The sequence below is a fragment of the Diadema antillarum genome, unplaced genomic scaffold (assembly GCF_040938485.1).
Source record: "Diadema antillarum isolate AM-2024a unplaced genomic scaffold, OU_Dant_1.0 scf00000063, whole genome shotgun sequence".
Classification (NCBI taxonomy): Eukaryota; Metazoa; Echinodermata; class Echinoidea; order Diadematoida; family Diadematidae; genus Diadema; species Diadema antillarum.
The window spans coordinates 3208053-3314470 of NW_027270952.1; the positions used below are offsets into that span (position 1 = coordinate 3208053).

Sequence of the window (106418 nt, forward strand, 5' to 3'; positions counted from 1 at the left end):
CACACACACACACACACACACACTTCCGACTGGTGCGATATTCATCATTCTCGGCCATTTTGCATCTTTAATATTCATAGTTTCGTCGTGACCTCGGAAGAAATCACTTCCGCCAGGGAAGTTTTCTCCAAACAGGCCAACCGCACGCCACCAAACATAGCAACGCCCCAACTACTCATGTTGCTCAGGTTGACCTGTGCCTCGGGGTAAGAATGCCTGCGACATGATCACAATGTTCAACGCAAATCAAAGCAGTAGGCCCTATGTCAACTCCGAACGTGCAATTACGAGATGCGTTCCTGTACTGCGACTAGGGATACATAGTTTACGTTTACACCATACCTGCGAATGAGAACAGGTCGTCGGATTGTTTTTCGGTTTCCTGAATTGGAATGTCCAACAACTGGGGTTCGTTTCATATTAGTATTCATGCTGAAGTTTACGCAGAATTTGATACTTTGATCATCGAATATTTATAGATCGGGTTGCTGATTGTTTGATGAACACTGTCCGCTTCCATTCGTAGCGGACCATTCATTCATGTAAGAAATTACGACGACTTTGGAGGATACGGCACGCTTCGAACTCATCACCGAAGGCATTGTTCAAGAGATAAAGTATTATAGACAATATGGATTGTTGCATATAATTCCGAGATTGCGTGCAATCCATACGTGCAATGAGAGCGTTCCCTTTGCAACAAAGAAATCACAGCGCTGAAAGGTCCACATCGAGGTTTAATGAAATCTCACTGCTTCGACTACGACAATCTATCGTTCAATAGTAAGTATTCTAGAGTTGAATATCACTTGTGTATGTGCTTTGCATTTCCGTGAAAGGGTAGATTATATGCTAATAAGAACTAGAGTGTGAACAGGACAAGTTCATACTTAGTCCGAAAAAGTTCGCATGTTTTTTTCGGGTGATGTTTCGCTGACGCGGACACATCCCTGAATGACAAGTAGTTCGTGAAGCGGTGAAGGGGGTTCGAATACCTAGCAAATCTCACTCCTCATGTGTCTTGCGCTCATACGTCGGTGTAGCTTTTTCTCACGGCTCACCCCCCCCCCCCCACCCCCCACCCCCTTCACTAATGCGACTTCGGTTCCTAAGTACTTCCTGGTTATAGCAGCCATTTCTACAGCAGTTATTGTTTGTTGTAACATTCACAAACATAACTTACATTGGAGGAAAAATAACTCTCATGAGTCCTAGTCATAGTGGATATGATTATTGCAGAAGTCGTGCCGAAATCACCATCAGCAGACTTTCATCATTATTCCATCGTGATGTTGCCATAGCAACTGTCAGGCATCAACGTAAACTGAAAAACATAAATCTACATGTCGTGAAGTGGGTCGACTTCACGGGGTATATGGACGGTTGAGGTCCACGGGGTTCACACCAATGAGGATGTCGGGAGACTTCAGTTAAAGGAACTTGGGCCTTTAATGTTTCTCAATGACTCAAGAACCCAAAATAAAAAATCCAAAAGAAAACCCCCTGCAAAGCAGAGAAAAACAACAAAACGATAATCAATACATATACTGAACCACGCAATATACTACTAGCACTGTTATATTAATACGACAACAACAACGAGCATAGGTTGATATAAATCAAACTAACACATTTCTTCGCTAAAGAAACTTAAAATTACCTGACCAAAATTTAACTGTGGAATAGCTTTCGCTCTAAATAAACTCCTCTCGTTTCCTGTATTGTCCGAAATACGTAAACCAAACAAAATCTGCAATTTATACCTTTGGCATGTGTCTGTTCATCACAATGCAACAAACTGTTTTTATATTCTAAATTGTCTATCGATATAATCTTGCAATTAATTTCTTTTGTCTCAACATGCGTCAAAAAGCCAATAAATTGATACAATAATTCTTTATTAACTGATACGTCAAAATCCGATACCATCTGTCAATGTTGCATAAAATATTTAAAGCACTTGACTATGCAAATGAATCTACTATAGCTTACTATGACACAGACAATTTACATGTATCTCATATACCGATAATCTTCTAACTCAATGTACGCCCCTCAACTGGCGATCCAAAAAATCCTATACAAGTATGATGTGCAAGCGGAATAATAATCATACTACGCACGCACAAGCATTATAATAATATTTACAAGTGATGATCATACGATCAAATCAGCCATCAACGGCGACGCTACCGTTAACCATTGCCAAATCCCCCCCCCTTGGGTTCTTGTCACCTTAGTAACCATGACAATTTACTTACATCAATATTCTCTTTAATCTGAACAATCATGCACAATCAATCTATCTTCCCGTCATGCGAACTGCCCAATCTTTAGTTGATGGTACATTGTACTATTTAAACCAATCCAAACTCGTGCATGACTAATCAAAGTAATGTTTCCAAGGAGGAATCACATCTCCCTTCAATTGCGTAAACAGCTTATTTAATTTGATCTAATTTAATCCTTTTCATAACACAAATCATCTATACATTACTCATACCTGAATCCAACACAGGAATCTCTGTTGTGTTACGAGTTCCCGTTTGTCAGAACACGTCGTACAAACCCGCTGCAATATACAACGATAACACAAATCAGTCATCTTACAATACAATACGGTGCATCAAAATTATAACTACTACGTCGAAATTAAATGTGAACAAGCCGCCAAAGCAGCGAAACAAACGTGCCCCTCACTGTACGTAGAGTCAGTGTCTTTTGTTTCTCTTTGTTCCTCTAAAACTCCTCAACTACGGCTCGCTGTAACATTTTTATCGGCAAAATGAACGAGCTACGATTTGTTGACTAAATACCGACCGAAATCTGTACTTTTGCCTGTCTAAGGTCACTCGCTTGAGCGAAGCAAATCCCTTGTGGATAACTGGACATAAAACATGAATCAACTCTTGTGACCGTTGCCACGCGACCTAACTTTTTCTCTTCTTAATTCGACATACCACCTCCGATAAGGCTGGTGTAAACTTCTCTTTCCCTTTCTCTCTCCATCTCTCGTCTCCTCTCGCTCGCTCCCTCCTTCTCTTCTTTCTCCCTCTCCCATTGACGGAAAGCGACTCGATAAAGTACACAGAGCATGAGTCGTAACCAAGATGGTAGTCGCTCACTCCTAGCACCCATCATCGTTAACGGAAACTTTCTAACACCATTACTACTTCGTAATGCGAAATTACAAACACAATATCAACAATTACGGTCAACAACTTAAAACAACTTCATCGTAATTAATCTCTGTCTTCCATACAGTATGTGGAATTCACACAAAGAAGGAAAGTGGTATCATACGAGACTAATGTCCAGCGAAAACGCAACTATTTCACGGAGGACCACTATCACCTAACAACGTCATAATTCTCCCTAAAGAAAATTCTCTAAAACAACGTGCGGAGACACAATTCATTATTGGACGTTTCTCTATCCATTTATAAATTGTAATGTTGAATTTACTTACGATTTTCTCCAAAATCGGGATGATTGTCCAAAACTTCGACTTTTCCTCCGACGCAAAACGTGTCCTCTTCCTCTGGCCGTTCTTAGAGCGAATGAAACTCACGCGGTCTCTCCGAGCTGACCAGAGGAAGATTTCAGACCCAATCACTCTTTTCTTCCAAATTATTATTCTTACTCTAAAATAATCTTGGTTTTCCACAAAGCGAAATAAACATGAATATACCTTTCGAGAATCACAATACCAGAAACTACTTATATCTGAAATTATCATAGCCGATGTTTTTATTCTATAATTTTCTCCAGGAGAGTTACTTGCTTGCTCGCGGATGACCACATGATGTCATCGCAAGTCAAGCGGTTTTCTACGAAATACACCCCGATTAAAGCTATTATCCGGCTTTTTTGAGGCAAAAACAGCAATACGAATGAATTAAACTGTATTCAAATCCCTTTTCAATCCCGTTTATGCGCTGTAGGGAAGTGTTCTATTTCAAGCATCTTAATCAGCCATAATGATTACCATATCATTGAATTTATTTTCACAAACTAAAAGTTTAATCTCGTCAATTTTCCATTTTCCGACATCTTCCCCGCTTATGGTTGTTTACGCCCTCGTAAACAGCTCATAATAACCGACTTTTGAATGTTACTGCCCACGTGTTAATTAACTTGGGAGGCCCGTTATCACGGATCGTGGCAACCTAGCTGGGTTTGGATGCACCCCTTTGTTGCTTCTTGTGGACCTCCGTGGTTCTTCGTCAGCGGCAACTGGTGTGTCATCTATCTCTGGCACACGGTGGACAATGCGAAGTTCGTCGAGCTCTGAGTCGCTGGATTCACCTCCTGACTCCACCTGGTATCCGAACTGTGTGTGGTCCTGGACTTCCTCGTTTTCTTCGTCGTGTCCCAATCCTACTTCGACGCTTTCACGGGGATCTACCGTCAGAAGTCGCCGGTTCACCCATTTAGTTTCTCCCCCGCGTGCAGGCCGTATCTCGTACACGTCCTCTTCCTTGTTCTTGCCTACAACTACGTACGGAGAGTGGAAGAATTTATCAGCGAGCTTATGTCGTCCCTTGAAATCGAATCGACGCAGCAAAACTCTCTGGCCGATAGGTATCGTCGGGGTCGACGTCCTAGACTGATGACGCCTCTCCTCTTCTTCAGCTACTTTCCGAAGACGGTTCGACACGACGGCGTGTGCCCTCTTCAGTAACTCGGCTTGGGTCTGGGAGTAATCTTCGCTCCAGTCTCTGTCCGTGTTTAAGATCAATTGATCCAGGGGGAGGACTGCCTCCCTTCCAAACATCAAGAGGTAGGGAGTGACTCCCGTACTCGATGGGGCGTGGTATTATACATGAAGACAACATGGGTTACCATTTCAGGCCATCGCCTCCTATCCCTTGGGTCTAGAGACCTTAACAGGGAGCAAAGCGTCTGGTTGAAGCGCTCAACCTGTCCATTCCCGGACGGATGGTACGGTGTTGTCCTTGATTTCTTCACCCCGTACAGCTGGCAGATCTCTTTAACCAGCGCACTCTCAAAATTCCTCCCTTGATCCGAGTGGATCCTAAGGGGAACTCCGTAGCGGGCAAACCAGTGTTCTCGAAGGGCAGCGGCCACCACCTTCTCGGTCTGGTTCCTGCAAGGCACCGCAATCGAGAACTTGCTGTATACATCAGTAAGACCTAGGAGATCCTCGTAGCCTCCCTTCCCAGGATCGATCTTCAGGAAGTCGATGGCGAGGACCTCCAAGGGCTGGAATGCGAGGAGATGTCTCAAAGGGGGTCTCACCGTTGGCGAGGGCGTTTTCGAGGTCACACAACGAAAACACCCCTTCACATGCTCCTTCGCCTGGTGGTGCATGCCTGGCCAAAAACATCGCTTTTGAAGGAGGCTGGTCGTTCTTCCAACTCCCTGATGACCCCACTTGTCATGGGCCTCCTCAAGCATCATCTTCTGCAGCTGTGATGGTACCAGCAGCTGCCGCTCTTTTCCTGAGATGGTGTCTGTGACTTCTCGGTACAGGACCCCCTTGTGTAGAGTTATCCGCGGCCACTTCCTCAGCCAACTCTTCAGTCCTGGGATTTCCTGCCTGTAGTCACCTCCTGGTTGCCAGGCATTCTGGAACATCTTCTTCACCTCCCTCAATGCAGAATCTGCCTGATTGGCATCCGTCAACTCTGCATGAGTGAAGGACGGCAGTACGCTTGGCCAGATTCCTTGGCATGTGGGAGCTGACGTGACCCCATCCCTCACACCCACCTCTCTCCCCACAGCAAGGCACCCACCTACTTCTCGTATGGCCACTTTGACGTCTTCCGTTGTCATGTCCTTGGTCACTAGTTCCTGTTCAACTTTGGCTGTGCTGTCCTCAGGCCGCCTACTCAGAGCATCTGCACACTTGTTGTTCCTACCAGGACGGTATTTGATCTCTAGATTATATGGAGCAAGTTGGGAGACCCACCTCATCTCCGTTGCCCCAAGTTTCGCCGTCTTCAAGTGAGCTAGGGGGTTATGGTCGGTGTAAACTGTACACTTGGATCCAAGTATGTACGGACCAAACTTCTCTGTCACCGCCCACTTGAGCCCTAGCAACTCAACCTTGAAACTAGACAGATCTGGGTAATTCTTCTCTGCCCCACGCAGGGTACGGCTTGCATACGCAATGGGGTGCATCTTCCCATCCTCATCAGCCTGGAGAAGGCATGCCCCTAGACCGCCATAGGACGCATCCACTTCTATGACAAAGGGGCGATCGAATTGTGGATATGCCAAGACTGGCGTCTGAGTGAGGGCGTTCTTCAGTGTGTCAAATGCTTCTTGTTGCTGTGCACCCCACTGGAATTTCTTCCCCGCTGCACCCGTCTTGCCTCCTGCAACCTTATGAAGTGGTGCAGCCATATGAGAAAACCGCGGAACAAAGCGCCGATAGCAGGATGCAAGGCCAAGGAAGGAGGACACCTCCCCTGAAGTCTGTGGAGTTGGCCATGTCTTAATTCTTTCCACCTTCTCCTCGTCCACTGATACACCCTCCGCAGAAACAACGTGCCCTAGGTAGTTAACCCTGTCCTTGAAAAACTGGCACTTCTTGCCCTTCACCTTCAATCCATGATCTCCCAGGCGTTGGAGGACACTGTTCAGCCTTTCAAGGTGCTCCTCGAAAGTGGAAGAAAAAACCAGGATGTCGTCCAGGTAGAGGATAATCTGAGAGAGGTTGAGATCCTCCAGAATAAACTCCATGGTCCTCTGGAAGGTGCTTGGACTGTTAGTCAAACCCTGTGGCATTCTGGTAAACTCGAACAGTCCCCACGGCACCCTGAAGGCCGTCTTCTCCACGGAGCCAGCATCCATCTTCACCTGAAAATATCCGTGTGACAGGTCTAGTGAAGAGAAAAACCGTGCACCCCCCATTGCCTCCAGAGTCTCCTCAATCCTGGGAAGTGGGAAGGAGTCCTTGGTGGTCCGGTCATTGAGTTGCCGGTAGTCAACACATAGCCTCAATGAGCCATCCTTCTTTTTCACGAGAACGATGGGGCTGGCGAAGGAACTCTTAGAGTGCTGGATTATGCCTTGATCCAGCATTTCTTGCAGCATTCGCTTAACCTCCGGCATCAGATGGGGTGGAATCCTTCGATATGGAAGGCGGATGGGAGGCCCTTCCGTGAGGTCGATCATGTGCGGAATGACGTCGCATTCTCCTACATCAAAACTCCCGGTAGAAAACACCGACTTGTGCTTCTGAAGCAGTGCTTCTGCAGCCTCCCTCTCTGCCACACCCAGTCCCTCTAGCATCACCCCAGTTGGAAGTAAATTTTCATCTTTACTTCCTTCCTGAGGGAGATCCTCTGAGGATACCTGGGTCTTCTCCTTTTGGTACACTAGAGAGTCTACCGTGTCTGTAATGACCTCCTCCACAGACACTACAATCCTTTGGCTTCCCCTCAAGGACAGCATCACTTCTTCTCTGGGATGGACTGCAATTGCCTTTGCTACAGGTGTTTCAGGGCGGATAACCTGTAACAGCTCTGTTCTGTTCGCCACATACAGGTTGAGCTTCCCTCCCGCTGTATTGTGACAGCCATCATAGGCTGCCACTGCCTGGTCTCCCTCTGTGCAGATGGGGACTGCCGTCACCAGTAAGGTCTCATCCATAGGTGTCGTGCGGCAGGCGATGCGACGAACCGTAAATGGCGGGATCACTTCCTCCTGCTCCGGCATGACTGGGATTGGCCGCCTAGTTTCCTCGTTCCCCTCCCAATCCCCTCCCTGTAGAGTACTGAAGACCAGGTCCAGCTCTCCTCCTGCTTGATCACCCAGCGGGAGAAGTCGCTCGCGAAGTGGGCGCAGGATGTTACATCCCAGAAGTATCGGGAACTCTTCCTGCCTGGTACTCTTCACTGCCTGCTGGTCATCCACCACCAAGAAAGCTGCTTGAATAGTGGCTGACCCTAAGCTCAGTGGGGCTTCTATGCAACCCTTAATAGGAAGCTCGAATCCGCTCGCCCCAACCACACTGAGAAAGGTACCCACCTCTCCCACTTCCCCAAGGTTATTGCGGAGCTTCCCTTCATATACAGAGGCCGGGATGAGGGAGGTTTCTGCACCAGTGTCCAAGACGCAACCCATCTCCAGTCCTGCCAACTTGATGATCGCCGTCGGACTTTTCGAGAGCAACCTGCTCCTCCAGCTTCCAACGGCATCCCCGTGCACTGCACCGCTGGCGCTCCGTACCGTGCACCAGGTACTCCTTGCAGCCCTGCTGGTGCCCCGGTGCTCTCTGGTTGAGGACTGGGTTGTGAGGAGGGTGCCGGTCGTCCAAGGTTTTGAGGACAGTCCCTTTTGAGATGACCCTCTTCTTTGCACTTGAAGCAACGGCGTTCCTTATGACACGAAGGGGCCAGGTGACCCCTTTCCCCACAGTTGAAGCAGGTCATTTCCTTAGGGCCCCGCCTTCCGTCTTTAGTCGACTGCTGACCCGTGAGTCCCTGTAAACAGCTGCGAAGTGCCGCAAACTCTTTTCGAAGCTCGCTCACCTCCGACCGCAGCCCCTGAACTTCTTTTTCTCCAGCCTGTAGAGCATGGACGGAGCCCTGTGCCTCGCTCAGCTCATTTACCCCTGTTCTGCTGCGGCGTGGAGCATGTTCCTGGTCCTGAAAGAACTGGAGGACTTCTTCCCTCATGTCCAAAAAGCTCTTGGACTTGTGAGCCATCTCAATCCTCCTAAGTTCCCTTTGAACCCATTTCTCTCTTGCGCCACGCACAAAGCGGTCTTTCAGGGTCTGGTCTCGCAGTCGCCTCAAAGCCTCCTTGTCTTCCGGGTTACTAGCTGCATCTTCCATGGATGTATACAGTCGAAGAAGAGCTCGACTATAATCTGCCAGCGTCTCCCCTTCTGCTTGCATCCGGCTATGCAGGTTGGCACTCAACAGTGGTACTGACGGGGTAGTTCCAAACAGCGAACGGAGCACCTCGATTATTTGATCACAGTCCTCCCTGACCGACTCATCCCTGCAAAGGAGCTCATCCCTTGCTGGCCCAGCTAGGTGCTCCATGAGTGCCGTTGCTTACGCACTCCCTGTTAACTTATAACGACGGGCATAACAATTAAAATCTTCCACCCACTCACCTACACTTGGATCTCCCGGCCCACGAGGTGTCCTCTTAAATTTGCTCAATTTAACAGCAGGCGGTGCATGCTGTACACTTAGGCCTTGTAGTGTGGTGGTCAGCGCCCTCAGCATGTCAGCCATCGCTGCCGTCCCCTGATCGTCTGCTGCCATATTTAATACCTCCTACACAAGATAAAATATAACAATACAACAAAACAAACACACACTTTATGTAACAACACGCTTTAGAATATGTAAAACTTCCTTTTACACTTCCAAGGCTAACTCGTTGGATATACTCCGTCCAACATTAAACCACCTTTGTTCTACTCTTGAACAATGTTCTCTATTAGCTCCCTCCGGAACTCTCCTTGCTACGATGCTCCTGTAGCCTCTTGTGATTCACTCTCAGACAGGAACTTGCACTCCTCGCAGTCCAGTCTCGGCCCTGGCGAAGTCCTTCAAGCCCCGGCCCTGGCGAAGTCCTTCAAGCCCTCGTTGACCTTGGAGTTCAGGGGTTTCAAGATGCCCGATGGTGTCCGTCCGACTGAAGAATCATCCCACCGCTGCCACCAGAAATTCTGTCGTGAAGTGGGTCTACTTCACGGGGTATATGGACGGTTGAGGTCCACGGGGTTCACACCAATGAGGATGTCGGGAGACTTCAGTTAAAGGAACTTGGGCCTTTAATGTTTCTCAATGACTCAAGAACCCAAAATAAAAAATCCAAAAGAAAAACCCCTGCAAAGCAGAGAAAAACAACAAAACGATAATCAATACATATACTGAACCACGCAATATACTACTAGCACTGTTATATTAATACGACAACAACAACGAGCATAGGTTGATATAAATCAAACTAACACATTTCTTCGCTAAAGAAACTTAAAATTACCTGACCAAAATTTAACTGTGGAATAGCTTTCGCTCTAAATAAACTCCTCTCGTTTCCTATATTGTCCGAAATACGTAAACCAAACAAAATCTGCAATTTATACCTTTGGCATGTGTCTGTTCATCACAATGCAACAAACTGTTTTTATATTCTAAATTGTCTATCGATATAATCTTGCAATTAATTTCTTTTGTCTCAACATGCGTCAAAAAGCCAATAAATTGATACAATAATTCTTTATTAACTGATACGTCGAAATCCGATACCATCTGTCAATGTTGCATAAAATATTTAAAGCACTTGACTATGCAAATGAATCTACTATAGCTTACTATGACACAGACAATTTACATGTATCTCATATACCGATAATCTTCTAACTCAATGTACGCCCCTCAACTGGCGATCCAAAAAATCCTATACAAGTATGATGTGCAAGCGGAATAATAATCATACTACGCACGCACAAGCATTATAATAATATTTACAAGTGATGATCATACGATCAAATCAGCCATCAACGGCGACGCTACCGTTAACCATTGCCAAATCCCCCCCCCCCTTGGGTTCTTGTCACCTTAGTAACCATGACAATTTACTTACATCAATATTCTCTTTAATCTGAACAATCATGCACAATCAATCTATCTTCCCGTCATGCGAACTGCCCAATCTTTAGTTGATGGTACATTGTACTATTTAAACCAATCCAAACTCGTGCATGACTAATCAAAGTAATGTTTCCAAGGAGGAATCACATCTCCCTTCAATTGCGTAAACAGCTTATTTAATTTGATCTAATTTAATCCTTTTCATAACACAAATCATCTATACATTACTCATACCTGAATCCAACACAGGAATCTCTGTTGTGTTACGAGTTCCCGTTTGTCAGAACACGTCGTACAAACCCGCTGCAATATACAACGATAACACAAATCAGTCATCTTACAATACAATACGGTGCATCAAAATTATAACTACTACGTCGAAATTAAATGTGAACAAGCCGCCAAAGCAGCGAAACAAACGTGCCCCTCACTGTACGTAGAGTCAGTGTCTTTTGTTTCTCTTTGTTCCTCTAAAACTCCTCAACTACGGCTCGCTGTAACATTTTTATCGGCAAAATGAACGAGCTACGATTTGTTGACTAAATACCGACCGAAATCTGTACTTTTGCCTGTCTAAGGTCACTCGCTTGAGCGAGGCAAATCCCTTGTGGATAACTGGACATAAAACATGAATCAACTCTTGTGACCGTTGCCACGCGACCTAACTTTTTCTCTTCTTAATTCGACATACCACCTCCGATAAGGCTGGTGTAAACTTCTCTTTCCCTTTCTCTCTCCATCTCTCGTCTCCTCTCGCTCGCTCCCTCCTTCTCTTCTTTCTCCCTCTCCCATTGACGGAAAGCGACTCGATAAAGTACACAGAGCATGAGTCGTAACCAAGATGGTAGTCGCTCACTCCTAGCACCTATCATCGTTAACGGAAACTTTCTAACACCATTACTACTTCGTAATGCGAAATTACAAACACAATATCAACAATTACGGTCAACAACTTAAAACAACTTCATCGTAATTAATCTCTGTCTTCCATACAGTATGTGGAATTCACACAAAGAAGGAAAGTGGTATCATACGAGACTAATGTCCAGCGAAAACGCAACTATTTCACGGAGGACCACTATCACCTAACAACGTCATAATTCTCCCTAAAGAAAATTCTCTAAAACAACGTGCGGAGACACAATTCATTATTGGACGTTTCTCTATCCATTTATAAATTGTAATGTTGAATTTACTTACGATTTTCTCCAAAATCGGGATGATTGTCCAAAACTTCGACTTTTCCTCCGACGCAAAACGTGTCCTCTTCCTCTGGCCGTTCTTAGAGCGAATGAAACTCACGCGGTCTCTCCGAGCTGACCAGAGGAAGATTTCTGACCCAATCACTCTTTTCTTCCAAATTATTATTCTTACTCTAAAATAATCTTGGTTTTCCACAAAGCGAAATAAACATGAATATACCTTTCGAGAATCACAATACCAGAAACTACTTATATCTGAAATTATCATAGCCGATGTTTTTATTCTATAATTTTCTCCAGGAGAGTTACTTGCTTGCTCGCGGATGACCACATGATGTCATCGCAAGTCAAGCGGTTTTCTACGAAATACACCCCGATTAAAGCTATTCTCCGGCTTTTTTGAGGCAAAAACAGCAATACGAATGAATTAAACTGTATTCAAATCCCTTTTCAATCCCGTTTATGCGCTGTAGGGAAGTGTTCTATTTCAAGCATCTTAATCAGCCATAATGATTACCATATCATTGAATTTATTTGCACAAACTAAAAGTTTAATCTCGTCAATTTTCCATTTTCCGACATACATTTAACAGTAATTTTGGAACTTTGTTGTCTAAGTAATTTGTGTCATGTTTTGACACAGATATAATATTTATGTACTCTATTTGTTGCCTTTAAATTGATCGAATAGTTTTGGTTGAGACCTAATTTCAGGTTTCTCACATTTTTTGGTGGGATAATAAAAAATCTCTTATGAAATATGAAAGAACATGATATTCCATGAGGAATTTATTTGATGAAAATTGGTTTTGAAATGGCTGAGATATCCAAAACAGAGCGATTCTAATAAAGTGTGGGACCCACCTTTTATTACGATCGCTTTGTTTTACTTTGTTTTTGGATGTTTCAGTCATTCCAAACCAGATTTCCATCAAATAAACTTTGAATTCCTCTTAAAATGGTATGCTCTGTACTATTTCATAAGTGTTTTCTTGGTATCTCGCAAAAAGTTAAAAGCCCAATTCTCACTCCGCCAATTCTGTACATCCCTTTAACAACAATTTCTACAAAGTCATTGCCATAGCAACCACCATGTCATAGAGAAAATATGACTTTGGGTGACCAAGATTGTGAGGGCAAACAAAGTTGTTGTTTTTTCACTTGAAATAAACATACTCAGGCACAAATGGTATATGTTTTTGCATTGTTTCATCGTAAATGACATGTCAGTTTCTGGAAGCTCAAATGTTACCATGACAACGGCCATTTCAAGCATTCCCATGACCCAGGATGACTAGAATTTAGATTGCAATTGAACAGGTAACTAAAGTTTTCATTACATTTTGATATTGCATCAGGTTCGGTGTAATAATGTCAGAGGTAAAAATGTCAGAGGTAAAAATGTCAGAGATAAAAATGTCAGAGATAAAAATATCAGAAGTAAAAATGTCAGAGGTAAAAATGTCAGAGATAAAAATGTCAGAGATAAAAATATCAGAAGTAAAAATGTCAGAGGTAAAAATGTCAGAGGTAAAAATATCAGAAGTAAAAATGTCAGAAGTAAAGATGTCAGAGATAAAAATGTCAGAGGTAAAATTGTCAAAGGTAAAAATGTCAGAGGTAAAAATGTTGGAGTTGATTATGTCAGAGGTAAAAATGTGAATAATAATAAAAATAATAACTTAGTCAGAGCAAACTGTATTTATCGAATTATCAATTCCGAATTTGAAGAATATTTAGGGAATTATGTTAAAAAAAAATTAGAGCACTCTCAATATTCTGAGTTTGTTTCCAGTGCAGAGGAATATATAACCAGCTAAGAGCATTAGGCCTATAGGAAATTATTATTATTATCATCATTATTTTTATTATCATTATTATTATTGTTATTATTATTGTTGTTGTTATTATTATTATTATAATAAGGGGGTTCCAACAATGCCACAAACCCCTTAAACAGTTTACGTTGTTATGCCCAATGAAGTTATCACACACACACACACACACACACACACACACACATGAATCCACTTTTGGTATTAACGTATGCTTCTACACAGATACCGCTCTTACATACACACTCTAAGCTGGTATCTCACTGAGCGGCGAACGTTTGCGAACGTAGCGAATTTGAGAATGTTTGATGCCTTTCAAACTAAGCTGTCGTTCCAAAGTCAGATTCCATTATGTTTAGCGTAGTAAGTTTATCATACTGGTGTGTTGCTAAAGACTGCTAGAATCAGCCGCCGAAAATGACGTTGTTCCGTCGTTATACAACAACAGTAAGAAAATTTCACTAAAAAGTAATAAGAATCTCTCAGTCGAAATTACAAAAGGGGAGTGAAATATTATACAGGCTCATAATTATTATTATTATCATCATTATTTTTATTATCATTATTATTATTATTGTTATTATTATTGTTGTTGTTATTATTATTATTATAATAAGGGGGTTCCAACAATGCCACAAACCCCTTAAACAGTTTACGTTGTTATGCCCAATGAAGTTATCACACACACACACACACACACACACACACACACATGAATCCACTTTTGGTATTAACGTATGCTTCTACACAGATACCGCTCTTACATACACACTCTAAGCTGGTATCTCACTGAGCGGCGAACGTTTGCGAACGTAGCGAATTTGAGATTCGCCAACTTTTCTGACGAATGTTTGCGTAAAATCAAAGTTCGCTTCTGCCATTAGCGACAGTTAGCGACTTTTAGCGATGTTTAGCGACAATTAGCAACACTTTAGCGAATTATTATAATAAGGGGGTTCCAACAATGCCACAAACCCCTTAAACAGTTTACGTTGTTATGCCCAATGAAGTTATGACACACACACACACACACACACACACACACACACACACACACACACACATGAATCCACTTTTGGTATTAACGTATGCTTCTACACAGATACCGCTCTTACATACACACTCTAAGCTGGTATCTCACTGAGCGGCGAACGTTTGCGAACGTAGCGAATTTGAGATTCGCCAACTTTTCTGACGAATGTTTGCGTAAAATCAAAGTTCGCTTCTGCCATTAGCGACAGTTAGCGACTTTTAGCGATGTTTAGCGACAATTAGCAACACTTTAGCGAATTATAACAAGTGTTTGCGAACTCAGGTGGCGACTATTAGCGAATGTTAGCAAATGTTAGCGACAATTTTGCAAAATTTGTAGCGACAATTTTGCAAATGTTAGCGACAGTTTTGCAAATATTAGCAACTGTTTGCAAATCCTTTGCGACAATTTTGCGAATGTTCTTGGACCTAGAAAAGTACCAGGCGATTTTGTATATAATTAGTAAGACCCATAAAACGACATAAAATCTTCCACTGAATTCAGATCTCTTGTGACAACCGTTCAAGATGGATTTCCAGAATATGGAAATAAATTTCTGCCAAGAAGAGGCTCAAGGTGTTGCTATCCTTGAAGAGCTGCTTTGTCAGGCTGCTACTACAGCTATTCTCTCTAAAAAAGAAAGAGTGAAAATGTTCACTCTTGAAGAAGTGAATAACAGAAAAGAGTGAGTTTCAAGTGAAATTAGAGTGATTTTGGAGCGAAAATGTTCATTTTCACTCATTTTGGAGTGACCTCAGGGATCACTCCAAGATTTTCGAGTGATCCCTGAGGTCACTCCAAAATGAGTGAAAATAGACATTTTCACCCAAAATTCACTCCAATTTCACTCAAAACTCACTCTTTTCTGTAATTCACTCCTTCAAGAGTGAACATTTTCACTCTTTCTTTTTTAGAGAGTTGTGCAGCATAAGAGAAATAAAATATAGAAAAACAAGAAAGGAAGAAGAAAAGAAAGAGAGTCAGAGAGTGCTTGTTGCAGAGGACAGACTTTAGTCAATATGACAAGCTTTTGAAGCAATTACAATCATGATGGAGATGTCAAGAGCTTCAAGAACTTTCTTAGAGTGAACCCTTGTCTGTTTCAGAAGCTTTTATATAGGAACCATGTGGTTACTTGTTCGCTAGCAGTGGCGAATCATATAAAAATGTTAGCGACACCGTATTACGACCGTTTGCGAATTCTTACGAGTGTTTTGCGAATGTTTTGCGAATGTTTGCAACTGTTAGCGAAAATACAAATTCGCAAAGGTTCGCAAAGAAATTTTGAACATGTTCAAAATTTCTTTGCGACAAGAAAAACTGTTTGCGACAATAAAAACCGTTTGCGAACTTTCTTGCGAATGTTAACGAACCTTTTGCAACCGTTTACGAACCCTGGCGAATTCCCAAATTCGCTACGTTCGCAAACGTTCGCCGCTCAGTGAGATACCAGCTTTACGCAAGCGAATTCTGCTTTACGTCCAGGCTAGATATAGTCTTTATTGTTCATTTTTTAACTGTTTAGTGAGAAGAAGTTAATGAGGCATAGTCTAAGCAAACCGCTAAATTTCCACCTGTTCTATATTAATTTCTCAAATTCAGGTTTGGTATTTATCTCGCAAGGCCCGATCACGACATAAATGTACAATTAAAAAATACAAAATGCAAATAAACTAACTACAGTAGATGTATACCGGCAGACATAAGTAAGCTCTTGCAAAATATTTTCTTACAAGGTTCAAGTATCACGTGGCGAAAAACAAATATCTCAGTTTACAAACTTATGCCTATTAAAACTGGAGACGAACTTTAGCAATAGACTGTTCTAGTGAGAGTAAAAACCGATAGTTTGCCATGGGATTTCTCTTGTGTTGTAACGCAATTATTGTTGAATGGATCGGCAAGCAAGAGAAAACTGTGAATGTTTGATGCCTTTCAAACTAAGCTGTCGTTCCAAAGTCAGATTCCATTATGTTTAGCGTAGTAAGTTTATCATACTGGTGTGTTGCTAAAGACTGCTAGAATCAGCCGCCGAAAATGACGTTGTTCCGTCGTTATACAACAACAGTAAGAAAATTTCACTAAAAAGTAATAAGAATCTCTCAGTCGAAATTACAAAAGGGGAGTGAAATATTATACAGGCTCAAAATTCGTTAATATTTTTTTAAAGCAAAAATATGGATATGCCCAGGTGTTAAACCAAGATTTTACATCATTAACAACATTTCATTAGATTCACAAACATATATATATATATATATATATATATATATATATATTTTTTTTTTTTTTTTTTTTTTTTTTGGGGGGGGGGGAGGTAGTAAACTAATATATAGCACAGGAGTGTACAAAACATTTGGGGCTTGTGATTGTCTTCCAGATTTTGATTTATAATGCACGCATTCTAAATTTTTACCAATGACATTCTTATCTCTGGCATTTTGACCACTGACAACTTTACCTGTGAGATTTTTACCACTGACATTTCGAACTCTGACATTTCTACCTCTGTCATTTTTACTCTGACATTTTTACCTCTGACATTTTTACCTCTGACAATTTTACCTCTAACACTTTTACTTGTGACATTTTTACCTCCGTCATTTTTACTCTGACATTTTTACCTCTCACATTTTTACCTCTGTCATTTTTACTCTGACATTTTTACCTCTGACATTTTTACCTCTGACATTTTTACTTCTGACATTTTTACCTCTGACATTTTTACATCTGACATTTTTACTTCTGACATTTTTACCTCTGACATTTTTACATCTGACATTCATTACCTCTGACATTTTTACCTCTGACATTTATACTTCTGACATTTTTACCTCTGACATTTTTACTTCTGACATTTTTACTTCTGACATTTTTACCTCTGATATTTTTACCTGGCACCGTGGAGGTTTTGGGGCGTGTTTACAAACCACCTATATACAGCTAGGTGTATGTCTAAATTTGGAATATGGTACGCCTACTCTAGTCACTCGATATGATAACTCCCTTTTTACGGTCTACCAAATAACATTGTAACTGTTCAAGGCAATTTTGCTTGTACAAACATGATGCAAAGAGTAGGAGGCAATTGCTATAACATAGGCTACTATCATCATTGAAAAAAAAACACCAAGTAATATACAGGTATAGTCATACATAATTCTATTCTGCTCTATGGCAGATTGATCAACGAAGGTGTGTTACAAGAGTAGGCGTCTTAAAGGACAAGTTCACCTTTATAAACATAAGGATTGAGAGAATGTAGCAATATTAGTAGAACACATCATTGAAAGTTTGAGGAAAATCAGACAATCCGTTCAAAAGTTATGAATTTTTAAAATTTATGTGCAGCAACCGCTGGATGAGAAGACTACTGCAGTGTATGAATAACTTGCGTACAACAATATAAGGAAAATATAAAGAGAATTTCACAAAATTCCATCTTTTGAAAAAAGTACACATTCCCCTGACTCGTTACCGACAAATGTTATGGGCAATATTATTCCCCCTGCCTTTAGAAAGAGGCAAGTCAAGAGCTCTTTTATTATGCGAAAAAAGTGAAAATATGTTGAATTTTCTTTTACATTTTCTTTATACTGTTGTACGCATATGACTCACAAGCTGTAGTAGTCTCCTCATCCAGCGGTTCCAACACAAAAATTTTAAAAATTCATAACTTTTGCATCGATTGTCCAATTTTCCTCAAACTTTCACTGATGTGTTCTACTAATATTGTTGCATTCTCTCAATCCTTATGTTTATGAAGGTGAACTTGTCCTTTAATGTCCGATCCTCGACATACGCCTCACATTGTGGAATATAGCGGCCCTACGCTGATGATCACTCTAAATATTGTTCTTTCTTTGTCCGCCTATTATGTTGGTTAGAAAGTGTTTGTTTTTCTTCATATCATGTCCATATGGTTATGCCGTAACAATATAAAGTTCAGATTTGATATAACATCGAAGTTTCTACCAGTAGGCTATTATTAGTGGCATTGCTCGGAAGTGCTTAATCACAAACTCATTGTTCTCTCTCTCTCTCCTCTCTCTCTCTCTCTCTCTCTCTCTCTCTCTCTCTCACTTTCTCCATCCCCCAACTTCTCTGATTTCTTAAAAACTGGATCAGATCCCGTCGTAACTACGACTTTTACCCAGCAACCTGGAAAATTCCATACCAATCATCATTTTATTGTATTGAAATTGTGATTTCCTGAATTTACATACATCCATTGCATTGTCTAGAAGGAATCTAGCAGCAACTTTGGTTAACATTTCCCACACTGTCTCGGTGTTTGGCTCCTGTCAGTGCCACGTAGTAATGTGTAACATCGTTTGTCTTTGAACAACCACTCTTAAAATACGTTGGTGAGGACACTTTGGACCTTCAAACAGATGTCGAGGGTTCGAGTCCTGCAGAGTGATTTGGTCCGTAGATAGAGATGGTTTTAACAATCCTGATCCTCTCGACGCCAGGTGGACAAAAAGATAGGTATAGACTACTTTGCAAAAACTAACAACGACTGGGCTATGCTGAAATAAGAAAACATTGTTATTTTTATCGGTATTGCATTCAATATCATTACTGTCATAAATCTTGAGTATTTAACACAGAAAATAAAACCGACATTGACCGAAGTCAGCACACTGTAATATCTGCCAGTCTACCACTGACAATATATTTAGACAATGGATGTTAGCATTGATTGGATCATTAACTTTTTGGGTAAAGGCCTTGCGCAGCACGACAGCATTGTGAAAGTTGACTATGTGGTGGTTGCGGTTGGGGGAAAACCCGCGCTCGACTAACATGTGACCAACGTTTCGATGTTTGTTGAGCGCTATGATTAGCGATACGGGTCCGTCGACCTTCTTACCGCTAATATCATTCAACCCTGTGAAAGTTCCTGTTATCTGCTTATTGTGTCTGTACAAGAAGTATTGTGTCTATGTGATGTAGCTGTGAGCCATGTGTGTCATTCTTTTCATATGTAGTCATCCTTCTCACAGCCACCCTTCCACAGTCAAGCTCGTTATCAGTTCTCTGGTTTCTTTCTCTGGTCATGATCAACTAATCTTCCGATGTGCTGACAAGCCACAATCTATTCCCAATTTCTTTCTGCTCCCCCTGCCATTTTGTCTTCACCACATCTCATAATGTAAAAATGTGTACAAGTGTTAACTACCACTGGAAAGTAACTGGAAAGTGTTTTGTAAACACTTGATGTGCCGTGTACATGATTGTAGTATAGTGGAGAACAACGAATAAAGAGGGACTTGCATTCTGACTTCAAGAAGAAGCAATCATGCCTCCATCATTAAATTCTCCCACTGAGTCTAAGAGTCCAGCTTAGATCCTCCCATAAAACTGCCCGTGACATCATTTCACTTCGTGTTCATCCTTATATGGAATGTGTTCGTAGTCCAAACGTGGGTATACATGAACATTTTCCCCACTGGAAGTAGAACAGTAATGGAAATCATTTGAATAAAATATTTATTCATTGACGCTGGTCCGTCGAGCATTACATATCGGTAAAACCCCATGGAAGTCCCTGTATTTGCCAATGACAACATTTGATGTCGTATTCATCCCCTCATAGAGAGTACAATGTATTTGTAATCCAAACGTAAACATACATTTTTTTTTTCACGTACGTTGTAAATCAAAACAGTAATGGATAATCTGATCCTTCATGGGATTTTGTGTAGGGGCGGTTGTTGTCCAACATGGGCTACAAAACATTAGAGGGGGCATCCTCTTATCTCATCTCTTCCTCAACGCACACATTGGCAAACCGAAAGAAAAATAGCTCTGCAGAATACATCTAGAATGGAACATAATTACGAAAACCGCTACAATCCAGGTTTTTGCAATGGTGCCTCACGTAGACTTGCCTTATCCCACAGCCAGGAGTTGTCCATAACATGGGCCCCACCCACGAGTAGTAGGAAGAGCACATAGACCCTACCTCTTGTACCGGTCAGCACCACACTCCTATAAAAAAACAAACAAACAAACAAACAAAACAAAACAAAAAACAAACAAACAAACAAAACAGTCAGAAACAATACCCCGACCCCTATCTAATGCGTTTTGTGCTGTCTCTTTTAATCTAGGATTTGATATGGTGTTTTTCTTTAGCATCAATGCTTTCAAGAAAAAGATCAATTACTGAAAAAAAATATAGGCATCTTAATAGCACAAAATATACCCTCTTTCCCGTTTGAGGTGATAGGAAGGGATTTCTTGTTCAGTCATATAGGCCACCGAAAGAGGAAAACGTGATGTTTACAAACAAGAAATGTGTCACGTCGTGTGTCCCTCATACTTAGGAAATTGACATAACTTGGTTTCCGCTTGGGTCTTTTAACCAGGCTTCGAATCTGAGCATAAATAGACGACTTGAACAACAACAACAACAACAACAACAACAACAACAACAACAACAAAAACCCTCACAAAAACAAAAAAATAAAAAAAAATCAGCTGATGCCAACAGTATCGGCCACTGAACTCCGCTTATATAGCCTTATTCTTTCTCTTTATTCTTCTTCTTATTATTACTATCATTATTACTATTATTGTTATTATCATTATTATCATAATTATGATGATGATGATGATTATTATCATTATTATTATTATTATCATTATTATTATTATTATTATCATTATTATTATTATTATTATTATTATTATTATTTCGAAACTGTCGGCGCCCTTCCGCTTATGATAGTCCTTGTGGTGTAGTCGTTTTTTGAGATAATATGCTCAGCTCCGAGGTCTAGCCAAAATGCTATTTTGCTGATCAATGAAGAGGAATTCGAGAAGTAGAGCCACAATTAATTCTGCTGCTGCTGCTGCTTCAACTCCTTCTGATACCACTACTGCTTCACCACTGTTAATACTGCTGCCAGGCACACCGCGACCACCTCTTTCATTTTCTGGTCTGGGTTAGCAAATTTCTCATACAACTGATCCTTTCACTTTGCGGCATATTTTAGAGAATTTGGGGGTTTGTGTGGGGATTAGATCTATAGCGGAGAATAGTCACAATTTCCTACTTTTTACAACCATGCACTTTTCAGTTTCAGTTTCAGTAAGTTTGATAGTTTGATTGTACACCTCACGGCATCATTCAAATAAACCTGTTAATACTACAGCGGCTGGGCTTCCCCTTCCGTTTCTAATTCTCGTCCTCCTCATCCTCAATTCAATTCAGTTCGAATTTTATTTCCTTCCTTCGACAAAACATAGCAAAACATCCTCCTCATCCTGAAAATAACTTCATCCACCTATATTAAATGGCTTAGTCAAATAGCGGTTAGTGATTGGCTAAACACAGTCACGTGATGGAGGCACATTGGTTATGTTCGCCCATGGGCAGAACATATTTGTAATGTTCTCCCATGGGAAAACATTTTCACGTAACAAATGACAAACGATACCAAACGACTGAAGGATGATATTTTTCACGCAATCAATAGGATAAATTTGCCTATTCTATACAATGTGAAAACGCAGATGACCGATTATTGTAATGCGTACGAAAGTGTGATAATTTGACTAACCGATATAATATAACAGATGATGACTTTTGTTGTCGGGAACATGTACTTCGTCTCGGGACTTATAACCTCCCTCAATAGCATTTCAAACCCTTCGGGTGGAACAGTCGGTATGTTCTCTCCCCCGCCAGTCGTCATCTATATATTTTCTACCAGTACCAATTACCGCTACCAGTGCCACAACGTCTACCTGCACCACCACCATTCAAACTATTGCTTATTTTGCTAGTTCTGTCATAGAGACCATTGATTGGGCCACCCAACCGTCACATCATGACGCATTCGACCCTGGCACTCGGGCTGGCAGTCGGAGCCGTCATCCTCGCGACAGTTTTCTCTGTGACGACCGCGCAGACCACTCCAGTTCCAGAGAACTGCACCCAAGGTGCACTGTGAGTAATCGAAAGCACTTTCATTTTCAGAATGTACCCGTCTAGCAATACATGCAAATGCTATATCAATGTCTTTCAAAGAAAACTCTTGCCCTGATAAAACTCCCTTCAATTGGAGCTGGAGCATCCCAAAATGTGTCCCGAGTGTCGAAATACATTTCGTACTTGCAGGTGAACTGGAAGCCCAGTTACTATATATTGCTAGTCAAGGAAAAATATTCATAAATCCAAATGCATCAGTGAATCAATGTATTTTTGAAAAACTGTCAGCTTGCAGATGGAATGGTAGTAAGGAGTGATTATACTTTTCCAAAGATTCTATCAGACGTAGGCAGATGAATGACCTTTGAAGTTTCTCTTCTTTCCATTACTACTTGATATGTTAACAAATTGCCTGGACAATGTTCTTTGCACGTATGTATTCAACACAACTGTAAATTCATATATTTCATTCAATTTCTGGCAGTCCGGATTCACTTGAAAGTTTGCTCATAGTTTGCAACAGAGAATTGAAAAGAGTATAATTCACAACAAATTATTTGTAATACAACAAAACTTGAAAAAAAAATACATTGTAAACATAAATCACACCTGTTTCTCACTGTGAAGCGAAGCTAAGAACGAACCGTGAAAATGTGGTCAATGCTTGTAATGTGTGGGCCCTCCTTTTGGAAGAAAATCTTTCGTGCTACTGCGGTAGAAAATGAAGAATTGTGCATGGAATTCAACCGGTGTCGCTACCAAGAAGAGAGAGAGAGAGAGAGAGAGAGAGAGAGAGAGAGAAGAAAATACGAAAAAAAAAAGTAGAGTCACAGAAACGCTTCTTTTTTAGGCAGTGGTAGACTTGATGGTCATTTCAAGATTTGCAAAGTCGCAATTATGGGCTATGATAATCTGTTCATCTTTACAAAATGAATTAATTCCCGTTAATTTCTGCAGCAAAAAAAAAAAAAAAAAAAGAAAGGAAAATAAATACTGCTGCTCTCGCCCTTTAAAAAAAAAAAATTCAAATTCAAAGACAACATTAATCTGTAATTCAAGGAATTCGTTTAACTCAAAAATACTTGCTAATTTCAACAATCACTCTAACTTTTCACTCATTTCTTTCATTCATTCATTTCTTTATTTGTCCAAATTATGTATAAAAACATTGCAGGGGAAATTGGTTTTGTCACACATTCATAAACACATATTGACAACAGATAAACAACAAATTACATTACATACGCAGTATAACATCAAATGAATACTAAAAAAAAAAATTACAGGGAACTAAACGTACATCAAAACACAAACTATCATCATGTGTTGAACGTGCAAAGAGAAAAATATATATATATATGTACATACACAGAAAACAATGGAAGAATTAACTGCTGCCAAAGATATAATTAGCCACAAATTCTAAAACACATTTTATTCAAGATTCATCTCCTTTTCATCTTGCAGGTATTATAGCGCGAACAGAACACGCAGGACAAGCGCTAGGCAGATATACAGAAGCTCGTGTCCCGCTGGATTGTTCAGAGTAGTATGTAATAAAACAAGGTATGATGGAAGTTCAATGAACAGAGTTTGTCAATATAAGCACTGAGGTCAATTTGATGTGTAGTTTCTAGAAGATTTGATTTGATTTGATTTGATTTGATTGAATGGTTTCTATATTATCACTATGTACATAAATTGATGAATTGAAATGATTTGCAGGAACAGAATTAGCTGTTAACCCAACTCACTGCCACAGCATGAACAGATGATAAAAGCTAAAAATTTAAATTTACTTCTCTTTCAGCGCCTATTTTACTCAGTAGTCGCAGAAATTGAATGCAGAATGTTTATCAAGAAAACGTTCAACCCTTATACAATCACCAATGTCTGTGGGATAAAACACTTATTCAGTATTTTTCCGTTTCCAAGTAAAAGCATGTACGAGAATCGTAATACAGATATGTTTTGAAATTACTACGGAAAATGTGCTTTCATGTGCAAACTTGTAAAATAGAAGAACCGATGTCTAGTTAAGCTGTGTAACTGTGCATGAATTCAACACCACCCAGTCCTAACCAGGGCAATTTTAGTGCACGCTTGCATTCACACTGTTGTCTTGCTCAATTAGTGTCAATAGAGAAATGTGTTTGACTTTTGGACGTAGATAATCATTTCCAATAACCAATTTTGAAAAGTTTGGGAATTTGGATTCGAACATCTTTATTATAACATACGTACCACCTAAATATATATATGCACGTGTAAAGGAGATGAAAAAGCTCATTATGTCCAACCTGTCTTTCGACCAGCAAGCCTTCACCATGAAAATGAATAAATGAAACGAAATAAATGAAATGAAGTAATTAAAAAAGTACAAGTAATCTGAATGACTGAAAAACGAGAAAGATAATCATTTAAATCGAGTATTGCATTTCTTGCTGACTCTTTTTAAAAGAAAATGCAGAACTTATTACAACTTCACAATTGGCTTGAAAAGGTAAGACGGTCGCAAAGGAAACACAAAACCTGCTAGTCATTGCTCTAAAATGCGATATGTTAATCATTATTTCCCTTTTTAATTACTTAGGACCATATATCGACAGACATATGCCGTCATGCGTGTATGCTGTCCTGGTTTTGACGGCTCTCCGTGTGAAGGTATGACGAGTTGACACATCATGAAACGTTTACCTACGCAAAAGCACAAAGCACAAAATACATAAATGCAGAGATCTTAGCGTATATCATTGCACAAGCACTGTCCACGAACTCGTACTTCATCCAGTGCTGCTTCCTTCAATCTTTTATTTTTGTTGGGATCATTTAACTTCACAGATTGCTGTCCACTCGTTTGTTTTCTAATGTTTGTGGAGTGTATGTTACAGCTAACTCCAACGAAGTGAGTGGAATGTACATACACTTACGTAAAAATACGTGCATATATATATATATATATATATATATGATTATACATGTATATGCACGTATGTAAAGTATACATATATATATATATATATACATATATATATATATATATACATATATATATATATATATATATATATATATATATATCTTGGAACTTTCCATGTGTTGGACTTCGAATGTTGTAATTATTAGAAGAAAGAGTCTTAAGTACGCCATGGATCCAACGAGAAGTTTTTTTATAGGTTTTCACGGTCAATTTTATACTTTTGTCAGTCAAATTCATTAATGTGCATTCAAATTCACGCAGCGCACGCACGCGAAAATATTCGGGCATTCAAATTCAGAATCCGAGCGATCAATTTCATTTATGGGCGTTCTATTTCGTTTTCGTGAAATCAAATTCACGATTGGGCCGTCAATTTCAAAATGCGAGCACCGACTCTTCTACTCGTGCATTCAAATCCATGCGATAGTCAGGTGATAGTCCCAATGAGCTTGTTTGGAGCGTTCAAATTCATTTTTAGGCGATCAAGTTCCTACTTCGTGCAATCAATTTAACCAGGAAAATGGAGTAGACTTTTAAGAAAGGGAAAAGGGCCAACACAACCAATAAAGGCTTGCATATAGTGTAATTATGGTTGTTTACAGGTTCTACATTGATCTCTGTTCATGTATTCTTTGTTTTTCATCTCAATAAATTTCAAATTGCAATGTCCAATCAGCAGTGCATCCAAACAACACAACGACTAGTAATCATATTTCTTGGTGATACTGCATGATGACAGCGCCCCATCACCAACCACATAATCATGATGATAACAATTCATCAATTCAAAGACAAACTGACACACAATGATCTCACAAAGTCCCGCAAAAGTAAATCAATAAGACAGCAATACACAACAAACAACACGTATAAAATATATATTAAAGTATCAGTTTCAATATGGTCGAAATTGTCGTTTTTTTCCTCGAAAGTGTCAACCAACCATCCGTAATATGCTCGTCTGTCCATAGTCCTATACAGTGCCTAATTTTTGTTTGTTTGTTTCATTTTCCATCAAACAAGATTGCTGGATAACCCATATTCAGCTGCAATAGCTGGTCTTCCATATGGGGTCCAGTTGGATGTCCTGCTCTTTGCGATGAATAAATGAAGTGGGATCTTTTACGTGCATGAGTTGTGACTCTCTTACACATGGGACCTCCATTTTATGTCCAATCCGAGGGACATGTGCCTGTATATTCCTATTTGCTAAGCGCGAGTTCAAAATTGTCAATGAACAGGTGGACCTCTACTGCAAAATAAATAATCATCATAAATCCCAATATGTTCAAAGCCAAATGAGAAACACATGCATACACGACCCCAAACTAACTAAATTCAGGACTTCTTTTAAATTGAATGCAGTTATTTGGAACATGGTTGCCTATTCACGAATTTGAATGACCGACGAGATTCCGTCGCCAGCTTGACATGAATTTGACTGCTCATTGATGAAATGCGTGCTCCGATAGTGAATTTGAATGTTACGATAGTGATTTCGAATGCTCTTCTAATAATTATATATATATAATATATATATATATATATATATATATATATATATATACTTTACATCAATTCATAAAGATCTTATATCTATCTATCTATCTATCTATCTATCTACCTACCTACCTACCTATAGTATCTATCTCTATACATTTTTTTCTTTGTTACGAACAGAAATTGATGAATGTGCTTCGAGCCCATGTCTACACGATGGGACCTGTATTGACCAGATTAACGGATTCTCGTGCATCTGCACTGCGGGCTGGACAGGGATGAACTGTGGAATAGGTATCATTAGCTGATGTATATATCTATATCTATATATATATATATATATATATATATATATATATATATATATTCTTTTGCTTAAACAAAACTTTGGAGGAGTATCTCGCAAGTTTTACGTAATGTTACCTATACTTTATCCTCATGAAGTTGTCATAGTTGTTCCTTCTTTTATAGTCCTATTTACCTTGCGTCTTTAATTTTTTAATGCATTGTTTAGACCGTGGTCGTCTTCGATTGGCTCAGGGGAAACGCGGTTAGTTTCTTCGAAATCACGTGCAAATCGGCTGGTCCCCAAGCTTTCATTTTCGGTGAAAGAATGTTAGATTCCATCAGTAATCTTCTTAGGTATATCTTATCTTCTCTAACTTCGTCATAGATAGATCACGCGTATGTCTGTGTTCCTCAACATTTAACGATGCAAGAGTAATAATACAGGCTTAGTTTAGTTGAAGGTAACATCATCTGGTAACTGCATAGAGACAGATTCACACAATCTATCTACGGAAACACGGACACATCGTGCCTCTAAAGTTTCCCCACATCAAATCGGAATGTACTTTGATCAATTTCCCCTTCATGACATAAAAATTAATTTCCCCTTCATGACATAAAATTTAATGCTTCATGATTCGGTTTCACGCGCGACTAGTTTTCACCAAGATTATGTCGACATATTTCGACGTGGGAGCTTGTGAAGCTGTTCATCGTTTACCCGTTGGCACGTGCCATTTGCAGAGCGTTCGTTCAGTCATCTTGGGAGAGTAATATCGTACTGGACGGACTCATTCACTACTTGCTCGTGGCTATGTAGCAGGAGAGGGTAGTGAGATGAGTTGACCTCACGACGCATCGCAAGCAGCTTCATTTTGCAGAGTGATCTTCATCGCAAAGTCTTCAACATGCTGCAATTAACCAAGTCTACGTATCAAATATGTGGCCCTGTGGCCCAACGCTTAGACCACAGTGCAAACTTTTCATAACAAAGTCTTCAGCGAAAATGAAATTTGTATTGGGGGAAATATGGGTGAACGCATTTCCATTTATGTAGCGGGGGTTGGGGGAATTCCCCTGCACTCCATCAAACTGGAAAGTAATAATGTCAGTGTCCATAACTGGCACGAAACATTGTAAGACCTATTTTGTTATTGTTCTGAATGGCGAAAACCCGGAGTGAGTTGGAAATGTGGAGCTACTTTATAAATGTCGCTATGGTAAGGGACCTGTGCCACTCTGTTACACTAGTTTCACTTTGCAAATACATTTTACGCACTTATTTCATTGCAATATATTACCGATCGATGTCAGGGATACTGTTCGGTTTCTCCGGCGCTATGCGTGTGCTCTATAGAGTGGGGAAGGTGGTAGTGCAAAAACATGGAAAATGCCCAACGCCGCACGTACGGAGATAGCACGCAAGCAATCAAAAGTGATTCAAAGTTGCTTAAAATATAATGTACTCATGTAAGCGTTATATTACTTTGTATTACTTTATATGGAAATAAAATCATTTCGAATTGAATTTGAATTGAATTGAATGAACGAAAGTGTGTGTGTGTGTGTGTGTGCTTTTTTTAAAAGGAACTAGCACGCATTGACATGAAATGACCATAGATCTGCATGTATCAAGGTCAAAATCTATCACTTTAGCTGCCAAGATAAAAACAGAAAACAACAACAGCAACAAGCGGCAGCATGCAGCAGCAGTGGCGGCGGCAACAACAACAACAACCCCAAACTTGGTCTGACCAGTGTAAAGTACGTTTAACTCTGCAAACGCCTGATTAACGATAATTCTCAATTCTCATGTGATGATTGAACGTAACTGGTGTGGTATTAGCAGCCATAACATCCATAACACATACAGCCAGAGTGTGAACATTTCTTCTCAGATATAGATGAATGTACGAGTTCAGTCAACAAATGCTCGCAAGTTTGCAGCAACTCGCCTGGGAGCTACAATTGCTCTTGCCAAGATGGCTTCTCGCTTGGTCCGGACGGAGAGACCTGTGAAGGTATTCATAATACCTTATTATTAATAATTTGTCTTAAAAATATTATAATGCAATTTCCATGAACTTTTTTTTTCGGAAAGGAGTTTCTTATGCTCAACGTTCTATGTTCTGATACCATGATATCCGTTAGTTGCGTAAGATATCAAGTATGTGTCCATGTGCTTATATTGGCGTGTCGTGTCAGAGAAAATGTGACGAACGTCATTTACGTCACATGATTTGCGCAATTGTGGAGGGAATCCTGAATAATTACAACAGTAGGCCTTTAGTAACATAACTCCGTTTTTTTTTTCTGGAAGTGGTCATAATTCCATGTATATGTTATACCATTTACTCTATCACCTGGTGGATCGAGAGGGGGAAAAAAGTAAACAGTTCATACAGAAATCAAATGAAAGTTTGAAGTCAAGACGATTCAATTCGGTTCGTGAATTGCGAATGAATCAAAATGTAGAAATTTTGAAAGAATCAGAAACTTTAAAGACAAAAACATTTTGATCACATAACATCCAAGTAGATGCTAAATTTGGGAAATTGGGCTTTTCAGCACTGCAGAATATCTATCAAGAACTCGACGGTTCTCACAGCGACTAGTATCTTATTCTGCCCTTATCAGAATAATTTATGTTATATTTTGAATGTTAGTACCACATTGATTTACACAATACAAAAACATGAAAACTCATTGTCGAAACGAAAAATAAATGAAGCTCCGAGAATGAAAGCGGTTAGTGGTGCAAGGCTAATGTCAGAGTTCTGGGAAAGGTGTTACACACTGGCTTTACTGCCAATAGGTCCTGCTATGTCTTATTTTACTTCGGTATGTATGCTTTTCAAATCCATGTGAGCATGGCGGGAGCTGCAACGACCACCTGAACGCCATCTCGTGTGACTGCCTACCGAGATGGCGTGGAAAAAAAAACTGCGGAACATATTGATATGAATAAAGTCATACTTTCCGCGGATTGGACTCTGGGCTCGTAGAATAAAAATCCTGGGCGAGAAGACAATTCGATATCAACATGTTAACCTAGTTCTTCCCCCGTACAATGCAGAGAAGATATGATTTTCACAAAGTGACTCTTTTCATGATACAAAATGTATTCGTTATCGACACAAGAGCAATGTTACATGAAGTAATGCTTTCTTTCTCGTTTCTCTGCAGAAATTAATGAATGTGCCTCGAATCCGTGTCTGAACGGCGCAACGTGTAATGACCAACTGAATGGATTCTCCTGCAGCTGCTCGGCAGGCTGGACAGGGCAGAATTGTGGAGAAGGTAATACAAACACCATCATCATCATCACAGTTTCGAAGGATAGTGATCAAAAGAAAAGAAAAGTTGCAGTCATAGCAAGTTTTTCTTTTGTGCCTATGTAAAGTCAATGGAGCACCGACTTAAGAAATATTTTTATTTTAATTTACAGGTTTATGCCAAATTCATTGCTGTAAAAACTATGGATACACTTTTAGGTTGGAATTGAATTTTCTTTCGTATAATGTTACCAAGGGCCAATTTAGGTTGGAATTGAATTTTCTTTCGTATAATGTTACCAAGGGCCATTGTGGAAACCGACAGACAGACGTTTAACTAGATTTTCAATTGCTTGATTTATTTTGAATAGTAAACTTTGAATTTTGCATATAGAATTAATTGGGTGCGTTTGTATGCGTCATACACTAGTGGCGCAATCACTAAAATATTCCTTTCATTCTTTTTTTTTGACATACAACACAATAGGCCCAGTGTCTGTCTCATTAATGCATACATTCGACCGAGTTATGCAATTTTCTGTTGCTCTTCCTATTTGTATTAAAAAAAGTGGACGAATGTTAGTCAAACCCATGCTTGAAACAATGCTGTCCGTATTGGTCTCCTAAACGGGTATCTCAGTCACTGATGGATGGAGCTAACTGAGTACAGAAATAATGCCTTGCTATTAATTCGTGTTGAGGCGTCTCGTATCGTGTGTGTGTCGTGCCGTAGAAATCGATAACCGATAATCATAAATATTTCAAACATTCATGATCTATTGTGATTATAAGGCCAATCCACCTAAATGTTTCGAGATTGAAACTAAGAAAGTGCTGATATAATATAAAAACATTATTTGCATGAAAACATCTGTAAATACATAAAGCAAAATCTGGAACGGTTCTGGAAATATTATAATTCAAAGAAGACTGGAAAAAAAACACCCGAAGACAAGTTCATCTTTGGAAGTTAATACATCTCATGCAACTGAAGACAAATCGAGTGCACACATATTGAATGCGCCGTTTTAGTCTCGTATTCTTGATGATGATTGTTATCCCGAAGGTTAGTTAATCCAAAAATGTGACAAGGTTTGATATTCCGAAGGTTTGATAGTCAGAAAATCAAATCAATTTCGTCAGTAAAGGACGGTGAGTTAGCTCAGTCGGTACATAGCGCGTTTGCCTCACAATCCAAAGGACCCGGGTTCCCAAGCAATGTTGTGTGTAATCATACCGTCCCCACAAGCAAGAGGCAAAACACTCTGTTCCTCGGAAAGAACATGAAATGGAGGTCCCGTGTGTGAGAGAGTCACAACTCTTGCATGTAAAAATCCCTCTTTATTTATTAATCGCAAAGAGCAGGGGTGTTTAAAGTGGTTGAAGTGGTCCCGCCTAACATCCAACTGCAGTGGCGGATCCAGAGGGGGCCGCAACCCGCGCACGCCCCCCTTTAGTTTTTGTTAAAAACAAAAGAAATAAAAAGAAAAACAATGAAATGAAACCCGGAAGTGGCACCAGAAATATTAGTCACGCCCCCCCCCCCTTTACCACATTCCTGGATCCGCCCCTGAACTGGACATATAATCGATAAAAAGTTAAGTTTCCTTACATTCCATTTGGAAAAATTTCAAGCATTAATATGATACTAGCCATGACGACTGTTATTCTGATATTGCAGAAAGATAATCGATCAAATTCAATAAGATCTATTTCTTACTTTTCGTAAGAACGATGTTCAAGCGTTAAGATGATACCAGACATAACGACTATTATTGTATAGAGATCATAATCGAGTTTCCAAACTTATTATGATGAGCATGGCAGTAAGGCACATAGATACATATGGTACGTAGTACTAACAATTCCTTCCTGTCTATGAAGTATTTCATAATATTTCTTCCTATGTCTGTTGAACAACAAACATACGTGTTTACCGCGATGTTGATTGGTGCATCGCTGCGATGAGCCACTGTTGAGACAATTTACCTACTTATAGGTCCATTGTGATAACTATACCATATACCAAGAAAAGTAATTTCCAGATGATACGTATATCAGGAAAAGAAAATGACATGGATGTCATTATATCCAGCAGGGGTCGCATGAAAATCATTCAAGACGGGCACACTGACACATGACATACGTATCACTTCTGATATCTTTACCTTTGACATTTTTACTTCTGACATTTTTACACCGAATCGTTCAGAGGGGCTGTTTTGGATATCAGAATATCCCATCTGCTTCCCGAAGGGGGGGGGGGGGGGGAATATCCGATGACAGCTTGAGACCTGTGAATTATCCGACCAATGAGAAATTGGGCCGTCAAACTAAAGGATATGAAATGCTTCAATTTTTTTTTTAACAGCCTGAGGTATTGCCAACAAGTAAGGAAATTAGCCCTCTCACATGTATTTTTTCTTCTTTTTTTTTCTGTCATAGTGTATGCGTATAGAGTGAAAGTGCGTTCCGGCGCCACGTAAAGTATCGCCCACACAAGAGTCGTCTCGACGGGTTCTGATGACTGATGTCTGTCAGTAGCGTAGACAAACACCGAGAGTCAAGGTCTTACAAACGGAAAGTGGCGGGTTACCCACTTTTGTATTCAATTTAATGATTGATCTATAGGAAAGGCAGAGTAGATGCTCCTGGCACTGATCATGCTGATATATAGAGAGGTCAAATAATTAGCCCCCACCCAGTTTCTTTTGGGATTTTTCATGTTAACTACAAGCACATAGATCATAGTGTCATGGTGTCCCGCGGGTTGATAGTCTTTGCATGCTTCCAGTTGATAACTCATTATTATGTCGCAGGAAACCTGCAGCAGGTCTCTAATGAAGGGACAAGATTCAGATATATGCTGTCGACCATTGATGACGGCCCTACCGATCTCGTTTTCTTGCTCGACTCGTCTTCAAGCATCGGAGCGGTGTACTACGAAAGACTCGTCTACTTCGTCAAGGCGGCCTCCCAGATTTTACCAGTCTCACCAGACAAGACAAGGATTGCTATTGTTTCGTTCTCATCGTGTACTAAGATTCACAAATTCATCGATTACATTACTCAGCCAGAGGGCAAGAATAAGTGCACCCTTAACCAAGACATCGACTCAACCGTACGGTATGATGAAGGCGGCAGATGCATCAACCATGCTTTACAGAGAGCAGGAGATGTACTTGCCCGTGGACGTCGTATTAACAGGTATTTATTTATTCATTCACGTTTTCTTTAAAAATACAGGGGAAGTCTCGTTCAAGCCAGAGGCCTGCTTTTCAAGAGAGCCCTGTAATTGCACAGATACATTTTGCATATCATGATGAAATTATACAATGAAATAGAAGATAATACAACAAATGACAATTCAAAATACAAAAGATTAAAGAAACAGACATAGTCAAAACCTTACATATACACACACAAGCACATACTCCTGCGCGCATGCACATCATACACACACGCAGACACACAGACACGCAGACGCACACACACACACGCATACGGACACAGACACATCTGTCTGCAGAAGATCCATAATGATAAATGTGTTTCATTAACATGTTACAATATACACTACTGCCAAATAAACTTACTAAAACATTAATCTAATCTGCCTTTTGAATATTGACAGCGATGGACACGTTTGTACAGTACTTGGTAGATCGTTGTATAAAGAGCATATCAATCAATCAATCAATCATAGTTTATTTCCAATCAACGAAAATCAAAAACATAGTACAATGTATACATGTCATTAAATGATATTGTTCAAACGCTTGCAAAAGATTCATGTAATATACGAGACAAATTATAGAACAACATATATGTACAATAATAAAGAGGAACACTGTACAAATACTACGTGGGCGAGCGGAAAATAAATTCGATCATGGAAAATAGTGATCCACTAAAAAGCAAAGCTTGTCGGACGTGGATCGCTAGATAAATAATGAGTGAATGATATACTATTCTATAACAATATACATGTAGTTATTTTGAGATACACAGGTCGGGAAAAAAATATAGAATACCAATGCTATAGTGCCCGGACACTGTTCATTGAACCACGTGTACCGGGGAAATATGACAAGGACAATACATTCGTACACACATTCAATTACCCACACGCATATACACTGTTGGACGCGAGACAGTACCGAGAGGAGAGAAGACGGTAACAATATACAAGTCTACGAAGAACAATAGACGGGAAAGGAAAAGGAGAGAAGAAAGAAGAGAGGTCTGCACACAGAACACGCCAAGTGCTGCGACATCAGGACAGATGAAAGCTCAAACATAAATTATAGCAATTTAAATTATCTAAGATTATAAGTAGAAAGTAAATGTTTTCTGAGTTTATATTTAAATGTGACAAATTTGGGGGAATCTTTTAAACTATTATCTAAATTATTCCAAAGTCTGGGTCCGGTATAAAGAAATGTATTTTGGGCATGTGCGGTTCTCATTAACGGAAGATGGAATTCGTCGGATCGTCGCGTGGGATAGTTATGAACATGACTGTTTCGATGAAATAAATCGTGGAATATTTTAGGTAAAAAGGTACTATTGTAATTAAACATAAACTGACCAAGTTGAAACACATACAAATCATTTACTTTTAATATTTTATGGTCAGAAAACAAAGCATCTGTATGTTCTCGGGTATGTAAATTAAAAACAATTCTAAGCGCTTTCTTTTGCAATAAAAGAAGTTTATCAAGTAACATCTGATATGTATTACCCCAAGCAAGAATCCCGTAGTTTAAATAAGGGAGTATCAAACTAAAATAAAGAGTTAATAATGCAGATGAAGGAAGATAATATTTCAATCTATTCATTACGCCAATGTTACGTGAAATAATTTTACATATGTTATCAATATGATTCCTCCATGAAAGCTTGTTATCAACGCAAACACCAAGAAATTTAAAAGAAGAAACTTCTTCTAAGGGAGTAGTATCAAATGTTATATTGCCTGGGAGACTATCTAAAGAATTACTAAAAAGCATAACTTTTGTTTTTTGAATATTTAATGACAATTTGTTTGCGTATATCCATTGTATAACCTTTATCAATTCTTCATTGACTGTTCTTATTAAGATATTTGGGTCAGGGTGGGAAAAAAAAAGATTAGAGTCATCCGCGAATAATATGAATGATAGTTTCTCCGAGGATCTATGAAAATCATTAATATAAATAATGAATAACAATGGGCCTAATAAACTCCCTTGTGGAACACCACATGCAATTGTTTTACTTTGAGAGTCAAAGCCGTTGACATGTACAAATTGGGATCTTTCTGATAGGTAACTCGTGAACCACTCCAAAGCCTTTCCACGTATTCCATAATGAGACAGTTTGGCGAGAAGTATTCCGTGGTTAATCGTGTCAAAGGCCTTGGAGAAGTCCAAGAAGATACCTATTGTGTGTGAAAGTGTGTCGAGTGCGTGTGTGACTTTGTCGATGAGGGCAAGTAGTGCGTGTGTTGTGCTGTGATTTTCCCTGAATCCAAATTGAAAGTTTGAAAATATGTCGCAGGTTTTAAGAAAACGTACTGTCCTGATGTAGACTATTCTTTCAAGAATCTTAGAAATAGAAGATAATAAAGATATGGGTCTATAGTTATTGACATCATCCTTCTCCCCTTTCTTATAAATAGGAATTACTTTCGCAATTTTCATGCTATTTGGCACATGGCCAGTTGCAAGCGATGAGTTGATAATATGTACTAAAGGATCCACTATTTGAGGAATTATGTTTTTTATCAAATGGTTGTCAATTCCGTCATGGCCAGGACTTTTACCTTCTTTCAAATTGGCAACAATCTTTATTATTTCTTCTTTATATGTTGGGTCAAAAAATATAGTTTTAGAGTTAGGTGTATCTAAAAAATCACTAAAAGATTTACTAGAAAGAGGAATATTTTGAGAAAGATTTTTTCCAATTGAAGAAAAGAAGTCATTAAAAATTTCAGCCATGCCAGCGGGAGTGTTGCTGGAGGCATTGCCCCACCGAACTTCAGAAATATTAGATGAATTGTTAGGTGTATTCATAGCATTCTTTAATGTTTTCCATGTGTTTTTAATGTCATTTTTATATTTGCTTATCTGATTAACATAAAAAAGTTTCTTCTGCGTACGCAATAATTTGGTGAGTGTGTTTTTGTATGAAACATATTTTTTCTTATTTTTTTCAGTGGGATTACATCTATATTTATAAAACAAATTATTTTTCCTATTTATAGATCGTAATATAGACTGGGTTATCCACGGGAGTCTTGGAATTTGCTTATATCTATTTTTTATGTTACGCAGGGGAATATGGTTATCGATTTCGGAGGTAAGAGTAGATATGAAATAATCATAAGACAAATTGACATCGATAGTGTTGTATACAGAAGACCAATCGAGTTCTTTTAAACTGTTTTGGAGACTTGTAAGATTATCTGCAGTAATCTTACGACGCTTATAATAATTATTTTGTTTATTCAGTTTAATTGGAACCTGAGCAAATATAGGAAAATGGTCAGTGATGTCTGAGAGGACGATACCAGACTCAGGAAGTGGAAGAACATTACAAAAAATGTTGTCTATGAGGGTAGCCGATTGGCTGGTGACACGGGTAGGCTTGGAAATTAATGGTAAAAACGAAGCAGACATTAATGTTTCTATAAATTCTTTTGAAATGTTTTGGGAGTTACATTTCATGAGATCGATATTAAAATCGCCCATCAGAAATGTATCTTTAATAGATATCATGGGATTTTGTACTAAATCCTGCAAAACTGTCAAAAAATCATTCAAATTTGACCGAGGGGGCCTGTAAATTACACCAATCATAATGTTTTTTCCATGTGGATTTATCAATTCAATAAAAAGGGATTCGAGAACATCGCTCATAACACTAATCTCCTCATGTATAATATATTTAAATTTTTTCGAGATGTACAAACCAACTCCTCCACCAACTCTCTCATTTCTATTTCTAAATACAAATTCGAATCCGGGTAAAGAAAATAAATGACTGATATTAGAGTTCAACCATGTTTCTGTTAGCCCTATGATGGAGCAAGATTTATGATCTGGGTTTTCTAAGAGTAAGCGCAACTTATCAAAATTTTTATTGATACTGCGTATGTTAAAGTGAGCTAACAAAAATGTTTCATCAACTGTATTCGTGATCCGATTTTTATACTGATTTTCGGTCAAATAAACACACGATGGACTCTGGACTGGATCATTTGAGTCAAATCTATATTCAAATTCTTGTGCTGAGGTATTGTATTTATCGGATATGTAATCTTCATATAAACTGGAGATTATATTTGCATGATCAGATTCAGAGTGCCTTACTGTGTTATAGAATTCATCATTATTCAAAGAATTAAAAGCAAAGTTTATTGTGTCAGCCATGGGTTAGAATATAAAACATTCGGGAATTAATAACTGGCCTCCCGCCTGGTCCTAACTCAGCAGCTACGTGGGGGTATGCAGACCTGAAAGAAGAAAGGAAACCGAAATGCGTACAGAGAAACATGAAACACAGACAAAACAAGGAAACGAACATGAACACAGATGACACAGAATAAACATCGTTGCGGATGGTACACAAGGCCATGGGCTCGTATACAATACCTAACATGAACTTATTTAACAAACAAAGACTAGGCAGAGTAGGCAAAGTACTAGGCAGCGTCCACGAGCATATTAAACTTCTCGACCACTTAATGACAAAATAAGGAACCAGTTATTGTTGTGGGTTTTTTTGGTAGTCGGATCGCCTATCCAAAATAACTAATTCTTATACCATTGGGATTTGTAATCAGTACGAACAATTATATCAAAGTAATGCAAAAACACATACACACAAAAATGCAATTCCATTGTTGTTAAAATTTTCATCAAACTGATATGCAAATACAGTGTACAAACAAAATTGCCCAAAATACGAGTACACAATGTGTAAATACATAAAATAATAGATAGCCCAATCTGTCTCACTGAGTGAGTACCCTAGATAAAAGAGCGAGGGAGGGAGGGAGAGAGAGAGAGAGAAAGAAAAAAGTGAGTGAGAGGGGGAATGAAAAGAGAATCTAGACTACAAATCTTGACGAACTGAACAAAACGGCTATGCAATTAACTTATAACATTCGTGGGTATACATGTGTCTACAGGTGTGTGTGTGTGCATAAGAAGGCAAAAGCAAAGCCGAGAATAGATGAAAAAATAAAGGCGTGTTGTCACCTGGGAAAAATGTTTGCACAATTACTACGTCATTACACTCTTGCATAAAAATAACGTTCTGACAACAGAACGCCTCCCAATCTCCAGTTATTTTAAATATGTTATGGCTTTGAATTTTAAATAACTAATACATTAAGACGAGACGAGCATGCATGTACGAAAAGGAGCGTTTCTTGAGTACGCGGGTGCGGTATGAATAGTGGACTATTGAGGGCGTGTCTGGTATAATACTGTTGTGTATTGGCGCGCTAGGCGCCATGTGGGATCGTTTAAGTTGCCAGTTGTTATGATATTGTGGAGAGGTACAGATTCAAACATGCAATTACGCTGTTAAAGTCATCGACGAAATAAAAGAGATGTAGAATCCAATGATATGCAGTTGAAGTGTTTATTTCTGAGTCCCGAAACTCAGACAGCAAAATAGCCAAAGTGCAACATTGGAGTTGCTAGAGTTACAAGTACACAATTTGTATCTCCAATGCCGGTACCACAGATAAATCACATGTTTTAAAGAGCAGATGAAATGCTAACTCATCTGGCTGAAGCCTGGAGTAGAAGTGTCTCGATTATACTTTCAGAAACTATCTCTAAACCTTGGGGGAAATCTCATCCTGAAAAGCACATGGTCCATACACAATATGATTGGTCAATTCAGTGTAGGCATGGAAACGTAGGGTGTGGTCTTACTCATTTTGGGGCCTGAAACAAAGGAACAGTGTTGAGGGTAATGGGAGATGGGTTTGTGGCAGGAAGGGAACTGGACAAGGGGTGATAACTTTCTGACCACGATGGGAGTGGATACTTTGATGTGGGGTTGTTAGGAGGAAACTAACCTTGGTGGTCTGACATAAAGACTCCTATTGACATGAGGGGTGATGGACAGGTGTTGGAGTCACTGTGCTATAGCAAGGGGTTATTGAACTATAAGGGAAAGGACTAAAGCACGAATGGAAACTATATTACATAGTTAGGTAATGGAGAATTGCCTTAACTCTATGTTACATCCCCTTTCTCTAAAGAATGCTGGGGGGGGGGGTTGTCAAAATACTATGCAACATCCATTTTCTCTAAAGGATGATATATATAGATTCATAACAAAGAATGCAATTATAGAGTATGAAATATCATTCAAATACAAATAATATGGTTAGTGAAACTCTGTATCATTGTTCCAATCCACTCTCACACAAAACACTCTCTTTCTTAGATTTTGTTTGGGTCTTCCAAGGTAAAAGTAAAGTAAAGTCTTTCATTACAAATGAAGAAAAGGTGTTAAACTGAGTTAAGTGCACATAATATTATGCTTCATCACACATGTCAGAATGAAGGATCACTGACTGTACCACATTACAAAAAGAACATATGTACCATGATTGTTTCTTAAGACAACGAAATCGTAACATGTGAAACCTCTTAAATTTTAATACAATATATAACACAAATACTAACTGAATGATAGTGTTTCGATGTAGAAAAACCCTTTTTGTTTCTGTAGAGTAGATCAACGTTTAATCATTAGATCATTGTAATGATTGTCGCACTAACTCAAATTCATATAATGAAATGTTGTGAACCAGTAAAATTAGTGCTTATTTACGTTTATCTACAAAAAAATACTGTAAAATATTGAAAAGTACTTTGTGCAGACTTATGCATTGATGCACAGAATTATACAAGTGCAAGTTGTGCAGACTTATACACAAATGTATTTAAATAATAGAAGAGTAAATGGTGCAGGCTTATGCACACTCTCCAAAAAAAACACATCAAATTAAAGGAAGTCACTCTCTTCATAAGGATATAGCAATTCAAAAGAAAGTCATTCCATCCAACATAAAACAAACTAAGAGTTACTTGTGATATGCACAAAACCTATAGAATCAATGCAATAGTTGTATCAACCAAATCGTATCTAAATTATCAACAAAGAAAGTTTACAAATCAAATCCACACAGAGAATATCAAACAGATTTGATCAGTTTATTGGTAAAATCAGTCTCCGCATGTGCCACAAGAAGTTACATTGATACTAATTTTCCACGCATCATTAAAAAAATGGAAAGGAAACAGGAGCGCTCTAAGGATTGAAGGCTATCTATGTTGCGGCCCAAGGCAATTATCTCTTCAAATGAAGGGTAAACATAGAATATGAGCTAATATGATGACTTTCAAACCTTTCCTGTTTAAAGGTAAATCTTTCCGAATGAATAAAATAATAAAATGTAATGAACGTGAACTCACGCTTTCAAGTGAGTTAAACATAAGACGAGTATTTCAAACTCGTAAAGTATCCATCAAAAGGATGGCATAGATAAATCGTTCATAGACAAGTAATTCCAAACTTGTACATTAAAAAGACATAACAAATACGTGACACACTGTGTATCACACCGAATCCATTTAAAGGTCCTCTAGACTTAATAGAGGCACAAAATAACACTATGCGAAGTCGCACGTATACATAATTTCTATTTACAAAGTCACACATACAATTGTCTCATGAATTTCTTTGGTGTCCCAGTTACTGGAATACTCTTGTCTGCCAAGATACTTTGGACCAAGTCATGCATGTCTGGGTATAACCCTATGTTCCACCAAAAACGTATGTCTTGAGGGTCAATATCAGTAACATTCCTAACAAATGAGGTCAGAACTTGTAACTGTCCAGCCTTGAATCGCCCTCTGTGTAATGACATTTCATTGTCTGTGGGGGCACTCATGAGCAAATCAAATTGCCTCTCTAGGTCAGGCTGTTGTAGGGGGGTGGGGGCGGCTATGCCATCGTTTGAGGGTAGGGAGTCAACATAATCTCTGTCATTGAATGGGTCAGTGGTTTGCAGGCACATAATTTGGTCAGCAGTACACTCTGGTCTGATTTCGTCATGCTCATCCATGAACTGTACTGACGGCCTGTCAGATTTTTGACCAGTCTCGTTTTGTGCTGCTTTGCCTAGTCTTTCTTTCAGTCGCTGTATGTGCGTGATCGGTTTTCTTTCATCAGACGCTTTCATGAAACAGGGTTTCAGCCTGTTAAAATTGAAAACATCTCGCAGGATTTCTCCCTTGAGAGTTGCCAGAATGTAGTGGGTCCTATCCAAAATCTCATGAATAACCAGGGGTCCAACCCATTCAGCTGCTATTTTTCGAGAATTAGCAGTGAGGGAAGAGGATGTAGGCTTGTACAAATAGACTAATTGACCTACTGAGTAGATCGGTGATTTGTTCAATCTATTGGCAATCTCTACATTCTGCTTGTTCTGTTGTTTTCTTTGCAGTGAAAGCATGGTCTGAGAGATGTGGTCAAATTTCTTCTTGAGATGGGCCACATATTGATCGTATGTCTGAGAAAGTCCAGTCATGGGGTTGAAGGTCAAGTTGGTTAGATTTGGAGCGTCTCGGCCAAAAACAAGTTCATAGGGGGAATGGTCACCTAAATGTGGAGAGGAAAAGGAGTTGTAGGCATAGCATGTGGTCGAGATGTATCTTACCCAGTCATTTCCAAATTGGTTAAGGTTGATTTTGAGAAAGTCAGAGAGAGTTCTGATATGTCGTTCTACTTGTAGGCTACCGTGATTGGCAACACTAATTACTTTCTTGTCAATGTTCAGTGCGTCACACAGTAAGGTCAGTAATTTGCCGGTCAGTGAGGCAGCAGCGTCGGTCACGATACATGATGGTGGTCCAAAAATACATATCACTTTTTGGATCAGTGCTTTGCATATTGTTTCTGCGTCTAGCGTCTTTAAAGGTGCACAAACAACAAATCGAGTGATTTCATCACAAATCACCATCAAGTGTCTGAATCCTGTCTGTGAACTTGGCATTGTCTTGAAGTCTAGACTAATACGTTGGAATGGTCTGTAAGAGTCGGGTATTCGCGTGTGAAAGGGTCTGTCCTTGTCTGGTTTGCCCTTGAATTGCTGGCAGCGCAAGCAAGCTTTGACATAGTTGTTAATTCTGTCAAACATGTTGGGCATATAGTAGTTGCGTCTAATTGTCAAGTAAGTCCGATGGGTCCCTTGGTGATTGCTAAGGAGGTTATCATGGTGTTGGGAAATGATTGTGTCAGTCAAAGATTCTGGGATAGCTAGTTGTAGTCTGAAGTCATCGTCCTTTGTGAAGAAAAGTCTGAACAGTAGGCCGTCACACAAAATGTACTCTTCAGCCTTTAATTTCACTGTTTTGGCTGCTCTTTTGTCACTAGGTAGAATGTCATGTGACAAATAGTCATAAACAGGCTTGAAGAAAGGCGAGGTTTGCTGTTCAGTCATTAGTTGTCGCATGTCAATGGGAAGGTTGTAGTCTCTGATTATTTTCCGTTTGATCAAGTCAGTAAACTTGTCTAGCTCATGTTGTTTTGGGATGTGTCCAGCTACAATGTTGTTTACCTTAGTGGTCAGTGGCTTAGGCGGGGTGTAGAGGTCAGGCGGTACTTCTCGGTATTGGTCGTTAGAGTTGTGCCTGTGTTGGTGTTGGTGGTCGTTATGTCTGTCAACTAATCTCGGTTCGTGAAGTTGAGGAGTAACAGGTGTATGTCGAGGAGGAGGTCGCGTGGAAGGGGCATGGTTGTCATGGGAACGTGTGTGGGAATGTGTAGTGACTGGAGTTGGGGCTGGGGGTGTGTCATGTTTTGGTTCTTGTCTCTGGTTGGTTGGTCGTGCATGTGTGTCATTTTAAGTTAGGTTTAGGGGGTGGACGTGGGGGAGGAGCTGTAGTAGTGGGAGATGCTTGAGGTGTTGGGTCACTGGCACGTGGAGGAAAAATGTCTGGGATTGCAACTCCCATCTGTTTTGCATATGCACGTGTCATGGGTCGTTCAACTGGCTGGACGGGGTGAAGAGTAAAGTCACTCTCGCTAAACAAACTAAAAGAAAGGGGAATTACCTGATCTATTTCCGGGTGCTGTTCACTTGGAACACGGGAAAGAAAATCTGCTAAAACTAACTCTGTTCCCTTTTTGTACCCAATTTTGAATGCATATTCCGATAATTTGAGTAGCAATTTCTGGAGTCTAGTTGTACTAGGTTCTTCTTTGGATTTCAAAATTTGCACAATAGCACTGTGATCAACGAAGGCATCAAATTCACATCCCTTTAACACATGTTTGAAAGCAGTAATGTTGATCAGAAGGCCAAACAATTCCAATTCAGTGACGCTGTATCTCCTACATGCATCAGGGAGAACTTTCGAGTAGTATCCTAGTAGTCGTTCTTGTCCGTGTATTATTTGAGTAAGGTATGAACTAGTACCAGTCCTTGAGGTGTCACTGTATAGTCTGAAGCGTCCATTTCGTTGGGGCATATGTAGGACAGGGGGGTTGGTCATTAGCTCTTTAATTTTGTTGAAGGCTTTGTCATGTTCGTCAGTCCATTTGAATTTTGTTTTCTTCCTGGTCAGTTGGTGTAGAGGTTTGAGTATTGTCTGTATGTTGGGAAAAAATCCCGCAACATAGTTTACTGCACCTATTAGTCGTCTTACTTGTCGGGGGGTCTTGGGTCTTGTCATGTTATGTATTGAGGCGCACCTATTATTCAGTGGTTGATAGCATGTCTCACCATCCTTGTTAATGGTTAACCTATGTCCCATGTAGTCGACGTCATCCCTAAAGAGTTTGCACTTTTTCGGGCTGATTTTCAGTCCGTTGTCAGAAAGTGCCTTTAAGACCTGTGTCAGGTGTTGTTTATGAGTCGTCTTGTCGGGGCTAAACAAGATAATGTCGTCATGGTGGGCAATACAAAAGTCATGAGAGTAGGGAATTGTACCTAAAATGTCGTCAATCTTGGCTTGGAAGAGTCCGGGGGAGACGTTAAGTCCTTGTGCTAGGCGTTTGTAGTAGTAGTGTTTACCTCCATGGTATGAGGCAATTCCAGTGTATTTTTGCGCAGATTTTGAGAGGGGTATGCAGTGAAAGGCGGATTTGAGGTCAATGACACTCATTACTTTAGTCTCTGCTTGTCCGATTCGTTTAAGGGTCTCTGTCAGTAGGGGAAAAGGGTGGTTTATTCGTCTGATTTTTGAGTTCAGATATCGAAAGTCAGTCACAACACGTTTTTCCGATTTGTCCTTTTTAGCTACTAGTAGTACTGGTGATGTGTATGATTGTGGTCCGATTTCTAGTATTCCTAGCTTCACAAGTTTAGTAAGTTCCTTTTCAATCTGTCGTTTGTCGGGTTCTGTGGCAAAGTAGGGGCGTATGAAAAATGGTGTGTCGTCAGTCAGTTCAATGTCGACTTCAAAGTCGGGGCAGCTGGAAAGTTCGCCGTACAAGGAAAATGCAGGCCTATTGTCTCTTAGTAATTGTCTCAATTGGTCCTTCTCAGTAGGGGACAGTATGCTGTTGTTTAAGTCAATATGTTCCTTAATTATCTGGTCTTCAGTCATGCTTGCAATTGGGTCGCAGGGGTCAAGGTGGGGGTATCTCTTGAGGTTGTCTTGTCTAGTCTGGTATCCATGGTTACCGTCTGGGCGTGGGGTAGAGAGTTGGGTGCTGTAAATATTGTCCGTGTGCTGGTCAATTAAGGTCACGTTCACCTTGTCAGTGGGAAGGGGCTCAGACACAGTTATGGGGCATGCCATGTCGAGGTATGCAATTGGTCTGCCTCTTGCAAATTGGAGGGGTCGGTCAGAAGTATTAGTCACTAGTATTTGAGTCCTGCCCTTCAACAATGTTACAACCATGGTAGAGGGGCAATGTCTACCAAGATAGTCGTTTGCAGTCAGTATGACGTCAGTGTTACGGAATTGTGGCGGTGCCTGTCCCTGTAAGGTCATGAGTGTTGAGTCCTTAGGGTTGATAGTCACATTGTTTGTCGGGGAGAAAGGTATTCGTTTCTGTTTGATCTTGAACCTATTGTTCCTGAATGTCAAAGTCCCGTCTAAGTCCGATAGTGTATTCGTCCCTAAAATCAGGTCAACACCAACAAGATTCTCTACAATGAGGGCAGAAATTTCAAATTTGTGTCCCTGAATAGTGACTCTGAATGTAATCGCCGACTGCGATTGAAGGAACTGCCCGTTCCCTAATCGAAACCGTGTAGGGGCTACTTTTTGTCTTTTCAGGTTGGAGAGATGCGGGGTAGATTTCACGTATCTGTCAGAAATGAGAGTCTTCGTCGCGCCACTGTCAAACAAAATGAAAATGTTCCTACCAGTGTCAAGTCGTCCCTTCACAAAATTTCTGTCACTTAGTTGTATGTCAACATCGTCATTTCCTAAGTATGTCGATTTCGAGTCATTACTGGGCCTGTTAGCATGGGAGGAGAAGTTCTGAGCGCTGAAAGTTTCCTCCCTTACTGAAAACCCTGAGTTTGTGGTCCGGTATAGTATTGTCCCGCATGTAAGTTTTGTTGTTGTTGTTGGTTAAGGTGGGGTGGTGGTGGGGTGGGGTAATGGTAATCATGTCCTGGTGGGCCGTATTGGCGTGATTGGGGATGGTACTGTCTACTGGCATATTCTAAGTCCCGAAGTCGTTTCGTACATTGCCGCCACATGTGACCGGCAATGCCACAGTGGTAGCATTTTGGACGGGGTTGTCGGTCACGTCCGCGGCTGTTACTCCGGTCAGTGCGGTAGGTTCTATCGTGTCTGTGAGTGTCACGTCCACGACTTGTGTCACGGGGTCTGTCACGACTAGTGCTACGGGTACGACTAGTGCTGCGGTGGGGGGGGGGGGGGGGTTGGGGGACGGGAATGTCGGCTATATCTATTGTCAGGGTTCACTTTGTCGTCATGTCTTGTCAATTTTAATGAGGATATTAGTCTGTCTAAGTCACCTTGAGTCGCAAATGTGACTTCTTTATGTGTAGTCTGGGTCGTGTCCCTACGCAAGTCCAGAAATAGCTGCGCTTTTGCAGCTATTTGGTCCGAAGTCTGAGTCGTGGTCGGTGCCGACATGAGGACGGCGGCACGGCAGTCGGGGGTCAGTGAGTTAAGTAGTCTATCCCTAATTTGAGTCTCCCCATAGTCAATATGGGTTGCGGTCTGTCGGAGTCTTTGCAGGAAAGTTTCTGCACTTTCCCCGTCGGTCATTGTCATCGTATTGAAGTCGGTCACCCTAGCATATGACGACTTAGCAGGACTAAATCGACGTCTGAAACTGGTCTTTAGGTCATCGTATGTCTTTGGGATAATACTGTCGATCCATAGTCGCGCCTGTCCGGCTAACGTCCGTTTAAATGTTGTAAGTATGGTCGGTAAATTGTCATTTTTGGACTGGTCAATATCATGTGCGTCTAAGTAGTCTTCGAATGACAGCATGTGCGCTGTGCACTCGTCACAGTCAAGTCGGTCACCGGTAAATTTGGACGGTAGGAAGTCAGTTTGTCTAAGTGTGGTCGTGGTGGTGGTAGTCATTGTGGTAATGAGTCAAGTAATAGGGTAGTTCAAAAGGGTATGATTGAAACAAGTTATATAGTATGAGAAGTACAAAGAGATATCTAACAAAGTAAAGGGTTTGAACAAAACAAAAAGGTGCAAAGTAATATGAACAAGTATAAAAATGTGTATAATGTTAATTCAAACACACAAAATAGACGACAGGCCAGAAATTGTTTAAAAAAAAATTATATATTAAACCCAAAGTCCACTTTTTCACACACTTTCTACTCACACTCTCATATGGAACAATAAAGAAAGTTTCACTTACCGACCAGGAGTCAGGGATGGGGCGGATGGGGCAATCCAAAAACAAAGCAATGTAAATTCTAAATCACCAAATGATTAAAAGCCAAAAATATTAAAACCAATTCTGTTCGTGTTTATAAAGTGTGGTAGTATTTTTTTTTTTGCCAGTTGGTTGTCCAATATCCAGTCCAGTGTGTGTGTGATTCAAGTTCAGGTTGAGCGTCTTTTGTCTTTGTCTTTGGAAGTGTTGTTCCGTTGTTGTCACTCGTCCTCGTCGTCATCGGCGTTGTCGTCCAGGGGTCGTCCTCGTTGCCATCGGCGTTGTCATGGGGCTGTAGCTGTAGTTGTGGTGTAAGTGCCTCCGACTCGGCGTTTTGTGTAGTCTTTAGCGTTGGTCACGGCGTCTCACGATGCAGTCCGATGTCCATGCCGTCATCATCATTAAGCTAGGCATCACCTTAGCAAAGGTTGTGCGGCAATCGGGATATACTCTTACATGAAGTTCGTTGAGTTCAAGATAAACTCGCCTCCTCTCGATGCTCTCCACCACAATATATATTTTCCACGGTTGCAGAGTTGAAATGTTACATCAAGTAACATAAAGGCAATAACACATAACTGGTCGATGATAACAAAAAAGTCATAAAAGGTCCTCCACTCCAGGTTGTGCTAAATTGTCCAGTACATCCAAGATGTATAGATCAACGATGAAGAAAAAAACGGGTTCTCCACCATGTTGTGTATTGGCGCGCTAGGCGCCATGTGGGATCGTTTAAGTTGCCAGTTGTTATAATATTGTGGAGAGGTACAGATTCAAACATGCAATTACGCTGTTAAAGTCATCGACGAAATAAAAGATATGTGGAATCCAATGATATGCAGTTGAAGTGTTTATTTCTGAGTCCCGAAACTCAGACAGCAAAATAGCCAAAGTGCAACATTGGAGTTGCTAGAGTTACAAGTACACAATTTGTATCTCCAATGCCGGTACCACAGATAAATCACATGTTTTAAAGAGCAGATGAAATGCTAACTCATCTGGCTGAAGCCTGGAGTAGAAGTGTCTCGATTATACTTTCAGAAACTATCTCTAAAACTTGGGGGAAATCTCATCCTGAAAAGCACATGGTCCATACACAATATGATTGGTCAATTCAGTGTAGGCATGGAAACGTAGGGTGTGGTCTTACTCATTTTGGGGCCTGAAACAAAGGAACAGTGTTGAGGGTAATGGGAGATGGGTTTGTGGCAGGAAGGGAACTGGACAAGGGGTGATAACTTTCTGACCACGATGGGAGTGGATACTTCGATGTGGGGTTGTTAGGAGGAAACTAACCTTGGTGGTCTGACATAAAGACTTCTATTGACATGAGGGGTGATGGACAGGTGTTGGGGTTACTGTGCTATAGCAAGGGGTTATTGAACTATAAGGGAAAGGACTAAAGCACGAATGGAAACTATATTACATAGTTAGGTAATGGAGAATTGCCTAACTCTATGTTACAATACAACACAGGGCGTCTTTCAACTAAAGGGTTTAAATACGGAGGGGCTAAATCGTTCAAGATTTTAAAAATTGTAACACAATACTGGTATTTTAATCTCCGATCTACAGACTGCCATTTCAATGAGTTTAGTAAAACAGCTTTTGGAGTAGTATAATCGGTCTTCAAAATTGGTCTTGCGTATTTGTTTTGAAGCCTTTGTAACTTTGATATATTACCTTTCGTGTAATTCCCCTATACCACTGAACAGTAATCTATGCGAGATAAGATCAGGGAATAATATAACTGTATCAACATGTATTTCGGTAAGAATTTTCGAATCCTCCTTATGTAGCTCGAGAAATTTTGCTTATGATTTGGGAAATATGTCGTGACCAGTTAAGATTTTCGTCAAAATATACACCTACGTATTTTATTCTTTGATCAGTACAGAAAAGCGAAACTGCTTAGATATGGGGACGGGAGTCTTAGCAGTACGGGGACTGTCACAGCTGATTGCTTCCGCGTATTCTCGGTCTTCCCATCGTGTAGCGAAAACTCCCTACCGATGATAAAGCTACGCACCGTTTTCTCCTTCCTTTCTCATATCCCATATATATGTATATGTAGGCCCTATATATATATATATATATATATATATATATATAAAACCTGCCACTCCCGACCCAGCTCACCGCCCTGGGCGGGGGCTACCAGCGGCAGGGGATGGGCTGGGCTCGCGCCCGGTCTGTGAAGACGCGAGGGGATTTGGTTAGTGCACTCACCTGCCACATCATCATCAATTAACCAGCCTTTTTCAAGAGCTTTTAAGGCGTTGGGATATGCTTGCTGGCAAGCATATCCCAACGCCTTAAAAGCCCTTGAAAAAGGCTGGTGACACAGTCGAAAGCTTCGGAAATAAAGGCCATAGTGAACACTACTGCAACGTCTGCGAGTCATTCCTCCGCCACACACACACACACACACACACACACACACACACACACACACACACACACACACATATATATATATATATATATATATATATATATATATATATATATATAAGTTAAAGAATTAGTAGAAGAAGAACACCGTAAAAAATAAATCATAGATCTTGAAGATCTTGCCCATGATCAGACGTGTTTTCATGTCTGTTTCAGAAACGGGTTTGATTAAGATCTTTTGTCACACCATGGGCACTGATGAAGAGTGTGACCTTGCCTTTCAGTATTTGAGAGCTATGCTCCGTTTTTAAGATCTTCAAGATCTATGATTTATTTGTTACGGCGTTCTTCTTCTACTAATTCTTTTCCTTATTATCATCAAGATGCCGAGCAGACCAATCTTCTATGTATATATATATATATATATATATATATATATATATATATATGGCTAACTATTCGAAACATAGGATACCTTCATTAGTGCGATATTCTCTCCTGACTGCCTTGCCATCATATCCTAATGCCTTGGTCAGGTATTTGTAGATAAAAAAAAAGGATATCCAAGGAGAACCAGGGAGGTTGATGAACGCAGCGCAGCCATGTGGTCAGAACTGAGGTCAGTGTGAATGTGTGTGTGTGTGTGTGTGTGTGTGTGTGTGTGTGTGTGTGTGTGTGTTGCGTGTTGTATACTCACCACGAGTGCACTTAACAGTGCACTTCGCAATTACTTTCACCAGGTAGTTCAAACGATGAAACTTCATGACGTATGATTACCACTATCGTCATGATAATTCATTATAGAATGGCATTCATACGAATGTATAAAATATTAGCCATATATATGGCTAACTATTCGAAACATAGGATACCTTCATTAGTGCGATATTCTCTCCTGACTGCCTTGCCATCATATCCTAATGCCTTGGTCAGGTACTTGTAGATAAAAAAAAAAGGATATCCAAGGAGAACCAGGGAGGTTGATGAACGCAGCGCAGCCATGTGGTCAGAACTAAGCTCAGTGTGAATGTGCGTGTGTGTGTGTGTGTGTTTGTGTGTTGCGTGTTGTATACTCACCACGAGTGCACTAAAAACTAATGTACACTTCGCAATTACTTTCACCAGGTAGTTCAAACGATGAAACTTCATGACGTATGATTACCACTATCGTCATGATAATTCATCATAGAATGGCATTCATACGAATGTATAAAATCTAAAGTTGGGAATGTGGTTGTATTTGTATTAGCAACATACATTGCAAATATTTGATAACGAGAACGAAAGCAATATCATTCCTACACGCATTCCCAATTATGTAACATAATGTGATATAATTTATTATGTTTTTCATAATCCTTATACATGTATTAATTTAAGATTTAAATGTTAAGCGCTTAGAAACTACTGTAATACGCGCTATATAAATGTACATTATTATTATTTTTATTATTCCTCTCTTTGATGAATTACTTGAGTGTTTGTGTAAGTATAATTTCATGTGTTCTTCGATTTTAGTGTTTGTTTATTTTTTCCCAAGTCTCCAGCTATCCTATAAGATGTTCTTGATATGCTATTTACCATGCTGTCTAGCGATAGACCCATCATAATTCCAACTTGCCACAATCATTAGAAAATGGTACACAAACTGATACGGTGATGTAAAAGATTATCACAATGGTGTCGACAATGATGATAGTTATCGCTTCACGATTTTATATATCACCCATCTTCAGTGTCATTGTTGATTTTGATTAGAATTTCTTTGTTTCCTTTTTCCAACAGGGAGATAAAAGTTCCCTTTGTTTGCAATGATTGATTAAAAAATGGTTTTACCCCCCCCCCCCCCCACTTGTCATAAAACTCTCAGGATTATTATAGTGTTGATTGCCGGAGCTTCAAGCGATGGGGGATCTCCATTAAACGAGGCCCAGGAATTGAGGAACAGAGGTATCACCATACTTTCCATTGGACTAGGATCAGGCGTAGACGTAGCAGAGTTGGAGGGCATCGCGTCATCTCCCGATCAACACGTCTTCTATTTAAGCCAGTTGGGAGATGTATCGAGCTTTGCTGACGTGCTCAGATCAGGTATTGCACCTTCATATGGCCATAATGGTGGAGATTTGTAGTTTATTAAAATGTTGTGCTCAACCTCAGAAAAAAAAGTATTTTCTTCTATGGCAAAAAAAAAAGAGAAGTTTATCTGCCCTTCTCTTACCGAGCAAAACCTTATGAGCGAAAATTAGTTCAGAATCGCGTCATGACAATATTTACAGCAGGGGCAAATTATAGATGTTGGGTTTTTTACAATGTCGGATCTATTCATATCGAGTCTACACTGTACTTTATTACTTTTTTTAAAGCAATGTTTGAAAAGTGTCTGGTCGGTGTGGTTTGAGAGCTGCATGAAGTCTGCCTTATCTTGGGACGCCCCTGACTAACCAACGATGTAACCTCGGCCACACGTTGAAAATTACTCCAAATTAAACATGCTCCTTTTTTTTCTCTCTCTCTTTCTATTTCTGTATTTTTTTTTGTTATTACCCCACTCTTATAAATCATCCCAATTGTTTGTAAATATTGTGAATTTTATTTGATTCAATAAAACATACAAAATATAAAAAAGTTAAGAAAAATTACGAAAGGCCTGTATCTTTATCACCACCATCAAAGCCAAGGACAAATCTTTTTATGTTTAAAATCAATCACAATCATGTGGAAACGATAATGGTAAAAGGGTTTAGTTAGCATCTTTCTCTTCTTCTGTCATTTTTTTTTCATGCAGGGAAGTGGGAAAATTCTCTCTCACCTCCTTGGCTTTAATATAAAAGATTCGACATTCGCCGTGGTTCTTTGATTTCTTATAGATATGCCTGGTTTGTTTCTGGGCTTGTTTTTGTTTTTGTTTTTGTTTTTGTTTTTGTTTTTGTTTTTGTTTTTGTTTTCGGGGGGGGGGGGAGGGGAGGGGTGGTTGAGGTGGAGAAGGCGAAGTGTTGCAACTCCCTTTCAGTGTATTTTATCATGTTTGTGTCACTTACATCCATTATGGAGCGAATCCTGTAATTTTCCTACTTTTGTTTCTATTTTCATGTTATAGGCTACGTAGAGGTTCACAATAAGTCTAAACGTTCCGCATAATTTGCTTTCCAACCATATTTCAAGAAAATCCCGTTAAAACGAGGGTGACAGGACCACCTATTTTACCAAATTGTAAACGAAGTAAAAAGGAGACCAGTAAGATAATGGAAATTCGGAACCTCCGAATTCACTCCGTTGAAAGTTGTACCCCGTTGTAGGCGAGCTCGTTATAACGGGATTTACTGTACAATTCGATGTACACAAACGCTATGCTTAGAACATCATGAAGTGAATATAATTTTCAGTGACTATACCTGAATTGTTTGAAATACAGTCGCCTCCTTTTTACTCCCATCAGATGTGAGAGATGATGACTACTGGCAAGTTAATGATGATGCTTGCCCCTCGACATGTGGCCCAAATTCGATGTGCGCTTGTGCAACCAGAAGCGGAATCCTACAGTGTGTGTGCAATGCGGGATTCTACAATACAATTATTGGCTGTACTGGTACTATTCAATAACTCCTATTTCCTTCCAAGTAGTCTCTGTAACTTTTTATTTACATAAAAGACATTACATGTATATATATATATATATATATATATATATATATATACATGTATTCATAATATATACAGCTGTGAAGCCAGAGTTAAATGGTAATTGGGTTCTATAATGTACAGCAGAAGTTTCAGTATGTAGAACACGCTCTTATATTTGGACACACACACATACACCATATATACTAGGTGTTACCAAAAAATCCCACTATTGATCCCTATTAGTTCAAACACTATACATCAGATAACGCTCTCATTGATATGATTAATAGCTGAATAGTGTACAATTTATTTGGAAGTGATTTGAGCATGAGAGCAAGAATCAGTTTCGTTAAATTCATGATTAATTTTAAAGTTAAGTTCCAGAGTTTGGTCAAATTTGAACCCTGTGTACAAAAATTGAACTTTACACAAGAACCAATTATATATATATATATATATATATATATATATATATATATATAATTATATATATAGATATAAGATGAAAAACAAAAATTTTCGAGCGATTCGCTCTTTCTCAATTGTCCACACTTGAGAAAGAGCGAATCGCTCGAAAATTTGTGTGCAGAAATAAACTGTTGGTGAATACAGCATGAACTTTGTTCCAGTTTTGTTTTTTATCTTATCATCACGCCAACACGTGGACAACCTACTCTCTCTCTCTCTCTCTCTGTCTGTCTGTCTGTCTCTCTCTCTCTCTCTCTCTATATATATATATTATGCGTATCATTCCTAATATGATATTTTGAATATGATATTTTCCATTTACTGGTTCTGCAACCTGCGCTAATGAATAAGATTCCCATTTTCGGTGTTTATGATTAGAGTTTAGTGATAGTGAGTTACATTCTAGTGTCCACCACATTATGATATTAGTAAAAACGATGATTTTGAAATATGCTGTAACCTCTTCTTCAATTTCCTTTATTTTTTATTTGAGACGCTGACCAGTGCTTATCAGGGCAATGCCTAAATAATGGAATATACACTGATAAGATTCTCACGTGACTGCCCAAAATATTTAACTGGGGATAAGTGTGAAATAGGTATCTTCTACAAGTTTGTTCATGAAATACATTTCTTTCCGTCTATATCATACATCTTTGTATCTATGAGATAGCGCTTTCCGATATAGATGTGCCATGTCCGCAAGGCTGTTCTTATGTTTATGATTAATGTCTGTTTGCAAAATAACTATATAAAACGTTTTGAACGGTTTTAAATGAAATTTGCAGGAAAACTGATTATGCCACAAGGAAAAATTAATCAAATTTCGACAGTGATCCGGATCACCACCTGGATGTAGGACTAAATAATACAGGGGGGTAATCACAATATGGGTGGACACGAGCTGCTTGATAGAGGCATGTACTGTCCAAGTGTTTTTCTGGCTGATAATAGGCAAGGTTTTAGAAAATGTTGTCTTAAACTTTGAATGTCATTGCAACGAAGAGTAAATATCCTTTTCAGAATTGAAAACGTCATTCATATGAGTTAGGCAGTAAATTTGGTTTGCATTAGGATCGACGACTTCTCACTATGTTTTTTTTTTATGGGGGGGGGGGGGTTCTCTTGTTTTAACTTCTTCTAATGGCAGACTTTTTAGTCCAGGCCATCGTAGCAATTATGTCACAGTTTATAATTTTTGATCTTTCACGAAAAATCACAATTGGACATCGGAAAATCGAAGTTCAATGCATCATCCTGTGACAATAGTCTGATACAAACTCGTTACTCCAAACTCTCACTGCAGAAATTGACGAATGTGCCTCGAACCCGTGTCTGAATGGTGGTACCTGTAATGACCTGATAAACGGATTTTCATGCAACTGTTCAGCAGGGAGGACAGGGGAGTACTGTGGAATAGGTAATGTGAATTAATGTCTTCATCGGTTTCGAGTACCGTTATCTGTGTTACGTTGTTCTATCTATGCTTTATTGCGGTGACGAGATTCCTAACTTCGTTCATACAATATCACGCACCAACGAATTTTATTCTAATGTATGCATGAATACCGACGACTATATTACCGGTATGGTATTACCGGATTAATGGATTAATAATTGCTATGTGGTAAAGCAAACATGAAAACGCCAGAACTTTTTGTGTAAAAATCAGTTGAACAGTTTGAGGTGAAGACATCGCCTTTTCTAATATTTGAGTCAGTCGTTACGACCAATATTCCAATCCGGTGAAAACATTTGAACTCCAAATTCCATGACTTTGTGAATAAAAAGTCCCAATTTTGATGAAACTTAAATTGTACCCTCCTGGGGGGCATTTCATGAAGCAATTTGTCAGATATTTCGTCTGACAAACTGTTAATTGGCTGAAAGCAAATTTTGTCCGACAAGTTGTCGGACAAAATGCTTCATGAAATGCCCTCCTGTTCTCTTGGTGGTACTAAAACGTATGTAAACATAGCATTACACATAAACAACAAAATCTGTATTTTCTTGATGAACAGCTAAATTGTATTCTTGTATGTGGCAGCTAACGTTATTGCATTTGACTATTTCCATTAACTCCACATTCTATGTTGTAGTACCGATATCATTAAGAATAGATATAAATTCTAAATGGTAAAAGTAAATGTAGCGATGTAAAAACTTGATTATAAGTAGAAAACGACTATTTATTACGTTAACATTTAATCTCGCCTGCAGCCGAGTTTTGTTTCATTTTAGGACATCTCTCATTCTTACCGAACATCAAACGTCATTCATAATGAGTTAAGCATACAGTTTGGTTTGCATCAAGAGCCACGACTACTCACGGTGTTTCATTATGGAAATTCTCTTGTCAGTATACTTGTTTTAACTACACATCAACCAGCGTTCCTGTTATTATACCAAGTAAAAGTCCAGGCCATCGTAGCGTATGTCAGAGTTTATACTTTTTAATCTGAATTTCACGAAACATCACAATTGGACATCAGAAAATCGAAGTTAATTGCATAATCCTGCGACAATAGTCTGTGATATACAAACTTTGTACTCCAAACTCTTACCGCAGAAATTGACGAATGTGCCTCGAACCCGTGTCTGAATGGTGGTACCTGTAATGACCTAATAAACGGATTTTCATGCAACTGCACTGCAGGATGGGTAGGAGCGTACTGTGGAACAGGTAATGTGAATTGATATCTTCATCAAGCATCAGTCAAGTATTTGCCCTCCAAATGTTACCGACTTATCAAGTGAACGTAAAAGCATCTAGTTGTAATCTCAGGAATTCGGCATTTAAAGTATTGTTACCAAAACCAAAGACCAATTTCTGCAAAATTAGTACTGTTTACATAGCAGCTCAATCATTCAATCAATTGCCGGAAGCCACGAGAACGCAAGGTTACCACAATTTCTGAAGGATACTGATTCTGTTTTCTTACTTGATTTATTCTATTTCTGAGTAATAACTTTTGTTTTGAAATCACTTCCTTTCCCATATTTTTTCTTACTGCATTCTACTGTCTGACTGTGTTTGTAAAGAGTGTTGTGTATATATATATTTTTCTCTCATCTTTTTGTTTCGTTATACCAATTATTGTCTATGTACGTTGATTGTACCACATTATGGTTTTTTTTTTGTACAGTGTATTTCATACGGACTTGCTGAAAAACAGCCTAACCCGTGTTTAAATAAAACAAACAAACAAACAAACTAACAAACCGATGATATCTGAATGATTTCTCGCTTTAACAGGCATTTAGAAAATGTGCAGCTTTCAAGCATTGCTGTTAGGTATCAATACTTCATCTTTAGTCCTTCAGCAGGTGAACCCATCAAGCTGCACTATTGTCATGGATAATAGAATTTGAACCTATTTCCTTACCCTTTCTAGTTGACTTTGATATTTTGACTCAAATCAGATGTACGAGACTAAGAAGGAATGATAGAAATCGAACCTAAAAACAGAAAGTTACAGAATACATGTATTATAGTTCACTCTACAATCCTAACCCTCGCACTAACTTAACCATCAACCATAATGGAGGAAGTGTGGATGTTATTACCTCACAAATCTCTCATTGATCTGTGCACATATTTTCAATGAATTTTCTTTCTTTTTTTAAATATGAAATTAGTATCAATTATTATAGTCTTGGAATTACCTTGCAACAATGACCTCGAGGACTGAAGGGTTTGTAGTTGCTATGCGGTAGATCAAACACGTAAATGCTAAAACTTTTTTTTTGTTGTAAAAATCAATTGAATAGTTTGAAACGAATGAAGACATCGCCTTTTCTGATAATATTTGAATCAGTCGTTGCGACCAGTATTCCAATGCGGTGCGAAAAAAATAATAACATTATAATCACGCACGCATGCAGCCAGATTTTGCTTGATTTTAGGATATCTCTAATTCTTTCCAAAAATCAACGCACACATCCCTGTAATCTATGCAAAAAGGAAAAATAACAAAATAAAGGCCGAAGTAGTGTGTCAATAAAAACCACGATTAAATCGATTTTCTTTAAATCGTAATTTCGTGAATATTTACCATTCACTCATCAAAGAGTAACGTTGAATGTAAAAAAGTGTGATTAAACGTAGGAATTGAATACAAATCCATGACGTTGTGTCCGCTTCTCTTCGCAGCAATAGACGAATGTGCCTCGAACCCATGTCTTTAAAATGATGGGACCTGCGTTGACCAAATCAATGGGTTTTCGTGCAACTGTTCAACAAACTGGACGGGAGATAACTGTGGGATAGGTGATCTGAGTGACTTTTGTCATCCAACATTCTTAAGATCTGTACTTGGAAAGCTTACTGTGACTGTTCTTTTACTGTTGAACATCGTAGAATCTGAACCCCCCCCCCCCCCAACCCACCCACTTTGATTGAGCCTTTATAGTTTTCATAGTCGCCAATGAATGTACATCGTGACAGCTGTCAGTTATTACTAATGACCGAGATTTCCTTTTCCCTAAAGATATCTACGGATGTTTCTCCAAGCCATGTTTGAATGCGGGTATCTGTCGGGACCTTCTCGATGGTTTTGAGTGCGAATGTCCCTCGGGATATGAAGGAAAACTGTGTGAAAGAGGTAACTCTTCCTGTGTAAAACGTCTGAAGATTTGTCCATATTCATGAATCAGGAAATGGTTTCAAGCTTAAAAAATGAATTTTATTTTAAGGCACTTTCTCTCTTGCCCCCTCCTTTTTCCATTTCCATTCGTTCTTCCAAGACTATATAGTACTATTCTTAACTTTTTCTGACATTTATTAACATCATTTTTCTTTTGTGCTTTTTTTCATGACCTCATTTTGTATATTCAGATTTTTTTAATGGAATCATGTTGTATCTCCATGCAGCATCATTGATTTTTCTCACAAAGGTGTACTTTTGGTGCGTAAACCAAGTATAGAGCTCCTTGTCAAAATTTTAATACTTTGCTAAATTTGTGTTGGTATTAAAAGTCAATGTGAACTATTTTTCTTTTTCTATTTTTCGGAACATGCTGTTTTACTTGAAACATCCGACATTCATGAATGCGTTACTTTCGTGCATGATTTAAATCTGAATTCCTCCATTTTGACTGATATATCTGTTGAAGTCCACGCATGTCCTTAATGATTAGTGTTACAGGCTTGCTAAACGCGATATAATAAAGAATGCCATTCAAATGAATTTTGTCTTTTCATGTTTTTATTTGTTTAGTGTATGAGTATGTATGAGTGTATTTCGTTGGAGGTTGCATCTTGATTTGTATGCAAACATTCAAAGTATGTTGACTCAAGGAGTCAAAGAGTTGCAATGGATGACAGCATATCACCATACTTTTTGTCTTTTCTTTTTTGCGTGAGTGTATGTGCTCGTATGGCTAATTCACACTTTTCGTGTTTATGACGGCATTCTCAAGATCCTCTTTGTATGCCTACGTAATCATGGGAATAAAGCGATCAATAAGTCATGCAGCGAGAGATTGCAGTGAGAGATCATAACATTAATGAGGCGGGTTTTTTTTTCACGATGATTACAAACCATGCCCTATTTTGTTTTTGCGGGTTTTTTTTTCTAAGAAGAAGACACATCAATTATGCGCATGGAAGTATAGTGAATGGGATCATTGTTGCAGTGGGTAGACAGAAAACACTCTGTTTGTGGGCCGTGATCCATAGTTTTCCTAATATTTATGGCAATAAGCCTTTTTATGCCTCCGCTACGAAGTGTCACCAGAGGCATTATGTTTTCGGTTTGTCCGTCCTTCCGTCCTTCCCTCCGTCCGTCCGTAATCAAGTTTGTGGACAGGGCAACTTAAAAACCGCTTGAGATATCCTAATGAAACTTGGCATGTATATGCTTGAGTGAACGAAATCGTGCCTATCAACTTTTGGGTGCACATGCTTAAGGCAAAACGTCAAAGGTCAAGGTCAAATGCTCAAAATGTCACTGTCTATGCGATACCTGAAGGTATTCTCTTGAAACGTAGTGTAGGACCCATACATGTAATACCAATACAAATGAAGATTCTCTTTAGACAGAGATTTGGGTCATGAGGTCAAAGTTCAAAGGTCAAAGGTCAAGTGAAAATGTTAGAATTTCTCTTTTTCCTCCATGTCTCGGAAATGGTTCGGGATATCTTCATTGAACTTTATATATATGTATGTACTGACTGGCAGTGATTATCTAGGGAATTTTTTGGTCTTGGAGTCAAAGGCCATGGTTAACTCCTCCAAATTTCACTTTTCCTTCATACTAACGCCATGCCTGCAGGATTTTTCTTGAAACTTAGAGATGAGAGATTCTCTGGGAAGTTTTAGCTAAAATGTCAGAGGTCAAAAGGTCAAAAGTCAAGTGAAAGTAATAAATTTAACTTCTTCCATATCTAGGAAGTGGCTCAAGGTTTCTTCATGACACTTAGTACATATCAATGCCTGACAGTGATTCTCTTGGGAATTTTAGGGTCATAGGGTCAAAGGTCAAGGGACAAAGAGGCCAGGTTAAAATGTCAATAATTTACTATTTAATCCTGAAATTACACTTTTTCTCCATACCTTGAAAATTACTCAATGCATATAAAACTTATAAAAGGGCCAAAAGTCAAGTAAAATCCTCAAATCACATGCCCTCTTAGAAAATATAGCCATTCATCCAATTCAACCTCGTTCACGGAAAGTGAACAATCGACACATTTGTGACAAACATGTCATTTTGATATTTTGCCAATTATGTTAGACTCTCATCACACATTGTCAAGATGTACTATATACCTACTAGGAGAATCATGCATAAATGGCGGAGGCATACCAGTCGCCACAGCGACATTTCTATAGTTTGTCTTGATTTTGTTGGGACCAACATCTTAACCAAGCTCTGCTTGAAGATGACGGTCTTTTCTATTTTCATCTCACTAAAACACAATGTAGTCTGCAATTTGCTCATTGATATATATTATATGTTTCAAATCTTGAGGAGATGGTTTTTTATCACTGATGCGTACAATACAGGAGGATGATTATGAATGAAACTGGCAACATCATGGTTTCAATTTGTCATATAATGTTAAATAATTTCAACAGAAAAATATGCAGATTGAATTTAAGGCAGATCGCAGACTGGTTCTGAAATATTTTTTCACGCTCTAGCTATAATACGCGAATAACGTGAGCATGGTTTTGAGACGTGTCTTCCCATCTTAATGAAGTTATCTTTTGTTTTTGCATTGTATGTGGAATTTTCGATGACATTTGCTACTATATATTAACATATTTTAAAGCTAAGTTAATGTTTGCGGAATCAACAGGTAAAGCCGATATGATATGTAGAAAAATTTTCCTTCCATTTTAATCGTTATTTCAGACCTTGATGAATGCATGTCGGAACCCTGTCTCAACGGTGGGAGCTGTGAGAATCTCCACAACAATTTCTCCTGCAACTGTTCTCGGGGCTGGTCCGGAGAACGATGCCAAACAGGTATTTCAGCTTGAATGAAAACACTTATGAAAAAATCCGCAATGAATAAAGAACAAGAATTCGATGATCGCACAGAAAACAAACGATCCTCACTTGTGCTGATTTGTATTTTGACCATCTTTTCATGTACTATAACGCAAACAAAATTAGATTATATTCTGAGTAGCCTTGTTTGAACATTGATGCCTTTAATATCAAATTTTCACACAAATCTGACAAGAATGTGACCTAAGAAGGGATCAACTTTAGATTTGAGGTATTGTATCGATGTCATACGCTTGAACTAATCGTCTACATGTTTCTGTTATCAATAGTCGGCAAGTAAAGATTGCAATTATGCTGTGGATAAAGAAGTAAGCTAAATGAATCAATATTTAGATAGATAATTATGTAGAGGAAAATGACGGGGTGTTTTTGATGCTTGTGTTCTGATAGCATCAACACAGTAACACTTTAATGTTATCACCTATTCTTCCTTTGTTCCTGGCGAAAAAAAATAACAAAATCTGTTGTGGCTAAGTGAATAGAACTTCACGAGATCTTGATAAAACTTTCCGAGATCTTAATCGTGACTTCCCAGATTAGAGTACACTGGCAGCGGAACAATTAAACGTCCTTAGAAAAGGCATGTCATCCTCATTGCCCACTCATTCGGAAGGGATTTAAAACTGTCAGTATCGTAGTTGCTTATTTCAAAGAATTCACGTTCTTGCCTTGTATCCACGTGAAATAGATCCAGGTTCAAGCTCAAACTTTGTGTATTTATAACGTAACCTATTTTTAGACCAAACATTTGACTATGGGGGGGGGGGGGGGGGGGGGGGGGGGGGGGGCTTTCATTAAATTTTTTGTCCGACAAATTTGCTCTCAGCGGACCAGGGGTGTGTTTCATAAAACTGTTCTTAAAGTTATGAACGACTAAAAAACGACTGGTGACAAGTTCTAATGTGCTATACTTATCAGAATTTCAATAATTCAGCACTAGAACTTGATCACCAGTCGTTCGTAACTTTAAGAACAGCTTTATGAAACATCCCCAGATGCGGTTCAGTAGCTTATAACAGTTTGTCAGAAAAAAAAAATCTGACAAAACTCTTCATGAAATGCCCCCAGGTCCTGAAAGGAAATACACCAGCTAGTCACCAAGTTGCACCCCTCTTTTCTGTAGCTGCACATGTCCTTTGTCTCCCACTTCAGTGACTGGATTCTGCGCCTCCAACCCTTGCGCTAATGGTGCCACCTGCCTGCCATCCACCGACGAATGTATTTGCACCGGGTCGTTTGCGGGTAGAACGTGCACTATTCCTGTGGCCCGAGATGGTAAATCTCGCGGTCATATACTATACATTGTATATCAATGATGATTACCCATATAATCACAGAGTAGCCTCTTCAGTGCAGCATTGTACTTGCAGAAATTCTTGTCAGTATCATTATCTCAGCATTGTCAGGTATCATCTGGGTCTAAGAGAAGAATTTGGATAAAATCGTCTTGTTCGACGATAAACGCACAAGACAGGCTACGAAATATTGAAGTTCATTACATGTTCATTATCAATCTTTCATCTAAAAGCTGAGATGGAGCAATCTACACATTGCTCTTCTGTGTTTTTGTTGTGAGGTTTATAGTTATTATCAAGACATTTTATATCACAGTTATGATATATTCAATGCACAATGCAGCTCTCCCGACTTTCCTGCCCTGAAGAGAGAGGAGAGAGACAGAAGTGTAATGACTTCAAATGGAAACCTTTGCAACAGCATAGGATTGATACGTTCATTAGCTACCTTGTACAGATCTCGAAATGATATTCCGTCAAATCTGAATACATCACAGGAATCCCAAAGGTCACACAGCATCCTATCTCCACTCCGGTCGACGACGTACGTGTGCGAGTTGAGCTTCAGTGTTCTTTCGAAGGCGTTGTCCGCTTCCACTGGCAGAAGGGCTCGCTGGAGCTTCCAGATACAGCCGACAGAGAATCGTTAGTGATTGAGCACGTAGCACCGCGAGACCAGGGTTACTATCGATGCGTTGGCACAACTGCCGATGGGCAACGAGTCGAATCTAACCCAGCCCTTGTCAGGGTAACTGGTAAAGAAAGAAACCATCATTATATTTTTAATGCAATGTCACCATTGTATCAACAGTCCCTACTTCCAACTGAATGAAGAACAAATAGTGAAACAGAGAAAAAGGATGAACCCTCACAACTTCCATATCATCCGATGTAATAGAAACAAATATAAATCTAAACGCGTGAACCAAATAACTACCAAGTGTGGTGTTTGGGGTTTTTGGTCTTATCGTGTGATTTTAGTAGCGCTTTTCAGTTAAATGATGTGATGATGATGATGATGATGGTGGTGGTGATGATGCTGATCCACCATAGCATTTGTATAGCACCATGTATCTGTTGTAGAAACATTCAAAGACGCAAACTCCTCGAAGAGAGTTAGCAGTTGAATGCTTGGTGAAAAATGCGAGTCTTGAGTGAGGCTTTGAAGTGCTCCAGTTTATTGAGATGATAATATTTCTTGCATTCTAAGCGCTGAAATTGTTGAAATGATCGGTCATTGTATGAACGATTCAGAACTCGTAGCTATCATATCATAGAGTCTGCTTGTAACAAGCACACTGGCTTCCTTTATTACACATTTCAATAACTGCATTTTGTCATATCCTTAATTCATTTCATATTTTTACGGTCATCTTCACAGACCTGATGACGTTTCCCATCACAATGAAACTCCTACGTATGTTTACGCCATCTCTCGTTGACCCGGAATCGGAAGATTATAAAAACATTGTTGGGAATCTCACGAGCGTAAGTGCAACTCACTTGATTTGACTTTGGAGATAACAGCTATTTTTACCACCTTCCTAAATTGACGAACCCATCAAACTTTTCAGAATTGAAGTACACCGTACTAGTAACTCAGTTGTCGTCGAGGACATGTACAATATAGGCATTATAGTGATAATATTGTGAGTAATGATAATGATAACGATAGTAGTGTTAAAAACAGTGATGATTTTAGTAGTAATAATTACATGTTAAAGGGATGGTATAGTATTGAGCCAGTAACTTTTTGAGAGATACCAGGAAACCACTTATGAATTGTAACAGAATATGCAGTTCTAAAAGGAATTTAAGAGAAAGTTTATTTGATGAAAATCGGTTTTGAAATGGCTGAGATATTAAAAAACAGTAAAACAAAGTGATCCTAACAAAAGGTGGGTCCCATCTTTGATTAGGATTTATTTGCTTTGAAAATCTCAGTCATTTCAGAACCAATTTTCATCAAATAAACTTTGAATTTCTCTTAAAATTGCATGCTCTTTCATATTTGATAAGAGGTTTCTTATTATCTCACGAAAAATTTGGAAACGTAAAGCCCCATCTCAACCAAAAATATACCATTCCTTTGAAAGTTAATGATAGGTGAGACTTTTGCTTTGTCTAATCATATGCTTATACAAAGATATAAAATTTAAGATCCTTAATTTGAGATCCCGATCGTAGTTTTCAAAGTTGAGATATATGTTTGTAGGTTGTTTATTCCTAAAATGTGGTCCAGAATATCATGTGCAAAGGAATGATTCCCCCAAGACTGGTACTTTGGGAACAATAATCCAACCAGTATTTGATGACCTATATTCATGAACACAGTGCAATCAAACATATTGTGAAGTGATGCCATTATTGCCTTTTGTGTCAATTTCCCGTCCTTGGTTTTCAAAAATATCACTATTCAATAAAAACGTGTGAAACATCAAAATTCCATACTGGTTTACGTTCATGTTCAAATTTGAGATGAAATTCTGCAACTCTGAACATAAAAGTCAGGGTGATAGTGGAGTACTGCAATAACTATTTTTGATTCATATTATTCTATTCATTAATCTATTTTATTTGATATCAAATCAATGACACGTTATCAAGTATTATCAAGCATACACTTTTTATGTGCTTTGAGTTGAGCTATAGAGAAAATTTATAACATTAGGAAATGAAAAATAACATTGACAGAATAAGATTCCATGAGATGACGCAAATAATGTCAAGGCCACGTCATCAAAACGTCTCTCTATCTCTCCCTATCTTAATCTCTTTCTTTCTTTCTTTCTTCCTCTTAATGCCCAAAGAGCAATATTCATATTTACATACCGACGTTCAATACATATGTATTGTCAATAATATTCTCGATATTCGTGCGACTGTCGAACTCTGCGCTAACCTGTTGGCTTGCTTTCGTTGCATTCGCGAAATGTGAATTATATTGTTTTATATTATTAATTCTGTCCGTGTCGGGTTTGTCAGGCAACGAACGATCGGGAAAGAACATATCTCATTGAAATGGATATCACATAGTGATAATAATGCTTCGTCTGCTAATTACTCCATAGAATACCGTAAAGAGTGAACTGGAGCGAAAATTGGACATTGGGAGCACAGTTTTTCTCCATGTCAATAGACTGCACCGGCATATTCATAGCGTCACTGTGAATATGACCGTCTACATTGGAAACAGCTCCCTCTTGTCGCCGACCAACGTCAGTATGGCGGTACACAACTGGCTGAGAGAAATGGCAAACTACACTTTGCTGGAGATAAATGTGACGTCGATCAACGTAAGAAGCACCGGTGAGTATCGTGGTAGCCAAGATGCAGTAAGGCCATGGTATACATAGAAATGGGTATAATGGACCAAAACGCATTTTCAAGAATCCTCAGTGAATACTAGAACGTTCCGGATAAGTTGACATTAGGAATTCCGTCTCTATGTCAGTGTCCTAAGGTCAAATCGCTTCCTAAATTTAAATTATGAATGCCCCTCTTCTTTACCATTTTCCTTATCTCTGGAATATACGAATAATGTCATCATCATTCTAAGTTTTCATGGTTGTAGCTTCTATTTGCAGAAATTATATACAAATCAGCCATCCAATCAGAGTTCGAACTACTCTGGCTATTTCATTTATTCATGTAGTTTATGTATAATTTTAACTCATTTTCACATTTTCGTCTTTTCCTTGAGAATGCAGTGTCAAATGTTTCCCAAACTTCGAAGTTACCATACAGAGGGTGATGGAATTACAGTCGTACAAATGAGTACTGTGACACCCTGGAGCACCCCTATAGGCAATCTTTAAAAAGATGGTGAGGGAACAAATTTTAGGGCAAAATCTTATAAAGCTGTTATATATTCATCTTCATCTTGAAATTACATCTTTTTATCAGAATCCACAAATGGTATTGCTATAGGGAGATGGAATTAATGTGTGTTCAAAAGGCCATCACGGACCCCTTGGATACCCCCTCCCTATACCCGCCCCAAAGCCCTACTGTTTTTGACAAACCTTTAAATACATCTTCTCTAGGTATCTTACCCGAGCCAAGTGGCTCAATTAGTGCACGAGGTTCTGCGTTCACTCACAGTTCGGTGTCCAGCATGCGTTGTCCGTCGTTCGTGAAAATTGTCACCTTTTATCTTCTACTTAAAAAAAGGGTGGCTGGACTTTGTCCAAACTTAGCTGGAATCAAAAGTAGGGAGGAGTAATAATTTGTACCAATCATGATGGTATATGGTACCTCCAGGGGCCCCTAGACAGTCCCCAATGAAAATTATAAGGATGTTGCCCAAGAGGCCAGCGGCAATCCCCGAATCTCAGAATTTTTCAAATATATAGTTTGCCTCAGGTGGAGTGCCACGAAGGCAAAGTGCTAATGCTCAGGTGAGCGCTGGACCCGCGGGGCTCATGTTTCATTTTTTCCATTTGTTTGAAACACAGACATGTGAAATGAAACTATGAATATGTTAGTTATGCAGGGTCGTTGTGATTATCAAACAAAACTCTAACATGACTAATTCCAACTGTTATCGCAACGACGCGTAAACATGACTATCAGCGCGACATATCTAAAGTGATTTCGTGTTTCCTGAATTTAATTTGATTTGCTTTCGAAATGTCCGTTATATTGTGACTCTCCTTTAAACCGCAAAATTGTCATGACTTATCGTGTCGTGACTGATAGTCACATGATAGTGATATTAGTGATGATACCATAAGAATGATAATGACAACTGGAAGAAGGATGACACAAAAGATTGATTATTAACAAGTAAGACAGGGCGTGTGAAATGGTGGAGGAATCTGCGTAAACATCTTAGCCTTGAGAAAGCAAGGAAAGTAGAGACCAAAGAAATCTAAGATATAGCTTAACCTATTTAGTGATCAGCATATTGAAAAGTCAAAATATTGTATGTGTACTTCAACAGAGGTTTGCTTACAGACATCCTGGCGCTCCGCGTACGGCACTGTGGTGTTTCCAGCTGGACCTATTCACTCCAGGACCACGTCATCCGGAAAATGTCCCTGGTACACCATCAACGGTCAGTTAGGTCTTTAGAACGTTTTTCCCCATTGCTCTAGTTTAATATTCATTATGCAAGTTCCTTTGTTTGTTTGTTTGTTTGTTTGTTTGTTTGTTTTTTTTTTTTTTGGGGGGGGGGGGTTAAGGTATAGCAAAGAACCTACCCATTTAGCAACTGTACGATTTGACCTTTATTTCATCATATTGCATGGCTCGATGTTCATAGTTTCAAATAGTACTATTTTTAAAGGCATTATTCTTATTGTTATTCATTATTATGAATATCATATTTACTTGAATATGGAAAGTCGTGCTGCTCATCTGTTTCACTGTGTATTATGAATACACTGAGTAATTATTGATACGATTCTGAAGGGATACTTTTGTGAAATTTACTACAAAATCATGGCAAATTGTCACAAATAACACGTAATACATTGCAACCATGTCTTCATGGACTGCCAGGGAAGTGCTCTTTCCTCCTCCATGGGAATATCACTATTATTTATCGTGTGTTGCTGTAAATTTGGTTCTGCTTAATTGCCGAATCGTAGGATTTTTTAGCTCACCTGAGCTGAAGGCTCAAGTGAGCTTTTGCGATCGCCCTTCGTCCGTCGTCCGTCGTCCGTCTTGCGTCGTGCGTAAACTTTTTACATTTTCATCTTCTCCTTGAGAACCCCATGACCGATTTTCACAAAACTTGGCAGGTAGCATCCCTAGCGGGATTGGATCTCAATTTGTTCAAATGGGCACCATGCCCCACCTGAGGGGCCCCAGGGGGTTTGGGCACCCTAAAATAAGGAATCTTAAAAAAACTCTTCTTCTGTAGAACCAGAAGTGATAGAGCTAAGTTAATACTATGAATTAGTACATTGATGACTGTAGTTTCATGGTTGTTCATGGCGGAATCAGGGGTACCCCCTTGGGACCCAGGGGAGGGGTCCCGATGGGGCCTTAATTGTACATTTTCATCTTCTTCTTGAAAACCCCATGACCGATTTTCACAAAACTTGGCAGGTAGCATCCCTAGGGGATTGGATCTCAATTTGTTCAAATAGGCACCATGCCCCACCTGAGGGGCCCCAGGGGGTTTGGGCCGCCAAAAATAAGGAATCTTAAAAAGATCTTCTTCTGTAGAACCAGAAGTGATAGAGCTAAGTTAATACTATGAATTAGTACATTGATGACTGTAGTTTCATGTTTGTTCATGGCGGAATCAGGGGTACCCCCCTTGGGACCCAGGGGAGGGGTCCCGATGGGGCCTTAAATGTACATTTTCATCTTCTTATTGAAAACCTCATGATGAATTTTCACCAAAGTTGGTAGGTAGCGTCCCCAGCGACATAGAATCTCAATTCCATCAAATAGGCACCATGCCCCTCCTGGGGGGGGGGGGGGGGGGGGGGGGCCCCCAGGGGGCCCCAACCCATCACTGTTGATGACTGTTATTTCAAATTTGTTCATGGCAGAATCGGGGGTGCACCTCCTTCCCCTTGGGACCCAGGGGAGTGAGGTGGGATGGGTCCAAATGGGGACTTACATGTACATGTAAATTGTACATGTTCATATTCTCCTTGAAAACCCCTTGATGAATCTTCAAACTCGGCAAGTAGCATGCCAGGGAGTTAAGATCTCAATTGTTCAACAGTGCACCATGCTCCCCTTGGGGCCCCTTGGGGGCCCACCCCCCCCCCCCCCCCACCACCCAACATTAAGGAATATTTACAATTCTTCTCTAGAACCAGAAGTGATAAAACAAAGTTACTATGGGTTTATGCATTGGTGACTGTAGTTTGTTCATTGAAGGTCCAGGGCTGCCCCCCTTCCCTTGGAGTTGGGGGGGGGGGGGGGGGGAAGTATGTATCCAAATGCTGACCTAATTTGTACATTTCATCTTTTTGCTGAAAACGACATAATGAATTTTCACCAAACTTGGCAAGTAACATTCCTAGGGGTATAGGATCTCAAAGTGTTTGAATGAACACCATGATTTCCTTGGGGGCCAACATATCCCCCAGCTCTAAAAGATGCCCCCCCCCCCCAATGTTCTCAGGTAAGAGTCTACAGGAATGCATGAAAGGTGAACTTGCGATACTCAGGTGAGCGCGAGACCCCCGGGTCTCCTGTCTTCATGATCTTATTTAGAACGAACATTAGCCTCTTTCAATTTTTCTTAGAAGCAGAGAAGGAAAGTAGGCATTATTTTACCGTATCCGGGCACTTACCCCCTGGGCAACTACCTTCCGGATAACTACCACCCGGATAATTACCCCCCCAGGTCTATTCCCCCTTAGGGCAACTACCCCCCGGACAATTACCCTCCTAGGGTAATCACCCTCCAGGGCCATAACCCCCTAGGACAACTACCACCCGGTCATCTACCCTCCTAGGGCAACTACCCCCAAGGGCAATTACCCCTAGGACATCTACCCCCTGGATATCTACCCCCTGGGTAACTACCCCCTGGATGACTACCCCCCGGATAACTACCCCCCAGATAACTACCACCCGGATAACTACCCCCTGGATAACTACCCCCCGGATAACTACCCCCTAGATAACTACCCCCCGGAGAACTACCCCCTGGGTAACTACCCCCCCCCCCCCCCCGATAACTACCCCCAGAATAACTACCACCCGGATAACTACCCCCCGGATAACTACCCCCCGGATAACTACCCCCAGGATAACTACCACCCGGATAATTACTCGCCGGATAACTACCCCCAGGATAACTACCACCCGGATTAACTACCCCCCCCCCCCCCAATGACCATACCCCGAACCCCCCCCCGCCCCCTCCTGATACTTACCTACTGGACAACCCTCCCTCCCGTCCCCCGAAAGTTACCACCCGTTGCAATTTTCCCATAAGTTCATAACACCATATCAGAAGATGCACCTTTCTCTTACACTGTCATCATTACTCTTTTGGCTTGTCATTTTCTACCGTTATAACACATTAGACGATAAACATAAGAAAAGGAGAGTTGATTTCACTGCAATTCATATTCCGTTAACATTAGCGAGGGACCCTTCGATATAAAGCCATAATTTCTGATAGGATCCGGGCACGGTTTTATGAAAGTTATCAGTCCTGACAAGCTGTCAGTTCCACACAATTACCAATCGTTGGAGGTCGATCAAAGCAGGTCCATGGTAACAAGTCAGTGACTCGAGCTTATCAATCAAGCAGAACCCATGGTTTTATTGAAATTATTAGAGACTAACAAGATGTCATAACTGGCAACTTTTATCAAACGGTGCCCTAATCTGTCATAAGAGTGAAATTACAGCTTGTTTTACATACAAGTAGAATTGTGCTAGTTTTCAAATTAAATGTTCTCGACACTTTAAGAGGAAATCCAGTTCAAATATAAGTTAGTCTCATTAGAAAGAGTAAAATATTACGAGTTTAACGGTATTTCTTGTTTTTTTTTTTTACAAAACACCCCTAGTTGTTAACGAAGTCTTTTGTCCTGCACCCTCTTTTTGAATAGATCTATAGAGAGTTGTAGTTGACAGAACCCTTTTTACATTATAGGGCTGCTCTGTTTTATCCCGGCCATTTCAAGAGTATTTTTTTTTCACAAAAACTTGAATCCTTCTTGGAATAACATGCTCCTTAATATTTCGTAAGGGGTTTCTAATTATTTCACCCAAAAGATGTTTAAAACCTGAAGTTAGGTCTCGACCAAAACCAGATGATATGATTTTTTTTTCAATTCAAATAGCGAACGTTGTTCGAAAATAACAATGAGAGACGTACTTTTCTGGGGGAGAGTTATTGTAAGAGGGGTGATTGTTTGGAGCCTAATTTTAATAAGGAGTAATTGTCAAGGGAGGTAATGCTATGCGGTGATCATACCAAGGAGGTGACAATCTCTTCCCACATCCTTGATATACTAGTTGTTAATGCCCAATAATGCAGTAGGGCAATTCTGAAATGAGCGTTAACGGTATAACAGTAAAATAGTTACAAAATTGATGAAACAATACAAAAAAAAATCACATTAAGACAGAGACGAAGTACACAAATAAAGATACAGTGCACTCCCGTTACAACGAACACGGTTATAACGAAATTTCGTTATAACGAAGCAAAACTTCTGGTCCCAAAAGTATCGCCATTAAAGTCTATGGTACAAAATTCACTTATAAGGAAGACGGTTATAACAAAATTTTCGTTATCACGAAGTCTTTTCTGAGCGGCACTGACAAAGAAAAACAAAAGAAATGTGCTCCGTTATAACGAAATGCGGATCGCATTCGAAAATGCATAGCGGAACAAGCATCTTTAAAGCGTCTCTGCATGAGCGAACGCATCATTGAATGTTCACTCCCGTGTATCACGCACAGTTTCCGAGGGGAACTTGCGTTATTGTGATACAATAATCTGAATTCAGATAAGGTTTGTTTCATTGTTCCGAAGTCCTTTAATACAAAACACACAGATTCTGATACCACTAAATGTCCGTTAGCTCGGAAATGAAAGAGGGTTTGTTATTAAGCACATTTTGGCGTTATTCCAAAGGTTCGTTAATCCGATAATAAAATATGGTCCTTATTCTTATTCTTATACGGTTCGTTAGTCCGAAAATGACAGGAATTCAAAACGTTCGTTAATCGGAACATTACAAAAAGTATCGTTAATCCATGGTGGAAAAAGGAGAGTACACTAACAAAGCTTAAGAATTGCAATTCTTATAATCGTCTTAAGATAAATAAATCTTCGAAATAACAAACCTTTCTCATTTTTTTACATTAACAAAATTTCTTCGCAATAACGAACCTTATTTCATTTTCGGATGAAAAAGCCTTCGGAACAACGGACTTTCTGAATAGTGAACCTTTCTCTTTTTTTATTTATAAACCTTCAGAATGACGAACCTCATTTCATTTTCAGATCAACGAACCTTCGGAAAATGAACAATATATCATTTTGATTTAAATTATGAACTCTCGGAATAATGATTCTGCGGAAATGCGAACCTCCACATAAACAAACCATCGGAATCCCGGGGATGGCGAAACTTCGGAATAAGGAGCCTTCGGAGTAACGTACTTTAGTACGAAAAGAACCTTTGGAATAGCGAACTGTAACCAAATCGTACACCGTCATTTTCTACACATGTGTGACAACACAAACAACTTTATGCTCTTTTTAAAATGTAATATTTAAACGAAATTAAAAAGGTAATCTCCCATTTCTCATAGCTTTCCAGCGTATGATGAGGGTTCAACAAACAGAATTTTTTATGCGTGGTTTCCTTCTTTTCGTTATACATTGCATATTATATTTGTTCGGTTATAACGAAATTTCGTTAAAACGAAAAAAAAAACAAAACTGCCGGTCCTGAGCATTTCGTTTTAACGGGAGTGCACTGCACATGAACACACACGAGATAAATCCCTTGTAATGAGAGAAAGAGGAAAGGTTTACGAATGACAGGAATAGACTACCTTCACGGTGGACAGAGAAAAGCGAGAGGGAAGAGGAAGATGATGGGTCAAAACCAGGGCACGTGAGGCATGAGATATAAGCGCCTCAAAATAAAGAAGTGTTACATGGAGTTGTGGTAAACGATAGACGATTGTGGTTAAAAAAATGTTATAAAAAGTTTAACTCATTCTGAAGTGTAACATTTCTTCAAAATGTCTTTAGTTCAATGGTAAAGGCATTCAAACTTAAAACTTTTTTTATACTATCCTATCAAGAGAAATCCAAGATTTCGGAACAGTAAAAGAAAATACAGATTTAGCGAAAATAGTTTTGGTTAAAGGCATTGACATTTACGGGATTACCGGATATGAAGGGACAGCTTCGTTTTTTATGAACATAGAGTCAAAATACAGAGGGAGAAATTAAGCTTGTACATAAATCGTCCTAAATGCAAACGATACAAATCGTAAATCCTTAAGATGTTGTTTTCATAAGATGATGTATCAGTATGGCATCTCCGTGATTCCTGGCAAATAATACAAAGAACTTCGTTTCCTGTAGTAATGATATTCTTTTTATTAAAAGTAAGATTGGGGGGGGGGGGGGGTGGGGGCAATGACCCGGGAGGTAGTTACCCAGGGGGTAATTGGCGTGGTGCACTGTCCTGGGGGTAATTTTCCTCTTGATAGTTATTGGGGGAGGGGGAGTTGTAGGCCTACTTATCCGGGGTAATCATCCATGGGAAGTTATCGGAGGGGGTAGTTATCTGGTGGAAGTTATCTGGGGTCTAGTTTTCGGAGGAGGGGGTAATTAACCTGGGGATAATTATCCTGGTGGTAATTATCGGGGGGGGGGGGGGGGGTAGTTATCCGGGGGTGATTATCCGGGGGGTAATTATCCGGGGGGTAATTATCCGAGGGGTAATTATCCGGGGGATAGTTATCCGGGGGGGTAGTTATCCTGGAGGTAGTTCTCCGGGGGGTAGTTCTCCGGGGGGTAGTTACCCAGGGGGTAGTTTTCCGGGGGGGGGGGTAGTTATCCAGGGGGTAGTTATCAGAGGGGGTAGTTATCCAGGGGTAGTTATCCGAGGGGTAGTTATCCAGGGGGTAGTTTTCCTAAGGGGGAATTGCCCTAGGGGGTGATTGCCCTAGGAGGGTAGTTGTCCGGGGGGTAGTTGTCCTAGGGGGTAATTACCCTGGAGGGTAATTGCCATTGGAGGGTAGTTGTCCGGGGGGTAGATGCCCTAGGGGGGAATTGTCCTGGGGGTAATTATCCGGGTGGTAGTTATCCGGAGGGTGGTTTTCCAGGGGGTAGTGTTCCTAGAACCTTATTTTACATTCTACTTACACTTGAACGACAAATTGCACGGCAATTAAAAAGATAATGATATGTTCCTATTTACCAGAGGTAGGCTCTTCAAGGCAAACGATGATATCCCACAAACGGGGGCTGTCACCATTACTCCAGTAATACCTATTTTACAAACGCGAAACTATCGGCCTTAAAGATATCAGGCACATTCGAAATCTAGATCTTTCATTTCATTTTATCTCATTTTTTTATATTCAATTTCAGATCATTTCACATGATCTCATCTCAGTTTATTTTCTGTCCCACTTTGGAATGTAACACAGTGATACTGATGTCAATCAAATCAACACTAGGACATGCGTAATTCTAGTGTGCGTACAGAAATTATGATACACGTTGGAGGTATAATATCATCGTGTTGGTGGACAGAAAGAAGTATATCACATTGAGAAAGAGCCTAATGAAAAGTACTGCTTGGTGGAAATAGACTCCTCTGGGTCTCATACTTTGCATTACATGTATTCAGAGATTTTGTCGTGTTGAACTATCTGAGAAATCAGAAAGAAAATCAGCAGAAGAAACAGCCGTCATGAAGTATTAAACCACTACACTGACATGTACGCGTTTACCATGATTACGTGATATGAAATATTGGTGTGTAGCTAAGCGTAAGCATGAACTTTCCGGCAATGTTGGCACATATTTTTTAAAGTCATGATCAATCTATCATACAATTCATTGCAAAGATGAGACTATGCAGAACGAGAATGCTGAACGGTATCCACGGTGCCGCATTGATTCTTGATCAGCCACCCCGTTAGTTTTAAACTATTTACACTAACTGACTTTCTCAAACAATAATTGTCCTACAGCGGAACAGCCTATTGCGCGTGCTCTGTGCCATGGCGACTACATATCTGCCTGCCTATGGCAACCGGAGGACAACTGCGGGAAAAACATTACAGCAGACGAACAGATCAAGTACTTAGAACAGGTATGTATTATATGAGGGAGAGTATGTGTGCTTATATTTCTAGACGACTCGTCAGCAACGACATCAACACCCATTTTTTCCCGAGCTAAGAGATACGTTCCTTCAGTAAATGGAAACATTTTATTTGATTTGGATTGATTTATTCACACTATGAATAACATACATCATACACAAATATGTAAATAGTTTCTACATAGAATATGTCATATACATCTTCGCGTGAATCGTCAGAAAATAAGCTATTTAAAACTTGACTGGGACGTCTAGTAGATATATCTTATACAATATGTAAAGAGACATTATACACGAAGTATATTTCTTTCCGTTGCCTAAAATATTGTCACAAAATGACACTTCAGGTAGAAGTATACATAATATGTATGTATGTATGTATGTATGTGTTTGCCGATCGTATCTCAACGTGTAAACTTTCTTACCCAGTCGCTTGAGGATCACTCTCTGGAAGAAAACCCCCAGGCTGTGCTGTCACAGGTTGCATCGATCACCGAGGAGTCTGCCGAGATCTCGTCGGCCGGTGTGCAGGCCGTCAGCGGCATTCTGAAGGAAGCTGCCGATCTTGAGACAACGTCTACACAGGTGCGCTCTGGCTCTTCCCACTGTATTCTTTAATGTACAGTATGTCCAAAAAATACACATTGTACAATCAAATTTATAACACCCAAAATTATTAAACTGTCTAAATGCTACTTCAGGGTCTTAAAATATAACATCTTAGCTCTATTCTGCGGAAAACCCCATTCAATTTGGTTAAGCGGTCACAGAGAAATGTGGAATGTTGGAAAGCATGACATGAGTCTGATTCTTCCAAATTTGGCACTTCGATGCTTTTGTGTGTGAATACAATAGACCGAACTTGGAGGGTAGAGATTCTTGACATCCTCTACAAAATTCCTCATTTCTCCTTGACCTCTGAAGTAAATCGAATGGAGTTTTCTGTAAAATGTGGGCAATGAGTTATAGTTTCATATCCTGAGATTGTATTTGGATTGATTCACTATTTTTAAAGATGTCATTGTGGAGGGTCCCGTTGTAAATTTTTTGGACATTCGGTATACTGAAAGTCTGACGTTGTAAACAGTTCAAGCTTTGTCGTACTTATTTTTCTCCTCCTCCCACTACTGCTGCTCATACAACCACCACTGCCAGTAGCAGTAGTAGCAAAAGCGTTGCAGATACAGGTAGTAGCAGCCATTTTTCTTTATCATCTCAGAACTATCATTCTTACTATTTCGAGTACAGCTGTATTACTGATGATGATGATGATGATGATAATGATAATGATAATGATAATGATGATTATCATTGCCATTTTCACTATTTTCATCGCTGTCATTACCATTATTAAGAATTCCGAACACTATTTCCATTACATTCCTCTTTGGTACGTTTTTTTTTTTCTATGCAAAGATAAGACTTGTGAATTGCGAATACCTATGATATATTAAAGTTTCTTTCAAAGCTCTGCTTAGACAATCCATAGCAAACAAGAAATGCATCTGACATATTGACAGTATTCTCTCCTGTATTTTGAATAAACTCTTGAATTGGCCCTGATGTCATTGACATGTACCATCCAGAGTGCCGGAGAAGTTGTGTCCATACTTAACAATCTAGCAGACGTCGATGACGATGCGCTTGAAGAAGCTCAAGAGTCGGATAACGCCCCCAACGTTGCAACTCAATCGCTGGAGTCAGTGCTTTTAAACTTGAATGTGTCAGCCAATGAAACTTTTCAAAACGTTGAGCCCAACATTGCCGTCCAGGCAAGTATTAAAAGACAAATACCACAAAATTCACTTTTGTAGTGTCGACGAGTAACCAATCAAGCTTTTTTTTTTCTCTCTCCCCTCAACTTCCCTTCTTCATAACATTCCTCTGTTTTTATTCACCTTTTGTAATTCTGCTTCTTTCTCCTTTTTTTTTTACATTTCCCCTCGGCCCTTTATTCCCTTTCTCTTTTGTTTCCTTATGCATTTTGCTATTCTCAGGTCAAGGATGAAACCACCTCTTTTTCTGATGGTGGTACCAATCCTGTGCGCTCTGTGTAGGAGCAATTGTTAGCAGATTTTGCTTGTCCCTTTCACATTTCTTCATCCAGGCAGTTGGGTCCTATGGAGACATTTTGTCAAGTTCTGTCACTGATTTTGTAAAGCTCATCACAAGCATTCATTAGTCTCGCTCCTCTTAAATGGAGCTTGTATGCTGATCTCTGCCTCACAAAATGATCCTAGAGAAAAGGCAAAAATGAGAGAAGACCCCGCCCGCCCCCCCCCCCCTCAAAAACAAAAATGAATCTAGCACATACAGCAGGGAGGCAAACTCCACGAAATCCGGCTTTTTCCAGCATTGATGAAAATGCAAACGATGTCCTCTATTGCAGGTACTAAGCCTCTCTTCGCCAAAGGCGAAGACTGGTTTGGTCTTCGGCTCATTTGGGGACGTCTCTGCCGCACTCACTGAGAGCAACGTGAAGCAGCTCGCCATCGATGAATTCGAGGAGACACCGGTGGACGTAGTACAAGTAGCCGCCATCGTCATCCCACCCGAGGTCCTCAGTCACGGCAAGGATGGGAACATCGCCCTCACCGTCTATCACGACGATTCCCTTTTCGTACAGCGCGAGAACACATCAGAACCGTTCGTCGTCCCCTCCAATAGGGGTGACACTGGGCAAAAGTTTTTCCGTCAGATCAACACCAACGTCATTGCTGCCAGCTTCGGGGAACAGGCGGGTACATCACGCAGCTTGGATACTCCTGTGACAATAGTCCTGACTCACAAGAAGGTACATAATAATAATAATAATAATAATACAGGGTACTTATAATGCGCAAGTTCCACATAGTTAACGTGCTCAAGGCGCAGTAGAAGAGTAAGTTATGAAATACAAAAATCCTTACACAAACATGCACCTGAAAATGAATGACACAATAATGATAATGAAAAAATACACATCATAATATACAATTCTACTGGAAAATGGTCATGAACAAATGAGTCTTGAGGGCAACTTTAAAGGAGTCAACATTCGAAATGTGACGGATAGCTAGAGGCAACTGATTCCACAAGTAAGGTCCAGCATGTGCAAATGACCGATCCCCCCATGATTTCTATATCGCCAATTGTCATGGGACGTGAACGTAGGAAGACGTGTCCGTGCAAATTGTGACAATTTCGCCATTCTGGAGAGGAAATCAAACATGTCGTTATTAACAAGCAAAAACAAACTTAACGCATACAAGCAAAACAATCGTCTGACATAGTAGTTGTCTACACAAGTGTAAGTCTGTGTAAATGTGATATTTGAATTAATAGGCCTACTTAGTAATCGGTGGCAAAATGTGCAATTCAACTGCATATTAAAGTAGCATAAAAACACAGAGTGACATAAGGCTTCATATGTGTTGATAGAAGTTACTAGTAGCAACCATATAGGCATATTATGCAAATTAGATGAAGTGATGATGCCATGATCTCACAAGTCTCCAAAATAACCTATTAACAAACTTTGCTTGATTAACATTTTTGAAATGCAATTAAGATCCTGTGCCTCAATTTATTGTCAAGCTTTGATAATTGTGAGGTGATAGCACCAACACCTCATGTAATATACATTCTTTATTGCAGTCAAAATAACTGTTCCGTGTGTGAGAGCCGGAACTCACGCTCGTGAAAGATCTCACTTTATTCATTCATCGCTTAGATCAGGGTGCGTGACCTGTGGTCTGCCTGATGACGTCCAACTGGACCCCATAGAAAACCAGCTGGTGTAGCTGAATATTGGCTATCCAGCTATCTTGTCAAATGGAAAATGACACAAACAAACAAACAAACAAACAAACAAACAAATAATCATTTGGGAGTTATTTGCTGTATCATCGACCGTAATCAAGAAATCATTTGGAGAATTGAGATGAGACAACATCAACAACTTATGCAATATGTATTCTAAGTTGCGATCAAAATAGCTGTTCCGTCAAATGTTTCCATCCTAACCTATCCGACACGGATGTGGATCCAAACAAGAGGTCACAAAACCATTCTTACAACCTCACTTGAGAGAGATCCGTGATGCGTCACAGGATACTAGCCTTTAAACGCAAGAAGTTAAGATGGCATTATTTGAAATGTGAAATGGTTTATGCTGCACAGCAGTCAAATACCGATTAATTCACCTGCTCCATTTATGTTAAGTGCAGATGAATGTGGCAACGACTATTCCTTGCGTTTTTGTTTGTTTTGTTTCTTTTTGTTTTGATTATAGAATGCAAGCAACCCTCGCTGTGTCTTCTGGAACTACACGGATAATTCCTGGTCCACTGCCGGCTGTACCCTGAAAAACACCAGTTCGGAAGCACGCTCTGAATGCGAGTGCAACCACCTGACAAATTTCGCAGTCCTAATGGTAAGCTCACTGTGCAACTGAAGTCACACGAACAAAATTATAGATGTCTCATCAAAATCGAAAGTAAGGTAAAGTTGGTATCTCGTTTGCTTGGAGACTTGGAGGCGATTTGGTGGCGACTCGAATCTAGCTCATCGCGGAGTGGTCGCAGAGACGTCTCCGCGAGGCTAGTTTGGTCTTCGGGGGTTGCGAGAGAATTGAATATGTTCGAGACTTTTTCCAGTCTCCAGTTGGTCTCAGAGACGTCTCCTCGACGTTCTGAGATCACTTCTTAGTTGCGGCGAAGTTGCGGAGACTAATTTTGTCCTTGACGTCTCCGAGACGTCTCCGTGACTTTGCGGAGATCCATTGGCGACCTACCGAAGACGTCGCAGAGACATCTCCGCGACTGAGAAGACGTCTTGGATACGTCGCGGCGACATCTCCGCGACTTCCAGGCGAATTTAGCTGTTACCTTGTTTGGAGACGTCTCAGGCGAGGCTATGGAGTCGCCTTCTTGGTGAGAGCGCAAGCCATGTTTTGGTCTTTAGAGTCGCAGGAGTCTCGGCAGTTGCGCCTAAGTCTCCTTCTGTGAGATAGTCCTGGAATTGTTATGGATCACTTTTTTGTTGTTGAAGGAGAGGGTTGTATCAACGACAACCTCACGTCCAGATTAGACTGTTAGATGAAGCGACAATGTCAAGGCCTCACAAGTCTTTCATTGACCTACACACAATCTTCACTTCCCACCTTTGACAAATCTTATCCTTCTCATCTTTCTTTTCTTTTGTTGTTGTTGTTGTTTTACTGTTACGACGTGACAATGATGACATATAGCCGTAGCGACTAAAATATTTACCAAAAATATAATGTTTGATATATTTTTGCGTACAAACCTACAGAAGAGTGGTGAGTTAATGATATCATTGCCTCAGCTGATTATAATGTGTAACTGCGATCAATATGATTATTCAGTGGAAATTTTTGCGGTTCCATTAGATCCTCTGTTAAATGTTTGATTTTGATGAAACTTCTACCATTCTGCCTATATCTGACCTTCTACTTACTGTGCAAAAGTCACTTTGAAATGGAGTGAAATCATGAGTCAGAGAGTTATCTTACGTTGATATCTTAAAGACAAAGTCAGCGACTCCCTTTGATCTCCTGGTTTTTATAAAGGGCAATGCTTAACCTATAGATACTGAGATATCGCTCCTTAAGGAGGTGAGCAGCGGTCGAAAACGATTGTTATATCCAAGTGCAAAAAGAAACCTCATGCAGTTTGGTTCTTTTTAAAAAAATGTTCCTCAAGTTTTCTTCCAATGGCATAGATGAAGGCGTTTGAGTTTTGAACTACAGATGCCTATAACTATGGAAGACATTTTATTTCTTGGTGTTTTTGAAGGCAGTTGTGTAATAGGAATAGATCCGCTGCAGCTGCTTTGGTAGCAGAGGCTTGTTGCCTTAACTACCAGGTCCCAAGGCACTGCTTTACTAGCAGTCGTGGTAGTGGCTTTGAAAGCTGTTGTATGTTGTATGTGTCAGGTTCCGTTTGTTTGTTTTTCTTCAAATCTTGACATGTTATGCATACCATACCTCAAATGAATTTACTTAGACGCACATACACAATGAGCATACAACTATTTCTACATTAATTTGGTCAATATCACACTGCCTTAGGATATACATGCCGGAAGGTGGGTTGGCACGACAGTGGACAAAGTGTACGAGATCCTGACCTACGTCGGCTGCGCTTTCTCCATCTTTGGTCTTATGGTCACCTTGGCGACGTATCTAAGCAACAGGTAAATGTCAACTTTCGTCCGTTTAATTCTCTGTGTCCTCTATTCTCAGTCATGCATAAGCAGAATTACATTATGTTGCCAACAGGTTGCTATTCCCTACGATATCGACCGACTGATCATGATTTCTTGTGAACTTCAAATCACCATTGTGTTTTTAAGCAAAATGTACCAGCTGACACTAGCATCTCAACAGTGATTATACCACACTTAACAGTTAAGGCTATATCTTATGCGTGTACACCCTAAATATGAATACAGTAGCCTATCTCATAGGCTAGAATCAGCTGAATACATTGCATCGGCCACTTGGTCGACTAACTTGCGCACACTCTTTCCGTCAAGGTTACCACACTGATTACTATAAGTATATGCTTTATTTGACACATTTTAATTAAAGATCCGGAATGTTCTCCATGTTGACCTGAGAATGCTGGGTATTTTGTGTGTGTGCATGTTTTGGAATGTGTTTCCTGAATCAGCACCCTATGTATACGTAGTACGAGTCTTATCTTCCCTTGTTTTATGAAAACAAAATACAAAATCGCTTTCCCTGTCCATCACAGAAGTGATGATCAGTTTGTCATGCATGAAGTTTTGTGCGTTCCATTCTCCAGGAAGCTCCGACAATCACAGCCTAATCGCATCCTCATGTGTCTTTGTGGGACTCTGCTGAGTCTCTACGTTTTGTTCATCATCATGAGCCTGGTGGACGGACATCTGAAGACGAAAGCCGGTGTCTGCGGCTTGGTAGCGGGCCTGGTGCACTTTTCTATGCTGTCCGCTGTTGCATGGATGGGCGTTGAGGGGGTCAACATGTTTTATCTGCTCGTCCGTGTCGTGAACTCGTACATCCCGCGTTTCATGCTCAAGGCAGGAGTCGTCGCATGGGGTGAGCATTTTATGAGACAATGTTCGGTTAATCACAACAAAAGTATAAGACAATACTGTTATACACAAACGATGTGAAACGGGAATCACTATTATCAGTAAAAAAGTTTAAAACAAATGCATGAATAATGTCGATCTGGTTTTACAGGGGGTTACACTTACCTAATAATGGCATACGAAATAATTGATAAGCTTCCCGCTTATAATAAAAATAATGCTGATGCTGCTGCTGCTGCTGCTGCTGCTGATAATAATAATAATAGTAATAATAATAAGAATGACAATGATAGTGATGATGATAATAATAGTAGTAGTAGTTATAATCATAATTACAATAATAATAATAATAATAATGATGATGATAATAATAATAATAATAATAATAATAATAATAATAATAATAATAATAATTATAATAATAAAAAGTTGCTTCACATGACCCTAGCATCACGCCATAGGATACATTCGGCTTTTTCCCGAAGTTTTTCTTGTCGTCGTGATGCAGACCGTGTTCCAAATAATACAATACATTCCACTATAACGGAACGTGTCGCAAGTTGACACTCTTGTTGCCCCAATGTATATCTGCGGGTTTCACTATCAAGTACCATGAAGAAAAAGCTCTTCACTAGCAAGTTGCTCATGTGAACCCTTCTTTTTCTTCGACCAGTGGGTGTCTTAAAAAAAAACAAGAACAAAGATATCATAATGACGTCAGATTTAATCTAATTATCAGATTTTCATAAAGAGACATAATTTGTCCTTTGTCATCTTAAAGAATGCACATACCACTGTGACTGCGACATAAACTTCAGTATGAAGATACAACAAACATCTGTCCCTAATAACTCGTAATAATCCGATGTGTGTCAGGCTGTTTAATTCATATCTGTGTCCTTCCGTTTACACTGTTTTCCTTTTCTCTTCGCATAAGTATGTACATCAAACAGAATTGCAGACAGAGCAAAGGATCCGCAAAATAAATACCAGTGAAAGTACATTCATTGCTAGGTGACCAACGATAGAGCCCAAAGAAATCTCACAATGATAATATGTCATGATCAAAAGGAAGAACGTAAATTCTCATTTGTGATATTACTTCTTTCTTATGACAGGTGTTCCGGCGCTCATCGTAATTCTCACAGGAGCTATCGCTAAAAAGAAGTACATCTCGAAGCATTTGTAAGTATATCTCACCCTCTGTGTACCTCCTTTTCACTTGTTTAGTCAGTATACATGTGAAGATGCTCGCATCTTGTATGCTTGTTGAAACTGAATATTTCCCTTTGAGTGTGGAAAATGCTCTCTTATTTTTAACTCAATAGGCTGATTCTGTTTTTTAGTTATTGATGTTTGTATCAATGAAAGTATATACCTGTAACACTTCGCCAGAAACATAGCAGAACTTTCATACTTTTGCGATCAGAACATAAGATTGCCATTGAATTTTAATTCGTTGTAAAACCTTCACGCTTTGGGCAAAATTTTACTCTACAGAGGAGAAAGTTCTACACGTTGTAACGAAGTATCGAATTTTGTGTCAGCTGTTTCCTGGGCAGATGGTCGATGGTGAGCGGTCTCATGGTCCCTATGGGGATCATCCTCCTCGTCAACATGGTAATCTTTGTCATGGTCATCTACCGACTGACTCGGACGAACATCGCAACGCGAGCGCGCTCCAGCGGCAAGGAAGACGGTTATCGCGACGTCTTACGCCGCTGCCAAAACGCCGTCAGCATTTTCCTCCTCCTCGGGCTCACCTGGGTGCTGGGATACTTCACCCTCATTAGGGACGACAACCTCGTGATCCACGTCCTCTTCGTCATCCTCAACTCTCTGCAGGGGTTCTTCATCTTCGTTCTCTACTGTCTGCGCCAGCAACACTTTCGCGATCGTATGGGACGGTATCGCGAATCGCTGCGACGGCGATTCCCGCGTCTGGTTCGTCGAGTGAACCTCTCCGCACCATGCCTCTCTTCCTCCCGAAAGTCTTACGACGTGGTCTTCACCCATTCCCAGTCCGCTGTTAACACACAGTCCACCATACCGTCGGGGACATATGACTCAAAAGAGCAATACGCGATGACGGAAAAGGGAAATACGTACTGTATTTGAGACGATACAAACATGCAGCAGTACTCCAGCAACCTGCCTAGTAGGTCTTGTTGGACTCGAAGTTTAAACTGAAGTTCGCTCAAACTGAGGGATATTGAGGCATTGAAAGACTACTTGAAATGCTTTATATCAAAAGTTAATAATCTTTGATCTTTCTAATCTATCATGAAGATGGTAAAGTTGTTTGAACGCTGTAATTCATCGCCAGGCCATGCTGCCGCGGTCTTCGCAGCCTTCATAAGCGGTTCATGCAATGATGATTGTGTGCACAAACCTTTCAAATCAAATTTTTTATCTTAAAATGTGAAATAGACGCATTGATCGCTTTCGTAGGCTGAAATGTTTTAGAAAAGAAGAGTGATAATTATCTCGCAGATCGAGTTATTCGAGTCTTGCGTGGACTGGTAGGTAATGACCTTTAGCACATTAATATCTTAACATAAAAGTTGATTCAGTGCATTTAGAGGGCAGTCACAACTGACAAAAGATTTCGTTTGAAATCACACTTCAGAAACAACGTTTCAGCTTAGAGTGATAGAGGGTTTAGAAGCTGAAATGACATTTCAATCAATCACATTTCAATCAAATACGTACAGTTGATACGCTTGCATAACGGACACAGAAGCTTTTCGTCTGAATTCAAGTAGTATGCAGGTATGGTACTACATGTATATAATATAAACTTGTATGTATAATGCTTGCAGAAGCAGAGAGAAATCAGTACTATGCTCGATTAAACATTGCACATTTTATTCAGGTTGACATGTGTATATCAACCATACTTTGCCAGGGCCACGGAAGGAGGAGGGACACTGTGGCCATTCAAGTACGTGGCCTTGAGCCATTCATGTATTTTTTTTTCTTTTAGATCGAACTAAATATGAAAAGATGTGAATAAATAATACTAGTAACTACCACAGATGATATGTTTACAAATGGTATACTAGTATACGGTAGATTGATAGCAACGATGTGGTATATTTCATGAAATTATTGAAGCCTCAAACGAGAGTTGTATTTGAATAGTCTGTCAAGAATACTCATGTGTAATGTATGAAAATGATTGAATGTACGAAAAACATTAACCAATTTCCACCTCAACGTGATTCATTAAATGTTGTGTACATTCGTCTAATCAGTTCAGGGGTTTGTGTCGGGAGAATTGACGCATTATCTTTTTGTCAGAATCGTTTTGATCTTGGCATCCCTTCTCTCCCTCCCTCCTCTCCCTCTCCCAAGAGGCAATCTAGTGAAGGAACGTAATTTCCTAATATAACAGATTGAATTTTCCTTATCATATCTTAGTCATGTCAAAGAGATATTTTCATATTTATATGTTTCATGGTCAGTCTGCACACATTAAAGAGGTGTTGATTGTTTGGGTGATGCCTCTCTCCCCGCTCTCCCCCTCCCGCCCCCTCCCCCCTAAAAAAAAAAAATGTTTTGGCAGCTTTTCTGTACAAAGGCGCCCCCCCCCCCCCCACCCCGGCTGGCGAGCAGGGTCCGCTTGAACAAGGAAAGGAAAATAAATTAAAAAACTTCCTCCCAAATCTCCAAATGTAACAGAAGAGTTAATGTTTTAAAATTATGTTAAAAAAAAATCCAGTCTCTACAACTGTGACAGGTTGATTCCCCGGGTATTCCCCCCCCCCCCCTCCCATTTCCCGCTCCATCGGGGTTATAGCTGAAAATCTTGACTCCAAGAAACGGCTGAGAGAGATAGAAAGATAGTTTCATGAGAGCGAGTCAATATATTAGACACCATGGACGTCTCATTTACTGGCGGAAGGACTGGTCTGGAAGGGTTTTTTTTTTTTTTTTTAAAGAATCAGATGATGGATTTTTTTTCAAATGATTTTGATCAGTAAAAAACCGTGAATCAATTACAGATTAAACCCTTGTTTTTACTTTTTCTCGTGATACTTTTGTGAGAATATTATACCTCTGAGATCGTGATATCTATATCACCACACTCCATTCAAACTGCTGGTTTTTAGATTACCGGTGAGCGCTATACATCCATCCGATACAATAGACTGAGTATGGTGATCGATGTATAAGCAGACAGGAGATGACAGATGTAGAATGATTTATCTCTTCATATTTTATCAATGGAATAATTTTTCTCATTTTTGATATGAAATATTTGGGTGTGTGTTTCGAAAATATTCCATTGCAAGTGTGTACCCAGATCTGAATTTCAATAGCAAAATATTGCAAAATATCTTGTGTTGGAAGGGGTATCCCCATCCCACACCTTCTGACCTTCTCGACTCACTGCGTGCATGATCAAGAGTTTCAAACAAATGTTGATCTGTAGATGAGAAAATCACCGAAGAATTACAGACTTCGGTTTCTTTCAGCATGGGCTCTTATTCTTCAAAATACTTACATTTATAGACAAGTGACCAAAAGAAAAATGTTGCTATAATTCTTTTTTTTTTTCATTTCAAAATTTATATCGTTTCACCAAGAGTACATCCTAAAAGCCATAACTGACATATTCCGCAACACAAATCCAAGAAGGATGATGCTGAACTTTGTAAATAATTGTAGGTCAGAACAAATCAGTCGCATGGGCACAAGGAATATAAAAGACGATATTTTGGCATGTTGGTGGCTGATTCATACGTCAACTTGATAAAAATACAAAAGTGAAGAAAGTCTGCCTTTACCAGTTTTGAACCAATCATAAAAAATAAATATTACGGGTATGTTTCATTTTGTCCACAGAATATATGTCATCATGGGGATATTAGTCTAACGTGAAAAAAAAAAAACACGGGTGACGTGAAAACATTATAAGATGGAATTGAAATTCTCTTCACGGGCCAAACTGAAGGTGAAAAAAAGAGGAGGAGGAGGAGGAGGCAGGAATTCTACTTCTATATGCCATTATGAGGTCCTGGATTTATCTTTTTTCCTGTATGCCCCTTGAAATGAAACGGAGGCAAAAATACGCCCTCAATCGATCACCCGGCGGTTTGCATCCTAAAGGGCTCACACGGGTAAATAATTCCCCATAGAGACGTGTGTTCAAATTCAAATTTAAAAAAATTCTGTAAAATAGCTGGGAAAAATGAGGTCTTTCATATTCAATAATAGTCTAGTGGGATTTGGGGAAAATATGACTGTTAGAGGCATTTTTTAGTAAAAGTTGGGAACCGGTCTATTTTATATAATTCAAGTACGCTAAATCCAAAAATTCCGGTTCCCAAGCGGAATTTTGAGTCTAAGAGCATCTAATTTGCATAAACAAAATGGCCGCCAATTCATTGCTTTTTAAGGTGTTTCGATGATCTAATTTTCATAAAATCTCCCTAGACATGCAGAAATGGTAATAATTTCAGAAATTACGGTGCAAAGACAGTAGCTAGGTCATCATTTGTTCATAATTTTCACATATATATGCAAATTAAGAAGTGAAATATGCAAATTAGGAGTTGCCGCTGATACAGTAATGCATTACCGCATATAATATATGCACATGTATAGTACCTACGTGTTCACTTCTGTTTTTAATCATTTTAACAAGTTACCGGGCAAACAAAAAGTACTTGGTGTCGCCGGAGTCGAATCAAAATAAATCAATTCAAAAGAATTCAATCAATTCAAAAGAATTGAATTACACTTATGCAAATATCTTTGCAAATTGGTATACAAGAGGATACATAACTGGCAGGATCTAGATTCTACAACGCATTGCTGCAATATATGGATCTGAATCATAATTCTGAAGATAGTTATCATTGTATCAAGACTGGTTCACGATTCCTATCTACACAGTGTGCTAAAGAGATACAAGAACCAACCTTAAGTATTAAAACAAAACATGCATCTCATTTGCATAATAAATTATGCAAATATTTTTCCATTTTCTCAACATATTTTCCCCTAAAACAAAGTTTTGCTATTAAAATGTACCTTGGCTTAGTGAAAAACATAGATATGCTATCGGTCAAACAAAGTGTACATGGTGTCATCTGAGTCCGAGGAAAATCAAGTACTGGAATCAACCAATTCAGAATAAAAAAATGAATAACAATATTTGTAATAACGTATGTAAATTGGTATGCAAGAGGCTTTACTACGACAGGCTTCGAGATTCTACAACACATTGCAGCGATGTATGAATCTGAATCATTATAGTTATAATATCAAGACGTAAGTTGATGATTCTTTTGTGATAAAGGAGATGACACTAAATGACACTAAAATGAAATATGTTTGCAAATTGATATTCAAGAGGCCGTAGACCAGGCAGGTTTCGAGATTCTACAACGCACTGCCGCAATATATGAATATGTTTCATAACAGATATAACAATATCAAGACCTGTTAATGATTCCCGGTGTGATTAAGAGATGATTAAGAGATGCAAATATTTAAAATATTTACCACCAAAACAAATCAAAGTTATCGAGCAATGACATACTAATTACTCATCACTGTGGATTACACATCCTTCTGTATCTCATTTGTTTATAATTATTTTCAATCATAATAAATCATATCTCGTCATGAAATCTATCTCTTCACCACACTGCAGGCTCAAGCAAAAAAAAAATTAAGAAAAATCCTGGTATCTCGGACAGTGTCGGAAACAGAAACGAAGGATGAACTTTGTAATTCTAGTCATCAACACCTTTATATTTTGGCTGAAAAGAAACATAATCTGAGTCAAAAAGTCTATTTCTCAATCGAGCAAAATTGATCTACATTCATGCAAGGTTTGCATCATCACATTGTTGCTAACATGCACACACTGCTGTACATCGTAGGCCTAATTTGTGACGTTTGAATCGAAATGTTCTGCAATGCTTTCGCATGCACATGAAATCACCTCAAGGCAACTTTGCAGGATTGGAGCTAGATATATCAGTTGTACAGGCTGTAGACCAGATCAAAACGTTCCCATCCATTGTCAACTGGTGAACAAAAGATCAGGTCTGGCACAGTGAGCAGGATTTTCTTCCTTTTTATCTTTTTTTTTTTAAATACCGGAGTGTTGTCGAGCGTTCTCGAGCGTTCAGTATACGTTTGTCGGTAAAACTGTGGAACATATTTTGTGTCAAACGAGCTTGTGTGATGCATCTTTTGAATCGAATATAAGTTTATTCTTATAAAGATGACTGATAACAACCATGTTCTGGGAACCCTTTAGTTTTCTTCTCGTACAAGCAGCATCCTTGATGATTGTGAGTCATTGATCACTTGCTTTAATAAGAGTGCTACTGTCAGTATCAGTCTGGCAGAAAAATCACAACTCCAGCATCTACGGAAGAAGGCCTCTGTAAGGCAGCTATCGGATCGATGTTATCTTTCAAGGGAACAAAAGTAACTTCATGTTCGCAAGGAGGTGGAAAACCCAGGTCCTCCATGAAAAGATCTATATCCTAATTCTTGGGCAGAAATTCAAGTGACAATGTGGAGATTCAAAAACTATACTTGATAAAGCATATAATGAGAGGCAAAATGGCGACCATTTACGTCTGATATGAAGTGGAATCTTCTGTATATGTAACTTGGTTTCTCTGGCCCTTAAAGCTATAAGGGCCTGATTGCTAAGAATGTCATTTCTATGATCTGATTCACACCTGGTGAGATATATCAGAAGTCAGACAGACAAGGGAGCGTTGCGTCGTCCAGTTAAGAATAAATTGAAATGCATCATACTTGGTGGTTATCACTGGCGGCATGTTATCCAAGTATACTGAAAACAAAAACAAAAATGAACAGGAAGGTGTAAACCCCTTATTTCGCAGATTGCACTGGCCGATGCAATTTCAGAGTTCGAACTGTCTTAGAAGTTGACTAAGTTACATTCTTATAGCAGATGTAGAAGGATCAAATATAGGTAGATGTGTGCCACACGTCTTTTTTTTTTTTTTTTTGGTCCATTTCTTCTCCCTCACTGCTATTCTAACATCGTAATTTAAGTTTATCATGATAAGGCGCGGTCAGAGTGGCAAAAGATCGCAAAGTTTAAGATCGCGAAGTCTTCACGGTCTTTTGTTGTCCGGTCACACTGGCAAGAGATCGAGAAGTTTGGAGAGGACAGCATTATAAAATGAAATATCCCTAGCTGTAGTGGGAAGTTTCGCGGAAAGTTTGCAGTCACACTCACTTGAAAAACTTCAAGATCTTAAAGATTGCGATCTGAAACTTTTCGATAATTTGCCAATTTGGCCGCGCCTTTTGAGATCTCGGAGATCGCGATCTTAAACTTCTTGATCTTTTGCCAGTGTGTGATCGCGGCTATTCTACAAGCTTAACTTTCCAATGGATCCTTCTCCAGTTTTATATATATATATATATATATATATAATTTCATCTAACGGACTTGCAACATAATTTTGTTTATTCATTGGGGCATCAGTAATGTTTGTTGTGACATTAAAGGCATTTTTCGTCGACTTGCAACAAAAAAAAAAAACGCTTCATAAGAGAAAATAGAATAAAACCACCTTTCCCATTTCAACCTATAGACGAATGTTTGCTATGTATAATCAAATGTAGTAATCTATATATTATCATATATATATATATATATATATATATATATATATATATATATATGATTACCATGCTCTGGTTAACTGGGAAATAGAATTTCCGTGCTAATGCTACAGATTTGCAGATTGGAACGATACAATAATGGATGTTGCATATGAATAAGATGGCATTGTTCGATGACATCCCCCCCATAAAAAGTTGAGTTATGATCAATATAGAGCGAGTTTTCATCAATTCGTTTTGCGATTATCGATGTACTTAAAATATTTTTCATGATATTAACAATTTTCTGGTAATATTGCAGTTATTTTGTATGTATTATGCAAATTAGATGTTAAAGTTCATTCGCTTGAAAAAGATCCGTTTTTTGTTTTGTTTTTTGTTTGTTTGTTTGTTTGTTTTTTGCCCTAGCGCAATCATTTTTGGTTAAGAATCGGGTTCCTAACTTTAATTCTTTAAAAGAATCCAAAAGGACCATTTTAGAGGATTTGAAAAATAAAATTTTACCAGGGTATATAGGCTATTGAATGAACTGCATGCGCATAAAACTCATGAAGCCTACATATAATTTGCATACCAATTACGATACATGTACTTGCATTTATTTTGATACCACTGAGAAGGGATTCTGATTTCATCTAACACTCAAAACCTTCAAGTGTATATATCTAGTGTTCTTAATTTCCCTCTCAAGAAAAAAAAATATAAAAAAATCTTCCAGTGTTAATATATATTCATCTGCATATTTCAGTACTAATTTGCATAATTATGAAAGAAATATACTATTTACTACCTGAGAAACGTTTATCTCTCAAGTCGCTAATTCCATTCTATATGTACATAGATTTCAAATCACTTTTTTCCAGCTCGTTTAAAAAAAAAAAAAAATCTAGAAAATGCGTGTCTGAAATTCACAATTTCTGTGGCTGGGCAGCCATTTTGTTTATGCAAATTAGATGGTCAAGATCGGTGAATTTTGCTTGGGAACCGGAGTTTTCCTAATCCTCAAAACCTTAAACTTTACATATTTTGTGTTTACCTTGCCTCTCAAGAAAAATATTGTAACAATTGCTCTTCCAGTGTTAATATATATTTATCTGCATATTTCAGTACTGATTTGCATAATTATGAATAGAATATACTATTTACCATCTGAGAAACGTTTATCCCTCAAATTGCTACTTCTATTATATGTACAAAATATCAAATCACTTTTTTTTCCAGCTCGTTTGCAAAGAATTTCTAGAAAATCCGTGTCCGAAACTGACAATTTCTGTGGCTGGGCAGCCATTTTGTTTATGCAAATTAGATGGTCAAGATCGATGAATTTCGCTTGGGAACCGGAGTTTTCCTAACCCTCAAAACCTTAAACTTTACATATTTAGTGTTTACCTTGCCTCTCAAGAAAAATATTGTAACAATTGCTCTTCCAGTGTTAATATATATTTATCTGCATATTTCAGTACTGATTTGCATAATTATGAATAGAATATACTGTTTACCATCTGAGAAACGTTTATCCCTCAAATTGCTACTTCTATTATATGTACAAAATATCAAATCACTTTTTTTTCCAGCTCGTTTGCAAAGAATTTCTAGAAAATCCGTGTCCGAAACTGACAATTTCTGTGGCTGGGCAGCCATTTTGTTTATGCAAATTAGATGGTCAAGATCGATGAATTTCGCTTGGGAACCGGAGTTTTCCTGACCCTCAAAACCTTAAAGTCTACATATTAGTATTTAATTTGCCTCTCAAGAAATATGTCAAAATTACTCTTCCAGTGTTAGTGTATATATATATATATATATATATATTTATCTGCATATTTCAATCCTAATTTGCATAATTATGAATAAAATATACTTTTCAGCACCTGAGAAACGTTTATGCCTTATAAATTGGTCATTCTATTCTTTGTACAAACATTTCAAATCACTTTTTTCCAGCTTGTTTGCAAAGAATTGCTAGAAAATGCGTATCTGAAACTGATAATTTCTGTAGCTTGGCAGCCATTTTGTTTATGCAAATTAGATGGTCAAGATCGGTGAATTTCGCTTGGGAACCGGATTTTTCGGATTCAGCATACTCAAATTAGGTAAAAGAGACCGGTTCCCAACTTTTACTCAAAAATGCCTCTAACACCATTTTAGAGAGCCCCTTTTCAGAAATCCCACTAGACTATAACCTAAATAAGTGAGATATACTCTTTTCATCCATTAAATTTTCAAGGCAGATTCTTCGGCTCAAACTCTGTCCAAAGGTCCGCAAAGCCAGACTACGAGTTCTTGTCACTCAAAAAATCACCTATTTTCGGTACATGCAGCCAATGAATAGTCCCCTAAAATTCCATGAGAAAAGCTTTCATCTTCCGAATAAAATGCAGTTTATAGAGGAATTCATACTCAATATCTACAGCTATTCAGTTTTTTTTTTTTGCCAATCTATCCATCACTGATTTTTGATTAATTTTTCTCTTCATTTATTTTGGTATCTTTGGTACGAATTTGTGAAGGGGTCTTGGACATTCCATTTTATTTACAGGTGTGAGCTCTATAGTGGAGGTCATATTTCATATTCGACTTTTTAACATCATAAATGTGTTTTTGATGATATTTGCCCCTACATTATATGTGAAATTGCACATTCAAGGGTTATAAAGCTTCTCAAAGAGACACTTTTGAAAATGATGCCCTTTGGAGTTTTTTTCAAAAAAAAAATCTTGCAGTTTTGATTAGTTTTTCATAAGATGAATACATAGATGCAGGTAATTATCCTTGATTAAGAGGGTGTCATCATCACCTTATTGCCTACAAAGCCCTGTAAAACACTTTTATTTATCAAACAGATTAACTTGATGTGTTTTAAGCAGTTTCAGTGGTAGCCCAAACAAAGAAATACATTAGAATGACACAATCATTCAAAGTTGTGTGATACTGATGACTAGTTTCTACCAAGATCTAGTACCACAAGAACGTAAAAAGAAAACAAATTGTAGAGTTGGGGGGTGGGGAGGGTAGGGTGTTGGGTGGGGGAGGAAAGGGGGGAGGGGAAGGGATCTGACACAATAGATCAACATAAACCAGCGCAGCTTGTGTTGGATGAATACTATCCATCGACTTGTGTGCATTACATGCATTCTCTATAGGGCTCACACGGGTAAATAATTCCCCATCGAGACGTTTGTTAAAATTCAAATTTCAAAAAATTCTGTAAAATAGCTGGGAAAATGAGGTCTTTCATATTCACTAACCTGAATAAGTGAGATATACTCTTTCATCCATCAAATTTTCAAGGCAAGTTCTTCGGCTCAAACTCTGTCCAAGGGTCCGCAAAGCCAGACTACGAATTCTTGTCACTCAAAAAATCACCTATTTTCGGTACACGCAGCCAATGAAATAAAGACCTCTAAAATTCCACCAGAAAAGCTTTCATCTTCCAACCAAAATGCAGTTTGTAGAGGAATTCATACTCAATTATCTACAGCTATTCAGTTTTTTGCCAAACTGCATCATTGATTTTAAATTAATTTTTCTCTTCATTTATTTCGGTATCTTTGGTACAAATTTGTGAAGGGGTCTGGGACATTCCATTTTATTTACAGGTGTGAGCCCTATGATGACTACTCAAAATCGGGAGAGTGTTACCTCTTAGGATGGGATTTCACGGAGCACGCGAACGATTTGCGAAGGACGTGAATGGCAAAATCCATTATTCGTTTTTTAGTCTGCAAAAGATCGCCAAACGAACGTGAGGGTTCGGAAGCGTCGTCAATTGTTCGCGAATGTCGTTTTTACTTCGGCGAGAATTTCAAAAGAGTTTGAAATTTTTTGCGAACCTTTTCCGCACACTCGGTCGTGATTTGCTCGTGAATTGTTCTCGAAAGTGTCTTCAAAGCCTCGTCATATACGCAAGACCTTCGCAAGACACGCGCGATGTTCGCAAAATGTTCGTGAAACCCCAAACAGACTCCGAAACTTTGGAGAATGTCTCGCGTATGTTACGCGAAATCTGCGAAGTTTTTCCGATCATTTTACGACGTAATCGCAAACTGTTCGCGTACCTTTTGAGACATTCTCGCGAACGTTTAGCGCACGTTCGGGGGATGTATGACCTATACGTTTTCTACAAATAAAAATCGTAGCATACATCTAAACATCAAACAATTATTAACAGCTATAGTAACAAAAAAAAAAGACTAAAGAAGACTAGCAAAGAGAAAGAAATGTTTGATATACAAAAAAAATCGCAGAATACACTTAAAATTAATCTAAAGTATGTAAAATTTCATGTGAACTATAGAGATTATGTGTTGGAGGAACTGCAAAAAAAGAAAGAAAGAAAGATCAAATGCTTTACTAGTGGAGATAAGTCCTGGGAAAAAATGTAGGCAAGCACACGATAGAGAAATGAGAGAAAAAGAAAGGAGAAATAGAGGAAAGAAAAAAATTCAACTCAAGACAGCTTCCACTTCTTCTTGGGTACATTTTCTCCCATGATTATTGAAAACTTTTCGTTGTTCGCATTTCCGTCGCGTGTTTTTCGTGTACGTAACATGCTCTACTTTAGCAATGATACACACGACATTCGCACATACGTCGTGGAAACTTCGCACAAATTGCGCAAGAATAATTTTCGGCTTCATAGTCGGAAAACATTCGGAGAAAAACTTTTCCAAATGTTGGATTTTGTCATTCGCGTCCTTCGCAAATCGTTCGCATGCTCCGTGAAATCCCACCCTTAGCGCACTGCGTGCGCATCTAGACTCTTTGGTTTAAACTGATCGCCCTCCCGCTTGGTGAAAGTTTATAGGACAAGTCACTCGTTGCCTTCTTGTGCTGAACAAGGCGAATAGGCGAGTTTTTGAGAAGTTGCATTCCCTTTTTGTTATGGACGAAGTGCCCAGGCTGAGTTTTCTGAAGTTGCATTCTGGCCTTCTCGTCCCAAACAAAAATGCTTTTATTGGGCAAGTGCTGAGTTTCGCCATCTTGCCGCACGTCTCTAACCGTTACCTTAAAAAGTGAAACGGACCATTATGCCACTAATGTAACAGAATGTGGTGATATCCTATTCACAATATCGCAATGTCATCAGTCTCTGTTTGTTTTGGTTGTTGTTGTTGTTGTTTTTTTTTTTTGGGGGGGGGGGGAAGGGGAGCAAAGTCGGTCCTTTGTTTGTGAGTATGTTACACCCCAAGAAAAGGGAATTGTTTGGCAAACGATATACATGGTTATTCTTGACTGCATGGTTATTTATGCCCAAAACTTCCTTCCCTTCGTGGATCACGCATTTCCATACACGGTCTGCTTATTGTAGGACTACAGGCTATTTTGGGCTCATGCTTCCTCGTTACAAAAGTGTTGCGGTGTAAATTCTGACCCTGAGATGGCCTGCCTTTCCTTGTTTATTTCTTTGTTGAAATTTGCTTTCTTATTGTTAGTTGATAAACATCGAGGAAAGTTATGTGACGTATAAAAAGATGAAGTATAGCAGAAATGAGAGAGAGAGGGAGAGAGAGAGAGAGAGAGAGAGAAAGGATCGAGAGAAGGGAGGTCAAGAGAATACCTGGAGACAGTTCAAAAATGGAAATACATGTAGCAAGATTAGGGAATATGTGACATGTGTGGTTGTAGTGTGTAATGCATAAATACCGCATATCTCAGTCTGTTGTGTGAAATTATTAAACATGACGCTCGCAGTTTGACAGGTTAACAGGTCAAAACCCCTCTCACATTTCAAGAACACTGGAATTTTAACTAGATGACCATGCCTATTGAGGAAACGAGCAAGATTGTTATAGCTTTCACTCCTCCATACAAAGAACAAAAAAAAATTAAAGGAAACTTTTACCCAATTACATGTATGGGAATGTGGATTGAGTGAAAACAGCAGTATTAATACAAAGTAGAACACATCAGTGAAGTTTGAGGAATATGGGACAATCAATTCAAAATTTTAGAAGTTTCGATGCCGTCAGTGCTGGACAAGGAGACTTACCAAAGCTTATGACGTCATGTATGGACAACAATGTAAAGAAAATGTAAAGAAAATTCAACATATAAAAGCAAGATATTATTAAAGCAGAGGGATGAAAGTTGAGGTGTGAGTTCTCTTAATTTTGTCTCCCTCTGTACGTTTCAAATTTGCAAGATCGCAACTGCTATTATCTACACAATAAAAAATAACCTGTCATCTATTGTACAGAAGGAGACAAAATTAAAACTCATACCTCAAAATTCAACATACTTTCACTTTTCTAGCATAATGAAAGAACACGTAACTTACCTCTTTGAGAAGGCAGGAGGGATGATATTACCATCGACATGTCAGTAACAAGTCGATGGAATGTGTACTTTTCATGAAAAATGAAATTTTGTGGAATTCTTACATTTTTCTTTCTATTGTTGTCCAAACATGACGTCATGATGTGGTTTGTAGTAGTCTTCTTATTCAGCGATGACGGCACCGAGACTTTCAAAATCCATAACTTTTGAATAGATTGTCCAATTTTCCTTAAACTTATCTGATGTGTTGTACTTATTTCTACCTTTCAACCATTTCACGTTTATATTTTGGTTTAGGTTCCTTATTAAACGCAGAGCCCTTGAGTGTATCTCAATCCGAGCTAAGATATGCACTCTGGTTCACTTCCCTCAGCATTACTCAGAAAGCAAAGTTTTACAACTCTCTGAAGTGGTCTGTTCGATATTTTTGAAGAAAAAATCACACACACACACACACACACACACACACAAACAAACAAACATGATTTAGACCAGTCCAATAATGTACGCAGGTCAGTGGCGTACCGTGGGTCAAGACATTGGGGAGGGGGGGGGGGGCACCTCATGGCAGCAACATCAGAATTGCATAACGGTACAATTAAATGCGAGCGAGCGGAGCGAGCGAGCTTGAAAATTTTGACATTTTACAGTCCCCAAACTGCCGTTTGTAGCTATATATAATAATATATGTATGTATCTATCTCTCTCTCTCTCTCTCTCTCTCTCTATATATATATATATATATTTGCTTTGGAAATTAAGGGGGTTGCACCGGGCGCAACTGCTGGCAGTTGCTGGCAGCAACATCAGGAGAATGGCATAACGATTAAATGCGAGCGAGCGAAGCGAGCGAGCTTGAAAGTTTTGACATTTTACAGTCCCAAAACTGCCGTTTGTAGCTTTATTTTTTCGCTTTGGAAATTATGGGGAGGGGGCGCACCGGGCGCAACTGCTGGCAATAATCACTGACAGCAACATCAGGAGAATTGCATAACGATTAAATGTGAGCGAGCGAAGCGAGCGAGCTTGAAAATGTTGACATTTTACAGTCCAAAAACTGCCGTTTGTAGCTATATTTTTTCGCTTTGGAAATTATGGGGAGGGGTGGTGGGCGCAACTGCTGGCAATAATCACTGACAGCAACATCAGGAGAATTGCATAACGATTAAATGCGAGCGAGCGAAGCGAGCGAGCTTGAAAATGTTGATATTTTACAGTCCCAAAACTGCCGTTTGTAGCTATATTTTTTCGCTTTGGAAATTATGGGGAGGGGGCGCACCGGGCGCAACTGCTGGCAATAATCACTGACAGCAACAGAATTGCATAACGATTAAATGCGAGCGAGTGAAGCGAGCGATCTTGAAAATTTTGACATTTTACAGTCCCCAAACTGCCGTTTGTAGCTATATTTTTTCGCTTTGGAAATTAAGGAGAGGGAGCGCACCGGGCGCAACTGCTGGCAATTGCTGGCAGTAACATCAGGAGAATGGCATAACGATTAAATGCGAGCGAGCGAAGCGAGCGAGCTTGAAAATTTTGACATTTTACAGTCCCAAAACTGCCGTTTGTAGCTATATTTTTTCGCTTTGGAAATTCAGGGGGGGGGGGGGGGCGCACCGGGCTCAACTTCTGGCAATTACTGGCAGTAACATCAGGAGAATGGCATATAACGGTTAAATGCGAGCGAGCGAAGCGAGCGAGCTTGAAAATGTTGACATTTTACAGTCCAAAAACCGTCGTTTGTAGCTACATGTATATTCTTTTTCGCGTTGGAGGGAGGGGGCGCCCGGTGCGCCCCCTGGATCCGCCACTGGTAGTCAAGGGTGTCGGTTTATGTTCATGATTGGGGAGGTATGACCAGCGAGGGGGCGTCGAAGTGACCAAGCGGGAGAAGGATGTCCAAAATTTGCACTTAATATAGAGCATCCCCTAATTTGTTTGTGTTTGTGAGTGTGTGTTTCAATGGCGTACCGAGGGGGGGGGGGGGGGGGGGGGTGTTTTGGGTGTTCAAACACCTCCCTTGGGCAAAAGGGAGGTGTTTGAGCTGTTCAACACCCCTCTTCAGCAATGTTTAGACGTTGACAAATGAAACAAAAGCTGTCTTTACCGCTTTTATTTCCGTTTTGAATTCCGCTTTTCCTTTCTTTTGTGTTCATTTTCTCTCTCTCTCTCTCTCTCTTCCTTGTTTTATCTTAATGTTTGTGTGGATGATTTATGGAGTTACATAATATTATACGCACTAAAGAACTCGTGTACAGTACGTGTTAATACTACGTTACTGCATCGCGCGCGAAGCTGACGCGCAAACAGTAGACATTCCCGATCCCTGCTTTGCTTTCTGGCCGAATCGCGAAGATACATTGCGCATAATTATGTTTATACAAATGATGCACAGGATAGAGTGCGTTAGTGTAGGCGTATAGTGCACTCGAGGGTATTTACAATTGTGAAACATGCACGAGGCGAAAAAGCCACGAAATAATCCTGTGCATCATTTGTTTTATAAAATGGGTCGAAAATTCGAAAACTAACAGCATTTTCAGCGTTTTTCACGTACCTTTGTGGGTCAAGACGTCCGAAGATGTTCGTCCCAAACATTAACGCACGTCGCACTCGGAAATCCCGCACATATAAGTATGATGGGGGGTTGGGTTTCCGGACACTTAAGTTCCCGCATGAAAACTTACTTATTTTACATAGAATATGCACCCTTTACCTTAAAGACTTGGATAGACTCCTCATATAGGCCTACTAGACAACATACTTTGAAGACGGCGTGAGAATTAACCTGCTAATAATAATCGTTGGATTTGCCCTTCAAAGTGACTCCATGTACGCGTCCGGTCCCACAACGCTTGGTCTACTGTACTGTACGTATAAGAGTATACGTACGCCACACATGTTATGCACAAGGGAAGAAAGGCCGGCGGCCGGCAGCCCGAACTAGAAGTTGTTTACAGGATTGACAGCGCGTATGCATGCAATTCAAAGGCCACAAGGAGCCGCCGCGCGCACAGACGATCGGCAATAGGATTTAACACGCAGTGCCAGGGGTGTCACCAGCTTTTTTTCAAGGGGGTGCGTTTTGACACTAAATGTTTACGAGATTTTTTTTTTTGACAGACATTTGGAATATAGGAAGCTCTCAATCCCTAGACTTTTACTGTTTTTTGAGGGAAACCAAGCGGGGAATGGGCACCGGTAGCTAGGATTTCATCTTGGGGGGAGGGGGGGGGGGGGGAGGGGGTAGTATGCGAGGGAGCGAGCAAGGGTGGGGGGAGGGTGTGGAAGTGCCGGAGAGGGTTGCACCCCTTATAAATGGATTGTGGAATGACGGTGTGAAACGACAAATTACTGGCAGGGATATCAGGGGAATGGCATAACGACTACATGCGAGCGAGCGGAGCGAGCGAGCTTGAAAATTTTGACATTTTACAGTCCCAAAACTGCCGTTTGTAGCCATATTTTTTTTGCTTTGTAAATTAAGGGGGGGGGGGGGGGCGCACCGGGCGCAACTGCTGGCAATTACTGGCAGCAACATCAGGTGAATGGCATAATAATTAAACGCGAGCGAGCAAAGAGAGCGAGCTTTGAAATTTTTAAATTTTACAGTCCAAAAACTGCCATTTTGGAGCCATCTTTTTTCGCTTTGGAAATAAAGGAGGGGTGGGGGCGCACCGGGCGCAACTTCCGGTAATTACTGGCAGCAACATCAGGAGAACTGCATAACAATTAAATGCGAGCGAGCGAGCGAGCTTGAAAATTTTGACATTTTACAGTCCAAAAACTGCCGTTTGTAGCCATATTTTTTTGCTTTGAAAATTAAGGGGGGGGGGGGTGCACCGGGCGCAACTGCTGGCAATTACTGGCAGCAACATCAGGTGAATGGCATAACAATTAAATGCCAGCGAGCTTGAAAATTTTGACATTTTACAGTCCAAACACTGCCATTTAGAGCCATCTTTTTTCGCTTTGGAGATAAAGGAGGGGTGGGGGCGCAACGGGCGCAACTTCCGGTAATTACTGGCAGCAACATCAGGAGAATTGCATAACAATTAAATGCGTGCGAACGAGCGAGCGAGCGAGCTTGAAAATTTAACATTTTACAGTCCAAAAACTGCCGTTTGTAGCCGTATTTTTTTTTGCTTTGGAAATCAAGGGGGGGCGCATCTTACTACTGGCAATTACTGGCAGCAACATCAGGTGAATGGCATAACAATTAAATGCGAGCGAGCGAAGAGAGCGAGCTTGAAAATGTTGACATTTTACAGTAAAAAACAAACAAACTGCCGTTTGTAGCTATATTTCTTCGCTTAAGAATTTAAGGGGGCGCATCGGGCGCAACTGCTGGCAAACACTGGCAGCAATATCAGGAGAGCATAATGATTACATTCGAGCGAGCGGAACGAGCGAGCTTGAAAATATTACATTTTACAGTCCAAAAACTGCCGTTCTTTTCTTAGCCATATTTTTTCGCTTTGGAAATTAAGGGGGAGGGGCACCGGGCGGAACTGCTGGCAATTACTGGTAGCAACATCAGGTGAATTGCATAACGATTGAATGCGAGCGAGCGAAGAGAGCGAGCTTGAAAATTTTACATTTTACAGTCCAAAAACTGCCGTTCTTAGCCATATTTTTTCGCTTTGGAAATTAAGGGGGGGCGCAACGGGCGCAACTGCAGGCAATGGTATACTGGCAGCAACATCAGAAGAATGGCATAAAGATTAAATGCGAGCGAACGGAGCGAGCGAGCTTGAAAATTTTGACATTTTACAGTCCCAAAATTGCCGTTTGTAGCTATATTTTTTTTGCTCTGGAAATTAAGGGGGGGGGGGGCGCACCAGGCGCAACTGCCGGCAATTACTGGCAGCAACTTCAGGAGAATGGCATTACGACTAAATGCGAGCGAGAGGAGCTGTCCAAAAACTGCCGTTTGAAGCTATATTTTTTTTCGCTTTGGAAATTAAAGGGGGAGGGGGGGGGGGGGGGACGCCCGGTGCGCCCGGTGCGCCCGGTGCGCCCCTCTCCCTGGATCCCCCATTGGTAGTCAAGGGTGTGGGTTTATGTTCATGACTGGGGGAGGTTTGACCAGCGAGGTGGCGTCGAAGTGACCAAGCGGGGAAAGGATGTCAAAAATCAGCACTTTAGAGCATCCCCTAAACTAATTGTGCGTGTTTGTTTGTCTGTGTGTATTATATGTACATGGAAAAGTTAGGAATTAGCCCAGGTCAAGTCTTTTTATTGGCAATGCAAGACATTTTTACATAGACTAGTATGTAAAGCAACACTGCAAAATCAATGATCTAGCTTTGATATAACGAAGCGTAAGGTACAAAGGTGTACATTCTACATCACATCGCGCAACATTGTAGCCACTCTTCGTTCGGATGTACTGAGTACACTGCGCACATCCTGATTATATGCAGAATGCCAGGAATCACGCTGAATCACAATCTTTTGTCGGGTCCGGGCTTTTTGAACAATGTTTCACACTATGTACCTATCTAATTATGGTTAAAAGAAATCATAGAAAAATATCTTATTTCTTGATCACCCTTTCATTCAAAAGCAGTTTACTAACACCTGAATTACTATTTCGGTAAGTCTTTTTTTTTACCAGCGGATTGGGAGGGGGCGCACCCCCCGCCCCCCTCCGTAATAACGCCACTACTTTTGGGTGAAATAATTAGACAGATTTCTTGAATTCTAACAAAAAAGCAAGAAAATCTTTTCATCGCGGGAATTATGATTATGTGGGGTGGGGCAAATGATGCGCTTGCCTCCCAATATTTTTATGGGGGCAACATTTTTGTTTTCTTTCAAAAGCAAGAAAATCCTCTCATTTCGGAAATTATTAATTAGGGGGGGGGGGGCAAAATTAAAATATGCTGGCCCCTCAAATATTTTTATGGGGGTAACTTTTTGTTTTTCTGTCAAAAAAAAGATAAAATCTTCTCGTCTCTGGAATTATGGAGGGGGGGGGGGTGGGCAAAATGATATGCTTGCCCCTCCATTTTTTTTCATCTTTTGTTAATGAGGCTAAGGCTCGCTCTTGGGCTGGCAATATGGATTGGTCAGAAGTAACGTACATAGACCCTACATACTTGTAAGTGTGCACACGTACATGCAAACGTGTATAAGTGCTCCGTATCGTACGGATGTACAGTACGGTCGATAAATAGTAAACACTGTAGATTACTAATAGATATGTATAAAATCAGTGCTGCCAGAACCAGGGGTGCGAATTGATTTGTGTGTGTGTGTGTGTGTGTGTGTGTGTGTGTGTGTGTGTGTGTCCCTGGTGCAAAATATGAAAGAAAAAATAGAAAAGAGTAATTATTTAGCGTCCGGCGTTGAGGTCGCTCGCAGACTGATTTTTTTTTTTTTTTTTTAATGAACTGAAGGGGGGTGCGTTCGCACCCAACGCACCCCCCCTGGTGACGCCCATGAGTGCAATGGGACTGAGTAACCAAAGCACACGTCACTCATTTCAGCGCTTCCTATTGGCTACATTCTTGAACCCATTTTATAACATCGTTTACCGGTATTATACCGTACGCGGTACCGTAAATTGTGTATGATGCATTATATTATGTGTGTACAATGCATGCTGCGCTGCAGCCTATTCTAGGCACAATTGCATGCTAAGTTAGTAGTATCAACTACCAAGTACAGTCAGTATAGTAGCCTACTGGAAGCAGCTCAAGCACGTTTTCCCGTTTTCACAGAATCTCAAGGTAAGCTAACTTACTAGCAGTGGCGTATCTAGGCGGGGGGGGGGGGGAGCAAAGGGGCACGTGCCCCGGGCGCAAAAACGGAAAAAAAAACGAGAAAAAAAAATGAAGAAGAAGAAGAAAAAAAAAGGAAAAAAAAAAGAGAACAAAAACTCGCCCGGAAGAAGGGGGTGGGGGGGGGGGGGGGGGGGGCAGAGGCCCTATACTGCGAGAGCAGCCGCCGCACGCTGTGCTCGCGGTCCCCGGGGCTAGGCTAGTGCCGGGGACCGCGCGCGCCGCACAACGCGCAGCGGCTGCTCTAGCAGTTAGGCACAAGCTAATCCAATATTGTTTTGTAATGAGTCTGGGAGTAGCAAGTTACTTGCTACTCAATGTAATTAGTAATAGCACATGGACTTGGTAATCTTTAGTAGAGATATGAATTTTTTCAATGACTGAAAGTTAAAACTGAAAGATAACTGAGTATGAGTCTACAAATTGTGCTTGGATGACTTTATTGCGCCTAAAATTCACTAGATATCTAGATCGAAGAAAATTGAAAACAAAGAAGATCGGACATCTAGCCGATTTTGTACCGCCTTGGCTGGGGGGGGGGGGGGGGGGGGCGCCCAATAGCGTTGGGTATGTTAACTGACAAGTGACTTGTGAATGTGTACAAACTATAGGCCTATGGGAAAAAAGACTCCGGGGACTAGGGGAGTGACAGTCTATAAGAAGGGAGTCAGGCCTGGAGGGTGCAGTCAACCAAACACATAATTGTTCCAGATTCTTGAAAATAGGCCTAGCCTGTCCCCTTTTAATACGGATGGAAATGGGTTAAGATTTTTACCCCCTATATCACAGGTTTTTGGAAGGGAATCCAGCAAAATTGCCCCCTATCCCCCCATCACAGGTTTTTGGAAGGGAATCTAGCAAAATTACCCCCTTTCTGAACAATTTCAGGAATGTTTGGGAAAGATTTGAAAACTACCCCTTATTCAACAATTTTCAGGGGAAAAATACTAAAAGACCTCCTATTTCAACAATTTTTCGGGATTATTTCCCGAACTTAGCCCCTAAAATATGCCCCTTTTTCCGAAAAATCGGAAACACGCATGCGGTACAGTTGACGACCTGTGTGGGAGGGGGGGGGGGGAGTTTTCCCCTCCCCTGCGAAGCGCAAAAGCATCGACGTTTCGACTTCCTCTCTTCTTTCTTTTCCTCACCTTTTTTGTCTATTTTACTCCTTTTTTCTTCATGTGTTTTCTTTTCCATTTTTTTTTTTGCGTTTTGGGGGCGACCTCACCCATCGTCCCCCTGGCTACACGGGTGTGGTCTGGGTCAGCTTCTCCCATTTGTTTATACACAAAATGCGTCGGTTGTATACTTATCCAATGCTGTTTTGCGCCCTTCTCCATATGCATGGCAGGCGTTACACCAAAAACGGCGATCTATCCGGTCTTCCCCTCTCCATAATCTTTTGTAAAAGTAATTCATGAAATTGGGGTCTTAAGTCTTAACTATACTGATGCTTCATACATTTATTACTAGTAGTAACATGTGTTATACGAGCACAAATTATTTCGCCGGAGGGGAGCTGAACCTTTCGGCTTTTTGCCAGATTATCAACTTCCTTATTTTCCCAAAATAAAGTGAGAAAAAACGCTACACAATGCAGTGCCTCAAAGTTTGATTTTTTCTTAATAATTGAAGTTAATCTAAGCTAATTTGTGTGTGCGTGTGTGTGTGTGTGTGTGGGGGGGGGGGGAGATCCAGACTATTAACACTAATATAAAAACAAAAGCCTTTAGCTGCCACTTCCATTTCCGGAAAGTGAATAATTTTTATTCCTCCAAAGTTAAGCTACTAGTACTCTGTCTCATGATTTGACCACAAATTTTGAAGATAAAATGATATGCAATAATTTGAATGAGTTTTTATAATATAATTATTAGACCCATTCATATCCGGGGTTTTTTCTTTTCTTCCTTTTTTTTCCTTTTTTTTTGGTGGAAAAAAACGTGGCCTCCGCAAGAAAAGTACGGACAAA

At 39.7% G+C, this 106418-nt stretch overlaps 1 protein-coding gene and 1 pseudogene across 3 annotated transcripts; one reads left to right on the forward strand and one right to left on the reverse strand.

Moving 5' to 3' along the window:
* Positions 1–222: 222 nt before the first annotated feature.
* Positions 223–85409, forward strand: LOC139716297 (adhesion G-protein coupled receptor G7-like). 3 transcript variants are annotated; one of them, XM_071627861.1, is made up of 23 exons: positions 27447–29393; positions 30559–30672; positions 33467–33854; positions 51820–52040; positions 53389–53538; positions 55348–55461; positions 56611–56724; positions 58532–58645; positions 61403–61516; positions 62714–62836; positions 63354–63611; positions 64238–64344; positions 65928–66165; positions 67802–67915; positions 75523–75644; positions 76086–76241; positions 77243–77428; positions 78046–78450; positions 79930–80070; positions 81730–81854; positions 82469–82743; positions 83858–83924; positions 84287–85409. In XM_071627861.1, exons 3-23 carry the CDS (start codon positions 33511–33513, stop codon positions 84855–84857), a joined length of 4059 nt encoding a protein of 1352 aa, XP_071483962.1. In that variant the 5' UTR covers positions 27447–29393; positions 30559–30672; positions 33467–33510; the 3' UTR covers positions 84858–85409. The 3 variants fall into 3 exon arrangements, with proteins under 3 accessions (XP_071483963.1, XP_071483962.1, XP_071483961.1); XM_071627860.1 differs by lacking the exon at positions 27447–29393 and having other exon boundaries at positions 29488–30672; XM_071627862.1 differs by lacking the exons at positions 27447–29393; positions 30559–30672; positions 33467–33854; ... (3 more) ...; positions 56611–56724; positions 58532–58645 and adding exons at positions 223–783; positions 22460–22622; positions 24072–24170; positions 25198–25268; positions 27265–27378.
* Positions 46183–47245, reverse strand: LOC139716299 (uncharacterized; annotated as a pseudogene).
* Positions 85410–106418: the final 21009 nt, after the last annotated feature.

Excerpts from the sequence above, each read along its gene's own strand:
- LOC139716297 (XM_071627861.1), top strand. The coding sequence starts at position 33,511 with ATGCTGTCGACCATTGATGACGGCCCTACCGATCTCGTTTTCTTGCTC. Across the intron at positions 64,345-65,927 it reads TTGTTGGGAATCTCACGAGC|AATACCGTAAAGAGTGAACT; the intron begins GTAAGTGCAACT and ends ATTACTCCATAG. Across the intron at positions 78,451-79,929 it reads TAGTCCTGACTCACAAGAAG|AATGCAAGCAACCCTCGCTG; the intron begins GTACATAATAAT and ends TTTTGATTATAG.